The sequence below is a fragment of the Hyperoodon ampullatus genome (assembly GCF_949752795.1).
Source record: "Hyperoodon ampullatus genome assembly, chromosome: 14".
Classification (NCBI taxonomy): Eukaryota; Metazoa; Chordata; class Mammalia; order Artiodactyla; family Ziphiidae; genus Hyperoodon; species Hyperoodon ampullatus.
This window is the reverse complement of record NC_136927.1, coordinates 21,825,732-21,953,693: the sequence shown is the minus strand read 5'-3', so window position 1 is coordinate 21,953,693 and position 127,962 is coordinate 21,825,732. Positions and strand designations below refer to the sequence as shown.

General features: G+C 55.3%; 7 protein-coding genes and 1 pseudogene across 10 annotated transcripts; 4 read left to right on the top strand and 4 right to left on the bottom strand.

Annotated features, from left to right (window-relative positions):
• Positions 1–12,301: 12,301 nt before the first annotated feature.
• PGAP6 (post-GPI attachment to proteins 6) lies at positions 12,302–21,454 on the top strand (the record flags this gene model as incomplete). Its single annotated transcript, XM_079720229.1, has 13 exons — positions 12,302–12,437; positions 15,981–16,158; positions 16,241–16,433; positions 16,706–16,833; positions 17,036–17,304; positions 17,388–17,707; positions 18,106–18,193; positions 18,269–18,392; positions 18,810–18,946; positions 19,355–19,533; positions 19,602–19,748; positions 20,576–20,692; positions 21,041–21,454. The coding sequence occupies 13 exons, from the start codon at positions 12,302–12,304 to the stop codon at positions 21,335–21,337; spliced, it is 2,313 nt and encodes a 770-aa protein (XP_079576355.1). The 3' UTR covers positions 21,338–21,454.
• A 1,452-nt stretch (positions 21,455–22,906) lies between these two features.
• Positions 22,907–25,929, top strand: MRPL28 (mitochondrial ribosomal protein L28). 2 transcript variants are annotated; one of them, XM_079720231.1, is made up of 6 exons: positions 22,907–22,912; positions 23,170–23,467; positions 24,139–24,291; positions 24,612–24,746; positions 24,842–24,928; positions 25,539–25,929. In XM_079720231.1, the coding sequence occupies exons 2-6, from the start codon at positions 23,180–23,182 to the stop codon at positions 25,644–25,646; spliced, it is 771 nt and encodes a 256-aa protein (XP_079576357.1). In that variant the 5' UTR covers positions 22,907–22,912; positions 23,170–23,179; the 3' UTR covers positions 25,647–25,929. The 2 variants fall into 2 exon arrangements, with proteins under 2 accessions (XP_079576357.1, XP_079576356.1); XM_079720230.1 differs by lacking the exon at positions 22,907–22,912 and adding an exon at positions 22,917–23,070.
• A 15,364-nt stretch (positions 25,930–41,293) lies between these two features.
• AXIN1 (axin 1) lies at positions 41,294–96,572 on the top strand (the record flags this gene model as incomplete). 2 transcript variants are annotated; one of them, XM_079718438.1, is made up of 10 exons in its annotated part: positions 41,294–42,186; positions 75,372–75,512; positions 78,803–78,899; positions 83,560–83,697; positions 88,048–88,574; positions 89,088–89,258; positions 91,282–91,527; positions 93,240–93,347; positions 94,991–95,158; positions 95,787–96,572. In XM_079718438.1, 10 exons carry the CDS (start codon positions 41,309–41,311, stop codon positions 95,911–95,913), a joined length of 2,601 nt encoding a protein of 866 aa, XP_079574564.1. In that variant the 3' UTR covers positions 95,914–96,572. The 2 variants fall into 2 exon arrangements, with proteins under 2 accessions (XP_079574564.1, XP_079574563.1); XM_079718437.1 differs by lacking the exon at positions 93,240–93,347 and having other exon boundaries at positions 41,309–42,186.
• On the bottom strand, positions 62,254–62,478 carry LOC307062669 (small integral membrane protein 15-like; annotated as a pseudogene). Its single transcript has one exon. The product of its transcript is annotated as a small integral membrane protein 15-like (transcript).
• Positions 96,573–97,045: 473 nt separating the features above from the next.
• PDIA2 (protein disulfide isomerase family A member 2) lies at positions 97,046–100,031 on the bottom strand (the record flags this gene model as incomplete). Its single annotated transcript, XM_079718969.1, has 10 exons — positions 99,806–100,031; positions 98,978–99,184; positions 98,775–98,908; positions 98,559–98,696; positions 98,360–98,476; positions 98,145–98,270; positions 97,870–98,067; positions 97,657–97,777; positions 97,403–97,584; positions 97,046–97,267 (listed from the first exon to the last, which is right to left on the bottom strand). The coding sequence occupies exons 1-10, from the start codon at positions 100,014–100,016 to the stop codon at positions 97,046–97,048; spliced, it is 1,656 nt and encodes a 551-aa protein (XP_079575095.1). The 5' UTR covers positions 100,017–100,031.
• Positions 100,032–100,370: 339 nt separating this feature from the next.
• ARHGDIG (Rho GDP dissociation inhibitor gamma) lies at positions 100,371–102,616 on the bottom strand (the record flags this gene model as incomplete). The annotated part of the gene is made up of 6 exons (XM_079719259.1): positions 100,371–100,570; positions 100,666–100,729; positions 100,810–100,886; positions 101,138–101,221; positions 101,299–101,478; positions 102,544–102,616. The coding sequence occupies 6 exons, from the start codon at positions 102,614–102,616 to the stop codon at positions 100,371–100,373; spliced, it is 678 nt and encodes a 225-aa protein (XP_079575385.1).
• A 2,456-nt stretch (positions 102,617–105,072) lies between these two features.
• Positions 105,073–113,557, top strand: RGS11 (regulator of G protein signaling 11; the record flags this gene model as incomplete). Its single annotated transcript, XM_079719144.1, is given in 16 exon segments — positions 105,073–105,135; positions 105,493–105,589; positions 105,666–105,716; positions 105,862–105,968; positions 106,608–106,659; positions 106,781–106,839; positions 107,052–107,128; positions 107,293–107,374; positions 108,511–108,579; positions 109,502–109,531; positions 109,614–109,675; positions 109,779–109,892; positions 109,971–110,127; positions 110,129–110,268; positions 110,354–110,492; positions 113,288–113,557. Coding segments are annotated over 16 exon segments (1,569 nt in total).
• Positions 113,558–115,221: 1,664 nt separating this feature from the next.
• On the bottom strand, positions 115,222–126,500 carry FAM234A (family with sequence similarity 234 member A; the record flags this gene model as incomplete). Its single annotated transcript, XM_079718837.1, has 11 exons — positions 115,222–116,235; positions 116,323–116,425; positions 116,720–116,875; positions 117,013–117,088; positions 117,337–117,477; positions 117,826–117,955; positions 118,110–118,242; positions 118,471–118,601; positions 119,375–119,566; positions 119,805–119,924; positions 126,236–126,500. 11 exons carry the CDS (start codon positions 126,498–126,500, stop codon positions 116,024–116,026), a joined length of 1,659 nt encoding a protein of 552 aa, XP_079574963.1. The 3' UTR covers positions 115,222–116,023.
• Between the last annotated feature and the right edge of the window lie 1,462 nt (positions 126,501–127,962).

Here is a 127,962-nt window from a genome sequence, read left to right as displayed (position 1 = left end):
AACTAGATCCCGCATGCCACAACTAAGACCAGGTGCAGCCAAATAAATAATTTTTCTTTTAAAAAAGACATGCACCACAATGTTCATTGCAGCACTATTTACAATAGCCAGGACATGAAACCAACCTAAATGTCCATCGACAGATGAATGGATAAAGAAGATGTGGCACATATATACAATGGAATATTACTCAGCCATAAAAAAGAATGAAACTGAGTTATTTGTAGTGAGGTGGATGGACCTAGAGCCTGTCATAGAGTAAAGTAAATCAGAAAGAGAAAAACAAATACCGTATGCTAATGCATATATATGGAATCTAAAAAAAAAAAAAAAAGGTACTGATGAACCTAGTTGCAGGGCCTGAATAAAGAGGTAGACATAGAGAATGGACTTGATGACATGAGGTGGGAGGGTGAAGCTGGGGTGAAGTGAGAGTAGCATCGGCGTATACACACTACCAAATGTAAAACAGTTGGCTGGTGGGAAGCAGCAGCATAACACAGGGAGACTGGCTTGGTGCTTTGCGATGACCTAGAGGGGTGGGATAGGGAGAATGGGAGGGAGGCTCAAGAGGGAGGGGATGTGGGCACATGTGTATGCATATGGCTGATTTGCTTTGTTGTGCAACAGAAACTAACACGGTATTGTGAAGCAATTATACTCCAATAAAAATGTATTAAAAAAAGTATCATTTAAAAAAAATTAACTTATCTACGAAACAGAAGCAGACTCACCGAACAGACTTGTGGTTGCCAAGGGGGAGGAGGGTGGGGGAGGGATGGATTGGGAGTTTGGGATTAGCACATGCAAACTATTATGTATGCAATGCATAAACAACAAGATCTTATTGCATAGCACAGGAAGCTATATTCAATATCCTGTGATAAACCATAATGGAAAAGAATATGAGAAAGAATATATATATATATATATGTATATATATATATATATATAACTGAATCACTTTGATTCAGCACCTGCAAAGATGCTCAACATCATTAGTCATCAGGAAAATGCAAATCAAAACCCCGAGAGACAACTTTATACCCACTAGCATGGCTAGAACCAAAAGGTCAGATAATAACGTGTGTTGGTGAGGATGTGGAAAAATTGGAACCCTCCTGCATTACTGATGGAAATGTAAAATAATGCAGCCACTTTGGGAAATAGTCTGGCAATTTCTCAAATGATTAAAAATCGAATCATATGACTCAGAAATTCTACTTCTAGGTATATACCCAAAAGAAAGTACATGTCCACAAAAATTTGTACACAAAATTTCACAGCAGCATTATTTATAGTAGCCAAAGGGTGGAAATAACCCAAGTGTCCATCAGTTGATGAATAGATAAACAAAATGTGGTCAGTCCATGCAGTGGAATAGTATTTGGCCATAAAAGGAAGGAAATACTGACACATGCTGTAACCTGAATGAACTTTTTTTTCCCCCTAACCACTGGACCGCAAGGGAATTCCCTTGAAGGAACCTTGGAAACATTATGCTGAGTGAAAGAATTCAGTCACAAAAGGCCACATATTGTATGATTCCATTCATGTGAAAGTACAGAATAGGGAAGTATACAGAGACAGAAAGTAGTATTAGTGGTTGCTTAGGGCTGGGGGTGGGGAGTGGTGGGGGAATGGGAGGGTGATAGCTAAAGGGTATGGAGCTTCTTTTTTCTTAATATTTATTTTATTTTATTTTGGGCTGCTTCAGGTCTTAGTTGCGGCACACAGGATCTTCATTGCGGCTTGCAGGCCCTCTAGTTGAGGCGTACGGGCTTAGTTGCCCTGCAGCATGTGGGATCTTAGTTCCTCCACCAGGGATTGAACCCACATCCCCTGCATTAGAAGGTGGATTCTTAACCACTGGACCACCAGGGAAGTCCCTGGAGCTTCTTTTTAGGAGACGAAAATGTTCTAAAATTGACTGTGGTGATGGTTACACATATGTGTGAGTACACCAAAAATCACTGAATTGTCAATTTTAAATGGGTGAATGGTTTAGTATGGAATTATTTCTCAACAAAGCTGTTTTTTCAAAGATGAAAAAGCAGAAAATAAGAAAAAACAAAACAAAAAAGACCAAAAAAATGAAAAAGCATTTATTATTATGTCACATATTTTAAATGTCTTGAGACATCTTGGCTGTTTCATTAAACCACTTCCAACCCTGCACAGGTCAGGTCCTACACTGTTCTGGGACTCTGAGGCTGCTGTAGCCCAGCCCCAGACTGATTCCTGTTCCCAGAGACAGTGCAGCACATGGCTCACACCACTGCTCCGTGCAAGGTGGCCACTTCCTGTTGTGAGGTGAGCCTGCTTCCCCACCCCCTTTGCATCTGGGCTGGCCCTGTGGCTGGTTGTGTCTGCACAAACGCTGGGTAACATCCTCATCTGGGCCTTAGAGATCTGCACGTCTGCCTTTGCCATTTGGGATGCATGGGCTTGGACTTTCCTTTTCATGTAAAGAAGCCTAAGGCAGCCACAGAGAAAGAGAAAGAAAGAGCCACCAGCCCCCAGCCATCCCTACCAAAGCACCAGAAGTATGGGTAGTCATCTTGAGAGTTCCAGCCCCAGCTTATGCCTCAGGGAGCAGAAGAGCCACCAGCTGAACCCTGCCCAGCTCCCTGACTCAGCAAAGAATCAGCAGAAAATATCCTGGCTGTTGTGTGAAGCCGTTGAGTTTTGGGGTAGTTTGTTGAGATGCCTCCCACTCAACCCAGCTTGGCTCAACTGAGCTCATCTGAGATATGGAATCCCTTGGCTTCTCTGTGGCCAAGCCAGGGCTCAAGTAGAAGAGTGGCCCTAGGTCCACTGCTCCTCCGACCACAGTTCCCTGCGTCCTCTTCTGGCCAGGATCTGTGCAGCTTCTGTGTGAAGACTTCAGGCTCACTGGTGGCTGGCTGAGTGAATTAGGAGACCTGAGTTTCGACCCTGGTCCTTCTCCTAAGGCTACACCTTTACCCGCTCTGAGCCCCGTCCCCTCCTCTGTAAGGTGCTGCTGACGGTGCCTCAGGGAATAGGGTCTGGCACATGGGCTGCTTCTTGCTCTGTCCTGTCTCGTCCTGTCCCTGTTCCTGTCCCTCTCCTGCACCCTGACACCCTCCTCAAGCTTCCAGACCCACTGCCACTGTGTCAGATGGGATTGCTGGGGGATTTACCTTCCCCAGAGGCAGAGATGTGCACCCTGCATCTCCCTGGCCCCCATATCGCAACAGTTCTGGGGTGCCTTCAGGGGTTCCCCAGAGATCAGGCCAGAGTTCCATGACCTGGGCCTCCTTCTCTTCCCTTTCCAGACCCACTTCCTACTCCCCCTGAGTGTTCTCTGGGACCACATCCTAAAACATTGTTCTCACATTTTCACACAGGTCCACATCAGGGTCCACCTCCAGGAAACCCAGCCTCAGAAAGGAAGATACCAGAAGGAAGTACTTTATGACCACATATGATACAGCAGAGCACAAACACGAGGCTGTTCATTTCTCTTCTAATGCTGACTCTCCTCCCGCGTCTGGCACTAAAACCTGGAAGCACTTTATCAATACATTTGCTCGGTATTTATTTCTCCGTGACCGCATTCCTCCCTTCTAGACTCTCCTCTCCCATCTCTTGAGGAGTAGATCTCATAGCCCTCAGATCATTTTCAGTTGTTACAGGTCCAGTTTCACGTGGGTTAAAACCCCCGCCATGTATCCACCTGAAGAGTCCTTTCTCTCCTTCCCCCAAGCCAGCCGGGTTTGGTCCAGGTGAGGCTGGTTTGCAACAACGTCCTTTCTCTCAATCTCTGTCCTCATTGGGTGCATGACTTTCTTGTCTCCAAGTTGTTGACATTCAGCTTCCTCTTGGCAAGGCAGCCCTAGTTCCTTCTGAGACTTAGGACGGCAGACATCCTGTCTCGGACCCTGCACCCCTGAGCCCTTCAGGTAGAGCCAGGGCCCAGGGCCAGTGGTCAGCTGTCCTCACCTTGACCCACAGACCCCAATCAATGTTCCAACAGGATTGTTTTGTGGTCTCGAATTACAATATGGAAATGCAAGGGGCCTGACTACCCAGATTCTCTGAAGAAGATGAGGGTGAGAGGGCTTGTTCTGCAAACTATCAGTCCTTGTTACATAGCTGTAATAATTCCGACCGTGTGTTGGCCCAGGTATTAACAAGTAGACCAAGGGAACAGGATAGAGAACCCAGAAACAGACTCATACATGTACAAGCACCGAATATATGACTGAGGAGCCACTGCAGATCAGTGGGAAATGCAGACTTTTCAATAAACATTGCTGGATCAATCAGGTATCCATATAGAAAAAGAGAGAGAGAGACCTAATCCTACATACACAGAAATAAATTTCAGGGAGGTTAAAGGCCTAAATATGAAAGGCAGATCTATAAAGCTTTCAGAAGGTAAGAAGCTATAAGCAGGACCTTCTAAGGGGAAGAATTTCTTTAGGCACAAAAGGCACTAATCATAAAGAAAATGATTGACAAATTCAACTACCTTAAAATGAAGAACTTCATAAAAAACACCATGAAGACATTAAAATGGCCCAAATCTAAAACACTGACAATACAGAATGCTGGCAAGAATGTAAAGCAACAGGAACACTGGTTCATCACTGGTGGAAATGCAAAATGGAACACTTACTTTGGAATATATTTTGGTGGTTTCTTACAGAACTAAACATACTCTAACCATGTGCTGTAGCAATCATTATACTTGGTATTTACTGAAATGAGTTGAAAATGTATGTCCCCAAAAAGTGCACATAGATGTTTATAGCAGCTTTATTCATAATTGCTTTATTCATAAATTGCCAAAACCTGGAAACAACCAAGACGTCCTTCAGTAGGTGAATGGATAAATAAACTGTGGTGCATCCAGACAGTGGAATATAGTTCAGCAATAAAAAGAAATACGGGGGGGGGGGGCTTCCCTGGTGGCGCAGTGGTTGAGAGTCTGCCTGCTAATGCAGGGGATACGGGTTCGAGCCCTGGTCTGGGAGGATCCCACATGCCGCGGAGCGGCTGGGCCCGTGAGCCACAACTACTGAGCCTGTGCGTCTGGAGCCTGTGCTCCACAATAGGTGAGGCCCGCGCACCGCGATGAGGAGTGGCCGCCGCTTGCCACAGCTAGAGAAAACCCTCGCACAGAAACAGCAAAAATAAATGGATGAATTAATAAACTCCTACCCCCAACATCTTCTTAAAAAAAAAAAAAAAGAAATACGGGGGACTTCCCTGGTGGCCCAGTGGTTAAGAATCCGCCTGCCAACGTAGGGGACACGGGTTCGAGCCCTGATCCGGGAGGATCCCACATGCCGTGGAGCAACTAAGCCCATGCGCCACAACTACTGAACCTGCACTCTAGAACCCACGAGCCACAACTACTGAGCCCGCGTGCCACAACTACTGAAGCCCGTGCGCCTAGAGCCCGTGCTCCGCAACAAGAGAAGCTATCGCATTGAGAAGCCTGCGCACCACAATGAAGAGTAGCCCCCGCTCGACGCAACTAGAGAAAGTCTGTGCGCAGCAACGAAGACCCAACACAGCCAAAAATAAATAAATTTTAAAAAATAAAAATATTAGAAGAAAAAGAAGAAAGGGTGGGGAGTAGATGAAACAAAGCTATCAAAATGTTGATGATTGTTGAACTGGGGTGATAGGTATGTGAGGGCTTGAGGGTATGAATTTTTTTTTTTTTTTTTGCGGTATGCGGGCCTCTCACTGTTGCGGCCTCTCCCGTTGCGGAGCACAGGCTCCGGACGCGTAGGTTCAGTGGCCATGGCTCACGGGCCCAGCCGCTCCACGGCATGTGGGACCCTCCCGGACCGGGGCACGAACCCTTGTCCCCTGCATCGGCAGGCAGACTCCCAACCACTGCGCCACCAGGGAAGTCCTGAGTTTATGATTTGATTTCAGTGTATGTTTGAAAATTCCTATAATAAAAGGTAAAAAACAAAACAGGTCTTTAAAAAAAGAAAAGAAAAAAAGAAATGTGCCATCAAGCCCTAAAAGGATATGAAGTAAACTTAAATGCATATTACTTAGTGAGAGAAGCCAGTTCGGAAAGGCTATATACTGTATGATTCTGACTTCGACTATATAACATGCTGGAAAAGGCAAAACTCTGGAGACAGTAAAAAGATCAGTGATTGCCAGGGGTTGGGTGCTGGAAAGGATGACCAGGCAGAGCACAGAGGGTTTTTAGGGCAGTGAAACTACCCTGTATGGTACTATAATGATAGGTACATGTCTTTATATATGTGTCCAAACCCATAGAATGTACAATACCAAGAGTGAACCTTAATGTAAGCTATGGACTGTGAGTGATTAGGATGTAGTTTCATCAGCTGTAACAAATGACCACCCTGGTGGGGGATGGTGATAGTGGGGAAGGCTGTGCGTGTTTGGGGGCAGAGGGTATATGGGAACTCTCTGCACTTTCTGCTTAATTTTGCTATGAATCTAAAACTCTTAAAAATAAAATATATTAAATACACACACACAGACCATGAAGAAAGAAAAAGACAAGTCACAGAACAGGAAAGAATATTTCCACCACTTACAACCTATGCACGTCTAGGGCTCTATGACCAGAAATCAGTGAGTAAAAGACCAATGGCCCAACAGCACAGCAAATACTTGAAGATTCATTTCTCCAAAGAGGAAATTTTAACAGCCAGTAAATAACGCAAAGGTGCTCAGCCTCAGGACTAATCAGAGAAACGCAAATAAAGTCATGGTACAAATCTCCAAGTCTGAAAATTCCAGATATTAGCGAGGATGTGGACCACTGGAACCCCTCACTGCTAGTGAGAATCTCAGCCGACCAAACCCGTTTAGGTGAACAGCGTGGAGTTATCAAGAAAGGGAAAAGACAAGCTACAGAGCCAGAGAAAATATTTGCAACTCATAAATCTGATCAGGGTCTAGTATGAAGAATTTATAAAGAACTCTTACAAATTAATAACAGAAAACCACTCCGCCCACAGCCTCCCGTAACCCTCTCCCCTTGAGTGTGGGCTGCATCCAGTGACAAGGAGAAAACAGCAGGAGATGGGAGGTTGCCTTCAGGATTGGTGACCAGACCCGCTGATCTGCTTCTTCCTTTCTCCTCCCCCCCATCCTGCGCGGAGTTCCAGCTGCCCTACAGGCAGGTCCACGTGACAAGGAACCCAGGTCTCTGGCCAACAGCCAGTGTGGACCTGGCACAGCCACGGATGTGAGTTTAGAAGCAGATCCTACCCCAGTCCAGCCTTGAGGTGACTGAAGACCCGGTTGACACTTTTGCAGCCTGACTAAGGATGAGGTGGGTGGGGAATGAGGGGCGACAGCCTTGAATTTCTGGGACATTCCTGCTTGGAGAGACCCTGCCCTGCAGGGTGGGAGGAGGGGGCAACCCAGAAGAACCAGACTCCGTACCAGCCCTGCTGCTGCTGTCTCCTTGCCCTACACCGGCTCTCTGGCTGTTTCTAATCTTGTGCCTCTTTGGATAAACGTGGAAGTTTCCAGGTTGCCCCTTCCCCATCACCTGCGAACCAGCAGCCTCTCAGGAGACCCTGAGTCTGATTTTCACTGATTTCTAGATACCTAATTATGTTATAGATTTCTAATTTAATTCCATTGTGGTCAGAGAACATATTCTGTATCACCCAAATTCTTTGAAGTTTATGGAGAACTGTTTTTTTTTTTTAATTATGTAATTATTTATTTATTTATTTAGCTGCACTGGGTCTTAGTTGCGGCATGCGGGCTCCCAGCTGTGTTATGCAGGATCTAGTTCCCCAATCAGGAATCAAACCCAGGCCCCCTGCATTGGGAGCACAGAGTCTCAACCACTGGACCACCAGGGAAGTCCCTTGATGCTCTTTTAATAGGTGCATACATATTTATTTCTTCCTTATGAACTGACCCTTTTATGGTTATGAAAAAAAATTTTTTTTGGTGATACCTTTTGTCTTGAAGTCCACCTTATCTAATAGAAATATAGGCACTCCAGTTTCTCATGTTTATTATTGCATGCTGGGTCTTTGTCCATCCGCTTACTTTCAACCCATCTATGTCTTTATGGATGTAGATAGCTGGGTCTTGCTTTTTAAAAAATCCAGTCTGATAATCTCTGTCTTTTAATTGGAGTGTGTAGTCCATGAATAATTAGTGTAATTATTGATATGGTTGGAGTTAGGTCTCCTATTTTATTACTTGTTTTGTGTTTGCCCCCTCTGATTTATACTCTTTTCCTCCTTTCCTGACCTCTTTCGGATTAAATGAATATTTTAAAATACCGTTTAATTTATTTATTGGATTTTTAGGTATACCTTAGCATTATTTTTATACTGGTTGCTCTAGGGATTGTAATTACATCCCTAACATTTCACAGACTGTTTAGAATTTATACTGTGCCACTTCATGTAAGATGCAGGAATCTTGCAACCATGTAGGTCTGTTTTCTCCTTCCCCCTGTCCTGTCTGCTCCATTGTTTCTGCAGAGAAGTTATACGTTGTTTGAATTGTTATTCCCTTGAATGTCATTTTTCTCTGGATGCTTTCAATATTTCCTCTTTTTGTTTGGTTTTCAGTAGTTGACTATTATGTGCCTGGGTATGATTTTCTTTGTACAATTTCTTCTTAGGATTCACTGAGCTTCTTGAATCTGTACATTAATGTCTTTCACCAAATTTCACAGTTTTTTCTGCCTCATTCTCTCCTATCCTTTTGGGACTGCAACTTTAAACATGTTAGACCTCTTTTCACCCCTGCTCGGGTCACTTCAGGGGGAGCCAGTGTGTGTGGCTTCTTCTCGGAGCTGGGGTCCCAGGTAGCCTGGCCGCCATCTGCCAGCCCAGGGAAGCTGCTGAGGGCTGCCAAGGGGGAGCACTCAAACCAGAGCATCACTCTCGGGGCATCCTGCCCTGGCAACATCTTCTGCCCCTGTGACCCACTGCCACCAGGGGACCACTTTCATCTTTCTCATCTTCTCCTGTAAATTGCTGGGGTATGGGATATTTCCAGTGTCTTCTTTTGGACTGTCTTTTTTTCAGTGTGTGAATTTCCTTTCTATCTTAGGTATATTCACCTTTTATCACACATAGCACGTGTTTTCTCCCATTTGTCTTTTGACTTAATTGATGACGTCTATCCTTTCACACTTCTTATAATTACATAGCATTTTAAAAAATGTAGTCAAATAAGTAACTTTTTCTTCATGTTCCCCGGTTCCCTGTCTTGCTCAAGAAATTCTTTCCCATGACTGTATTCTAAGGGACGTGTTCTAGTTTCCTTTGAATATTTTTATCATTTTATTTTTTTAAGAATTTTATTGGATTATAGCTGATTTACAATGTTGTGTTAGTTTCAGGTGTACAGTAAAGTGAATCAGTTATACATATCCATATACATATATCCACTTTTTTAGATTCTTTTCCCATATAGGTCATTACAGAGTATTGAGTAGAGTTCCCTGTGCTATACAGTAGGTCCTTATTAGTTATCCATTTTATATATAGTCGTGTGTACATGTCACTCCCAATCTCCCAATTTATCCCTCCCCCCACTTTCCCACCTAAAAATATGGAACGCTTCATGAACTTGCGTGTCATCATTGTGCAGGGGCCATGCTAATCTTCTCTGTATCGTTCCAATTTTAGTATATGTACTGCTGAGGTGAGCACTATCATTTTATTCTTGACAGATGACAACCTGATCCAGTTGGAATTCATTTTTCTGTGTAGTGTGAGGTAGGATACAGAACCGTGTATTCGCAAGACCTCCAGAAAGGGCCTCCTGCCACTGGGCCTGTTTCCATCTTCAGATGAGGCCTCCCAGGTGGGTCCTTTCCATTTTTTAAAAAATATTTATTTATTTATTTATTATTTAGGCTGTGCTGGGCCTTAGTTGTGGCATGCGGGACCTTTTTGCGGCATGCCTGTGGGATCTAGTTCCCTGACCAGGGATTGAACTCCGGCCCGCTGCATTGGGAGCATGGAGTCTTACCCACTGGACCACCGGGGAAGTTCCTCCTTTCCATTGTTAATACTGTGTTACTTAGCAGAGTTCTCCTGCGCCCCCTAGATGGAGCACCGATGCCTCCTCTCCTGTCTGCTTGGGGAGCTTGGCCTGGGAGCCTCACACTGAGGTGACCCTCAGAGTGGGTAGGGCTGGTGGGGGACCGCTGAGCCCAGCCTGGGGCAGGGATGGATCTCGGCTGGAATAGTCTGCAGGGCTCAGTGCTGACCACAGCTGCTGTCCCCAGCATGATCTGGGTCAGTACAGTGCACTAAAATCGAAGCTCAGCAAAATCCAGAATTGGTCTCTGTCCCTTTAAACTGAGAACCTGGGAGCCCCCTGCGGCCAGGGGTGAGTGGGGTCCAGCCTAGATTCCAGAGGAATAAAAGGTCTCTTTTAAGGGTTCACACCTGGGGCTTCCTTCCCCCACCCTCCCGCCATGCCTCACCCCCCCCCCGCCCCGCCATGCCTCACGCCCCCTTACCCCCACGCATTCAGTGGCCTTGGGCTCCCTGGGTCAGCTTCTCCTCCCTCCCAACCGGTAAACTCTCACGCACGCGCGAACACACCCACACGAACAAAGTTTGAAAGGTGCAAACAGGTATAGCCCCTCTTCCCAATCCTCAGCCACAGGGTTCCCTTCCCTCCCCGGCTGCTGGATGCTTCCAGGCATTCTATGTCTTTAAGACATGCAAATTAAAAAAAAAATTTTTCTACAAAAATGGTAGCTTTCTGAACACATTATTCTGCCCTTCCCTTTTTTCAGCTAATGGTCCCCCTGGTAGACCATTCCCAATTAGTACACAGAGCTTCCTGGTTTTCCTTTTACAGCCCACTGGATCAGTGTTTATAATATCAGTGTTTGAATTTTGATCTGGGTACCCATGACTCTAATGCCCATACCCTCATGACCAATATCTGGGTGCATGCTGCACTCGAATGTAGCCTCAGGCTTCTGTGACCATATCTGCAGGGAAAATGCACAGCGGTGGCAGGACTGAGGCTCCCGGGAGGCTCAGCAAACCTAAGAAAGTCTGTGGGCAATGCCACCCTTTCGGTAGGATCAAATTTTTTGATCTCTGCAGGTTTGTTAGGTGAAAGAAGGCCTCTGGGTGCTTTTCAGTTTGCATTTCTCTAAGGAGGGAAACATTCATCTGCATATCCTTTCCAGTAATCTTCTCTGGTGGTTTGCTGTGGGAGAGTTGATATTTCTTATTTACTTGTAGGAACTCTTTATTATTAGTAATCTCATTAAGATCGGCCCTTTGTGATGTGAGTTGCAAGCGTCCTCCCATTTGAGGCTTGTTTTTTGAGTTTGGTTACGCAGTTTTGCTCGTAGCTGAATTTCTATCTTGCCTCTAGCCTACTGGGTCACATGTAGAAAAGCCTTCGCTTCCCCTAAACTGTGAAAAAGTTTCCCCATGTTCTCTTCCAGTCCCTCCATCGTTTCCTTTTCACGCTGAAATCCTTAATCTGTTGGAATTTACCCGGATGTCAAGGGTGAGTGAGTCCCACCCACTGACGTGAATCGCCACCTTCACAGTGTACGAAATATGTACAAGGAGCCTTTTCATTTTTCCATGAAAGTGTTTTTCACACATACTCGTAGCGCCTTTGTGGTGTGACGCGCCGGGAGGCCGGCCGGCCGGACCTCGCGCGGCGCCCGGCCCACGAGCAGGGACCGAAAGACACTCGCGTCCCAGGGTCCCCCCAGCGCATCCAGAAAGCATGTGGGGACACTCCGCGGACGCTTCGAATCTCCTGCGCGTTCCAAGTCACGCCCCACCATTTCTCCCTCTGAACCAAGACCCCCGCGGCCCCCGGGGTCCCGCGCCACCCTTCGCCCCCATTCCTCCCTCCGTCCCACGTGTCCCGAGACCCTCCACTTCATCCCGCCCCGCCTCCCCAACCTGCGCACTGTCGCGGGCCCGAGTTCCCCACCAGTCCGGACCTCCCTCCGACCCATTTTCCCTGCGCGCCCTCTTGGTCCCCGCATCGGCCCCCGCCCCACGTCGCCCCCCGCCCCGCGTCCTCCTTCAGATCGCCTTCCCCGCGCGCCCCACGAGCCCAGCTCAGCGCCGTGCGCCCGTCGCCCCTCTCCGGCCCAGCTCCCGGCGGGGCGGGGCCTCTCAGGCGGAAGTGCCCGGGGCGCCGGCGGCTGGGACCGGCCCGGACGATGGGAGCCCAGGGCAGAGGCGGCGGCTGGGGCCGCAGTGGCGGCCGTGGCTGCCCGAGCGGCGGCGGGGGTGGGCGGCCGGGTACGCGGGTCGGGTAGCGCCGGGACGAGCGCGGAGCCATGCGCCGGGCTGGGACCGGGACCGGGGGCGCGGCGGTGGCGGTGGCGGTGGCGGTGCCGGTGGCTGTGCCGCTGCTGCTGCTGCTGCTGCTCGCTCGGTCCCCGCCTGCCGCCGCCGGCGACGGCAAAAAGAGCGGTGAGAGAGCGCGGACCCGCGGGCGCCATCCCGGGGGCTCGGGCTGGGGGGCGGAGGGAGCATCGGGGGGAGCGGCCGGGATTGTGAGTCACCTGGGGGCACCTGTGCGCTCACCTGGCGCGGACGTAGGGCCCAGGTCCCCTCCCTGTGTTGGGGGCGCAGGGCGGCCCCTTGCGGGGCACCGAGTGTGACAGCGGGCGATAGAAGGGACACCCGCTCCCCCTCCTCTGTCCCCGGGGCCGGGTTCGGCCAGACGGTCCCCTTGGAGCGAGTCCTCCCTTCCTTCCTGCTCCTCCTCCTCCCAACGGGTTCTGGTCGGGCACGAGCCTCGCACACCAGGACGTGGGGGTGAAGTGGCCCAGGGGGACTCTTCTGGGACTCCAAGAGCTGTGGGGGGGAGCTGCGAGCCCCTGGGAAGAAACGTTGGGCCGTGGGATTCCCGGGTCCCCATCTGGTCTGGGAGAGGGTCAGAGTTGGGAAAAAGTTGCTTAGATCCTAAAGTAGCAGCCTGGGTGGGTGTAATGCCTCCACCCCTCCCAAGGTGACCACCACCCTACTGCGGTCACTTTCAACAGCTGGCCTTGCTTGTTGGAGGCTAGACTTCCAGTCGTCCTCAGGACCCTAGCAGGCCAGAGTGGTTCTGAGAAATGGGCACCTCTGTGTTGTCTGGGAACTTCCACTCCCTCTGACGAAGGCCTAAGGAGGTGGCTAGACCAGAAGGCGCTGTCCTTGGGGTTCTGCAGGATACCTGAGGATGCTGAGTAAATTGCCTGATTTCTGAGGCCTTGGGCTCTCTGGTGGCCAGCCTGGTGGGGCTGGGAGGGCCCAGATGCCCCACCGGGCAGTAGGCAGCTTACCAAGCACAGCCTGGGGCTGGCTCCCAGCCCATCCCCCCTTCTCTGAAATCTTGCTTCTCCAAGCTCCTGTTTCTTTGAGGGTTGTGCCTCTGGTTTCTGAGCTTGGCACAGCTTGAAATGAAAGGCAGTTTCCCCGAGATGGGCCCCTGATTAAATTGCTCTATCGGGTACCGATGAGAAAGTCATCCTTACTTTCTCCTTTACTCCTTTTCCGGGATCAGGGATCAGGGCTAGGTGAGGGGTCACTGGTGAAGAGTTTATGGAGATGGAAAACCTGGGGCAGCTGCTCACCTCCCAGGCCTGCTGAAGTGATCCTGGTTTCTGTGTGATCCTGGCTTCTGGGGTCTCTGGGTGGGCAGGGTCTCCGCATTGTGTGCCTGTCCTGGTTTGGAGGATGTGGGACAGGGTGCCCTTTCTAGGGTTCCCAGGACAGGCTCAGGGACTTACTTTCTCCTACCCCCAGCCCTGTGTCCTTGGAGGGGGTTGTGGGCAGAGCAGGTGCGCATGTGACTGGTGCTCCCTGATATCAGAAATGTGTCTTTCACATCTGGCTCAGATGGAGAGCTGCAGAGCTGGGGGTGGGGTGCTGGAGGGGCTGTGTGGCCTGGGAGTGGGGACCACTGGGTCTTAGGGTGACCTCTTTTATCTCTCATGCACCTGCTGAAACTTCACAGCCACCAGCTGGGTTGCAGGTGTCCAGGGCTGGCAGGGGACAGAGGACCTGGCCACTCTCTGGTCAGGGGGCTGCACACTGCAGCAGGACCTCCCCTACCCGACCCCATCTAGAAGCTGGGTGACTGGTGGGCTGGCTGACTGTTTCTCTAAGGCCCTGTGGTCCTGGGGTGGGGTGGGGGGAGGGCTGCAGCAGCCTCAGGAGAAAGTTTGTATTTGCTCAGTGACTGCTAGTCTCCTGGCACTCAGGCCACAGTTGGCAGTTGGGACTTGGTGGCCACTAGACACCTGGAAAGCCTGGAGTGTGTCCTATGTGATGCCTACCCCTGCCCAGCCCCCCATACCGGGCTTCTCCGAGCAGAGCTCAGACTGGCTTTGCAAGTGGGCTGCTATCTTTTCTCAGGGTGTTTCCATGGCAGGGTCAGGAGGCTGGCAGGAAAGCCAGCTGCTCACCTGGTTCCCTTACCTGCTCACGTGGCCCACCTGGAAGGGCCCGGGCTTGCTGCTGGGGTGGTGTGAGTTGCCAGTTTCCCAGTGGGACAGGGGGAGGTACCCAGCTCAGAGGAGAGGGAGACCACACCCTGCTGTGTCCACAATGCATTTCTTCTTAAAGCACTTTAACATCCATTAACCATGGAGGGAGGGGCAGCCAAAGGGAGGTGCTGTCCGCCTCAGCCAACTCAGAGGAAGCTAGGACCCAGAGAGGGGAAGGGATGGTCAAGGTCACACCGAGAACAAGGCCTGAGCTGGCGCTGGGGCCAAGCTTCCTACCATGCAGCACAGGTGCCTTGTCAGCCACCCCTGGAACACAGAGAGCACCAGAGCATGCCTGTTCTGTGGGAGGCCCTAGAGGGAGGGTCTGAGTGGGCACCCTCACCCACTCATGGGGCAGGTGGTTACACCATGAGCCCCAGACACATGCTCCAGCGGAGGTTGTGCCAGTTAATGGACACTCCCAGGAGGGCCCTAATCCAGGGTGGGGCCACAGGCCTCTGTGCCCAGTCCCAGCAGCCCTTCAGAGCTGGTCTGGGAAAGTCTGGCATGACAAAAGGGGGCTGCAAGTGCAAACTTTTGGAGTGTGTGGGGGAGGGCAGCTGGGGAGTCACGGAGGTGGGGGCCTGGGAGCCACTGCCAGTACTGGGGCGCAGGGGAGCCCCGGGATGGGGCCACTCTGCAGGGGCTTGTGCCCACTGGAGCTGGGGGGTAGCCATTCCAGCCTAGGTCCCCTCCCCACAGGGTCTCTGCCTGCCTCCTGTCTGGGTGAGGAGGGATGACGGCTCTGGGGCAACTGTATCCCAAATCATGGCCTGAGCAGGCAGCCAGCCTCCAGACCTGGACTCCCTGGCCTGTCCAGTGGAACCAGGATCAAGGATGCTGGAGCTGGGGAAGCTCAGAGGAGGTGGGGGAGAGTGTCCTGGCGTCCAGTGCCCAGGGCAGTTGGGGGGGCTCCCGCCCTGACCACTTCCTGTGCCCTTCAGACTCCATCCCTCAGCCCTGAATGTGCCAGGGCTGCAGTGGAGGGAGGGGAGGGGCGGCTGTGACCAGTGTGGAGAGGAGCTGCCCTTTGAGTGGGGCTCTTCCTGCTTCTAAGGTCTGAGACCGTTGGGGTGATCGGTGTTGGGTGGCTGTGGGACTCATTGATAAGGGGTGGCTGGTGGCTGGTGGATGGGATGTGGAGAACTGGGGAAATTTGGCAGAGGAATGGCTGTGGGGGACTGAGCCTGTGAGCTAGAGATCGTTGGCAGGGCTGGAGGGGTTTAGAAAGATGGATGTGTGGACGTGAGTGGGAATGTGATGCCTGAGTGAAAACTTCTGAGCCCTGGGCCCTTGCCAAAGGCTGGGGGGGAGCAGTGACCTTTCCGAGGTCAGAGTGGGCATGCCAGGCATCCCAGGGGCTCCTTGGCTTCCCTCGCCCCTTCTCTCCAGCCCAGGCCAGGCATGAGGGCCTCCATCTTCTCCCCAGGGAAGGGGGATCCTGGGCACCCTGGCCCGGCTGACAGCGCCTTCTCTGCAGATGCCAGGCTGGTGTCGGAGCAGTTTTCGCAGGCCCCGCAGAAGCTGGCTTTCTACAGCTGGTATGGCAGCGCCAGGCTCTTCCACTTCCGGGTACCCCCAGACACGGTACTGCTGCGCTGGCTGCTGCAGGTGTCCAGGGGCAGTGGCCCCACTTGCACCAACATGGAGATCACCGTGTAGGTGCCTGCCCGCTGCCCCCGCCCCCGCCTGAGCCGCCTGGGCCGACACCTGAGCCTGCCCTGCTCTCCCTGCCTCCAGGTACTTCCGCTATGGCGCCCCTCCCGTCATCAACCCACTGGGCACCAGCTTCCCTGACAACACCTCCGTTCAGCCCTCCTTCCTCCTCAAGATGCTGCACAGCAACGCCTCCATCAACATCTCCCACCCAGCACCTGGGGACTGGTTTGTGGCCGCCCACCTGCCTCCCTCATCCCATAAGATTGAGGTGAAGGTAAGGGGGCTCCCTCCAGGGACAGGGTGTGGGCAGGATCCCACAGTGCATGAATGGCCAGTCCCTATCTTTCATCTCCCCAGGGCAGACTTTGCTCAGGGCTCTGCTGCCCAGCCCTGCCCCTCCACCCTAGGGCTCTATGGTCCAGCCCTGACACCCTCCCCCGCAGGCTCTCTGGTGCAGCCCCGCCTCCCCCAACCCTAGGGCTCTCTGGTCCAGCCCTGCTGCCCCCTCCTGCTTCCCCTTCTCCCCTGTGCCTGCTCTCTCCTTAGGGCTTTGTTCCCACCTGTGCCTACATCTTCCAGCCTGACATGGTGGTCGTGCGAGTGGTCGAGGTCTCCATTCTGGAGCCTGACGTGCCCCTTCCACAGACCCTCCTCTCCTACCCCAGCTACCTCAAGTGAGTGGAGGTTTGGTGGAGTGGGTGGTACTGCTGTCCTCACTGCGGGTGAAAGAGCGGTGGGTCTGCGTCTCTGGGTCGTGCTAAGAAGTGGGGGCCAGGTGTCTCGCCCCCTTTGGCTACCACTCTGAGGGTGAAGTATACGGGGAGGTTGGTTGAAGCTGCAGAGAGCCCAAGTGAGGCCTTATCCCCTTGGCTGCAGAGTCTTCGTCCCCGAGTACACCCAGGAGCTGCGGCTGGAGCTGCAGGGCTGTGTGTCCAACGGGAGCCTGGGCTGCCCTGTGCGCCTCACCGTGGGCTCGGCCACCCTGCCTGGAAACTTCCAGAAGGTGCTCACTTGCAGCGGCCCCACCCAGGCCTGCCGCCTGCTGCTGCCCTCACCACCCTGGGACCGGTGGCTGCAAGTGACGGCCAAGAGCCTTGCTGGGCCCCGTGTGTCCGTGGCTTTCAGTGCTGTGGCTGCCCTCACAGGTGGGCTGAGCGGGGAGATGGCTCTGTCCCCTGCCTTCCGCCCTCAGGCCTTCCTCCAGCTGAGTCCCCTGTGGTCCTGACAGCATGCAGGCCGTGGAGTGTGAACTTCCAGCACCTTCTGCAGAGCAGCCCAAACCAGAGTAGCAATGCCTCCACCGGTCTGCTGCCCCCGACCCCCAGCTACCAGGACCTGGACCGGAGGGGCAGGGTGGGCGGTGGCCCCTTCTGCCTCAGGAGCTTCCCCGTCCTGCGGGAAGACGTGGACGTGGTATCTGTGCGCTTCCAGCCCCTGGACAGGGTCTCGGTGCTCGTGCAGTCGGACATGCCCTCGGTGATGCGGCTGAACCTCAACACGGGCATGGACAGCGGGGGCTCCCTCACCATCTCCATGCGGGTCAACAAGGTACCTTGGTCCAAGAGCCCCTAGAGGCCTGGCTCGGATCAGGGCTCAGGGCCCAGGACTCAGACCTGCCTGGGCGGAGTGATGCTGCTCAGGCCTCCCTGTGCTGACTTTGGCACGGAGACGGGATTGGGGTGGCCTTTCGGGCAACAAAGTGAGCTCGGCACGCATTGGGCCAGAACAGGCACCATCTGAGAAACAGAAGGCCTGTTCTGCGGGGCAGCAGGTCCCCGTCGGCAGGCCCAGGGCTGCAGGTAGGGTCAGAAGCTGGGTGCCCCAGGCCTGGAGGGGAAGGGTCCTGGTAAGCCCTGAGCCAGCGGGGCCACAGAGAATAGCACCCAGCACCAGGGGTGAACTTGAGGTGGAGGCCAGGGACTGACCCTGAATGGCCTCCTTTCCAGACCGCGATTGCCAACACCTCAGTGGTAGCCTGTGTGACTGCTGCCTCACCCTTGCTCAGCTTCAACGCTTCGCTCAGCTGCACCACAGGTATAGGTGGCATCTGGCCCAGGGACCGGCAGGCCTTCTGGCTCCCTATGACTGGGCCTTCTTCCTCCCCTGCAGCCTTCTTCGAGGGCCACCCCCTGTCTCTGAGTGCCTCTTCTCCCACGGCCAACCTCATCATCCCCTACCCAGAGACAGACAACTGGTACCTCTCCCTGCAGCTCATGTGCCCTGGGAGACCTGAGTAAGTAAACTTGAGGGCAGCCGGCCACATGGTTGCGCTCGGGACCATGGACAGGGCTGCCCGCATCCCAGTTTGGGGCTGACCCAACTTCCTGCAAGCCGTGCAGGGTCAGTTGCCTTCTGGGAGTTCTAAAGGGTTCCCCACCTCCACCTGGCCACTCCTCCCGTGGCAGCTCTGAGAGTCCAGACACAAGCAGAGGGACTGGTCCAGGACACAGCCCCAGACAGGCTGGTACTCGGGCAGCAGGAGGAAGAGGGGCATCTTGGCCTCGCAGAGCTTGTGGCTGCTGTCCTCCAGGGCTCGGAGCTCGGGGGCCTCAACTCTGGGCTCATGTGTCCAAGACCCTGCTGGGAGCACTGGTGGGGGACTGACCGGCAGACCTCAGCAGCCAGCCTTCCTATGGCCCCTTCCTTGCAGGGAGTGTGAGCAGGCCTCGGTCCTCGTGGAGACCACCTTGTACTTGGTGCCCTGCTTGAACGACTGTGGACCCTATGGCCAGTGCCTCCTGCTGCGCAGACATGGCTACCTGTATGCGGGCTGCAGCTGCAAGGCAGGTGAGGGATGGTCCTGATGTCTCCCCCGACTCGTGCCCTTGGCCTCCCAGCCCTGTGCCTTCCTCTGGGAGCCCATCCCAGCTCTGCCCCCAAAGAGCAATGACAGATGCCGCCTTCCCACCCCTACCGTGCCCCCGTGCGGGCACAGAGAGGCACCCCCAGAGATGGTACTGCCTTCTGATCTTGGCCTCCCCTGCCCACACCTGCCCCCACCTACCCACACTGGCATCCACCTACCCACATGTGCCCCACACCTACCCACACCCGTCCCGGCCTGCTCAGGGGTGAGGAAGGGGCTTCTCTGCAGGGCCCTGGGTGAGGGGCGGGCCCTGAGGTTCCAAAGCGCCCCCTGCCCAGTCTGCCCCACTTGCCCGGCTTCAGCCCCCTCTGCGTTGCCTTGGCCCACAGGCTGGCGTGGATGGAGCTGCACAGACAACAGCACAGCCCAGACGGCGGCCCAGCAGAAGGCGGCTGCCCTCTTGCTTACCCTGAGCAACCTCGTGTTCCTGGCCCCCATCGCCATCTCCGTGCACCGCTCCCTCCTGGTGGAGGCCTCTGTCTACGCCTACACCATGTTCTTCTCCACGGTAGGCCTGCTTGCTCCCCTGGGGGTGGTAGGGGGACCTGGGCTGCCGCTCACTGCCCGGCCCCACAGTTCTACCACGCCTGCGACCAGCCGGGTGAAGCGGTGCTGTGCATCCTCAACTATGACACACTGCAGTACTGTGACTTCCTGGGCTCCGGAGTGTCCATCTGGGTCACCGTCCTCTGCATGGCCCGGCTGAAGGCCGCCCTGAAATACGTGAGTGATCTCCTGATACCCGGGGTCTGGGCTCTGGGGGCGCGGAGGCCCCTGTGCACAGTGTGTCGAGGGAGACACCAGAAAGGGGGTTTGGCCTCTGCCGTTCGAAACCTCTTGTACTGACCAGTCGCCTGCTGGTAGAGGCTGCCTCCAGTTGTGAAGGGACGGTGTCAGCTGCTCGGAGGATGCCAGGAAAGGAAGGTGGTGGGCAGGGTTGGGCGAGGCCCGTCTGTCTCCCAGGGCCCCATTCAGAGAGGAGGCCTGGAGCCCCAACCCTGGACCAGACCTCCCTGAGAAGCGCCCAGCTGTGCTCCTGGAGTCCCTGGTGCTGAGGACGCTTCGGGGACTTTTCTGCTGCAGCCGGGCTTGCCTGATGGAGATGCGTGCCCTGGTGCCCTGCCTGCCCAAGTTTGTGCCCCAGAAATTCACCTGTGGGGAATTCCCTCTCAGTCCAGTGGTTAAGACTCTGTGCTTTCACTGCTGAGGGCAGCGTGGGTTCAATCCCTGGTCAGGGAACTAAGATCCTGCAAGCTGTGCAGCGCGGCCAAAACAAAACACATTAGAAATCTACCTGTGGATGGACCCTTGGGACTGATGGATCCCAGCAATGCAGGAGCTGGAGGAGGGGCATCTCTCTCCCAGCCAGCAGAGCAGGGCAGGGTGTGCCAGTTGCTCCAAGGGGACTGGCAGAGGTGCTGGGGGGGCAGTAGGGATAGTGGGATGACCAGCAGGCCCAAACCACCGGCTCCTGCTGGACCTTGTGCCATCAAAGACAAACCAGGCCTAGGGCTCCTGTGACCCTGCCATCATCCCTGTGTTTTGCCCAGGTTCTGTTTCTCCTGGGCGCTCTGGTGTTCGCCATGTCCTTGCAGCTGGACCGCAGGGCCGCCTGGAACACAATGGGGCCTTGCCTCTTTGCCATTGTGGTCATGGTCACCATGTGGGTAAGGAACTAGAGCAGGCCTGGGGTCCTGCCCAGGCTCCCTCTCCTGGTAATTGGGGTAAAAGAGCATGGGTTCTCCATACACGCTCACTCTGGGAGGAGAGAGCATGGCCCTTCATTTTGGCCATGTTCTCAGTCCTGGGTCTGAGTCCTCCAGATCTGCTGAGGGCTGCCAGGGGCACCCACAGGGGCTCAGTGTGGCTTCATGCCCAGGGCCTGGGCCTGAGGAACCCATAGATCTTTGTGCCCTTGAACCCCTCCAAGCAGCCCACACTCCCAGACCTGGGCAGGCCCCTGGGAGCTGTGGCTGCAGCCCCTGTGCCAACACTCGTGTGGTGGTTTTCTCCAGGTGTACCGCTGCGGGCGCCGGCGCCACTGCTACCCCCCCTCCTGGCAGCGCTGGGTCTTCTACCTCCTGCCCGGCATCTCCATGGCCGCTGTGGCCATCACCATCTACACTTCCCTGATGACCAGCGACAACTATTACTATACCCACAGCATCTGGCACATGCTGCTGGCAGGGAGCGCAGCCTTCTTGCTGCCACCACGTGAACAGCACACCAAGCCCTGGGCCTGCTCCCAGAAGCTCACCTGCCACTATGAGATCTGCAAGAACCACCGGGACGAGCTGTACACAGTGACATGACACATCCAGCTTGGGGACACCTGCAGCTTTGATGATCTCTCCAGCCAGGGGCAGGACCAAGGGAGAGGGACCCTGTCCAGATCCATTTCCAACTGAATAAAATTGCCCTGAGCACTCTTTTGCTTTCTCCTCCTGAGGAGAGGACCACACCCCCAACTCCCTTGTGCCCACTGGCTGCCAGCTGACTTGGTCACTCTGCAGGTCCCAGCGGGTATCTGCAGTGGCCCCTGGGGCCTGGGCCTGGCTGCCTGGAGACCACAGGTACCATGTGGGGTCAGGATCTGAGTTCTTCTGGCCTGGGGATGGTTGGAGGGAGATGTGGTGTAAGAGTCCTCCATTGCCCTATTCCTCTGTGAGACTGTGTTATGAGAGACCCAGGTGGGCTGAGGAGGCCTGAGCCCACCTCCCACGGGCCCCTGCCCCGTAGGCTGGGAACTATGCCATCTCTGGCTCATTGACACCTTGTGCCTCTGAATGCCAGCCTGCCGTGGGCATGGGGATGCCCCCTGCTAATACCTTTGCCATGGGAAGGAGTGACCACATTTACCAGGGAGCTGATGGCACTGGGGTGTCCGTAAGGGCCAGCTGCCATGGGTAGCATGGGGGAGGCTGACTTCTGGCTGTCCAGCCCTCCCCCTTCACTCCCTTTGGCTCTCAGTTTTGGAGCTGCAGGCCCCTGAGATGAGCTTCCTGGGGAGGGGGCTGCCAAGCTGCTCTGGGAGTGCTGGGCCTGCAGGGCACACCTGGTCCCATCTTTGTGTCCCACTGACCCCTGGGTTCCTGGGCCCTGTCTAGGGAGCATCTCCTTGAGTTACTCCCAGGAGAGAAGGTGATGGCTGCCGCCCCGCACTGACCCAACCACATGTTTGGGGAGGGGCTCCTGGAGACCTGGCCCTGCCTTTCTCCTTCCTCTGTGGTGGAAGCACGGTAAGGGCTGCTGACTGCCCCAGGAGCAGTGCCCTGCCCCTCCCTAAGGGGCTGCTGTCTGCGCGTGAGGGTGCTGGACAGGGCTGCTGAGCCCAGGATGGGGGGCACGCACTCTCATCTTTTGGCCCTGGCGTCTTCCCTTCTGAGTCCTGTGCAGGCTGTGGCCTCCCTGGAGGCTTCCCGCACCCCCAGTCACCCAGCACTTGGCCACTGGAGCATTCTCTAGGCTTGTAAAGCGGAAACATTTATATACAGGATTTTGGGGAGGAATTTTTTCAAGACATTTAAGACGTATGTAAGACGTATTTTTCTGTAGCTCTGATTGCACTGTGATTGGTGAATTTAATATTCTACATGATGTTTCAAGGCAAAAGAGTTTTTACATTGTTTTCTGCGCTCCTTCCGGGAGGAGGGGAGGTGGGACCGAGAATGACAAGTCCCTGCTCCCGGGAAATGGGCCCTCACTTGCAGACGGTGCCTGCAGCTGCCGCCGTTTCCGCAGCGAGTTTTCCACGGTCCCTAAAGACGGGAAAGGGGGCGGGACGAGGTGGGTGTAGACCAACCGGCTTTGCAGCCAGTCAGGGGCGGATGGAGGGCAAGGTGGCCCGGCACAACTTCCGGTTCCGCCGGGGAGCGGGACTCGGTTAGGTAGGTGCTGGGCCGGCTCTGGAGTCGGGGTATTGCGGTGGTTGCGCCGCCCGGGGTCACGCGGCTGGGGTCGGGGCCACGCGGCTGGGGTCGGGGCCGCGCGGCTGGGGTCGGGGCCGCGCGGGGCCATAGGGCAGGGGTCGAGGCGGCACGTGAGGGTAGGAATGGGGCGGGGCGCCGGGGGCTGGAGTCGGGGGTGGGTGTCGGGGCCCGCGTCCTGCCGGGCGCGCGTGACGGTGGCCCTTTCCTCCTGCCAGGCTCGCCGCGATGCCCCTGCACAAGGTCCCGGTCGGCCTGTGGAAGCAGCTCCGGCTGCGGGAGGGCATATACTCCCGCCTGCCCCAGCACTACCTGCGTTCCCTGAAGGAGGCGCGGACGCCCACTCCCGTGCACTACAGGCCACACGGGGTCAAAATCAAGATCAACCCCAAGAACGGGCAGCGGGAGCGCGTGGAGGACGTGCCCATTCCCATTTACTATCCCCCGGAGTCCCAGCTGGGGCTCTGGGGCGGCGAGGGCTGGGTGCAGGGTCACAGATACGTCAACAACGACAAGGTGGGTGAGCAGGACGGGCTTGAGCGGTACTTCTTGGGCCTCGCTGCCTTGCTCCGGGCTCTGGAGGTACCTGGACAGTGAAAGGGACCCCCACCCCTCGGGGAGAGGGAGCTTATAGTCTGGTGGAGACACAGCTCCATCTGAAGAGTGTCCTCAGGAGTAAAAAGTCACGGTTCTGGCAGCCAGATGAAGTGTATAGATGAGGAGCCCTGTGTGGGGAGAAGAGATGGAGAATGAGGTTTAAGGTCCCCTGTCAGCTTGACCGCCATACTTTCCCTACTTCTCGTGACACCTACAGGGCTGGCATTTGGGAAGGCTGAGAGGCTCACCTGAGTCTGCCCCCTGAGCTGTGTTGCCTCTGGTGGGGAGCCTGGGGGGAGGAGGGGGCTTATGTCTTTGAGGCCTCCTAGGCTAGCGTCTCCCTTTGCCTTTGGCCCCTTCGTCCCTGGTTTGGGATGTGATGACCTGTGAACCGTGGAGTTATGGTTGTGTGTGCGGTGTGTCTGGAATAAACACCAGCAACTTGGGCAAAGTCTGGGGAGAAGCTGACCTCTGGGTGGGCAGCTGGGTCCCCAGGTGGGGACTGGTTCATGCAGCTCCACATGCCCAGTCTCCCCACTCCAGTGTGAGGGGAGAAGCAGCAGCGCTCACCAAGTTTCTTGCCCCCTCAGCTCTCCAAGAGGGTGAAGAAGGTGTGGAAGCCACAGCTGTTCCAGCGTGAGCTTTACAGTGAGATCCTGGATACCAGGTTCACCGTGACCGTGACCATGCGCACCCTGGACCTCATCGACGAGGCCTACGGGTTTGACTTCTACATTCTCAAGGCAAGCAGACCTGCACCACACTGGGGTTCCTTGTGAGATATAAACGGGACCATGTCCCTTTCTGGGCAGCCCCAGTGGGAGTCCATCACTGTGGACGGCCATCTTGCCCATGTGGCCCAGGGAGCACAGCTGCCTCCTTCTCTGCTCTTAGACCTTCCTCGCTTCTGGTCTGGGTGCTGGGGCTGCCCACCTGGCCTCAAGTGCTCCACCAGGCTGTCCTGGGGGCTGCCAGCTGCTGGGGAGGAAGCTGGAAGGGCCGGCTGGTGGGGTGGGCAGGACCCTGCCCGCAGCACCTGGCCCTATGCAGAGCCTTCTGCCAGACCCCGAAGGAGGACCTGTGCTCCAAGTTTGGGATGGACCTGAAGCGAGGGATGCTGCTGCGGCTCGCCCGACAGGACCCCCAGCTGCACCCAGATGACCCCGACAGGAGGGCGGCCATCTACGACAAGTACAAGGTCAGGGCTCCAGCCTTTACTTACTGCTCCTCGTGGGCCCCCTGGCCGGCTGCCCGACCCTGACCTCACCCGCGAGCCCGTCTCTGTCTGCCCAGGCGTTTGTCATCCCAGAGGCAGAAGCCGAGTGGGTTGGCCTGACACTGGACGAGGCCGTGGAGAAGCAGAGGCTCCTGGAAGAGAAGGTGAGCGTGTGTGAGCACCAGCTGCCCTGCCCTCTCAGGAGTGGGCACAGCTGCCAAGCAGCAGCCCCTGGGGTGCATTGACAGGGGCACTGGGTGGGCTTGGGGAGGCACTGCTGCCCAGCGGGAGCCGTGGGCTGTGGTCTCCGCGTGGCCCACTCCCTCCCCTCCAGGTCCTGACCCTCTCCTGCCCCCCGCCTGGCTGGTTTCGTGGATGGGAAGATGGATAAGAGCTGGATGCTTGGCACCATCGATTTCTGTGGCCACCTAGCATTCCCCAGGGTCTGCCCAGTACTGCACCGAGGCCTTTTGTGTCTGTCCTCTAGAGGACTCTGGAGCGTGTGATAGCTGCCAGGACAGGGGGCCCGTCACAGCTGCTGCCCCTTCTCTCTGCCCAGAGTCTCTGCAGCCAAGACCCCTGTGGCTCCTCTCCCACGAACAGAGCACTGTCCTCTGGGCTGGGGGCTAGCGGATGGCAAGTAGCCTTGCTTGACCCGGTGACCAAGCCGGAGGGGCCTGGTCCTCTCATGCTCGATTCCTCTCGGTGTTTGGTCAGGAGCTGGATCCCCACCCTCCCCAGAGCGCCTCACTGTGACCTGCCTTGTCTCTCTAGGACCCCGTTCCTCTGTTCAAGGTCTACGTGGAGGAGCTGATCGAGCAGCTTCAGCAGCAAGCGCTGTCTGAGCCGGCAGTGGTGCAGAAGAGAGCCAGCAGGACGTAGCCGCACTGGGACCTGGGCCTGACAGCCAGGCTCAGCACCCCGCCCCCTTTGGCACCATGGACAGAGCCTGGGGTGGTGGTGAGGGCCCCCGTGGTTGTGTGTGCTGGCCGTGCAGCTCCTGGGTGGGGTGGGCTTTGTGGAGGCCCCAGGAGGTCTCTTGTCCCAGGATCCCCAGGGGCCTGGGGCCCTCTCGCTGCCTCTGTCCCCCGCTCCCCACAGTGGAGGCCCTGCCAAGGCATGTCACCACCCTCGGGGGACAGTGTGAGTAAAGTCTGAGCCGGGCTGTGTGTGTGCTGCTTTGCTTAGAGGATCAGTCTCACCCCGTGCCTCAGAGACCCGGGATGCAGCTGAGGTGGGTGGTGGTCCCTAGGTGTGCAAGGTTTTGGTGCTTTTCTCTTCTGTGGGAGAACCCAGCATTGTGGGAGGCATCCTAGGATAGAGTAGGACTGTGCTCGCTCCTGCTCATTGCACACTGCCTGGAATGTTCTCCAGAGCAGAGGCCTGGTGCTATGCTCTGGCTCTGAGAGTGGCTGTATGGTGTCCGCACCAGCACTGCCTTTGGGGTGGCGAGCACGCCCCCAGCTCTGGGAGGTGCAGGGGCCCCAGAGGGTGCTGCTGGTGCCAGTGTCTCACAGGGAAAGCCTTGAGTCTGGAGCTTCTGTTAGCACCTCCCTGTCACGGTCCAAAAGGAGGCAGAAGCCACATGGCCTGCGGGGCCTGTGACACAGATGTTCCTCTTCAGCTGACCCAGACCTGAACTTGGGTGGGGATGTGGCCCCCAGTGGGAGACTGGACCAGGCACCTGAGGCCTTTCCTGCTCTGAGATTTGGGGGTGGCATGACCCTCTTCCCTGACCCTACCTGGAAGTCCTGAGCACTGAGACCCATTTAGGTCTCTCTGGGAGGACACAGTTGGGTTCCCCTGACCTGGTCCTGGCAACTGACTGAGGGGCACGAGGCTCCCCTGAGGGAGCCATGGAAGTGATGCCACCTGGGCTGTGTTTATGGGGTGGGAGGCCATAGGGAGCATGCAGCTGGCCAGTGGGCACGGCTGCAAGAGGTCCCTGGAGGCTCCATGGCTTGCAAGGAGGTCATCCAGGATTGGGGGCTGCCTTGGGGAGGTCACCAGTCCCAGTCTCCTCCGGGGACACCTTGAGACCCCACGTGTCCTCATCCCTATTCTGTGACCGTTTTAATTTTTTAAGAATTTTACCAAAAGCTGATGATGCCCAGCTCATGCCTGGCCCGGCTCTGTGGGCTGGCAACGCCCAGCCCAGTTGTCTGAACCACACAGACTGCTGGTGCTCTGGGTGGGCCAGTCTCCCCAGCTTCCACCTCCTGGTTCCCTCCCACGTTCAGGATCCCCTTTCTGTGCCCCACCACCCCTTCCTCCCGCCACCCCCCCCACTCTGTTGCCTGGGTACCCCTGCGATGGGCACCCAGAACAGCCCCAGTTCACTGATATTGACTCAGGTACCCCTCCCTTGCCTGCTCCTTCCCGTCCCAACTAAGACCACAGGCCGAGGGGGTGCCTGTGGCATTCCTGGAGCCTCAAGGGACTTGAGGGACCTGGCGCTGGCATAGGGCTTGTGGCCTGAGCAGGGTGGGGGCTGGGCCAGGTGTGAGCAGTCCAGGGGAGGGGAGAGGTGGATGGAGGGTGGAATTGGCCTCCCTGTCAGCACTGGTGGGCCCAGGCTGGCTTCTGCTGGCTCCTGGGAGGAGCTTGGCATGCCCTTAGCAGGTCACTTGCCCCTCGCATAGCCTGAGGCTGGACTGAGGTGGGGGTCTGAGTGTGGTCCTGGCCCCAGAACTAAAACATGAGCATTTTTCTGGTGGTGCAGCATCAGTTCCATCAAATTCTCACAGAAATCCTTGACTCAGGAAAGGTTCAGAAGCCCTCACTGAGTGACAGACTCACTCCCCAGCCCCAAGAAAACAATAACCCAGACCTTCCGGTTTCCTCTGGGAGGTGGGAGTGGGGAGAGGACACAAGGGCTGCACTCACCCACAGGCACGGAGCCAGGAGCTGAGCTGCCCATCAGCCACGCGTCCCTGCCCTCCACGTGTCCCACCCTCCCGGCCCTGGTCAGGCGGAGGCCCCTGAGCTGCCTTCATTTCCGTCAGCCACACCTCTGCACAGTCTCAACCACAGTCTCTTTGTTGCTCTGTCAGAGCTCCGGTTCTGCCCTGGCTGAGGCCCTGCAGCGCATCAGGACCCTGGGTTGGTGCAGGGCAGGGGGTTGTGCTGATCAAGGTCGAACCTGTGGAAGCATGAGCTGCCCTGCACTGACCCGTGGCTGCAAACAGGCCATGCCCCTGTCTCTGCACCAGCTGGGTCGACCCTCCTATGTGTTTCTATGACCACAGCTCAACCAGTCAGTTTCCATGCTGGGCTGTGGACAGGAGGGTGAAGCATCACTATGGCTATGGACTGGGGAGAGGCCCTCGGGACCAGCACTGGAGGCCCTGACAGTAGCATGGCCATCAACACCATGATGTCTCAAGGCCCTGTTGTGTCCACTGCCTGATTCCACTGTCCCTGTGTCCCAGGGCAGGCAAAAGGACCAACCCTACCTAGAGAGGGGACAACCTAGGCTGAGAGGGGCAGGGCTCAATCCAGGGCTCTGTGCTTGACCCCTCACTATCAGGGTCTGCAGGGTGGCAGGTGTGCAGAGGGCAACTGGGGCCCTGTCAGGGTGCTGGAAGCACAAGGGAGCTGCTGTGGGGCCCATCCACACGCACTGGGACCCACCTCAACCTTCATCCATTGCTGCCCCCTTGAGCCCCTCTCCTCCCACCGCCACTGGCTGCCCCCTAGCTGGAGCCGTGGGTCAGGAGAACTTGCCCAGCAGCACCAGCCCTGTGCAGATTGGCACCCTGTGCCGTAGCACACCAGAGTCGTCCCCTGCTCACCCTGAGCCCCAGAGTGAGGCTCCAGGCCATGGACCCTTTACCACCCACAGGTGACCCAGCCCACTTTGCCCTTGGACAAGGTCTGTCTGCGCATGGCATCCAGCACAGCAGGGGATGCCCCAAGGCTGGGGGTGGAAGCCCCATGACTGGGCAGCTTGGGGTGTGGCCAGGCCAGTGTGAAGAGTTCAGAATAAGTCCAGGGTGCTGGCCGAGCAGCTTCTGTGCCCTGTGAGTCTGGGCCCAGCCCAGCCTGCCCTGTGCCTGTTCCCTCAGATGTGTGACTACTCTGGACTCCTGTTCCATGCTCCCCCTTACTCCTGGGTCCCTCTGGCTTTGGCAGTGGCCTCGGCAGGGGCCTGCCTCAGCCTTGGCTTCTTCCTGGGGGCTTGAGGCCCACACCTGCTTTTCCAAGCCCTGCTGTTCCTCCATCTTCTGCTCAGCAGGTGGGGCTGGGCCTCCTAGGGCTCTCAGGTGCCCTAGGGGGCCTTGACCAGGAGGTGCTGACCCCGGGGGCTTTTTGAAAGGCCAGGGGTTGTCATGGAGATGGGGTGGGGGTGGCTCTGGGCTGCTCTCTGTCCTGCAACACCCAGGATGGCCAGTTCTTGGAGTGATGCTGCATTGTGCCCTTGCTGAATAGCTGTGGCCTTGAGACATCAGGGAAGGCCTCACTGAGGCCAGCAGACCTTGGGGCAGGCCACAGGAAGAGCAGGTGCAAAGACACAGGGTTGGAAAGTGTCCCAGGGTCCTACTGGGTGGAGACACAAGGTCTGTGGGGCAGCAGGGCCATGCTGGGGCTGTGTGTGTCTCTGTGTCCAAAGGACTAAGGAGAGGGCTGCAGAGGGGTTGGCAGGCAGAGGTGAGGCCCGGAGGCCCTTTGGGGTCTGAGGTGAAGGAGAGCTTGGATCTGCCTCCTGGGGGTGGGGAGTTCCTCCTGCTCCTCTTCCTCCTCCTCCTGCCCTCACGCATTATTTTCTCACCAGACTGGGCCTGGCCTTCAGCTCCTGGGACAAGCCTGACCTGAAGTCTTCCTCTCAGTAGGGGCTGCAAGGACACTGTTCCTGCCACTGCCAGGGCATCAGGAAGGGCATGGAGTGGCCTAGCACATGTCCCAAGAGAGGGACAGGGACCCCTAACACTGGACATGCGTGAAACACACACACAAAAAAACACCCAACAGCTGGTGCAGGAGCAGCAACCATCCAGCCACGTCTGACCCGACCCTCCAAGGGGACCCTGGCGTGGGCCCACCAGCGGTGCCGCCTGCTCCCTCCGCAGTCAGGAGTGGCTCGGGGGTGGCGGTGTCTAAAGGGGCTGGTTGCCATGGCTACCATAGGGTTCCGAGGCCGTCATCTGGTCCCTGCCTCAGCCAATCGGCGGTGGGAGCCCGAGCTGCAGCCTAGAGTCACGCTTCTTCCTTGCAGCCACACAGTGGCCAAGAGCAGGGACCCGCTTCCTGGAGTGGCTCAGAGTGCTCGGACGGACAGCCAGGCCCAGCATGGCGGAGCGCGGGCCGGTGGGGCGGGAGCAGGCACACGGAGCCAGGCAGGTGAGGTAAGCTGGGTGGGTGCACGGATAGACAGACGGGCAGACAGGCAGACAGGTGGACGCGCTCCCTGCTGCCCATTGTTCTTGTGGCTGAGCCCACAGCCCTCAGCCCACCCCACTCTCTGCACCTTCACCCCGGGACCCTCTCCCCAAATACCCCAAGGAAGGGTCATGGGAAGAGAGACAAAGGAAACGGCACAAGGCAGGATGAATCCCAGTGCACCGAGGTCCGAAAATCGCTCTCGTGGGTCTTTCTCGTCAGATTTCACGTAGAGGCGGCATCAAAGACCCCCAACTGGCCGAGGCCCTGGGCGTAACAGCTGCCCGGCCACTGCTCCCAGGGCTAGGCAACAGGCATGTCAAGGCAGTGCGGTTTCAGAAGCATTTTTTCGAGAAGAAAAAAAAAGGCGGAAAAAAAGGAAAAAACGTCCACCTATAACGGGGAGTGGTCAGCCCAAGATGGATCAGAAGCGCCAAATCCCATTACTCGGGACTTCAGAGGACAGGCCCCGAAAAGGCAGCTGCGATTAAGAGCTTGTAAATGGAGTGTCCTTTGGAGATCAAAGAGGGACGCGCTCGTGTGTGTGTGTGCGTGTGTGCGCGTGTGCACGCGTGTGTGCAGGAACGCGCATTGAGGGGCGCTGGCCGTGGGGCTTTGCGCCATGGCATGGTGGAGCCCGGAGTGTCACCTGCCGGCCATGGCCGCACTCCATGTTGCAGTGTCCTTGCTGCTGTGTGTGACGTGTGGATGCCCCTGGGGGGGTGGGCCCGTGCAGGCGAGGGCTGGTGCCCACCACCCACACCTGGTGTTGGGCAGCGGGCCCTCTGGAAGGAGGTCCTGCCTGGGCCTTGGCCCCCAACCTGGGCCTCCATCTTCTTCTCCTGGAGTCTGGTCTCGTCCCCACGTTGGGCCAGACGGGCCTGGCAGGAGCCGAGCGCTCAGGCCCGCCACGGCCGAGCCGGGTGTGAAGACGGGCGGAGGCTGCCTGTAATCACCCCAACCGTCCTGCTGCCCGCAGAGGCTCAGGGCTCCCAGATGGCCTGGCGAGTGTGTCTCAGAGGTTCAAAGCCTCCGTCAGTGCGATTGTTAGGTTATTAGGTAAACTCTGAGAAGCAAATCTTTTAATCCACTGTGGCTAATCCAGTGCACTTTTGTTTGCCACGACAGATTCTGCAGCAACAAAGGGGCCAGAGGGACCCGGCATACATAATCACATACTTACAACTGGTCCGCGGCAGCCGCAGGGCTCCTAGGCAGCCGAGAGAGACATCGAGGGATGGCAACGTGGAGGGTGGGTGGCGGAGGCAGACCTGGAGGGGTGGGCTGGGGATGGGGGCAGCTGGCCCACCTGGGGCAGCACTTCCCTGCCTCCCGCCACCAAGGCCCCTAGCTATCAGCTCGAGGGGTGGCCCTGGTCCCCAGGACTATGGGGACTTGGCCGGGGCGGAGGCTGGGGGTGGAATGAGGTGTGTCAGGTGGAAGGAGAAACAATAACCCTTAGATGGGTGTGAGCGCTCACGGCACTGGGAGAGGCCTTCGGGGATGGGGCAGCCAGGACAGGGACAGAGAGGACAGAGGGGGAGTCTGCCGGGCATGAGGGTCAGTGCAGCAGGCGGGCAGGCGGGGGCAGGCCCCAAGACCAGAGGGGGAGTAGCCTGAGGCTGACTGGGAAGGTGGGACTTTACCTGCTGCTTCCAGAAGTTGGGCCGAGGTCCCCAGGAACCTGGCCCTTCCATGTGGACACCAGTGCTCCTGGGGAAATAGCACTGGGGGTGGGCGAGGCCAGGAGGCCCAGTCCTCTGTTTGAGACGTGTCTGAGACCACAGCCAGCGTGGGCTCCATCTCGTGGCCTGGGCCCATTCATGGAGGGTCACACACAGACCTCTGAGGCCAGCAGGATCATGTTGGGACTCTCACTTTGCTAAGGAGGATACTCTGGCTCGAGGAGGTGCCCAGAGTCTCTGGCTGGCCCAACACACAGGCAGATGCTTAAGTGTCCAGGGAGGCAGGAGCTGAGCAGGTGACACTGAGGCCCCCAAGTTGGGGAGGTGATGGGTTGGGGGTGGGTGGGTTGCTCACCCCTCCTCTTTCCCAAGCCCCTGTGGCTGGTGGGAGCCATCTTGGCCTTCGAGCCCTCAGTGCCCATCCTCTATCCCTGAGCCCACTAGACACACCCTTGCAGTCAGAATCCTCCAGAGAGGCAGTGCAGAAAGGTGTCCCTGCTGTGCCCCTCAGCCTGGACTGACAGGACCCCCTCAGGACACAGGGTGAGACCTGAGTTGGGGGTGTGTGGAGCGCACCCTGGCATGGAGTGTGCTGGCTTTGGGGCTTCGCCCTTGACTCCTGGGGGCCGGCAGGGATGAGGGGAGCTGTGTCAGGTCTGCTGGGTGAGTGGTCTGTGCAGGGACCCTGAGACGAGCATGCCACCGGCTTGCGGGGCCTGGGACTCCAGGCTCTGAGCGAGCGGGAGCAAGCAGGTGACCACCGCGCCTGTTTGTGAGCGCACTGCCCGCGCCGGCAATGGCGGAGTGCTCAGCTCTCCATCTCCGTGGGTGGGACCTCCTGGCCTGTAAGAGGCCAGGGCAGGATGAGGTGCCTCCTAGGAGCAGGGGCCACCAGGACTGGATGACAGAGAGCAGCAGGGTCAGAAAGTGTCTTGCACCACTGAGGTGACCTTGGAGCCAGTTTGTCTGAAGCAAAGCCCTGCTCCTGTCCCCCTACCTCCCTAGCTTGGCACTGGGACTGGGGTTGCTCCTGGGCGTCTGTCTGCGGCAGCTTCGGTTGCAGGCTGGCAAGAGGACTCCAGGCAACAAGAGGGATGCAAAATGGCAGCCTGGAGGACACACCTGCCCCCAGGTGGGAAGGGTGAGAGGAGCCAGACACAGGTGGAAAGAGGTGGGGGACCTGCCTGAGGCAGAGTCGGGGCCCAGGGAGGCCCCAGCCCAGGGTGGCCATGGAGGTGGCCGGCCCAGGAAGCTCAAGGTGGCACCTTCTTGCTGGTCCCAAGGCTGACTCGGGGCGACCACAGCAGTCATACCCCGCCTGACACTGCCCCATGGGTCAGCGCTGTCCCATACCCCAGGATCCTCACCTGAGGCTGGCCTCACTCTGATGGATTAATTTAGCGTTGTTGTAGCGTTGTTGTAGACCTTCTTCCTGATGTGTGAAGAGACTGGAGCCCGCCTTAATTGCCCTCCAGCAACGACCGGTATTAATGCTCTGGGGTAGTTCCTGCCTTTATAGGCACATTCTCTGCATCCACCCAAGTGGGTACCGTGTGTGTGGGCTCCAAGCCTTTCTACTTGGTGGTGTCTCTCACACCCTTGGTGTGATGTCTCCACATCCTTTGTTGAACTTGTGATGGGGGAACACCTGGCCCTCCTCGCTGAGCTCAGAACTGATGCAAAAAGGACACTCAGGACAATACATGGAGCCCAGGGGTCTAGGTTCATGGCCAGGAAGGTGGCTGGCCTCTGTGGCTGGGGCCGCCTCTCAGAAGGGAAGTCCACTTGCACTCGTCAGAACTGATAAGCCAAGGCCTCCTTCCTCTCCAGGTCCTCACCTGCCTGCCCATTGCGCACTCCCACTGTGCACACCTGGAGCCAGGCAGAAGAGCTGAAAATGCAGAGCCCAGAAGGGGCTCAGCCTGAAGCTTGCAACTCCCTCCAGAAGCCTGACTCAGAACAGCCCCTCCTTGCCCTCCCCTCCTGGGAGTCAGGAGTGGTGCATATCTGACGTGCAGTAGCCTGTCTGCGGGGCTCATCCCCCACACATGGCGCCATGCTGGACGCCCCTCAACATACCACCTTGGTGCATCGTGGATGATTCCCAAGGATTAATTCTTGCAAGTGGTCTCCTCCAGCCAAGTGGACAAACATCTGTAAGGCTTCAGAGCTCACTCAATTTCAAATATTCCTTTTATGTCTCAGTTGAAGAAAATGATTTATTTTCTGCTCTTAAGTTTTTTATTTCATTCCTGGAAAGCCTGAACAAATGTCATCTACAGTTTATCACATCAAAGCCTCCTGTGGCAGACTCCTGCCCCCAGGGAGGGGTGCATTTTAAAGGACTTCTGTAGGAAAAGAGGGCTCCATCATGGACTTCCCTTTTCCCAAGTGAGGCTCCCATGGCTCTGTGTCTGCTCTCAGCTCTGGGTGGCTGACGCAGTCCCCCTGCCAGGTCACCCTTGCTCCAGTGCAGGCCCCCAGGGCTGCCCTCCCAGCCTCCCTCTCTTCAGAGCCTCCCCAAGTTCCCTCCTCTGGGCTCCTCCCACCGCCACCCTGCTCCAGCCTCCCGAGTGCCCATAGCCACAACCCTGAAGCAGGGCTACAGCATTTCCTCCAGGCTTTCTGATTCCTTTCCTGTTCCCACAGGGCGAGGGCCCCGAGGAGCCAGAGGCGCGAGGGCCCTGTTCTGGTCCCAGGGCCTGGGGACATCTGCCACCATGGGCCAGGAGGAGGATGGATGTGGACACGACCCTGGGAGCCTGGCCTGGCCACAGCAGCAGCTCTGCAGAACCAAGGCAAGCATTGGGGGCCTGTGTCTGGGGGTGGAAAGACAGCCTGAGGACCAGTGTCCTGGAGGCCCTGATGGCTGTTTGGCCCACCGAGGACTCCTGCACCCCACAGAGACACTGTTGTGCCATGATGGCCACCTACTCTGTCTCTAAGGCTCTGTGGCTGAACAGGGTCGGGGGTAGGCTGCAAAGTCATCTCCTTTACCCAGCACTGGGAGGCCTGGGGTCATCCCAGCTGGATGTGGGTGACAGTGACACCTGCCACCAGGACTCTAGTGAGTTCAGCAGTGCAGTTCCTCTGATGTGCTGTCCCTACCCATAGCCCCTGCTCCTGCCCAGCCTGCCCTGGGTGGTGGCCTGGGCCATTGGCAGGCTGGGGATTCTTCCCTGGTGGCCTTCGTCCCTCATTGCTCCCCTTTCCTATGAAACCCTGGGCGTCAGAGGCTGTGCTGAGTCCTGGGAAGCTGGATGCTGGGGGTTGGGATGCCTCTGTGCCGCTCACCCCAGGCAGGGGCCAGTAGTGGGCAGCTGGGTAGGAGGTTGGCTGGTGGGTAGAGTGCCCCAAGCCTGGACTTCTCCCCTTGCCTGGGAGCTATGAGGGATGAGGATGGGCAGCAAGGGTGAATCAGGAGAAGATGTGGTGGCATTAGAGGTGACCTGGGGAGTTGGGGGGCAGCATAATTGAAGCATGAAGATGGGCAAATGACCAAATGCACCCAGGGAAGAGCCCTGAAGGCTGCGAGAGCTCCAGAGAGCAGGCCAGGTGAGGGCCGCTGAGGATAGTGTGGGATGGATGAGGGGCTGGGGAGCCCTGGGCTGGGAGGAGGTGAGCAGGTCCCTGTGTGGCCTGAGCTTCAACTTCCTTGTGTTATAATGGGGGTACAGCCATGCCCTGGAGCTTGTCGGGAACATTTTTCAAGGTGCCAGGTCTGATATGGCACTGCTGGAGGATGAGGTCCTGAGTGATCATGGGAGTGGCAGAAGCAATTCCTCAGGGGCAGTAATCAATTCCTGGTGCCCACATCCTTTTCCTCTGGGAAGGGCTGGTGGTGGGTGGGCAACATGGGAGCTAGCCAGCTGGGCTTGCAAGGCAAGGGCTGCCATGGAAACAGCGAGGGGGAGAAGGGTAGTGGGTGCAGGGATCAGGACACCCAGAAGCCCTTGCTCTCAGGCTGGCCTGGGCCAGTGGGACCCACGGGGCAGTGATGGGAAGTGGAGCCCTTGCCGGGACGCTGGATGGTGCCTGGGAGAAATTGAGGCAGGCTGGACCAGTTGGGGTGGGGCCTCAGCCAGTCCCGCCCACAGCTCTTTGGAGGTTGGGGCCCCTGCCCAAGTGACTTCCAACATTTATTGGATGCCTACGGTGTGCCCTGGTCTTGGCTGGGTCCTGATGGGCTGGGGACTCAGGGAGGGCAGAGCCCAAGCCCACCTTCTCAGGGTCCTGGCTGCCTGGGGGGCAGCAGGCACGGAGCAGGGGGACAAAGAGGGTGGATGTCACCAGGGGCTTAGTTCCTAGTCAGCCTGGCTGTGCTCTCCAACCGCCCAACTCCTGGACACCTGCTTTCTTCTGTGCCGTGGGCAGTTGGTGGCCGTCCTCCTGAGAGGGTCTTCCCGTTCAGGGAGCTCCGAGGCCGCGGCAGGCCGGCTGGGCGCGGGCCGGGCCTGTGGGTGCCGATCTGGGGAGCCCTGGGCCGGTGGACACCGTGTGGGCAGCAGAAAAGGGCTGCAACCTGGCGTGCGCCCGCGGTGCGCCTGGGGGCCGTCCGTTTGCTCGGTGCTTGGGCCACCCTCCCGGACCACAAAGCCCCAGGGGCCCAGCGCAGTTTCCGGCGCCCCCTCCCGGGTCACCCTTGACAGCGTCCTGGCACCGTCCACACCAAGTCCTCTCCCCAACCGACACATTTGATCACGCCCATTCGCTCAGGCTCTGCGTCACGCCTCGAGTCCGCCTCGGGTCCGCCTAGACGCTTTTGGCCCCGCCTCCACGCTCAGGGTTCTCGCCTACATCAGGCCTCGCCCCCACGCTCGAGGCCTCGCCCCCACGCTCGAGGCCTCGCCCCCACGCTCGAGGCCTCGCCCCCACGCTCGAGGCCTCGCCCCCACGCTCGAGGCCTCACCCGCTACGCTCTTCGCCCTTCCCTGCGCTCCAGTTCCGTCTAGCGCTCTCGGCCGGGCTGCCACTCTCTTGGCCCCGCCTCCACGCTCCGGCCCCGCCTCCACCCTAGAGGCTCCGCCCACCACAGTTCTTCGCCCTGTCACCGCTCTCGGGGTTCATCTGGTGTTCCCGGCCCCGCCCCACCCATGGCCCCGCCCCACGCTCCTGGCCCCGCCCCACGCTCTTGGCACGCCCCCGCGCTCCAAGCCCCGCCTCACGCTCCGGGCCCCGCCCCCGCACTTCCGGACGGCGCCGGCGGGGGCGCTCCGGCCTGGGCTTCGGCGCTGTGAGCTTCGGCTCCCGGCTCGGGGAAGCGATCGCGGCCGCTGCCGCCGCCGCCGCCGCCGCCGCCGCCGCCGCCGGACCGGCCGGAGTCGGGCCGGAGCCGCGTCCCCGCGGAGCAGGCCGGTGGGAGTGGGCGGCCGGCCTTGGCGGCGCCCCCGCGGCCTGCCCCGCGCCCGCCTCCGGGCCGCCGCGCCGCCGCTGCGATGGGGGCCGCCCGGGGCCGCGCCCCCGCCCGGTCCCGCCCGCCGCGTCGCCGCTGAGCGCATGGGCCGCGCCGCGCCGCGCCGCTCTGGGAGCCGGTCCCGGGGCCCCGCCGCCGCCGCCGCTCGGGTGAGTAGTGCGGCCGGGCGCGCATTCCTGAGGGGCGCGGGCCTGTGCGGCGCCCATTGTAGGCCGCGTAGGCCGGGCCAGGCGCGGGACCCGGAAGAGGGGCTTGGAGGGTGTGCGGGCTCCGAGGCTGTGCGGGCTTGGAGCGTGTGAGGAAGGTGTGTGGGTCCACTCTTGGGAGGTCGGGTGTGTCTAGGAAGGGATGCTAGCAGGTGATGCAGAAGGCAAGGTCTGTTGATTCTGGAGCCTGTGGATGGGGAAGAGTGGGATTTGGTTCAGAAGGGGCAGCCACTTGCAGTAGGTGAGCTGAAGGGGGTGAGGAATACTCAGGATTCTGAGAAGGTTAATGGGGGGTCCTCCTGAAAGAGACCGGGGTCTGCAGCTGATGTGTTTGATTGGATGGTGCCGAGTGCAGTGCTGTGGTCTGTGGGCCTGGGGCATGTTCGGCCAGAGTGGGTGGGGTGCAGAGGGATCCTGGAGATAAGCAGGACAGTGGAGTGTCCCTTCCCCTCCCCCAGCAAAAAGTAGAAATGAGTGAGTTTGAAACCCAAGGAGGGCACTCCCTCTGAGGCAGAGGCGCCTGAGTCTGGGTCTCTGCTGTGGTTTGGCTTGCTTGAGGGGCTTTACTCTTTCAGGTTGATGCCTCACCCCCAAAACTCTCTCTTGGGTGTGTATCTTAGAATCTACCTCTGCCCTACATTTTGGAATTCAGTCGCTCATGAAACCAGAGCTGTATAGTCAGGACAGTGAAACTTATAGCTCAGCCTCCAGGACAGAAGAGAAAAATACATTAGTCCTTTGGGGATTTTTCTCAGCCCATCTCTAAGATAATTAATAAAGAGTTATTGTGCATCTCAGCCCCTCCTTCTTGCTTGTACTTACGTTCTCTGCTACTTCAGGAAGAATCTCAGATGCACTTGGACCAGGCCCTGTTTTGGAGAACATACACAGTCTAAACCTGACCTCCCAAGATAGCAGTATCTGGGTTTCAGTTTTAGGAACTTCTATTCAGGGACAAGGATGGGAAAGCATGCAAAATACAATGTTTCTGTTTGATTTTTCAGCAGATATTTATGTTTCTTGGATTTCTAGTTTCAGAAAAGCTAAGTGGATTTTTTGGGTTACATTAGTCATTGAGGATTTAGGTGGTGGGGGAACAGATTACATGTAAAACAGTAGTCCCAACCCTTCAAGACTTTAGTTAATGGACAATTGGGAATATGTCAGAATCACGCTCTATTATTTCCACACTCCACATAAATCAAAAATTCAAAAGTTCTATTTGAGTAAAATAAATAAATAAATAAATATAGCATTGAGCTGGCTGCCATGGTACCCAGAGGGTGCGCCTAGGCAGTGACTGAAGGCGATTTTAAGTGAGGTATCAGAGTTGTGGATTCCTTTTATGGAATCCCTTTACTGATGGTGGTTACAGGCTGTTGGCCAGATTCCGTGTTTGTGGGCGTTTGACTCTAACCTGAATTAATATAACTGCTTTATCTGTGGTATGTATGTGTGTGCACGCTGAATGCTTGCTGTACTTCTCCGTGGGAACCCAGATATTTTGGTAATTGGAGCACGTTTCAATAACAGCAGTAATTTGGAGAGATGTTCATGTGCTTCCAGGGACACCAAAGGTCTTCTGTCATTTGACAGCCAAAAATAGATGTGAAGTTTAAGAAATGTTTCTTCTGGGCTATGAAAAAATAGTTTAAATGATTAGGGGGACGTGTTCACACAAATGAGAAGTTAGTCTACCAAGACAGCACATTTTTATAATAAAGGGCTAGATCTTGAATTTGCTGCTATTTCAGCACCTGTGAAGAGCTGACATTTGGCGTCTATGACAAGTGTTGTTTTCCTTAATGTTAATGAATTAGGTGTTTATTGGTGCCCATTAGTTGCAAGACGTGGTGTTAGATGCTGTGGGCCCTGCAGAAAATGTTTAAATCAGGCTGCTACAAATCATTTACCTGGAAAACATAAGCACTTTAAGAGATAAGTGACAGTGACTTGTCATTAGCCTCCTGTTAGAACGCAGTGACTTGGTTTTTTCTCAAAGCGAGTGAACTAGAGTATCTCCATCCGTAAGGCTCAGAGCACCAGGTGCGGGTCCTCTTTCCTGAGATGGTGTCCCTGAGAGGAGGACGCTAGACATCCATGAGCTGGTGTGGAGACATCAAAGGTGCTCATTCCGTGTTGATGGGACTCAAAAAAAGGGACTTTGCAGTTGAAGTGGTCCACGAGCAGCAGGGTGTCGCAGCCTGTGGGCCTTGACGAAGGAGCAGGCTGTTCCTGCTGAGGCTGAGATTGCAGCCTACCCCGTAGTTTTCATACAGAGTCATTAGCTTCAGAACAATAATTGTGACCCATCCTCCATCTCTAGATGCTTCTAGCTGTCGGCAGCTGCTGGCAGGTGAAGTGTGTGCAGTGTGAGAATGCAGGTACCAGGGCAGATTACATGCAGGCCAGGGCCCGGAGTGTGGAGAGGTGGCTGGGGAGATCCACGCCTTGTGTTTGTACCAGGTTTTACGATTTCACTCTGCTCCCTCTGGCTTGTTCAGTGCTTTAGGCATTTGGACCTGTCATGCTTCTCTCCCGTCTCCTTCTAGGCACACCACTTACATCCAACAGGCCAGGTGGGGAGGTGTAGCCTGAGCTCGTGGGCTCAGTGACAGGGAGGACCAAAGACCATGGCAGAGTCCCGGTCCAGGACAGTCCTCCCTCGTACAAGACAGGCATCTGGCAGCAGAAACAAAACCCATAGTCCCCTGACCTCTAAGAGGGTGGGTAATTTGGTTTTCATTTTATGGAGTTGACTCATGTGAGCTGTATGCTTCCTTAGCTAACTGTGTTTGGATTTCGTTTGTTCTATACCTTCTCTGCTCCTCAGAGTACTCAATTGTCATTTGCTATCAGAAGGACACTTTCTTTTTAAGCAAGGTTTTAAAGTTGAGAGCAGCTTTCTGATGAAGCGTTTTTAAGACTGTCCACGGGAATTCCCTGGCGGTCCAGTGGTTAGGACTCTGTGCTTTCACTGCTGAGGGCCCGGGTTCAATCCCTGGTCAGGAAACTAAAATCCCGCAAAAAAAAAAAAAAAGACTGTCCACATCATTGGCGGCGTGAGAAGGCCCCTGTGCCTGTGCATGTGAGTGATGTCCTTTGGTCACTCACTTGAAGATGCTGAAAACGACCCACAGTTAACTGCTCTTTTGGGCGTGTTGAGACTTAGAGGAACAAGTTGCTGTGTGTTCGCATATGTTGTGAGGCACAGTAAGTGTGAAGTAATGGGGCAGCAGGAAGCACAGTGGCTGTGGGCCTGGAGAGTGTGGAGTGGAGAGCAGACCGCCTGCCTTCTGGTGAGTGATGTGCCATATCTGAGTATCACAGCGACCCTGTTCTACTCAGATACACATCCTCGTCTTTCATGTGAGGTTTATACAGCTGGGAGGACCAGAAGCACCTCTCTTTCCTCCAGTCCTTCTGCCTTCCTGGAGCCTGAGGAGAGGGACTGGCCATGCAGCTCTGTAGCTGGGATGGGCTACTAGTCTCTCTTTGTTCTCACAGAATGACACTTGAGGGTAGCGGCGCTCTCTGTGTTCTGGACATTCATTTCTTAGTGCCAGAGGCATTCCTGTAGTTGGAAAAGTTTCCAGAAATTGTTCTAACATAGTACAAACCTTTTTTTGTGACAAAAGGTTGAAAATTTAAACTGAATTTCTGGCTTTGAGTTCGAGCGGGAGGGCATCATTGCGAGTCTTGTCTTGAGAAAACCTCTGTGGTCATGTTTCCATGGACCCACCTTTCCTAATCCTTGTCCTCTTAATGGTTTCAACAGGACAGATTGATTCACTTTGGAGCTGTAAGTACTGATGTATTAGGGTGCAGCGCTCATTGTTCATTGACGCACAGAGTCCCAAAATGAATATCCAAGAGCAGGGTTTCCCCTTGGACCTCGGAGCAAGTTTCACCGAAGATGCCCCCCGACCCCCAGTGCCTGGTGAGGAGGGTGAACTGGTGTCCACGGACCCCAGGCCCATCAGCCACAGCTTCTGCTCTGGGAAAGGTGCCGGGATTAAAGGTGAGACTTCAACAGCCACTCCGAGGCGCTCAGATCTGGACCTGGGGTACGAGCCTGAGGGCAGCGCTTCGCCCACCCCTCCGTACTTGAAGTGGGCCGAGTCGCTGCACTCCCTACTGGACGATCAAGACGGGATAAACCTGTTTAGGACTTTCCTGAAGCAGGAGGACTGTGCCGATCTCCTGGACTTCTGGTTTGCCTGCAGCGGCTTCAGGAAACTGGAGCCCTGTGACTCGAATGAGGAGAAGAGGCTGAAGCTGGCCAGAGCTATCTACCGCAAGTACATCCTCGATAACAATGGCATTGTGTCCAGGCAGACCAAGCCAGCCACCAAGAGCTTCATAAAGGACTGCATCATGAAGCAGCAGATCGATCCCGCCATGTTTGACCAGGCCCAGACGGAAATCCAGTCTACCATGGAGGAGAACACCTACCCCTCGTTCCTCAAGTCCGATATTTATTTGGAGTACACGAGGACAGGCTCGGAGAGCCCAAAGCTCTGCAGTGACCAGAGCTCCGGGTCGGGGACAGGGAAGGGAGTACCTGGATACCTACCCACTTTGAACGAAGATGAGGAATGGAAATGTGACCAAGATGTAGACGAAGACGATGGCAGAGACCCTGCTCCCCCCGGCAGGCTCACGCAGAAGCTGCTCCTGGAAACCGCCGCCCCGAGGGCCTCCTCAAGTAGACGGTACAGCGAAGGCAGAGAGTTCAGGTGAGTCCGACCCGAGGCCTCCGTTTCTGTGCTCACCTCCAAGACCTGGAGAACTAGCAGGGAAAGGTCTTGTCCTTCAGCCCCAAAGTGGGTGGACTCCTGGAGCTGGGGCAAATTGCAGTTTTAGTCTTTCCTCATGATGCCTTCACATTTGTCATTAGATGTTTTTAATGTTTGTATTTTGAGGGCACTTATATCAAGAACAGCCTAAAATATATGGCTTTGTAAGTCATTAGGAACATTGGAATTCTTAGAAGTGATATGACATTTAAACCTTACCCTTTATTTTTATTTTTTTATTTTTTAATAAATTTACTTACTTGTTTATTTATTTTTGGCTGCATTGGGTCTTCGTTGCTGTGCGCGGGCTTTCTCTAGTTGCGGCGAGCGGGGGGCTACTCTTTGTTGCGGTGCACTGGCTTCTCATTGCGGTGGGTTCTCTTGTTTCAGAGTACGGGCTCTAGGTGCATGGGCTTCAGTAGTTGTGGCTCGCGGGCTCAGTAGTTGTGGCGCACGGGCTTAGTTGCTCTGCAGCATGTGGGATCTTCCCGGACCAGGGATCGAACCCTTGTCCCCTCCGTTGGCAGGCAGATGCTCAACCACTGTGCCACCAGGGAAGTCCCTAAACCTTACCCTTTAGCAGTAAAATTTGTGCCCTCTTGCACAGAAGGTGATTTACCTGGCAGACATCTTTTGGCTTAATAAAGAGAAGAGTGGACATTTCAGTGCATCAGTACATAGAGAATTCTGGATCATTGCTTTTTGTAACTGTCTTATAAGGTTCTTCCTAGAGGTCGGGGGGTGGTGGTGAGGAGGCTGATGTGCTTCAAGTTGTCCGAGCACTTTGGGAACTTCCAAAGTGGTTGTGGCTCCAGGATTGGACCTTTCTCCCGCCAAGAAAATGAGTTGTGCTGTTGTGTATTCAGTTCCCAGCATTCTGAAGCCGTGATCACAGTCTTTGCACGTGGGCACATATGTGGCTTTGGAGGCGTGGAGTGGTGCTATCTGGAAGTTGTTACCACTTTGGAAACCTGTTTCTTCGTTCTCTTTTCTGTGGTTGCTGGAAGTTTATTTGTTCTCGAGTTGGAGCCTGTTGCCGATTTTAGTGGGCACTTCGGGTCTCACTCATTTCCCTGTAGCTGGTTCTGGATACTCCTGCCTGTGAAACTTTGAAAGCCTGGAATTCCTGTGACCCTGCTGATTTAATCAAGAGTCTGCAAGCACATCCCCAGGTGCTGGGCCTCTCCCGTGGAGTTAGAAAAAGCGCAGATCCCTTCTTCAGGCTTACTGTGGCAGAGAAATTGGTCACTTGCTGATAAAACACAGGATTAAACATTTTTAAGGTTTAAATGTCCTTTAAGTGATGTGATTGAAGATACACTGTTTAGGTAATTTTTGTGGGCCTTTTGCTCACTGTCTTTAAACCTTATTGATTTAGCAATCTTTTTAGGGCAGAATATACTATAAAATTATCCTGATAGGTAAGGCTAGTAACTGACACAGCTTTTCAGACCTAACCTGAAAGTTGTCATATTTGATTAGAACAGTTTAAAAATGGGATTAAATTTGAGGCCTGGGCTGCAGGGAAAAACAAATTGAGTTCAATTCTGATTTCTAATTTTAGAAATTCCTGCGTGCCACCCCTCCCCCAACCAGCCAGTCTGCACACTTTTCAGTTTTCAGTCCGGGGTCGGTCATAGCAGCAACTTTGCTTTTTCTCTCTTTGGTTTGCTCTATATGTAATAAATAACCTTTACTATCAAATTAATAGAATATGTTGCTGTAAGGACTCTGGCACACGTTCGTTTTTAACTTGCCTCTTGTGGAGCTGCTGGTGGCCGTGGGAGTCTGGCGCTCACGAGTCCTGCCTGTGCTCGGACCCCGTCCTTCTGGGGGCTGCCTTTGCGGTTGTGCGGGTGGACAGTCCCCCGTGTCAGGGTCATTGTTCATCAGCACTAGCAGGATATGGAGTCCAGCACATTCTACCTGCTCTGCAAGGGTGTGCAGTTAGGATGCATTAGTGTGAAAGTCACAGAAAAGCCAGCCCACCCCAGCTTAAACACTAAAGGGGATTGGTTGGCTCAGGTAAATGAAAAGTCCAGAGGCAGGCCCAGCTTCAGATGTGGTTTGATTCGGACTCCAGCCATTTTTCTTTCAAAGACTTATTTCTTTTTTTCGGAGAAGTTTTAGGTTACCAGCAAAATTAAGAGGAAGGTACAGAGGTTTCCCATATACCCCTCCCCCCCGCACACGCACAGCCTCCCCCACTATCACCATCCCCCACCAGGGTGGTCATTTGTTACAGCTGATGAGCCTACACTAATCACCCACAGTCCATAGCTTACATTAGGGTTCCCTCTCGGTGACTTGTATCTATCACTCTAGTACCATGCAGGGTAGTTTCCTCTGTGCTCGGCCTGTTTAACCTCTCCAGCCCCCAACACCTGGCAACCACCGATCTTTTTACTGTCTTCACAGTTTTGCCTTTTCCAGAATGCCATGTAGCTGGAAGTATACAGTATGTAGCCTACTCATATTGGCTTCTTTCACTTAGTAATATGCTTTTAATGTTTTTCAGTGTCTTTTCGTGGCTTGATAGCTCATTTCTTTTTAACACTGAATACTATTGCGTTGTCTGGATAGACCACAGTTTACTTATCCATTCACCTGCTGAAGGACATCCTGATGGTTCCAGTTTTTGGCAGTTATGACTAAAGCTGCGGTAAACACCTGTATGCAGGTTTTTGTGTGGACGTGAGTTTTCATTTCCTTTGGGTAAAATATCAAGGAGCACAATTGCTGGATTGTATGCTGAGATCACGTTCGTTTTTGTAAGAAACTGTCCCTTGTCTGAATGCTTCTTTGCCTCTGCCTTCCTGCGGCCAGCTTCGCTCTCAGGTTGGCTCCCTTGTTTTGTAAACAGATGCTTCCCACTGAAGGAACGTCCTGCAGTTTGCCCTGAGTGGCTGGGGGTGCTGTGTGCCAGTGTGTCCTGCCCACTCCAGCATAATCACTGTGCAAGGGCTGAGGCTCTGCTCTTGGGCTTACACCAAATAGGGCCACCCCAGAAGAAAAGTGGGGTGCCCCATTCAGACAGCATCACCACTCTCCAGCAGAGGGAGTGGTCCTTCAGGGGAAGATTGGGGTTAACGGGGAAGGGAGGAGGAGAGTGGGTAGTGAATAGGCAGCTAGTGAATGCCCACTGCCAGGAAGAGGAGCCGGGTGGGAACCTCAGCTCAGGGGATGTGTTTCCTGCAACAGCAGGTGCTTCTCTCAGCACTGATTCTGCGTGGAGGAGTGTGTCAGCCGGGAGGCTGCTCCCACTGTGCTCACTGGTGTCGCTGAGGCTCCCTGTTCCCTGGCGGGAGGCCTGAGCAGCAGTCCTCATTTGCTTCACATGTGTGCACACGGCTGTTTTTCAGATCGCTGACTTGAGAGATGGTAAATGAGCCTTTTACGTGGGTCTTTGTCAAAACTGAGAAAACAGGGATGCCCCTGGCTTTTTTCTGCATTTATCCTAGTCACCTGGGATGACTAGGATAAAGAGCCCAGGGCTGAGGGGTCACAAAATTCCTTGCTGCTCTTCTGTTCTCTGTGTGGAAGACTTTCCCAGTCTTTATTGCCCTTTGTCAGTGGAACTTTGAACATAACTTTGGTTGGTTCATACGCACCATTTAAATTTGGTGTGAATTGGCAGAGGGTCCTCTGATGATGTAGGTGTTTTGGCTGTTTATTTACTTAATGCTTTGGCCTGAGGGGCCAGGATCTGTAAGACATTAGCAGGCTCAGAAGCTTGGCCTGGCCTGGCCTCCAGGGGCTGTGCTGGGCCTGGTTGGTCAGGCCTGAGTCAAGCCATCTTCAGCCCTTCAACCACCTGCGCTTAGCAATCGCCGCTGGTTTTCTTTTGTCTCTCTCTCTCTTTAAAAAAAAAAAAAATTGATTTATTTCTTTTTGGCTGCATCAGATCTTAGTTGCAGCACGTGGGAGTTTCGTTGCGGCTCACGGGCTCTTTGTTGCGGCGCACGGGCTTCTCTCTAGTTGTGGCATGCAGGCTTAGTTGCCCTGCGTGGCATGCAGGATCTTAGTTCCCCAACCAGGAATGGAACCCACGTCCCCTGCATTGGAAGGCGGATTCTTAACCACTGGACCACCAGGGAAGCCCCTCTCTCTCTTTTTTTAATTGAAGTGTAGTTGGCTTACAGTGTTGTCTTAATTTCTGCTGTACAGCAAAGTGACTCCGTTATACATATATATGCATTCTTTTTTTAAATAAATAAATAAGTATATTTATTTATTTATTTATGGCTGCGTTGGGTCTTCGTTGCTGCGCACAGGCTTTCTCTAGTTGAGGCAAGCGAGGGCTACTCTTTGTTGCAGTGCGTGGGCTTCTCATTGCAGTGGCTTGTCTTTGTTGTGGAGCACGGGCTCTAGGTGCGTGGGTTCAGTAGTTGTGGCTCGTGAGCTCTACAGCACAGGCTCACTAGTTGTGGCACACAGGCTTAGTTGCTCCATGGCATGTGGGATCTTCCCAGACCAGGGCTCGAACCTGTGTCCCCTGCCTTGGCAGGCGGATTCTTAACTACTGTGCCACCAGGGAAGTCCCAAAATATGCCTTCTTTTTTATATTCTTTTCCATTATGTTTTTTTTAAAGACAACCCAATTTTTATTTTTATTTTTTAAAAATTTATTTATTTATTTATTTTTGGCTGCATTGGGTCTTCTTCGCTGAGCACAGGCTTTCTCTAGTTGCGATGAGTGGGGGCTACTCTTTGTTGTGGTATGTGGGCTTCTCCTTGCGGTGGCTTCTCTTGTTGCGAACACAGGCTCTAGGCGCACGGGCTTCAGTAGTTGTGGCTTGCAGGCTCCAGAGTGCAGGCTCAGTAGTTGTGGCTCACGGACTTAGTTGCTCTGCGGCATGTGGGCTCTTCCCAGACTTGAACCCGTGTCCCCTGCGTTGGCAGGTGGATTCTTAACCACTGTGCCACCAGGGGAGTCCTATTTTTTTTCATTTTAAATATTTATTTGTTTATTTATTTGGCTGCACTGGGTCTTAGTTGCAGCATGTGGGCTCTTGGTTGCGGCATGTTTAGTTGGAGCCTGCGGGCTCTTAGTTGTGGCATGCATGTGGGATCTAGTTCCCTACCAGGGATCGAACCTCGGCCCCCTGTATTGGGCGCGTGGCATCTTAACCACTGGACCACCAGGGAAGTCCCTCCATTATGGTTTATCTCAGGATGTTGAATACAATTCCCTGTGCTCTTCAGTAGGACCTTGTTTATATCACTGCTGGTTTTTTGGGGTTTTTTTTAGTATTTATTTATTTAATTTATTTTTGGCTGCGTCGGGTCTTAGTTGAGGCATGCAGGATCTTTGTGGTGTGTGGGCTATCATTGTGGGTCGTGGGCTTCTCTCTAGTTGTGGCGTGTGGATTTTCTCTTCTCTAGCTGTGGCGCGCAGACTCCAGGGCGCATGAGCTCTGTAGTTTGTGGCATGCGGGCTCTCTCATAGAGGAGCATGAGCTCAGTAGTTGTAGCGCGTGGGCTTAGTTGCCCCGTGGTGTGTGGGATCTTAGTTCCCTGACCAGGGATCAAACCCGCGTCCCCTGCATTAGAAGGCAATTCTTTTTTTTTTTTTAAGATTTATTTATTCATTTTATATATTTTTGCTGTGTTGGGTCTTTGTTGCTGCACAAGGGCTTTCTCTAGTTGCGGCGAGCGGGGGCTACTCTTCGTTGCAGTGTGTGGGCTTCACATCGTGGTAGCTTCTCTTGTTGCAGAGCACGGGCTCTAGGTGCGCGGGCTTCAGTAGTTGTGGCACGCAGGCTTCAGTAGTTGTGGCTCGCGGGCTCTAGAGCGCAGGCTCAGTAGTTGTGGTGCACGGGCTTAGTTGCTCTGCGACATGTGGGATCTTTCCGGAGCAGGTCTCGAACCCGTGTCCCTTGCATTGGCAGGTGGATTCTTAACCACTGCACCACCAGGGAAGTCCTGGAAGGCAATTCTTTACCACTGGACCACCAGGGAAGTCCCTCACTGCTGGTTTTAATGTCTGACAGCAGCAAATGCTTTCCATTTCTCTTCACTACCTTCCTCGCTGAGAAGTTCCCCGAGGACAGGGTCCAGCTGATATTTCCTTATGTCTTCCTGGTGGGCCAGCCAGTGAGGCGCTCTTGGTCAGGGCTGGTCATCGTGGCCGTGGCCGGAGAGTGGAGCACAGATGGTGTTTGTAGCAGGAATAACTCAGCGACTTGTGGGTCCTTTGAAGGGTGGGTGACTAACCCTTCCTCTCCAGACTGAGGAACTGCCTGACTTGTTTGTTGCCTTATCGACTGTATTTCTGGTAAATGGCTTAAAAGAAATGTAAAAAGAGGAAGCACCCAAATGTGTATAGTTTCGTGTGGAAGGTGGAAAAGTGAGATTGATCTGGGGTTTCTGGTTGGCGTTCCAGTGCAGCGGGTGGGGTTGGGGCGGTGACTCTGGCACCTGGCTGCCGAGGAGCTCCAGTCCAAAGGGTGGCGGTGGCCCAGGCCGTGGGGGTCTCAGGACACTGGTCCCATTAATAGTGAGCCTGTTTGATTTGACCTTCAGCAAATACTCTTCACTGTTGAATTTTTAGGTCATTTGTGATGGAAGGTGACTCATTTGTAAAGTGTGACTCTCCCTGTGGCCTTCCCCCTCTTTCTTCCTACTGCTGTGCTTTTAGTCACTCTTAAATGTGGGGTACGAAGCTAGGGAAGAGAGCATAGCCCTGCTGCCAGTCCCTTGTCACCTTCCAGGTGTATAACTTGTCCAACTGGATGAATTCCTTTAACTGAACAGATGATCCCAAGGTTGGTCACTGGAGATGTTTTCAGACAGGCCCTAGTGTGCAGCTGTGGGGCTCTCAAGACAGTTGACAGGGAATTCCCTGGTGGTCCAATGGTTAGGACTCGACGCTCTCACTTCCTAGGGCCTGAATTCAATCCCTGGTCAGGTAACTAAGATCCCACAAGCCACGTGGCGCAACTGAAAAAACAAAAAGACAGGAGTTTACAAATCTTTCCATTCCCCTTGCTGGCTGAATGGGAGAACATTAATCTCAGTTGTTTAACTTAAGGACCCCTCACTTGGTGACTTTTCCACAGGCTGTGTCTTCTGGGGCAGCCTTCTCCTGGTTGTGTGATGGTGGGGAAGTTGCTTCACCTCTCTGAGCTTTTCTGTAAAAATGGGGACGATGAAGTAAGGGCCTGCCCAATGAGGTTGTCAGGGAGGTTCCGTGAGCTGACCCCTGGGCATGCCCGCACACAGCAGCACAGCAGGCTCAGTGCACACAGCAGGTGCTCAGGGAGTTTCACATCCTTCTGTGGTTCTTCATCATCATCTGAACTTAGTGGTCTGCTAGATGTTGGTGAAATTTGTATCTGGGTTACAAATGATTTCAAAGTAGCGAATGACACATTCCAATTTTAATAATCATGTCTCCTGAGAGTGAGGCATGTTAATTCCCATCCCAAACCTGCTCCTCTCGTGGCCATCCTTACCTCCAGAAGTGGCACCACCATCTATCAGGTCACCGTGGCCCACCTGATTCCCCATCCGAATGTATGCTGAACCCTCTGCCTCTCGCTGTCTGCACTCTGGCCCCACACCCTCCTCCTGGACCCGCAGAGCCTTCTGGGTGAGCCTCTGCCTCAGTCTTTTCTCTCCACAGTGCCCAAAGGGACCTTTCTAGATGCAGGTCTGACTACGCTCTTCCTTCTTCCATGATGCGGGGACTTCCCACTGCCCCTGGACTGCACCCCAGGCTCCTGTGACACAGCGTGTCCACGGGACACCCTGTCGTGGTACCAGCACACTGTGAGCATTTTACATGCCTATCAGTGGGGGGAGGCTGGCTAATAAAAGTTTTTAAACTAGTTACAGGAGAGTCAAAAAATATTTTTTCTCTGTTTTAGTCATATAAAACTCTGTAGTCTTTTTCTTTTAATATTTATTTGTTTTTTTATTGATTGATTGATTGATTGATTTTTGGGTGCGTCAGGTCTTAGTTGCGGCACGTGGGATCTTTCGTTGCAGTGTGGGGGGGTGGCGCGCGGGCTTCTCTCTAGTTGTGGCGCATGGGCTCATTAGTTGCAGCGCGTGGGCTTAGTTGCCCCACGGCATGTGGGATCTTAGTTCCCCAACCAGGGATTGAACCCACGTCCCCTGTACTGGAAGGCGGATTCTTAACCACTGGACAACCGGGGAAGCCCCAAAACTCTGTAGTCTTTGATGACAGGTTTCAACAAAGTCCGGGAAAGTGCAGTTAGCTGTCAGACTGAAGAATTTTGGAATAGAGAGGCCCCTTTGTCTGGGGCTTCACGTTGGTGGATTTATGAAAGGGAAGTGCCTACAGAGACTGCGGTCTGCGAGGCCCACGCCGCCTGTGGTTCTGCCGCCTGGCCGCTGGGTTGGGGAGGCTGGGCTGGCGACTGGCCGCGTGTGTCTTCTGTGCTCAGCTGCCGGGGGATCAGCCCGTTCGCAGGTTTGTGCACCAGTTAGCGTCACAGAGACTGGAATTTGATTCATACTCACTGGCTCTGTTAATCTCTTCTAGAATCCTGACTTCATTTACACCAGTTTACCCAGCAATCGTTAGAAATAATGGAATTTGGCCAAGTAGTGGTTGTTCAGTTAGGAAAGGAAGGCAGTCTAATAATTCTTTCTTCAATCCAGCTTGAGGCCGAGTACGTGTGTGTGTAAGAAAATTGTTGCTTTATTTTTCCCCCATGTCACATCAGTACAAATGCACATTTTTGTGAGCCACTCAGTGTCCTCTCAGAGCTCATTAATTCCAAAAAGTGTTTGCTCTGAGGAAACAACTCAGTAAATCTCTTCAGTCCCTTCCTGGAACTCAGGCTGGCTATCTGATTTTGTGAAAATAAACGCAGTCTTCAAAGATGCCGTGCACAGGGCCTTGTGCGTGCATGTGAAGGGCTTCAGGCTCACTCTTCCTCACCCCTCCCCTGGGTGGATTACAGCCTCGGCCCACAAGCCTTCTTGGAACTGGTGAAATTCTTTGTAGCAACTGGACTCAGCTCTTTTGTTTGGACCAAACTCCTCCAGTTTTGATGGATAGAGGTGAGCCCTGCCTTGTGTGGCTGGGTGGGTACCCTTCTCAGCCCCCCAGCAGCAGGAGGCTCCCATTCTCTGGCCCTCTGCTCATCCAGCCTTGCGCCCTTCAGATCTTTAACGTGCTTTTATCTGGTATTGACCCTCTCTGGATCACTGGCTCATTTTTAGTCTGTAGGGCCAGTGTCTTCTCTTGAACAAATATTTAAAAATAATCATAGGGCTTCCCTGGTGGCGCAGTGGTTGAGAGTCCGCCTGCCGATGCAGGGGACACGGGTTCGTGCCCTGCTCCGGGAAGATCCCACGTGCCGTGGAGCGGCTAGGCCCGTGAGCCATGGCCGCTGAGCCTGTGCATCTGGAGCCTGTGCTCCGCAACGGGAGAGGCCACAACAGTGAGAGGCCCGCGTACCGCAAAAAAAAAAAAAATCGTAAAGAATGTTGCTTGTAATAGCCAGCAGCTAGAATAACTTGAATGTCTAATAGCAGGATTGATTGCATAGGGATTTTTCTTCTGCATAGTTGGAGAACATAGACTTTCTATTTTCTTCTTTTTGTTTTTCTACATTTTCCAAATTCCTATAAAACATAAACCTTTGTAATTCGAAAGTATGTTATTAAAATATATACAAAGATATATCACAAGAGGGTGTGAATTATGTGCAGTTTTTCAACAGCATGTTTTTTCTTTTAAAAGGATGCATATAAATGTTTCCTTTTAGTATGATCTTAGGTCTTCTTAATGTTTGCACTGCTATACCAGTTTTGTTTTGTTTTGTGTTTTTTTGGCCGCATTGAGTGTGGTATGCTGGATCTTAGTTCCCTGACCAGGGATCAAATCCGTGCCCCCTGCATTGGAAGCACAGAGTCTTAACCACTGGACCACCAGGGAAGTCCCTATACCAGTATTTTAATTAATTTTAGTTTTTATTAAAAAAATGGAGAGAAGGAAAAATTCAAATAACGCTAAAAGGCTGATAACTAAATTTAGCAGTCTTATGACCCCCTGGCCTTTCCAGGATGGCCGCTTCCAACTGTGTCTTGCCCTAGTGTATTAGCTCAGGCTGCCAGGACAAAATATCATAGACTTGGGGGTTAAACAACAGACATTTATTTCTCACGGTTCTGGAGGCTGGAGGTCCCAGACCAAAGCGCTGGCAAGGTAGGTTTCATTCCATTCTTCTCTTGGTTTGCTCACATGGCCTTTTCTCAGTGTGTCTGTGTGGAGAGAGAGACAGCTTCCCAGCATCTCTTCTGGTAAGGGTAATGATCCTGTCAGATCAGGGCCCCACTTTCATGACTTCATTTAACCATGTGACTTCCTTAGAAGCCCCGTCTCCAAATACAGCCACATGGCGGGGGAGTAAGGGCCTCCATTTGAGAATCTGGGGGATGTAGACTCTCAGTCCATCACACCCGCCTTTGTGAGTGATGTACTCATACTGCTGTCCTTGGGGCATCTGCCCTCAGCCAGTCTCTGTGGATGCTCTCCTTTCCCCACCACCTGGCCTGATTATTAACACATTCTGGGTTTGGTTTACATCCATATTTGGTGTTTTCATTGCTGAGCCAAGTTGGGCCAAGCGTTTTCTTTCTTGTGCCATTTTTGTGTGTGTGTGTTTTAAAGTTATGGTTGTTGCATTTTTTCATTTGATTAGATATTTGATTTTCTGACATAAATCTTCCCTTATGCTGCATTGGCTTAAAAAGTGCCTGTCAAAATACTTCTCATTACTTTTCTCATTTTGGAGCCTGTATTATTTAGATGTTGGACCATTTGGAATGATCCTTTAAATTTTGTTTCTTTTCCTCTATTTTCTGTTTCTTTTCTTTTTGTTGTGTTTTCAGCTCTTTCTACTAAATTTCTCCTGCTCTTGTTTTCTGAATATATACTCTAAAAAGACAAAATCATCCTTTTTTTGTTTTTAATTGTTCATGGATCAGCATTTAAAAATCTTTCTGGTGTTGACCTAAAACAATATAACAGCCAGTTATTTTACCAGAAAATGGGTTTATTGCAAAGAATTGCAATTTGGGACATGCAGTCTATAGCAAGCCACAGGCAAGTCCAGAGAACAAAGGAGAGGAACTTCTTTTATAGAGGAGAAGGAGGAGTTGGGAGGTGCTGTTATAAACAAAGAACCCATTGGAGGAAACTGGGAGTTCAGAGTACAGTGGCTTTTCATTGGCTGAGCTGTTGCCAGGCAAAGAGAAATTCTCTCTCGGTCCTGCTGGGTGTTCCTTCTTCATGTTGGAGATGCAAAGGTATGTCTCTTCCTGTTGGGTCTGCAATTATGATGGTAGGGTGTGAGGGCTCCCTTTCCTGGCCTCCCAACTCCATTTTATTTTATTTATTTTTATTTTTATTTTTATTTATTTTTTGGCCACGCTGCCCAGCCTGTGGGATCTTAGTTCCCCAACCAGGGATTGCATCCGGGCACTTGGCAGTGAGAGCACGGAGTCCTAACCACTGGACTGCCAGGGAATTCCCCCATCTCCATTTTAAGTGAGGGTTCTGTGTATTAACTTTCACATTAGCATCATGCCCCTACCCACCCCTCATTAGGGAGACATGGTGGGTTGTGTCAAGAAGTCCTGCATATGTGGGAGAAAGACTGCTCCTTTTTCCTATGGTTATAGAGCTGGGCCTAGTTTGCAAAACTTATTTTAAATACAAATGAGAATTCTTTGGGAAGAAGTCAGTGAAAGAAAAGGAGATGTGGAGCACTGCTGTTTAGGGAAGATCTAATGTGATGACCGTAAAATATGTAATTTGTAGGTGGTAACATTGTGGAAGGAGTCTTTTTTTTTTTTTTAAACTCATGTCAGTTTGGGAAGAGTTTATTTATTTATTTTTAATTTATTTATATTTTATTTGTTTATTTTTGGCTGAGTTGGGTCTTTGTTGCTGCATGTGGGCTTTCTCTAGTTCCTGCGAGCGGGGGCTACTCTTTGTTGCACTGTGTGGGCTTCTCATTGCGGTGGCTTCTCTTGTTGCGGAGCACGGGCTCTAGGCACACGGGCTTCAGTAGTTGTGGCTTGTGGGCTCTAGAGTGCAGGCTCAGTAGTTGTGGCCCACAGGCTTAGTTGCCCCACGGCAGGTGGGATCTTCCTGGACCAGGGCTCGAACTCGTGTCCCCTGCATTGGCAGCAGGATTCTTAACCACTGTGCCACCAGGGAAGTCCGAGTCTTTCTTTTTTTTTTTTTTTTTTTTTTTCCCAGTACGTGGGCCTCTCACTGTTGTGGCCTCTCCCATTGCAGAACACAGGCTCCGGACGCACAGGCTCAGCGGCCATGGCTCACGGGCCCAGCCGCTCCGCGGCATGTGGGATCCTCCCGGACCGGGGCACAAACCTGCGTCCCCTGCATCGGCAGGCGGACTCTCAACCACTGCGCCACCAGGGAAGCCCGAGTCTTTCTTTTTTAATGAGAATTCTCTTTGGGATGCCTTTAGTACCCTTCAGATTATTCAGTGGATAAAAATTATATGCATACATATAACTTGTCAGGAGCACATTTGTTCTGTGTGTTAAGCTTGCCTGAATTAGGCATGGCTGAAGGGTTTGTGTCTTGGGGAAGATGTGGATGCTGTATCTCATTCTTGTGTAATTCTTGGATTTCTTACTGAATCTTCTTGAGGACTGTTCGTTCATCTGAGGACAGTTGATCCCTGTGCTGGCAATGGACTTGTGAAACTGAATAAAGGAAACCTCATTTAAAGTCTGGAGTCCAGAAGGGGAGCTCTGATGCCCTACACTCCACCTCAGTTAGAGACCGCGCAGGAAGAGAGGTACCTTGCATTCCCAGCAGGGAGGTATCTACTTTACTGCCCCTGCAGGAGGAAGGAAGAGTTCTTGCCCAGTGCCAAGCCCAGCCTGTTGGAACCCTTGCAGCTCAGCCAATAGGAATCCATCACCACCCTGAACTCTTGCTTTCCTCCAAGGGGCTTTGGTTCAAAGCACCCCTCTCAGCTTCCTCCTTTTCTCTATAAAGTAACACTCCTCTCCTTTGTTTGCTGGACTTGCCTGTAGTTTTTGCTATAGCATGGTCGTCCTGATTTGCAATTCTCTGCTATTCCTGAATAAACCCGTTTTGCTGGTAAAATAACTGTTCTCAGCAGACTATTATGATCGGTGTTTTGGAGAACAAAAGGGGGGCTCAAGGACAGTGGTCCACATATGACCAAGAAAAGCGGTGTCTGAGCAGACAGGAAAAGATGACTCTGTGTGGCCCCAATACAGCTGCCCCTTTAAAAGGAGAATTGACAGAAATACAGCTTTATTTGTTCATTGAGTGTCCTCCATGTGCCACATACTTTTCTAGAAGCTGGAGATTCACTAGTGAACAAAGCAGACAAAAATCCCTCCACTTGTGGAGCTTACACTTTTAACAGGGAGAGATACAAGATGAGAACCCAAGTAAAATACTGAGCATTTCAGATGGTGCAGTTTAAGTTGGGGCAGAGGGAGGGTTGCCATTTTCACAAGAGTGGCCAGAGAGGGTCTCATTCTGGAGGGTGACTTTTGAGCAAAGCCTGAAGAAGGTGAGAGCACAGACCGTGTACCTGGAGGAGCACGAGGGAAGAGCAAGTAGGAAGGGCAGCCTAGCTGGGGCAGAGTGGCCGAGGGGCGAGGGCTGGGAGAAGAGCGCAGAGAGGTGACTTGGCATTTCTGAGACTGTGGCTTCTGCTTTGGTCTCTCTCAAATTGCCAGTGTATTGATGGTGTTTGGAGCCGTGAGCCTTGTTGTGACATCCCAGTGAGCGAACGTAGATAGAGACAAGAAGGCCTCTGGCGGCTTTCCACTGCCGAGGGTTGTGGAGACCTGGCAGTGAGGTTGGAGGAAACCAGCGGAGTATGGGGTCTTGGAGACCAAATGAAGAAAGTGCACCAAGAAAGATGGGTTGAGTAACCGTTGGTGCTGCTGGTAGGTGATGTGAGATGGGGGCTGGCGTCCTTACGTCTAGCAACCTGGAGATTGTTGGGGACCCTGAGTTGTGCTGGGGGGAGATGGTAAAAGCACATTGAAATGGCTTTCATATTGAGCTTTAAACAGCTCAGAGCCCTTTGAGAAGGACCGTGTCTTAGTCTTATTTGTCCTTGGCTTAAGATACTGTCTTGCAGGTCTGATAAATATGTACTGAAAGAAATGACTCGAGCTCTTAGAAAACACCTGCAAGGTGTGCGGAATCCACCCGCCCGCGTGTGCCCTTGAGTACAGCATTCACATCCCCGTCCTGAGACCCCTGACTTTTATCAAGGAAGTGGCTGCTTCCCTTGTGGTTCATGTCACAGCCAGGAGCTACCTCTGCATTGGTTTTACCCTTTTTGGCCTCGCACCTTTGATAAAGAAATCTAGCTTTAAAAAAAATCAGATCAAGTGAGAAATTCTATCTGATTCCTTTTATTAAGGATTCAGAAACAAGCTATGGCTTATGTGTTTCAATATGCCACTAGTGTTGAATGTCGAGGCTGAATTTATTGGTTGAAGTCTCCCACTATGAACATGGGTTTGTCTGTTGTTGTTTTTTCTGTCAAGTTTTGCTCTATGTGTTTTGAGTCCATAGTTTACATGCATACACATTGAGTTCTTACTTGTTTCTGTGGATTGACCATTTTATTATTATAACATGTCTTTATATCTAATATTGCTTTTTGCTTAAAAATCTACTTTGTCTGATATTGGTATAGCTACCCCAACTTTCTTTTAAGAGTATTTGCATGATTTATGTGTTTTCCAATCTTTTATTTATTTATTTATTTATTTATTTATTTATTTATTTATTTATTTATTTATTTGTCGTATGCAGGCCTCTCACTGCTGTGGCCTCTCCCGTTGTGGAGCACAGGCTCCGGACGCACAGGCCCAGCGGCCATGGCTCACGGGCCCAGCCGCTCCACGGCACGTGGAATCCCCCCAGACCGGGGCACGAACCCGCGTCCCCCGCATCGGCAGGCAGACTCCCAACCACTGCGCCACCAGGGAAGCCCTATTTATTTATTGAGATATGATTGACATACATTCTGTTAGTTTCAGGGGTACACCATAACCATTCGATATTTGTATATAGTGTGAAATGGTCACCACAGTAAGTCTAGTTAACATCTGTCGCCGTATGTAGTTACAAAAAATTTTTTTTTCTTGTGAAGAGACTTCAGTCTTTTATTTTCAAATGTTCTATATTCTTTTTTTTGGCCGCAGTGTGCGACTTGTGGGATTTTAGTTCCCCGACTAGGGATTGAACTCACGCCCTCGGCAGTGAGAGTGCAGGGCCCTAACCACTGGACTGCCACGGAATTCTGAAATTTTCTATATTCTTTTTTTTTTTTATTTTTTTTTATGTGGACCATTTTTAAAGTCTCTATTGAATTTGTTACAATATTGCTTCTGTTTTATGTTTTTTGGTTTTTTGGCCGTGAAGCATGTGGGATTCCAGCCCCCCGACCAGGGATTGAACCCGCACCCCCTGCATTGGAAGGTGAAGCCCCAACCACTGGACCGCCAGGGAAGTCCCAATTTTCTATATTCTTATATTTAAGTTATTTCTCTTATAAGGTGGATATGGATAGTTTTTAAAAAATCCAGATGATCTATTTTTTTAAAATTTTTATTTATTGATTTTTGGCTGCGTTGGGTCTCAGTTGCTGTGCGCGGGCTTCCTCTAGTTATGGCGAGTGGGGGCTACATTTCATTGCGGTCCGTGGGCTTCTTATTGCTGTGGCTTCTCTTGTTGCGGAACATGAGCTCTAGGCACGCGGGCTTCAGTAGTTGCAGCATGTGAGCTCAGTAGTTGTGGCTCCTGGGCTCTAGAGTGCAGGCTCAGTGTTTGTGGCACACGGGCTTAGTTGTTCCGCGGCATGTGGGATCTTCCTGGACCAGGGATTGAACCCGTGTCCCCCGCGTTGGCAGGCGGATTCTTAACCACTGTGCCATCAGGGAAGTCCCCAGATGATCTATTCTTAATTGGCATATTTAGTTGATTTATATTTAATATATAATAATTACCAATATATTTGGACTTAAAGCTATCTTTTAGTATTTATGTTTTATTTGTTCCTCCTCATTCTCCTTTCTCGTTTCTTTTGGATTAATTAAATTTTTTTGTTATTCAAATGCCCCCCTCTGTTAGCTTGTTCTACATTTATGTACTACTATTTTTTTTTAATTTTTAATTTATTTTTATTTTTGGATGCGTTGGGTCTTCCTTGCTGTGCGTGGGCTTTCTCTAGTTGTGGCGAGCAGAGGCTACTCTTCATTGCGGTGCGCGGGCTTCTCATTGCGGTGCCTTCTCTTGTTGCGGGGCACAGGCTCTAGGTGCGCAGGCTTCAGTAGTTGTGGCTCGCGGGCTCAGTAGTTGTGGCTTGCGGGCTCTAGAGCGCAGGCTCAGTAGTTGTGGTGCACGGGCTTAGTTGCTCTGCGGCATGTGGGATCTTTCCAGACCAGGGCTCCAACCTGTGTCCCCTGCATTGGCAGGCGGATTCTTAACTACAGTGCCACCAGGGAAGCCCTGTACTACTACTTTTTAAGTGGTCCCTCTAGAGATTACAGCATGCATCCCTGACCTATTTGAGTGTAAGTTGGTTCTTTTGTCACTTACCGGAAAATGTAAAGACTAAAGGTTAAACTAACACAAGTTATGTACTCCCCCATTGCTTTTTATGCAGTTGTTGTTTATTTTTTTTGTATGTGTATGTATGTATGTATTTATTTATCTGTTAATTTGGCTGCATCGGATCTTGGTTGCAGCACGCAGGATCTTTGTTGAGGCGTGCAGGATCTTTCATTGCGGCGTGTGGGCTCAGTATTGTGGTGTGGGCTTAGTTGCCCGCGGCATGTGGGTTCTTAGTCCTACAGCTGCACCATCCAAGGTAATTTGTCATTTTTTGGTGCCACCATTAAGATTTTCTTCTGTGTCTTTGGTAAAACTACTGAAGTTTTACTATCATGTCTGTTTATCTGGCTTGGGGTTTGAAGTACTTTTTGAATCTCTGGCTTGATGATTTTCATGAATTTTGGGAAGTTCTGTTATTAGCTCTTCAAATATTGCTTCTGCTGTATTCTCTCTTTCTCCTCTCCTTCTGGGATTCCAGTTACTCATGTGTCAGACCTTTCTTCTTTTTAAGTCTTCTCAGTAGTTTCTGTCCTTACCATGCTTCAGTATGTATATTTTCCAGACCTATGTACCATTCACTAATTTCTCTTCAGTTGTGTGTAGTCTACTGTTACGTCTGTCTGTGGAGTTCTTAACTTCATTTGTTATATTTTTCAGTTTTAGTGTTCATTTGGTTTTTTTTTTTAATATTCAGTCCCCAGCTCAAACTCTCCAGCTTGTCTTTTAACTTACTGAACACATTAATCACATATATTTTAATGTCCTATAATTTTAAAATTGGGGTGTTTTGTGGTTCTGTTTCTGTTGTCTTGTTTTTCTCTTGTTCTTGAGTCAGTTGGTCCCGTCTCCTAGTATGCTGGGCAGTTTTTATTGAACACCAGACATTGTATATGAAAAATTCAGGGATCGTTTCAAGTTCCTGATCGTAATTTTCTCCAATGAGGTCTTACTTTTGCTTCTGACTGGCCTTTAGTGTGGGGACCTGTCACTTTACTCCAGCCAGGAACCAATCTGATTTGAACACAAGACTTCAGTCTTTGGGCAGGCTGGTCTATTTCAGGTTCATCCCTTCTTCTAGGATATAGCCCATTGGGGTCCCGACTGAAGGCCTGGGGTCTTCGCCAGGGCCCACATCTTTGGTGCACTTGGAATACCCACTTAAGAATTCTGGAAGTTTTCACATTCTCAGCTTGGAAGTCATTGCTTGAGAACCTCAAGGAGAAAAGTGGGACCGTATGTTTGACTTGCCTGTCTGTTTTCCTTTTTTCTCTCATGCTTCGGCCCCTTAAGAGATCTAATTTCCTTGGTAGCTATCTTGTGCCTTAAAACAGATGAAAACATTTTTTTATATAAAAAAGTATCAAATTTATTTCAATATCTAGTTTCATTTTTTGTTGTTGTTGTTGTTTTTTGTTTGTTTTTTTTTGTGGTACGTGGGCCTCTCACTGTTGTGGCCTCTCCCATTGCGGAGCACAGGCTCCGGACGCGCAGGCTCAGCGGCCATGGCTCACGGGCCCAGCCGCTCCGCAGCATGTGGGATCTTCCCGGACCGGGGCACGAACCCGTGTCCCCTGCATCGGCAGGCAGACTCTCAACCACTGCGCCACCAGGGAAGCCCTCTAGTTTCATTTTAAGTTAAAGCTTTTAGACAATTTTTTTTGTCATTTAAGATTCATTATCGGGCTTCCCTGGTGGCGCAGTGGTTGAGAGTCTGCCTGCCGATGCAGGGGACGCGCGTTCGTGCCCCGGTCCGGGAAGATCCCACATGCCGCAAAGCTGCTGGGCCCGTGAGCCATGGCCGCTGAGCCTGCACGTCCGGAGCCTGTGCTCCGCAATGGGAGAGGCCACAGCAGTGAGAGGCCCGCGTACGGCAAAAAAAAAAAAAAAAAAAAAAGATTCATTATCGGAGGTGAGGAAAATGTTAATAAGCTATTAATTACTGACAACAAATAAAATGATTAACCATGCGTTTATAAAAGACATGTTAAAGAGTAAAAAGTTCCAGTTACACTACTTAACTGAGGGAGATATCTTTCAGCCCTTTATTTCTAATTATAACACGTTCTCATTTTGACATAATTTACACCTTTTTCACCCAATTAATACTATGATAAACAAAAATTTTCCAACTGTTAAGCCTTTCTTTACCATTTATGAAATATGACTTAACTGTTACTCTTTAAAAGTTCCTTAAAAGAAATTTGGAATTTTAATTTTCACCATGAACCTGTTTGATCAAAAAAGTAAAGGACAGGGCTTCCCTGGTGGCGCAGTGGTTGAGAGTCCACCTGCTGATGCAGGGGACATGGGTTTGTGCCCCGGTCCAGGAAGATCCTACATGCCACGGAGCGGCTGGGCCCGTGAGCCATGGCTGCTGAGCCTGCGCGTCCGGAGCCTGTGCTCCGCAACGGGAGAGGCCGCAACAGTGAGAGGCCCGCGTACCGCAAAAAAAAAAAAAGAAAAAAAAGTAAAGGACATCACTACCACATGAATTAAAAGAATGGAATAGAAAACAAAAGTGGTATTATATAATCAGCAAATTATTTGATAAGACATTTTAAGTACTTCACATTTCTACTTAGCACAAGTGAGAATTAACTGGTTCCACGGTACTACAAGGCTTGGCAGTTTTACTCCAAGCTTTAAATCATAGTGTTATTCAAGTCATCGCTAAGAAAATGGCAGTGTTCATATGTACAAAAATTGTTATATCTAGTAAGTGGTATTCTACATAGTCAAGATAATAAGAGAATTCTTTATAAAATTAGATTTTAAAAGATGCAGAATGTCTGGTAATTACCAGTATCTCAAAAGCTAAAATGAGAAAAATACAGAAAATAGAAGTAGTCGTTGAATAACATTATTTTGCTTTGAGGAAGCCAGAAATGATTCTATTCCAAGAAATAAGTAATAATGAGAAAAGATGTGATTAATACACTGTATCTCTTTTAAGCCAAAGCACACTTTTCACCTCCGGACAATTCTGATTTTTATATTCTTAATCTCCTTTGTCCAGAACAAGACCCCATTTTAAGCCATTATTTGAATAGAGTCCATAATCTAAAGCCATTTTTCTCCACAGGATGTTTTCATTTTAGTACATATGCTGCAAAAAGGCAAATGACTAAGTCAGTTATAAAGAATTTGTAGCATAATAAATGCCAATTTACAGTAACTGTCAACAGACTTCTACACCGAAGCCTGAAAGTTGCTACAGTACAGGTGAGAACTAACATGATTCTTCCATATGCTCAGACTTAGTTTACTAAGTAATACTATCATAAGATCTGAAAAGCAACGTTAATGGGTCCTTGCAAAGCTGCATAATTTTCCAGACAATTTTCCTCTGGTTGCAGAGCCTGTTCATTCTTTCAATCGTGTTTTAGTCCTTTAGCTTTTGCAGTATCTTCTTGACGTTTTTGTTTCTTCTTTTGCTCCTTTTCCCTGGCCTCAATCATCTTGGCCAATTTCTAAGACAGTACAGCACTTGCTAGAAACAATGGAGTTAGGGCCAAAATAACTGTTGTAAGGAAGCCATATGGGTCCTTTGCAGCCCATTCCACGACATACTCAGCCCAAGCCTTTATATCAAACATCTTTGTAGAGGCCTTATGCTTGAGTAGTGATCTCTAATTTTGTCCTGGGATTATTAGCCAATCACAATTTCAGATGACCCTTGGCTGGTTGTCTTCTTTAGCTCTACCATACACTTCTGAGAGAATGCTTAAATTCTATATACTTGGGCGGTTGGCGCGGTGGCTGCCTCCACTGGGCACGGGGGCAAAACCGTGGCAGTGGCTGCCACCAGCCTCCCCTACATCGCGCCTGGGACGGTGGGCTCAGACCCCCACTCCCAACTCTCTTGCAGGTGTCCTTGCAGGTGGTGAAGGTGTGCAGCAAGCAAGTCCACCTTGCACACCAAAATCCAAGGCTCACTTTATTTTATACATCAGCTGTTTACTTAGAGCTTGATTTAGATGAACGCTTATATTAGGTAGTTCTCTTGTGTGGCTTTAAAAGTCAGAGAAATCTGTGAAGAGACGAGTCCTGATAGGCATCCCTGTTTCTCTGGACCTACCTTAAGCTGCCTCTGGCAGAGAGGCTATCCTGCCTTGCGGAAATCAGTGGAAATCAGAGTAAATGCTCCATGGGTTATACAACTCAAACATTCTTCAAGGTCCAGACACCCACCCCGTTCACCCTCTCAATACTGTCTAAAGGTAAATAATCTGAATAATTGTGTGTCCTTCCAAAGCATCTTTATAAACATATAGAAATTAATATGAACATATTCTTATATTTTTAATGCTTAATACATTTTAAAGTAGGAATTGTCTTTTGAGAAATGGACGTGACCTAAAAAATTAGGTCCATCACACAGAATGTGGTATACATTGAGTATAAACTCTAGACCTATTGCATATGTATTCGTTTTTCAGGTGTAAAATGAATTTACTAATCACTGTAAACAAATTTAGAGTTTTCTTTTGTTTGGATTTGTATTGCTTTTATCCATCTGAGTGTTGTTGCCCTGTTCCCCATGTGACAAAGGTGGCTGGGTGGATTAGTGGCCAGGTTCACTGTTGGGGAAGAGTGTGAACGTAACGAACTGGCCTGAGTGAGAAACAAACTCAGGGCCCTGGTGGATAGAGCGTTACCCAGCACAAACGCCAGACGGGTTCAGCCCCGCATACCGTGTGTGCACAGGACACGTGCACCTGCCATAGCATGAGGTGCTGTGCTCAGCATTCGCTCTGCAGCAGGCCCACGTTTGAGCCCACGTCTCCAGCACTGTTGCTGGGGGTGGAAAACAGGCTCGCAGGTGTACCTGTGCTGGAGCCCTCCCGCCCCCACTGGGGGTTCCCGTCCTCTGCTGGTCTTGGGTTCCCAGCCATGTGGCTGTGCTCCACCCTCAAGGCAGCCTCCGAGGGCCACAGGCATGGAAACTGCAGTGTTGAAGGGGCCTGATGAGGCCTGGCACTGTGCCCTGAGGTGGCAGCCTGAGCCCGGGTTAGGCCAGTGACAGAGAATGCTTTTGCACATCCTAGCATTGAAGGAATGTCAGACTTGCCCCTTGGTTCTTTGAAATTCGGTTCGCTTTGGAATGTAAAGTTTTGTGGTGCCACCTGCAGTTGTGCTGGAGATAATATAAAGATAAACATTCCATGGTGAACAAAGACTGGCAAATAAGAGCAGCCCAGGCCTTTTGTTTTCACAGGGTCCACTCTATATACATACGGAAACAGTGGATGTATCTTACCTAGTTGGGCTTTCTCATAAGGTGGTCAGGGTAAGTTCATTTGGGTACAGTGAACATCCTTTAAAAAGAAAATCCTTTTGAAACATTGTGAAAGAAAGCTTCATAAGCAGAAAAATCAAATAACTCTTATAAAAGCAAAGTACCCGAAGAATCTGTGTTTCTCCCTCAGGTTTTCACTTTCTGGACAGACTTCTGTGTGCTGCGTCAAGGAAGGCAGACACGGGTGTCCTGTTAGCTTAGAGAAGGATTGAGGATTATGTGGTGATGTTACAAGGTGAAAAGGGTGACCCGAGGCTTGGAGTTTCTGATTTCTGAATTACTTCAAGGGAACAAATCATACTGTTATATGAACAGAGTTTTGACTTTGACTACTAGATTCATAAGTGGATGTTTTTAAATTTTTTGTTAAATTTTTAATAAGCCACGTTTTGAAAGTCACCGATTTGGTCTTGTAGCTTCAGCCCCAAGAACTTGTCTCCTTAGCAGAGTTCTGTGGGATCTCGGGTTTGCAGCCCTCAGCCTCCCGCCTCGCTTCAGGTTATTGACTGACGACTGATTCAGACCTGTGTTAAAGAGGTGATGGGTCTGCCATGGGATCTGCTGCTTTGAAATCAGCAAGGACCCATGTCTAGAGTCTCTGGCTCAGTTTGAAAGACCTCAGGGGGCAGGCATAGATAGCATCTCTGTAAATTACTCTGAATTGCCTTCAGTTTGTTGGGAGTTGCCACTTCTGAATGTTTATTGTGACTGTGAGTGTGTGAAGCGTGATTGGCACTTCTTTGGACCTGGTAAGTTCCTTGGAGCTTGTTTTTGAGTGGTCAAAGCTGGAGGGAGGGGCTGAAGTCTCCAGGTGAGGGTAGTGCTGGATGCAGGCTGACCCCCATCATTGAAACGAGAATGATTTATTAAAAATCATGGTGGCAGATTCTGTGAAACTTTTTTTTTTTTTTTTTTTTTTTTTTTGCGGTACGCGGGCCTCTTGCTGTTGTGGCCTCTCCCGTTGTGGAGCACAGGCTCCGGACGCGCAGGCTCAGCGGCCATGGCTCACGGGCCTAGCCGCTCCGCGGCATGTGGGATCTTCCCAGACCGGGACACGAACCCGTGTCCCCTGCATCGGCAGGCGGACTCTCAACCACTGTGCCACCAGGGAAGCCCCTGTGAAACATTTTTTGTTCCACTTTTTAAACACTACCACATAAACTTCCTCTTCATCAAATCCACGTAACTTAAAAATCTGATGTGAAACATTTGTGTAAGTCCAGGTCCTGAAGAGATTTCTGCTGACATTTGAGAAACTGGTTGTGAGCAGAGAAAAGCTGATTTAAGTTCGCAGTGTTTACACTAAGCAGAGAGGAACAGGGTTTCTGGTTTGGTTGTCACCATGTTTGAGCTCTCGTTGGCAAGTTCCAGATGTGACTTCTGTATAGCGCTTTATAATTTTCAAAGTGGTCTTCATATATCTTGTTCCATAGATACCAACAACTGCTCTGCAGCAATAAACTTCCAGGGACATGTTATTATCAAAGTTATATAAGAAATATATTTGGTGCAGTAAAATTGAAAAATACAGATAAATGAAAAACGATCTGATACCCCACTGCTCACAGGTAGCACTGTTCTATGTGGATCCCTCCGGAGTCTTCTCGACACATGTGTAATCTTCCCTGGGAAGATGGGCTCCATAATCCACCTCACCCACAATGTGAATTTTCAACAGTTATTATAAAGAGTTACTGGTTTGCGTAGCATAGCTACATAAAAGATTTGTGGCAAAGAGGAAATTATAACAGGTGGACCCCCCCACCCCAGCTTTCTTCTCTGTGAATCTTTCAAGTCAGGAGTGCTTGGCCTCCCTTGAGTATGATGTTCTTCTGACTTCAGAGCCTTGAATATGCTTTGTTAAGCATTGTACAGGAAGTTAGGTGGAATTGTGGGATTTGACTGTGACCTGCAGCCTTTACCACACAGCCTTGTCCCGTTCCTTGTGTGGGGCACCGTGCAGGACAGCGTGGGGACCCGTCTGAGTTGAGGGCCTTCTGCATAGCCTGGCCCTCGGCATCGCCTTGTTTGTACTGTTCTGTAGGATGCTTGGACTCCTTTCAAAGAGGCGACCCTTGTCGGTCCACTTTGCAGGGGAGGAACCTGCGCAAGGTTAGTAGCTGGTAAGTGGTGGTGAGGGCAGATTGGGCCCTGGCGCTCCAGTGGTTAAGACATTGGCTGTCACTGCCAAAGGCCCGGGTTCAATCCCTGGTCCGGGAACTAAGATCCCGTGAGCCACGTGGCGTGGGAAAAAAAAGTTGGACTTACAAGTGAAATGAGGAAGTGTCCTTGCCATCTGTGCCTTTGTCTTAGTCGTTTTTCTGTGGTTTCGAGGGCGCTGTAATATGAGGAGATGAGCTTTGGGGTCAAGTGGCCTTGTTCGGGAGCCGCCCTGTCTGCCTTCCTTCTGACGGGTGGGGTCGGACGCCGGGCGAGCCCTGCATGTCTATTGGGGTCTGGGTGGGAGCTCCTCCCTCAGTGCTGGGCTCCCTGAGGGTGGAGGGGAGAGAGCTCTGGTCTGGGTGCCCTCCCCCCACGTGATTCTATAGACTGCACTCCCTGCACTCCCTGGAGCTGGTGCAGTGAAGGGTGGGCGCTGGCCTTGGCCCGCTGTGGAGCCGTGCAGCCCCAGAGGAGAGCGGTTGCCAGGCGGTGGAGGGCGCACTGCAGCACCCCAATCCTCAGGCAGCACTCCGGCATGAGAGGGCCGACGTGGGTGGACTGCAGGATCCATGTGCCAGCCGGAGCAAACGAGAGGGGGCGTGTGCTCCTGTGTGAGATTCTAGAGAACACAGTGATGGGTGGGGGTGGGGCTGGACAGGGGATCGGAAGGGGCACAAGGAAACTGGGGGGGTGGACGCACTCATCCTCTCGGTCACGGTGGCGGCCGCACAGGGTGGACGCGTGTCGGAAGCCCTCACACCGCGCTCTGTAATTGTGTGCAAGACATCATGTGCCTTCTTTCAGGGACCCAGGGTTTTAGGAGCACAGGGGACGCAGCGTCCGTGTTCCTGCAGGCCGGCCGAGCAGACCAGATGGCAGCTCCCCTCATCCTCTGAAATGGGGATGATAAACCCCCCTGCTCACAGGGGTGTACCTTTAACCTTTCTTATGTTTGAATATACAAATGAATTACGTATTCTGAAAGTTAAATCCTTGCGTTTGCTTAGAGAGAGAAAAGCCCTCTGTCAGAAGCAGTGTGGGGAAGGTCAGCCGTGTTCTCTTACACTCATTCAGCATCGTTGTGGTTCCTGCCCATGAATTCCGTAACTATACTATTTTCTGTGGGTTTAAAAACAGAGAACAGGAACCAGAGCCCACCTCTCCTGATGCTTTTCCAGGGCAGCAGGACTCTGCCCTCCTGCTCATAGGACGAGGCCGCCCGCTCCCGCTTAGCAATGTGCGTGGGCCTGTGGGGCTCATTCTGGGTCTGCTCTCCTCGGTTTACAGGTGTGGAAGCCAGGTGTGGTCACAGAGCCAGCCAAAGGCGGAGTGGGGCCGGTTCCTGCTGACGACGGGCAGGTGGGTCCGGCAGGCGGGGCGAGCTCACCAGGGCCTAGCCCGAGCCGCAGCTCTCCTCACGCCATGTCTGTGAGTGAGGGGGTGAGCGTGGGCCAGACCTTGAGACAAGGTTTCTGGATTTTCTTGCACCTTGAAGAGTTGATGGAGACCCCAGAGAAGGAAGCAGCACTGCTCCCTCTGCTCCCCTAAACAGAGGAAGGCGGGATTCCTATTTCCAGAGTCAGGGTCTTCTGACCAGCCCTTCAGTTGGAAACAACTGCGGAGTCTGGATGAATTACGTAGCACTATTGGAGGCACTGCAGTGTAGGAATTAAGATACGTGGCAGCTGTGGCCTTTGGGCTGGGGAGAGGCAGGTGGAGGGCCTAGACCTGCCCGGGAGGAAGGGCCAAGGTACGAGTGGGCTTCGGTCTCTGCTCACTGAGGACCTGTGCTGCGGTTCCCATGGTAACCGATGCGTGTACGGTGGATGGTCTCTTCAGGGAAGAGAGTGGCATGTGCAGGGCGGGGACCCTGGGCAGCGCGGCAGTCCCCTCCCTCCATCACACGTCTGCCCTTCTAGGCCTCCTGGCCTCAGACCCTGAAGTGGCCAGGCCCGGAGGGTTTCCATGGCCCGGAGGGTTTTGAGCTCCCAGGTGCTGCGGGGCTGCACGTGCAGAGATGGAGCGGGGTGAGCATGGCGAGGGGTGCAGGGCCGAGGAAGCAGTGCACGTTTGCCTTAAAGACCAGGTGGCCGCGCCACCAACTGCCTCCCCGTGGGCAGGAGCAAAGCGCGTTTTCCTTAATGCCGAGGACCACGAGTGTGTGCACGGATATAGATATGCTGTTTCAGCAGGTGGTATGCTGGTCACATTTGGGATGGTTTGTTTCGTCCAGAAGGTGTGACCTTTAATCAGTTAAAGGTCTTGATGGAGGAAGTGCTCTCAGGAGTGGACTTGCTGTCCCTTTGGGGTAGTGATTCTGGCCACGTGGCAAACCTCCCACCCAACAGCTCCCACTGCAGGCCTCTGTGAACAGTGTGCAGTGGTGCGTCCCCAACACCTCCGTGTGAGCAGAGACCCCCCCACAGTGCACAGGCCAGCCCCCGCCGCATGCGGGCCTGGGACATGGTGAGGCTTGAGCTCAGTGAGGAGTAGGTGTTGGGTGAAGATGGGTGTGACTTCTGGGGGTTGGGCCCTGCCAGTTCCAGCACGTGTGGCACTGAGCAGAAGGATTGTGGGTTGAGACACGAGGCTGCCACAGTCGGAAACGACTCCAGCATCCAGAGTCAGGAAGTGGGTGGCAGGGTGCCGGGTACGGGGGCCAGCAGGGCTTCCAGGGCTGTGCTGAGGCCCACTATTGAGTGGGCCTCATGTCTGACCAGTCGGGGAAGCCACGTAGGCTCTGTCTTTCCTCTGGTCTCTGTTTATTTTCTTTGTCTGAAATGACCTTAATCATTGTTCACATCCCTGCCCTGTGCCACACTGTTTCGTTGGCTGTGTTCCCAGTGGCACCTGGCACGGAGACAAGTGCCTTTCCTGCTTAACCTCAGGTTGTAGCTGAGCCATGTCCCCACGTCGGCAAGTGAATGCATCGCGTGCCAGGCGCCATTCCTAAGCTGCCACCTGCTGGAGGAGAGATGGGCATCGCACACCACAGTTAGCAACTCCGTGTGGGCCAAGGCCCAGTGACTAGCAAGGACCAGTGTCCCACAGGCAGATTTGGGATTTTAGGGGCCAGTAGAATCACAAGTAAAATTCTAGGAGGTACTTGAGGCGACTGCACTTGTATGTGGCCAAATTACAACATTAAAAAAAGCAAACTGCACCTTATTGGCCCCTCAGAGACCTCCCACCTTGCTTAGGAGAGAGTTAGGGAGTGGAGTATCTGGTCTCCGGCGTTTCCTCCAGCCAGACGTGAAGGCGAGTGGCACAGGGACTGTCTCGCCGTGGCAACCAGAAGCGTTGCTTCTCAAATTGAGTGTGTGAAGCTGCTGCAGGACAGGAACCTGAGTGTGTTTCTGGAATGCTCAGCGGACTTGGTAAGCCACTTAAGGCATTACTTTTATGCCAGAACAAGCAGGAGCATAACGTGAAGCATAATGCAGTATGTGCCTGAATTTCTGAGTAAAAAATCACAAGACTTCTGCTGACCAAGGTGACGAAGTGATTCCATGAGGCCTCACCCGCTGGGCTCTGCGGGGCTGTGTGGGGTGAGCGCTCAGGCCGGGCTGCAGGTGGTGGGGCCAGCAGAGAGGTCTGATCGACATTCCTCCTGGGAGTGGTGCAAGTTAGGAATCCTCTTTCATCCAGAGGATTTCCAGGGGGTAGGAGGTCTCCCATAAATGGAGGAATCACACTTCTAGTATTGGGCAACCACACAGTTCAGGGCAAACTGCTGAGAATAGCTAGAAACGCTGGGAACTGGTTTTCTTTTTAATCAGATTGACGCCTTTGGAGAGCTAACCAAGCAGGAAGGAATGGCAGCCCCATCAGAGAAGGGAGCCCAGGGAGACAGTCTGGAAAGTGTGGCTGGTCCTTGGGCTCCAGGGGGCTGGGGCCTGCCTGGGAGGAAGGTGCCCTACGCGTGGGTCGGGATTCCGCCCCCACCCTCTGAGAGCCTGCAGCCCAGCCCGGACTCTCTCAGTTCCAGGTGGCTGGATTCCTAGTGCCCCAGCCACAGGCTAGGGTAAAATGCATACGCTCTGGGGAAGAAAGCATCATCCCAGGCGGCCAGTTTAGAAAGATTTTCACACAGTGTCTGGCTTTCCATCCAGAATAACCAGGTACTGAATGAAAAATAATCAGGCACTCAAGAATACAAGACAATGTGATAAAAAATGCAGAGGAGGAAGCCTTGGGGATCCAGGTAAGGAGGTTTACGGATACCTCCTTGGTGGAAATCTGTCAGGGCTGGGGCTGGGAGTGGGGGAGTGTTCTCAGACTCTGGGCTCTGGGAAGAGCAGAGCTGGAAGGAATGGATTATAATCCACTGGATAAAATAAAAATCCCCTCGGGTACATAGGACGCCAACTGATAAATACAGATCAAGTGATGGGTGTGAACAGGATTTGTATATAATCTCAAAGTATCTCTGCCACAAATTACCTCTTAATTACAAAGGAAAAGTAATAAATTTAGAGTGGAAACACTTGGCAGGCACTGGGTTTGCCACCAATATTGGGACCAACCAGCATGGTGTTTCTCTTTTTTTCTTTTCTTATAAATTTATTTTATTTTATTTATTTTTATTTTTGGCTGCGTTGGGTCTTCATTGCTGTGTACGGGCGTTCTCTAGTTGCAGCGAGTGGGGGCTACTCTTTGTTGCAGTGCGCAGGCTTCTCATTGTGGTGGCTTCTCGTTGTGGAGCACGAGCTCTAGGCACACAGGCTTCAGTAGTTGCGGCGCAAGGGCTTAGTTGCTCCTCGGCATGTGGGATCTTCCTGGACCAGGGATCGAACCCGTGTCCCCTGCATTGGCAGGCAGATTCTTAACCACTGCACCACCAGGGAAGTCCCATGGTTTTCCTTGAGGTGATACAGCATTGCTTCTGTGACGTTCTGCCAGAAATGTTAGACGCAGATCTCACGTGAGACATTCTGTGGAACGCCTGGCCCAGGCTCTTGAGAATGTCACTTTGGGAAGGAGGTGGACTAGGAGCCAGGTTGAAGGTGGCTGAAGACACAACAGTCAGTGTGTGGCTGTGGCCTGCATCTTGGAACATAGGAATAGCTCTAGAGGCCACTCCTGGGACAGTGGACGGGGTCCGAGCTCAACCTCCATATCAGGGTTGCGCTGCCTGCTGTTTTTGGTCTGTGGTGTGTCTGTTCGCTGTGCATCCCAGGTGTGGGTTGATGTGGCACTCTGGCCTCAGGCGCTGGGCCTGGAGGAGAGCCTGCCTGGGGTGGGTGTGGCAGGGGGGCAGCAACAGGGTGGGTGGGTGGGGCCAGCACCACCTCACCTTCCCAGGAGCTGCGGGAGGTGGAGAGGTCGATGATGATGAGTGACATTTCAAAGTGCCTGGGTGTACAGACGTCTCTTAAGACCCTGCTTTCAGTTCCTTTGGCTATATGCAAAGAAGGGAAATTGCTGAATCATATGGTGACTCTTTTAATTTTTAGGAACTGCCACACTGTGTTCCACAGAGACTGTACCATTTTACATTCCCACCAAAAGCTTACAAAGTTCCCTAGAAACAGAAAATGATTACCAACCAGAATTCCAACCCAGTAAAAATACCCTTTAGGAATAAAGGGGGAATTAAGACAGTTTCAGACCAACAAACACCAAGTTGTCAGCCGCAGCCCCTTTACTAAAGGACAGACATACTTAAGGGTGTTCTTCAGGCAGAAAGAAAATGCTCTCAGGTGGAAACACCCAATACAGGAGGGAAAGGGCAAGTATGTGGGTGACTCTGGGTGACTGCTGGCGGGATAAAGTAATACTGATGATGTCTTGTGGGATTTAAGACATTACACTGAACTAAAATCCAGGATAACAACAGCACATGAGTGTGTGTGGGAGGTGAGTGGAGTTAATTATTTTGGGGGGGCATGCGGGATCTTAGTCCCCTGGCCAGGGATCAAACCCGTTCTCCCTGCAGTGGAAGCTCGGAGTCTTAGCCACTGGACTGTCCCTAGTGGAGTTAATTCTGACCATGTGTTGCCTGGGAACAGGTAAAATGCAATTAATTGGACCTTGATGCATCAAGGGTACCTATTATAATCTCTAAAGGAACCACTGAAAGAATAGTAAAAGGCTTACTTTTTTAGAGGGAGGAGATGGAAAATAAAAAATATTCCAAAAGAAGGCAAGAAAGAACAAAAGAAGATAGAACAGCTGTGACAAACAGAAAGCAAACAATGAGATGGTGGATCCACTCTCTGTAACCACACTGAATGCAACAGGACCAAAGGAAGCAATTAAAAGGAAAAATGGTCAAACTGGAACTTGAAAAGGCTAGCTGCTTACAAAGGACACACAAAAGTAAAAGGATCTAGGAGGGTTGGGTGTGAAAGAATGGAAAGCAAAATCCTGCCAGCAGCAACCCCAGAGAGCAGGTGACGGGGAGGCCGGATGGTCCCCGGCGGGCTTTTATTCTGAGGACTGGAAACTACAGAGAGCTTGGAGGTTTCCCTGGATGCCGCATCTGGGTTCTGGTTCCTGGCCGTCTTGTGGGGAGCAGCCCAGCATCCCCCAAGTGACATTTACCAGAACATCCTCTGTCGCGCGGCAGCCTGCAGCGCCTCTGTCCTGAGAGCCAGCCTTCCTGTCCACGGTCAGCACCTCGCTGGTCTCCCTCCTTTCTGTTCTCTCTCAACAGCCCTTTGCTTCCCTTTGTTCTGCACTGGGAGCTGTGTACATAGTGGGGTTTGCTCTGTACTGGAGGCTGTGGAAAGGATCCATGTTTTTCCTGCTTATCGCCTCAAAGCTGGTTTTTCTATACGCGTGAAAGACGTGCCTGGGACCTGTCAGAGGAGGGAGCAGACGGCCCTGGTGTGTTGGCGTCGCAGGCTTGGTCCTGCCCTCATGGGTGTGCGGGGTGCTGGCCACGACGTGACGGGGACACTGAAGAGCAGCTTAGCGCTCCCTGTGATCTGAGTTCCAGTACAGTGGCTGTTAATGGTGACAGTATTGGCGGTTTTGTTTTTAAAGAACCAGAGGAATAGCAGTGTCCCTGAGAAAGAGCATGACGTTGCAGACGTCTGCTCCGTGTCAGCGTAAACGTAGGACCAGGTGCGGGTCCCCGTCTGTGAACGTGTCCCCATCCCTTCCCATAAGCCTCTATGGTGCTGCCGCTGCCCTCATTTGGCCAGAACATGTTAGTGGGCTCCAGGGATGCCCTCAGGCTGCCTTGGGTGGGTCAGAAGGACCCTGGTGCGTGGTGACTGACCCTCTGCAGTGTCCCCCTGTGGTGTGGGGATGATGAGCACCTGATCCTGAGCTGGCGGGCGAGTTGTGTGCCACATCACCATCCACTGCTGTGGCCTCAGTGGCAGAACAGGTGGGGTGCCGTGGCTGCACTGTTTGTGCTTGTGGCCCCTGGGGAGGTGGGCCGCTCCTCTCCAGCTGCGCTGCCCGGCCTGGCCCACGTGTGCTGCATGACAGGTGTCCAGGATGGAAAGGTGCCTGGTCCTGCCGTCTCGTTAAAGTGCCTTTTCCTGAGTGTGGGCACAGCACAAACCAGGGCTTCCAGAGGTTCTGTTCTTCCGGTGGTGGGCGTCCACACGAGGCTCCGTCAACTTAGAAGCGTTGTGGTCCCTTCTCCTCCCGCATCGAGGACACAAGTCCAGGGGACGAGGTGACTCCTACCATGTCCCTGGAGTCAGCGCAGCTGCCGTTCACGAGCGCCCTGACCAGAGCGAGGCTGGAGCCAGGGGCGTTTGCACGGGCTCGATGGGCCCCCAGCACGTCGTAGCCCTCGCAACCCGCGGGGACTGACCAGCGTTGCTTCCAGGGAGGCTCTGGGAAGAGGAGGCAGTGTGGAGAGCGGCAGCGAAGGGCCGGTGGGGCCATCGTGGGTTGAGCAGAGCAGGATAGACTCCAGAAATCGATGCATGTGTTTGGGGAGTTAGGTGTGAAAGTATTCAGAACAAGGTGGATTGTGCAGTACTTAATGCTAACGGCTCGCTCTCCATTTTGATGCAAGGGAGTAGGTAGATTTTACACACACATATTTCAGGTAGAGATCTAAATTTAAAAAAAACAACTATTGAAACATTTGAGGAAAAACAGAAGAATATATTTGTAATCTTTGAATGAGGAAAGCTGGCCTATGTAAGATACAGAAAAGTCTATAAAGGGAAAGATTGGTAAATCTGATTTCACAGAAATAAAAAACTTTTGTAATATCAAGATCAACATAAACAATGTTAAAAAGTGACATTTAGGGAGAAAATATTTTTCCCGTATATAACCAGAGGTTAATAGTAAGAATATTTAAAGGCATCTGTAAATCACTAAGAAACTCACAAACAGTCTAATAGAAAATGGACAGAGCTATGAACAGGTAATTTAAAGAGGAGGGAATTTAAGTGACACCCAAACCTCCAGCCTGACCACCAACCAGGGAAATGCAGACTAAACCCAGGTGTCAGTTTCTGGCTATTCACGTGACAAGTGGTGTTGGGTCCCACCCAGGGAGTGCTGGACTGCTCCTGGGAGGAAGTGGCCCGGGGTAGGGAGGCAGCGAGACAGCCACTGTTAAACCCACAGGTCCCTTCACCCGCCATCCCCCTCATCCGTCCTGTGGCAGTTCTCAGTGCACGGGAGTCCTGGCCCACTCCGTGACCCTCTTGAGGGGGCCGTGGCACTGGTGCTGCGGCTGTGCCCACAGGGTCGGGTGGCTTTGCGGCTGATTAGCGAGTCTGCGGGCAGCGCTCTGTAGGAGCAGGGAGAGCAGAGCGGCCGTGCCCCGTTTCCAGTTATGTGCATAGAAATGCCAACCCAGATAACGCTGCGTGTGCTCACTTACACGTCTGCCTCATGTGGAGGGGAGATGGGGGAGATGCCCATCTCCCTGAGAAGGGCAGCGGGGTGGGAGGCAGGGTGGAGACGCCAGCCCTTTCTGCTCCGTCTTCTGAATTGTTTGCATCTGTAGTTGACATATTGGGATATCAGATGATTCTGAAAATGTGGATTAATGCACGAGGACATTGTCCGGCAGCTGCTAACGTGCCTCTTTGTTGGCAGGTATGGATCCTGGCGGGAGCCCGTCAACCCCTACTACGTCAACTCCGGCTATGCCCTCGCCCCAGCCACCAGCGCCAACGACAGTGAGCAGCAGAGCCTGTCCAGCGATGCTGACAGCCTGTCCCTCACCGACAGCAGCGTGTAAGTGCCCCTGCCTGGGAGAGCAGCCCCTAAGGGGCAGCCAGGCCCATCTCCCCAGAAGCTGTTTTGGGGCCCTCACCAGTGGGGTGTCAGTGCATCTGCATTGCAGGGAGTGTCGCTAGAAATCCTCAAACAAACTGGAGCCAAGGTTTGTTGTAGTTGCTTCCCTGCAGGCCGAGGCTGCTGGAACCTTTGGAAGAGGGAAAGCCTCAGAGCTGCCTGGGCTGGCGCCCCAGGTTCTGGGTCTCTCTGGTATTCATGTCGGAGGCGCGGCCAAGGCGGGCCGTCCCCAAGGGCGTCTCCAGTCCATCCTGCTCTGCGCTCACGCTCCTTTAATCTGGAAGCCGTCTCACCTGCTCAGCAGTGCTTGTCGTCCCCTCAGCGTGGTTCTGTACTGGCCCCCTGTGCCCGACAGCTCAGGGATGGCCACCAGGGGCCACAGGAGCCACATTGAGCCTCTGTGTCACTTGATGGTGACAGCTTCCTTCATCGTCCTCTCCAGGGAAAACCCTCCCTTGGGGGAAAGTGCTTGTTTCTGATACCTTTCTCTTTGGTTCAGCAGGTGGCTTTGGGGACCCAGGCGTGCGTCAGAAGTCTGATTGTGTCAGACATGCCCATGTCACATCAGGGTGTTGCTTGTCTGCCTGCTTGGGTCACGTGGGGCCCTGACTTCACCACGCATGAGTGTCAGGCTCGCCCAGCTTTCAGTCATATGCCGTTTACCATCTGACCGCCACCGAGGGGAAGGTTCTGGCCAGGCCCAGGCCCAGGGCGGGAGGCAGCCTTTGGCTGTGAAGCCAGCAGGTGTGGGCCCGTGGCCGCATCCGCAGGTGTCCTGTTCCCACGAGAGCACGTGGGGTTGTGGCCCTGGCTGCTCTCAGCGGGTCATGGGGACTCTGCCCCCGCCCTAGCTAGGGTCTAGAGGTCAGATAGGTTTAAATAAAGAGGAAAAGGCTGCCGAGCTCGTCTTTGTACGTGAGCAGGCCTTTCCACTTTGAGGTCTTGCTCTGTGGGCTGTTTTCTCGGTATGTGCTTTGTGCTGCTTTCCACGCTGCATCCCGCTGGACGGGATGGGGGGTCAGGCCGCTGACGGGTCGGGTCTCTGAGCAGGTTCCTGCAGCCCCGTGCTGTGTGCGTCTGGCACCCTTTCTTTTCCCCTTTGGTGACCACACGGTGGAGGCGTCATCCCGTCAGGTTGAGCCTCTGTGGGGCACTTCTCATTCATCATTACCTTCTCCTTTGTCTTGAATCTTTAATATAAAATGCTGACATGTTTTTAACAACTTATTTGAAATTACTGGGGTTTCAAACACTACCTTCCATGAATATAAAGTATCACATAAAAGGGTTCCAACGAACTGCAGCCCTTCAGACCCCCGGGAGCAGCTGACAGCACGAGATCTGTTTTCCTCTTCCCCAGAACTCAGTTACTGCAATGACAATTAGTCTCTTAATTCTCTCCAAGAAAAGGACACGTGTTTGCTAAAGGGAAGATCTAAAAATTTTTAAATATGTTTTTCCCTGATGTTCTCTTCATCTTGGTTTACACTGAGACTCAGAAATGTAGGCATAGTTGAGAATTAGGAATGTAAAATTGTGGCAGATATTTGAATGTATATGGGGCAAAAAATAGGATCGTGTGTTTCATCTAAATTATTTCTGATGGCAACTCAGGGTCGCCTCCACCTGGTGAAGTGCTTCCTAGTCCATTGACTTCGGGCATAGATTCTGAGGATGGTGCCTGATCTTCAGAAGCATATGGATTTTAGGTGCCCTGTCAGAGTACATGAGAGACAGACAAGTTGGTGGCTTGGGACACCTGAACAAGCCCTGGGACATGTGAGGGCGTTCAGATGTACTTGACGCTCTTCTTCACTGATGCCTGTCCCCTGGAGCAGCCTGGCCCCGCTGGACTGCTGAGCCATCTGCACTGTGGCACCGCCTGGGACCCTGACAGCCAGGGACACCCGGGCACACCACAGCCTCTCTCTGCCCTGCTCTGAACCTAAGTGTACCCTTTCCACCCAGCCTGGGGTGCAGCCCTGCCTGCCCGCAAAGCCACAGAGCTGTGGTTGTGTGTCTGCCCGGGATGGGGCCAGGACACACCGAGTGCTGTGTGCTTGGCGCCTTCGCTAGGCGCTCCAGCAGTCGATGCAGTGAGATCAGAATTGTCATGGCTGCGTGTTCACATCCTGGTGTCCAGTGAAAACAGCACTGCTCTGGCAGTACTTACCCTGTGGGCAGTGCTTGAGCAGGATGCAGGGGGTTAGGATCGCTGGCACAGACGTTCACTGCACCTGCCGGACAACTGGGAGGCTAGAGTCTTTCAGTAGCAGACGATTGGGAGGGCCATCTCTTCGAGCTGTTGGAGGTGGCAGCACGCCACAGAGTCCTTCAGAGACAGAAGCGGGGACCAGAGAAGGCTCCTGTTGGCCACTGTGCTCCCCGGAGTAGCTTTCAAATGGCAGGAGAGAGCTGCCGAGTTCTTAAGGGACAGCATGTGTGCAGTGAGCCATGTGTTGGATCTGCTACTTCTCTTGAATAAGTGCTTCGTTATTTTAAAGACAGTATGTAATTTTTAAAAAATTTATGTATTTGGTTGCTCCAGGTGTTAGTTGCAGCAGGTGGGCTCCTTAATTGCAGCTCCAGGACTCCTTAGTTGCGGCACATGGTCTCCTTAGTTGTGGCATGTGAACTGTTAGTTGCGGCATGCATGTGCGAACTAGTTCCCTGACCAGGGATCAAACCCAGACCCCCTGCATTGGGAGTGTGGAGTCTTATCCACTGCACCACCAGGGAAGTCCCAACAGTATGTAATTTAATTTTTATTTTTATCTTAATCTTCAAAAGGGTTTATAACTAAAATTTACATCAAGGAAACTAATTTGAGCATTTGACAGAGAGATTACACTGCATTACCAATTTACCTTGGAAGAAAGCAGAATATAGGAACCTTGGAAATCTCTTTCAACGGTATCTAGATTGTCTTGGCCACCCATTTTGCAGCGCTCCAATGTTTCCAGTTCATTTAGAGCACCCCTTCCAGGTAGGCACACCATATCCTGCCTGGGCAGTAAAGCAGGGGTCAGCACACATTCTCCATAAAGGATCACGAATAGTCTCTGTCCCATGTTCCTCCTCTGCTTTAAAAATGTAAAAGTCATTCTTAGCCCATCACACCTCAGAAAAATAGGCTGTGTTGGCCCTGCTCTAGATAAAGCCAGCTCAGCTGAATTTGGTTGAGCCATTCTATTTGTGCTCATGCTGGACTGTCTCTCTCTCCTGGACAGGGATGGAGTCCCACCTTACAGGATCCGCAAGCAGCACCGCCGGGAGATGCAGGAGAGCGTCCAGGTCAACGGGCGCGTGCCTCTACCTCACATTCCTGTAAGTTCGTCTGCACAGCCCTCGCCCTCCCCGTCTCCGAGTTTGGGGCTCACCTGCCCTCCTGGACCCGTGTCCACCCGTTCTCTCCACTCTGACCAGGCTGCTGTGGCACTGGCCTGGCTTCCTAGGAGCTCAGCTCAGGTCCAGGCACGGCACACGGTCACACGCATTCTCGCCCTGTGGCTGGAGGGGGCAGTGCCCGCACAGTCGGTACAGATGAGCAGGGACTGCCCTCCTCACAGCCTTTCCCATCGTGTTAAGTGAGGTGCTTCTCCTGGAGGTGGGAGAACCGCTCGGAGCCTGTCACTGGCTCGATGCCCAGGCCTGGCCAGACTGGCGGCCGGCAGCTCTGTGGGACAGCGTGGCAGTGCCCCCGTCCTGAGCACCCATGAGCACTGCTTTGTTCGGGATGAAACAAGGCATCAGCCGCCTGTGGCTGAACTGTGGGGCATCCTGACTTCAAAGCTGCCTCAACTTCACCTCTTGGATAAAAATAACAAGGTGATAGTGGTTCTCCTGATCGTGGGCACTGGGGACCCTCAGAGAGCCCAGTGCAGGGTGGGGCTGGGCAGAGAGTTCCTTTGCTGATGATGGGAGGGATTAGCTGTCCTCGTTTGGACGCGTTGACTTGGAGCGGGAAAGACCTTGCAGGGAAGATGTGGTCTCATCGCGTTGGTGCACCCACAGTGACTCGTGTCTTCCTGGCGGTTTCTGTGCAGGGAAAGCAGATGCGTCTCAGGATTGTTGCACACATCTGCCCTCCATCAGGATTCCTTGGTTAGAGTCTTTTCACTTTTCTATAGATGCTTTAATGTCCAAATAAGAAAAGTGATATGGTTGAGAAGAGGGCATTTTGTCACCTCCCAGCTACCCCTTGGCACAGATGCGCCTGAACCAGGCACCGATGGTGTCTGCTTAGGGACAAGTGGAAGACGCTCTGAGGGCTGTGTGTGCACGTGTATGTGTACATGTATGGGTGTGCGCATGCGTGTGCCTGCCTGTGGGCAGCCTCCTGGGGAGCGCTGAGCTGGCTCGTGTCTGGAGCAGCCTGGGCCTGAGCCGAGGCCGTGGCCACACGTGTCCTCTCTGCTCTTTGGACCAGGCTGGGCAGGGGCACAGAGGAGGTGCCCAGCATCTTGTGTCCCAGAAAATAGGGGTGCGAGGGGACATGGAAGGGGTCACAGTCAGTGCCGTGGAGTGGGGTCTGTGCGTGGATGCTGACGTGACGGGGCGGTCGAGCCCGTTGAGGAGCAGGGTGTCAGCATCGTCCCCAGTGTGCCCTCACAGACCACATACTCCCGGGGGAGAAAGCTGCTTTGCGAAAGGACCTGCCTGGGCTCCTGCATCCGCGACAGGACGTCAGAGCTACCCCTGCGAGGACATAGCCTGAGCCGAGGGCCGTCCTGCACAAGAACTGCTCTTTAACTCTCATAGGTCACGGGGTCATGAAAATCCCATGTGGACCCAGCTGAGGCCACCGCACCCTCCAGGGTGAGCCCAGGGAGGCGGGTTGGGACTGGAGGTGCTCGTGTGGGAGAGTCCCTGCGTGTAGGAAGCACGCCGTCTGCTGTCAGATCCAGAAAAAACGTTCTTTGTGTTGTTCTTGCAACTTGTCTGCAAGTTTAAGATTTTTTCCAAAATAAAAATTTTTTAATTTGAAAAATTAAGCAAAGTGTTAGACAAAACCTACAGAAAGAGCCGGAGTAGCACGGGGGCGGGTTGTCTGCGTGCAGCACTGAGAGGGGCGGAGAGGACAGGGTGGCCCAGAGCCCATGTGCCGCCCGAGCAGCTTCCAGAATCAGAACAGCGGTGCCCTTGGGTCCCAGAAGGCCCTTGGCAGGCAATCCTGCATCCTGAGGGTCTGTGTTTCCTGGCCCTGCACCTTGAGCCCAGATTCAAGAGAACGGCCGTGCCGGGTAATTGGGGGTGAGAGGAGAAACACCATGAGTGGCCTGCAGTCGGGGGAGTCCTCCCTGGGGTGTGGCTGTCTGCACGCGGGGAGCGGAGTCCCTGCCAGGGCAAGGGCTAGTCGGGGGCTGGTTGGCAGCTGTGCTCAGCCAGGCCATGTGCTCGGGGCAGAAGGTGCAGCCGAGTTTTGTTCAGTGATGTGGTTTGAGGTTCAAGGTGAAGAGACTTCAGCCTCATCTACCACGACTCACGTGGACACCTTCGCCGCCAACGGGAAGAGAACGCTGCTTCGCGCCTCTGTTCGCCAGCGACGTGTCTTCTGTGGCTGGTGCCCCGGGAGCCCGTGCACATTTGTTTGATTGTCGGACCGGACGCTGGGTGGTGGGCGGAGGTGGGTCCAGGGAGCTAGGGCTCTTGTTGCCGTTGCACGTCTTTTTTGGGAGTTGCCATTTTTCGGGGGGTCTACTGCGTTCAGTGCTCCTCGCTGCGAGACGCACGGGGGTTTGGGGAGGCCAGTGGAGGGGACGCATGTGGGTGACTGTGTCGTGGGAGAGAGGTGCCAGCGTGTGGGGGAGCCTGTGGCCCTCCACATGTGAAGTGTCTGGTCCTGAGATCCTTAAGGCTGAGGGAGGAACCTCTTCTTTCTTTGTTGGCCTTTTAAATTCCTCAGAAGTTTCACATTTTTATTTACTTGAAATATTTTCCTTTGTGGGTTTTTTTTTATTTCTTCAAAGCTGGAGAGGTTACCGTTCTTCCATGAATCTGATAATCATTGTAACTTCTGACAGCTTTCCTATTTTCGGAGTCACAGCTGCACAGCTTGGAGGCTGTTTTCCAGAATGGACTCGCTGGATCTCGTCAAGAGCTTTTTCCTTCTGCTCTTGTGCGGTCAGAACCGTGCACTCTCACCATCTGGATGTCGTGCTGGTGTCACAGCACTCTTGGCTCAGCGCTCCCTGCCCCGGCTCTCCTGCCTCTGGCCTCTGACCAGCCGGCTTGGTGGGGCCAGGCTGCCCTCAGGTCCCTATGGTCTGTCCCAACGCCCGCTCTTGAGGACTCCTTCCAGGGCCCGACCTCTTGGCCATCCCACCGCCCAGTCGTCTGGGGCTCATCATCCACGCCCACTTTCTCTCAGGACCTTCTAGAAGTGCTGGGCACCCTGACTGCCCTTCTTGGGCATGGCCTCCTTGGCTCCAGGACAGACCTCTGCCTGGTGTTGGGCACTGCCTGGCCCTTGGCACCAACTTCTCCGCCTCTGAAGCATTGGCCTGTGTCCAGGCCTCTTCGAGCCTGTCGTGGTCAGCGTCAGCCTCAGTGGCTTGTTTCTGAGCCCTTCATGTGACATTCTTCCCTAGTTTTACATGTTTCTGAGGAACCAGGAACTGTTCTCACTCCTGTCTTGTAGATGAGGAATGGGTGTGCAGATCCAGACCATGTCCAGAGCCCCCTGGTGGGAGGGCTGTGTGGGCACCAGCTCCACCCAGGCTCCCACCCCTATCCCACGGCTTCCCGCCTCGCCTGCTTCTGTCTGGACGCCAGGGTTCTACATAGCCACTGTCGACCCAGAGGTCAGAGAGGGCCCCTGTGCGCCACCCTGTCGCCAGGCCCTTCCAGGCCCTCCCTCCCTTGGGTCTCCCCTCCCCCTCACCAGCCTCCTCATGCAGCACTCCTGCCGCTCCCATCCCTCCCTCACTTAGACCTCAGTGGCTTAGATTTTTAAAACATGTTTTGCTATAGAGGACGTTTATTGGGACAGCTGGTGAAATTGGAATAAGATCTGTGATTAGATAAGAATATTGTATCAGGATTTTTTTTTTCATAATTGGTCTGTAGCTAGGTACAAGATTGTCCTTGGTTTTTGTTAAATACATTCTAAAGTGTATGGGAGTTAGCAGGCGTCACCCGTGCAGAGTGTTCTCTGCTGGCTCAGGAAAGTGTGTGCGTGTCTGTGTCTAGGGGAGAAAGTGACAGCAAGTGTGGCAGGTGGCAGTGGGCTGGGGTCCAGGTGAGGGTGCACAGGAGTTCTTCGTACTCTTCTTGCAATTGTTTTGGATTTGAAATTATTTCACATTAAAGCTAGCTACTCCCCACCCCCGCAAAAGAAAAAGCTATCCAGTGTATTGTTGTAAACTGCATCGCGGAATTATGTTCTCTGAAAGGAAGAGCCGTCTGTCATCCCACCTCTCCCTTGACTCTTCCCTGTACCCAAAGTTTTGTGTCCCTCATCCCAACATCAGAGCCCAGAGCCTGGTCCACGCACACCTGAGTGCCGGGCACTGCTGCCCCCTTGTGTGCAGGGCGGGCGCTGCAGGGAGCGGCCAGCCCTTCTGGCGGCCCGTGGGCTCATCCTGTCCTCACTGGTCTTCGCAGCTGTAGCTCTCCTGCCACGCCTCTGCCACGGCCCCAGCTGCCCTGGGTCCCAGCCTGGGCAGTCACGAGAAGCGCTTCTCTGGGACGGGCCAGAAGCTCTCGGGGTAGGCGCCCCTGGGCTGAGGGCGCTGGGGTGGCCTTTGTCCCGGGGACGCAGCTCCCGGCCTGCTCAGTGTCTCCATCCAGGGTCATGCGAGGCGGGAAGCGGTGGTGTCTGCTCGTTCTCACTGCTGGGTCAGCTCTGGGTGGGGGAGAAATGGTCTCTGCATTTGGATAAAATGCAGGCCCCATGTTCTCTCCTCACCTGCGGCGTGGCAGGGCCACCCGGGCGCGGAGCAGCTCCACACTGCACACACGGCTCACCAGCGGCGTCTCCTTGCAGCGCACGTACCGAATGCCAAAGGAAGTCCGTGTGGAGCCCCAGAAGTTTGCCGCAGAGCTCATCCACCGCCTGGAGGCTGTGCAGCGGACGCGGGAGGCTGAGGAGAAGCTGGAGGAGCGGCTGAAGCGCGTCCGGATGGTGAGTGGGTCCCATGGCGGGGTGCCACGCCGGGTCTCCGAGGTGTGTGACCACACTCAGTAGAGTTTAGGGGGCCTTCAGGCCCTGAGCTGCTCCCACCAGGGCCCCCCAGCACCTCCCCGCCCCGCTGGATCATGCTCCGCCCCGACTTGGGGGCTTATGGGCAGCTCTCCCATGACACCTGCTCCCGGACCCAGGCCTGGCCTGCATCCTGCTCAGTGCCCTCCCTGCCACGCGGAGCTGAGATGCCCTCACATGGGCAGGAGGGGCAGGAGGCTCCCACTTGTCACTTCCGAGTGTAGAGTGGCTTTTAGGTCTGGACACAGGCTCTGTTTTGTCTTGTTTTCTGACCTGCAGCCTTGTTTGATGGAACTTCGGAGGCTAAGAAGTTTCATAATATTTGTAATTTATTTGCTTTAATACTTTTCTGCCCATAACTGCCAGAGATACCTTGCTTTTGTTGCCCTGGGCATGTCATTCTACTAGACTCGTTTCCACACATTCAGGGCCTCCGTGCAGAGGTGCTGGTGACAGGCGTGCCCCTCACACGCCCTCTCTGTGCCCAGTCCCCCTGGACTTCATGGGCCTCAGTGCTGTGTCCCACAGGCCTTTGCTTTTTCTCTTAGAGCAGAAATCTATTCTCTTCTCGATATTTTGCCCAATACCTGAAACTCAAAAATGTGACATTTCGGGCTTCCCTGGTGGCGCAGTGGTTGGGGGTCCGCCTGCCGATGCAGGGGACACGGGTTCGTGCCCCAGTCTGGGAGGGTCCCGCATGCCGCGGGGCGGCTGGGCCCGTGGGCCATGGCCGCTGAGCCTGCGCGTCCGGAGCCTGCGCGTCCGGAGCCTGTGCTCCGCAACGGGAGAGGCCACAGCAGTGAGAGGCCCGCGTACCACAAAAAAAAAAAAAAAAAAAAAAAAAGTGACATTTCCTGAAGGAGTTGTTTCTCCACCCGATCTTCCTATTTAATATACAGGACCTGAGCCCTCGCTGGACCCCATCAGAACCCTTGGGAGGGCCCTGCTGTTTCAGTTCCATGTTCCCCGGGTGGGCCATGTGTACAACAGTCTGGAGGCACTGCCATCAGGGTGGACATGGGGCCTGGCACGTGGTCACACCTGGCGGTCCCCTCTCCTCCGCCTGCACCCAGCTCCAGAGCTCCCAGTGATGCCCAGCCCTGAAACAGGGGGCCTGGCTCCCCCATCTTCCCCCGTGGGGAGACAGCAGGCAGGTTTCCCATAGCGTGTCAGAACCTGGGACCCCTCACAGCACCAGAAGGCAGCCCTGAGAGTGAGACGCTGGCGGGCGGGGCTGTGCTGCGAGGAGCCTCAGGGAGCCTGCTCAGCCCTCGCTCTCCTCTTCCGCCCGCATGGCAACCGCACGGCCCTCACAGCAGAGAAGGTGTGGCCTGAGGGCTTCCCCTGAGCTGACCAGCTATCCTTGCGTGGCCCCCGAGGTCACCCGACAGGCACCCACCCTGCCGGCTCCCGTGACTTGGTCTCACTGCTTGGGAGGGAGTGGCCAGCAGGGCTGGGGTCAGGGCTTGAGTTGGCTGAGCTGCTCTCGTTAAGGCCATGAGGCCTGTGGAGGAGCTGAAGGGACAGTTAGGGGCATGGTTTCCGCCTCCTGCGACCCCACTCTGAAAAAACAAACACGAGGGAAGGGGAAGGGTAAGCTGTGACAAAGTGAGAGAATGGCATGGACATATATACACTACCAAACGTAAGGTATATAGCTTGTGGGAAGTAGCCGCATAGCACAGGGAGATCAGCTCGGTGCTTTGTGACCACCTAGACGGGTGGCATAGGGAGGGTGGGAGGGAGGGAGATGCAAGAGGGAAGAGATACGGGAACATATGTATATGTATAACTGATTCACTTTGTTATAAAGCAGAAACTAACACACCATTGTAAAGCAATTATACTCCAATAAAGATGTTAAAAAATAACAACAACAAAAACAAACACAGATCAGAGTTCCCGTGGAGTGCAGGTGCTTCGGCAGGAGCTTGGCCCCGGGTCACGCGTGTGACGAGGCCGCATCTTCCTCGGCCAGCAGCATTTCCACGGCACTACCTCTCTGTGAGGCAGCCCCGAGCACGTCGCTGTTAACAGCTCTTAAAACCAACGTGCTTAGGACATAACGTGTGTAACGTTCCGTGAAAGAAGTTTAAGAAAGTGAGAATTCACCACCTTTTCATTGCGGACTTGAGCTTTCGTAATCGTTCTGTTAAGTTTTCAGTCTTGGCTCAGGGGCTGCGTGTGCTTGTGGTCCTGGCAGGTCAGCATTCTGGGCGAGACATCCTACAGGCAGCTGCAGCTCTAGGTACTGAGTGTGCTTTTCTGACGTCTGAGTCTGAGACTCTTTCTCTTTGTGGCCTCCCTGGCAGGCACTTGGTGGCTGTGCCTGGAGCCCATGAGCTCTCACGGGAGGGGCTGGACCGAACGGTGTTCTCTGATTTAACAGAAAGTGTCCAAACGAATGTCTAGTGTCAGTTCAGGAACTGGTCGGCGGGCACAGGGCCTCAAGCTCAGGCAGGCTGCCACTTGCAGTGGCCGTTGGCCATTGGTGCCCAGCCTCAGGATCACGTTCTTAGGCACACGGCTGCTCCGATTGGTCTGCTCCCACAGGCATCCCTCTGTCCCCAGGGGTGTGGCACCCTGCCCAGCAGCTGGCAGTGTGGTCTTGAGTCTCTTACTCCGTGTGACTTTGTAAGCTATATGAATCATGCTATAAGTGAGAGAGTCCTTATTTAAGAGGAATAACTACAGTATTTTTATTTTTGGCTGTGCTGCGCAGCTTGTGGGATCTTAGTTCCCCAACCAGGGATCGAACCCAGGATCCCGCAGTGAAAGCGCCAAGTCCTAACCACTGGACCTCCAGGGAGGTCCCACTACAGATTTTTTAATAACTTATTTTCATTGTAAAACTTGGAAAATAAAAACAAAATAAAACGGGCTTCCCTGGTGGCGCAGTGGTTAGGATTCCACCTGCCGATGCAGGGGACATGGGTTCGTGCCCCGGTCCGGGGGATTCCCACGTGCCGCAGAGCAGCTGGGCCCGTGAGCCATGGCCGCTGAGCCTGCGCGTCCGGAGCCTGTGCTCCGCAACGGGAGAGGCCACAGCAGTGAGAGGCTTGCGTACCGCAAAAAAAAAAAAAAAAGAAAACGAATACTAGCAGCTGAATGGTTACGTAAATCTATAATATCAATATTATAGAACTCTAAAATTGAATTTCTGCACATGCAGAGCTATTAAGAAAAACTAGATGTCAGATCCGTAGGAATTTGGAGGTTCCCTCTTGCTCTCTGCTGCCCTAGGTGAATAGTGTCAACACTGCAGTGCCCTGGGGAAGACTTGGCGAGGAGTCTCCCAGCCCTTCATCCCTGCAAAGCACAGGGGTCGGGATGGGGACACAGGATGGGGCTCAGGAGCCCAGGGGTCTGAGGCTCTGCCAGGGCAGCTCCCATCTGTGCCCACAGGGTGTGTGCTCCCCCTCCATCCATCCCTCTCTCCCTGTCTGTCCTCTTCAGTACCATTTTCCATCCTGAGTTGCAGTGCCCACAGCTGACGGCATGTCCGAATGACATTTAGGTACTTTTGCAGTGGTGAGTTTTGTGAACTCCCGGAGGTTTTTTGTGTTAAAGTGCAGGGTGGCTTAGTCGCCCATTTTCTCAGTTATGACCAGACATACTCAGCATTCTGGTTTGGACAAATCAATAAGACGAGAAAATAAATGTGACTAGTATCTTCTGGAATTAAAGTGATTGAATATTTATGTTTATAGATGTGGTTATGGTAATTCTCAGAGAGTCAAAGGAAGTTCTATTAGTTTAATGTCAGAATTTATTAAGACACCAATAACAAGATAAGCAAAAACCAAGAGCTCTTCTGTACAAGGGCAACATTCCCTTTGAAAATATGATGGAAAATATGACAGTAAGATTGAAGAATAGGAAAACTCAACTGAAAAAAAAAAGAAAATTTTTATTGATAAGCATAAAAGAAAGTAGAACCAGTGCCAGGATTCCCGGTGGTCTCCGCGGCACTGGCATTGTGCCCCTCCTCACCACGTACCCACCACACTCGGGTGGTGAGCCCAGCCTCCATCCGTCTGCAACCTCTTGCCGCGCAGACTGCCCAAAGCCCAGCCACGCTTGCTTGGGACTCAGCAGGGACAGGAGGGGCTCTGGGGGCCGCTCTGGGTCGGGCGGCCCCTCCAGCACCTCACCTGCTCATCCCGGGCTTGGGGCTCCTGGCCTTTGCTTGCTTGTGATTTGTCTCCCCAAGCGTGAGGTTTCCGCAGTGCGGCCAGTGCCAAGAGGTAACGTATGGCCTTGTCCTCACAGGAGGAAGAAGGTGAGGATGGTGATGTGTCCTCTGGCCCCCCAGGGGCCAGTCATAAGCTGCCTTCAGCCCCGGCCTGGCACCACTTCCCACCCCGCTACGCGGATGTGAGCTGTGTGGGGCTGCGGGACGCACACGAGGAGAACCCCGAGAGCATCCTGGACGAGCATGTGCAGCGAGTCATGAGGACACCGGGCTGCCAGTCACCGGGGCCTGGCCACCGCTCCCCGGACAGTGCGCACATGCCCAAGATGGGGGCGCTAGGGGGCACAGTGCCCGGGCATGGAAAGCACATGCCCAAGTCGGGGGCAAAGCTGGACACAGCTGGCCTGCACCTCCACAGACACGGCCACCACCACGGCCACCATAGCTCAGCTAGGCCCAAGGAGCCTGCCGAGGCCGAGGCCTCCCGCCGGGTCCAGAGCAGCTTCGCGTGGGGCCCAGAGCTGCATGGCCACGCGGCCAAGCCCCGAAGCCACGTGGAGAGCATGGGCGCCGCCCCCACCACCAGTGACAGCCTGGCCTACAGGTGAGTGTTTGCAGCGGTTCCCTCTTTCTGCATCTGTGTCAGTGAGGCTGTGTGTGTCTCCAGGAAAAAGGGGTCAAGGCGAGAGGCCGTATCTCCTGTGGCCTCTGTTCAGCCTTCAATCCAGGATTCCCCTTTAAAAGTCATTAAATCAGGGTCAGAGACAGCAGGCACCTGGGTGCACTGGCCGCTGGAGCTCCAGCCTTGAAGCATGGTCAGGTCAGATGCACCCGTTTCGGAGAGTAGTGTCTGGGTGAGGAAGGGTGGCCGGGCCCTGGATGCCGCCACCTTGGCTCCAACCCTCCCGGCCCATGCTGCCCGGACGCCTTCCTTCCTTTCCTTCCCACCATAGAGTCCACCAAAACAACCCCACTCATGCCCGCAGAGCCAGGGCAGAGGCCCCACGTTCAGGGAGGGGCCCTTCCAGGCCACCCTCCCATAGCCATGAGGGTCTGGGCCAGCTGTCCAGCATCAGGCCAGCTGAAGTAGCAGGTGACCTGGGTCTTGCTCTTGCAGTGGGAAGGCAAGCATGACCTCCAAAAGAAACTCCAAGAAGGCCGAGTTGGGGAAGAGCGCCAGCGTGGAGGCGCCAGGCCCCTCTGAGGACACAGAGAAGAACCAGAAAATCATGCAGTGGATCATCGAGGGCGAGAAGGAGATCAGCAGGCACCGGAAGGCTGGCCACGGGTGAGAAGCCGTGTGTGGGCGTGGGCCCTGTGCAGTTGTGGGCACAGGCGTCCAGAGCCACCCCGCCAGCCTTTAGCGCCCCTCTGCCAGCATCCCGAGCAGCTGGTCTTAGTGCAAGCCACATGCCACGGAAGCAGGAATTCCTTGGAATTAGGTCCAGAGGTCCACACCTTCCTGTGTGGACCCTGTGATGGGGTGGGGGTCGCCAATGAGCTTCATTGTCCTGGGCAGGAGTGCCCACTGGTGGGGTCAGTCTGAAGTTGCTGCAGCCCCCCCCCGCCCCACCGGGGAGGGGCCTCCTGCCACGTGGCTGCCCTCCTGTGAGAAGGAGCTAAGACAGGGCCTGCACGAGGAACCGTATGGGCCTAACCTGCTTGTCCTCCAGCTGCCGGGGGCAGTTCTCATCTGGTCTATGTCCCTCTGAGCTCTGTGTCGGTCTCAGTGTCACCCCTGTCCCCTTTGTGGTGGGGACAGGGCTGGGCGGGGGTCCTGGGGCTGGTGGGGTCGGCCCATGGGTGGACTTCCCGGGCCCTCGCCGTTCCTGGGCATTCCTGGGAAGGGCCGAGTGGTGTGTGTGAGGCAGTGAGGCAGGTCATTGGCGACACGGGGTCCCTGTGTCTTGTGTCCGCGTAACCTTGGAACAAGCCCCCTGCCAGTGTGCAGACCCTTTGCAGTCACAGAGCCTGACCTGGTGGGGGGGCCTCTCTGGGAGGCCCTCTCTTGCTCTGGTGGGGGCGGATTTTTGGCTTCTCTGGATTTCTCTCTTTTGCGACTTTCACAAGGACTGGCTCTGTCCTTGGCCACTCCCCCAACCCCAAATGGAGGGTTGGAGGGCTTCTGTGGGTAAAGAGTAAGAGTCTAGAAACAGCCTCCTGGGTTTGGAAGGCTCCTGCCCTCTGGCTGGGCTGCAGGTTCTATCAAATGCTGATGCTGCAGCATCTCCACCAGCACTTCTTGGGATCTGTGGGGCCAGGGGAGGTGATACCTGTAGAGGGGAGAATGGGGGGAAGGTGGGGCCAGGGAGTGAGGGGTAGGGGGACGGGGTGAGGTCTCCCTGTGGCCGGCCTTGTGGGACTTTTTAGGAGGAGTCCACCTCCCCCTGGGGTACATTCCCTGGGCAGTTCTGGCATCACAAGGGCACTGGGTCAACCCACTCCCCCCAGGGCCCCCTTCTTGGGATTCCCTCCTTTTTGCTCCTGAGGCTAAGCCCCCCTTTCTGAGGCCTCCAGCCTAGCTGAGAGAGGCAGATGTTTTCACTCGAATTCCATTCGGTGATTGAGTGACGGCAGGTCACACAGATGTAAAGCACGTTCTCAGTGTCTGATGATGGGGAGCGTGATGTTACGTGGAGGGGGAACTCAGGAAAGATCACGTGTTCAGAATTATGCTAATTATGTCAAGTATTTTTGTTTTTCTTTTTAACTTATTTATATTGGGCTGCATTGGTTCTTCATTGCTGCGCAGAGGCTTTCTCTAGTTGCAGCGAGCAGGGGCTACTCTTTGTTGCAGTGCACGGGCTTCTTGTTGCCATAGGCTTCTCTTGTTGTGGAGCACGGGCTCTAGGACACGGGGGCTTCAGTAGTTGTGGCTCATGGGCTTAGTTGCTCCACGGCATGTGGGATCTTCCTGGACCAGGGCTCGAACCCATGTACCCTGCATTGGCAGGCGGATTCCTAACCACTGTGCCACCAGGGAAGTTCCTGTGTCAAGTGTTTTTAATGGAGAAGGAAATACACTGAATATACCGAGAGTGGCTGTTTCTGAATTACATTTATTTTTTCTTTGAATTTCCTGACTGTTTCAGGTTTTTCACAAAGAGCACTTATTTTAATATCAAAATACTTTTCAGTAACACTGAAAACTTCTTTAAAAGAAGTTTTCATGGGGAAGCAGAAAAGAAAAGTATTCACATAGGATGTGATTTATATTTCAATACACAAGTTTCCAGGAAGGACCATACGTTCGAGGTGCAGGGGGCCGTGGCGGGCGTGGGCACTGCTCACCTTGTTCTCTGGCCCCACAGGTCGTCCGGGGCAAAAAAGCAGCAGGCCCACGAGAGCTCCCGGCCCTTGTCCATCGAGCGCCCCGGGGCCGTGCACCCCTGGGTCAGCGCCCAGCTCCGGACCTCCGTGCAGCCCTCGCATCTCTTCATCCAGGACCCCACGATGCCACCCAACCCGGCCCCCAACCCTCTGACGCAGCTGGAGGAGGCCCGCCGACGCCTGGAGGAGGAGGAGAAGAGGGCCAGCAAGGCGCCCTCGAGGCAGAGGTACGGGACCTCGGGAGAGCAGGGCCTCCCGCTGTGTGGCCGAGGGCTGGGAGGGCAGGTGGTCATCACACTGTCCCTCTGGGGAGGGAGGGGGAGCCCTTCCTGTGTCGCAACTGCCCTGCGCATGCGCTCACTCGCCCTTACCTTGGGACTGCTGGAGGTCACAGTCAGATGACCATTGGCTGCTGTGCTGGCTGAGCCAGGAGGGGGCGGTCCTGGGGGCTCCCAGCTGCCTCCACGAAGGGGGCCCGGAACATGTGGTTCACAGCTACACGGAGGGGAGCCCCGATGTCACGTGCAGGCAGGACGTCGGTGCTGAGATGTGGGTGGGTGTAAACTCTTCTCCTGGAAAGGCCCCAGCCCCACAGCCCTCCTCACTGTGCCCTCCTTGGCCTTCAGGGCCAGGGTGGCCCCAGAGGGGCAGGAAGGCCTCCCCTTTATGGGGGACAGGTCGTCCCTCCAGGCTGGATCCTTGCAGCTGGGCCTTTGAGGTCACTTTCCCAGGCCTGCTGACCCATCAGGATTCCCAGGTGGATCAGGGTCTCTGAGGGGCCTGGAAATCTGGGGAGTGTGGTCATCAAACTGCAGCCACTGTTTTTCTTGGATGTTACTGGCTCCCATTGCCCTCGGTCAGCTGGGCATCTGGGGTCTGGCCTCACTGTGTTTGGGTCCGTGCTGCTCTGGGGAAGCTGGCGTCAGGGTGCAGACCCTGCCCAGCGTCCGTCTTGGGCATAGCTGGAAGCCCGCATGTGTCCCCTGGGTCACTGAAGGTGACCATGTTTACGCCTAGCTGTCTCACACCCCGTGATCTCGTTCGTCAGCATAGAGCCGGGGAACAGGCTGTGCAGGCGGCCTTGCCTGGTGCTAGCCTGTAAGCTGGAGGCCAGCGGGGCAGCAGTGGGGCCACCGTGGGGGCCGGGGCGTGTGGACACCCTCCCTGCCGTGAGGACCCCCTGCAGGGGCTTCCTGGCCCATCACCCTTGCTGCCCACTGTCTGTTCTTCCTGTGAGTACTCACAGGCCCTGCCCAGCGGCATGTCATGTCTGGCTGGTGACGCTGAGCTGAGCCACACAGGTGGCTCTGGCACCTCCACAGTGGTCAGTCTAGGGCACGTGGGCCTTTTGTAAATGGCTACAGACCAGAGAGTTGGGCCCTCCTCGTGGGGTGACCTCCACCCAGGCCGGTGAAAGTAGAAGTTGTGTCAGGGCCACAGAGCATTGCCCCCGGGGTGGAAGGCCACTGGGAGAGGAGTTGCCAGGCAGGGAGTCCCCTTCAGACGGAGCAGTGGCCGCGCTCCAGAGCCCAGGTCTGTGTTGAGTGCTGAGTAGGAAGAGCTGCACCCCAGGGAGGAGGCCAGGGCAGTTCCTCTCGGAAGGCGAAGGCTCCTCTGAGTGTGCATGAAGTGACAGGACCCAGCATGTTCCCGGTGCCTGAGGCTCTGCCCAGATGAGGGTCTGGGAACCCTGGATGGATGGAAGCAGCGTCGGCCTCTCGACTCATCCTGATGGAGTCCTGATCCTCCCACCCGGCTCCACAACCCAAGGAGGGCTTTGGTGTCCTGTCCGCTGCACACAGTGGGAGCCTCGTCTGTGGTGACAGAGCGTCTTGGGAGCCCCTGCTCCGTCTTCCCGCTGGTCTCCTGTGGTCACCGCCAACCGCTGCTGGAGGCCCTGCCCAGGCCCATGCGGCTCACTGACGCCGTTGTTCCCTAGGTATGTGCAGGAGGTCATCCAGCGGGGGCGCTCCTGTGTCAGGCCAGCGTGCACGCCCGTGCTGAGCGTGGTGCCAGCGGTGTCCGACCTGGAGCTCTCCGAGACAGAGTACGTGCGCTCCCCCCGGGTCTTCCCGGTACCGCCCAGCCATACCGCGCCTCCGGCCAGGTGCTGCAGTGGCGCAGCTGTGCCCGCGATGGGAGCTCGGGCACTGCACCTGAAGAGCTGGGTCTGCAAGTGTATCTCTGTCAAAGGAACCGTCTGACTGTCCACGTGGTGACAAGTGACCAACGGGCCAGAGAGGAGGTCCACTCGCCTCCCGCACTCTGGCCTCACGTCCCTACCAGGCCTTGGGACTCGCTGGTCAGCAACCTGCCCGGATCGATGGGTTCAGGGCTGCAGCCCTGACTCCCCTGGCACTGCTGACCGGAAGCGTCAGCCCCGGGCACTTGTGCACAGCAAGCGGGCTCTGTTCTCACGTGGACCACAGGCACCTGCGGGTCGGCTCCCTGGGCATGTGCAGGCCAGGCTGGGCGCTGGGGAGCCAAGGGCCGTATGTAGACAGTGCTGGCCACCCTGTCCCTGCACTTCTGCTCAAGACAGAGAAGAAGGAAGGGGCCCCCACCTCAGCCTTGCCGGGCTGACCCCAGACAGTACTTCATCACACCCGGCTGAGTGTGCTGAGGGGCTCACGGCCTCCCCATAGGTCACTCCTCCAGTGGCCCCTGGAGAAGCAGGGCCTCAGCGTCCCTTCTGTAGAGAATGGACCCCACAGGAACCCCAGCTGGGCTCCTAGGACAGCCTGGGCTTGAGGTCGCAGGACTGAGGGAAGGGAAGCGGGCTCTGGGAGCCTGGCTCAGGCAGTGGATGGCCACACAGCTGAGGTGACCGCCGGCTCTGTGCCCAGGAGCACCGGGGCGGGGGGGGTCCCCAGGGAGAGTAGAGCCTGCTGTGAGCTCAGGTGGCCTTCCTGACGTGACACTGACATGCCCAGCTGGCCAGGGCAAGGGCTGTGCCAGGCTCCACCTGCGCAGCTCTGGAGCGGTTACAGGACAGGACGCTGGAGGAGACGGGTGCTGCCTCAGCCTGGGCAGGAGGCGCTGCTTGCCTCAGCGCTCTCTGGAAGTGTGGCTGGCTGCTGCTTATGGTCTTGTGACAAGCTCTCTGCCATGAGGCAGATCCGTGTCAGGATCCGTCACAGTTCTATTCTATTCGTCCAGTCCCTGGCCTTAGGTGTTTCTGAAGTTTGGGGCTGTAGGCCTTATTAGGACACGAGCAGTTTAGCCCAGCCTCGAGGCGGTGGCTGTGGCGGGTTCCGTGGCCTGGCTGTCTCATGCAGCCCAGCAGAGGCATCCGCTGTGGGTTCCAGCTCTGAGAAGCCTGCTCGCCTAACTTCACGTGGTCTGGGTAGTGGGTGCTGCCCGCCAGGCAGTTCAAGCCACAGTGAGACCAGGGCCTCGCAGTGGGTGGTGGGCAGGCCGAGGCGCCGGTCAGACAATTGGTGGGCAGGCGACGAGCTGCTGTCCGCGTGGGTCAGGGCACGTGGCTGGCGCAGGACTGGAAACCTGGGCTGAGGCACCACGCGGGGTGAGCCCCCCGGGGCTGGATGTGGCTATGTGGGTGGGGCGGGCGTCAGGGCCTGTGGATGTGTGGCACTTCTGAGCATGGCACAGCCTACCCTGCAGGCCCTGCTCTGTCGTTTACTGGGGGGCCTGGGGCCCAGCAGTCACCGCTGCTTCTCCACCCCCCAGGACAAAATCGCAGAGGAAGGCAGGTGGTGGGAGTGCCCAGTCGTGCGACAGCATCGTTGTGGCCTACTATTTCTGTGGGGAGCCCATCCCCTACCGGACCCTGGTGAGGGGCCGTGCGGTCACCCTGGGCCAGTTCAAGGAGCTGCTGACCAAGAAAGGCAACTACAGGTGAGAGGCATTGGTGGGGTCAGCTCAGGAGACAGTGCTGTGTGCTCACGCCTCGTTGAATCCTTGCCTCCACCTGTCTGGCCACGGGCTGTCGGCGTGAGCCCCGCGACGGGTGGGGCATGGGTGGTCTCAGGTGGCTGAGGGCTCCAGGCCGAGCAAGGGGTCTGGAGGGTCTGTTGGTCCCCGTGCTGGTGTGACCTCAGTCGGCCTCGTCTCAGCCTCCTAACCATCCTCTGCAGGTCTGCCCTGGGCTGCCCAGCCCTGCCGGCCTGAGACCAGCTCCTGCACGCTCCTCGTTGGGCTCTGTAGGTTGGGTGGGGCCCATGGGGTCTCGGCTGGGGTCAGCCCACGGTGGGCCTGCCTGGGTGGGTTGCTGTGGCCACTGGAAGGGCCCTGGGCCGAGTGCAGGCGCTTTAGCACAGTGAAGAGGACAGAAACCCCACGCCCACCCACTCCTCCCCCACAGCACCTAGAGGCCGGGGCAGGGACCCTGCATGTGGTCACCGCACGTGTCCAGCACTGGCACTCAGGCACCGGGCAGAACCGCCTCGTGTGCCCTGCAGGAGGTGTCGGGGGCGGCTGCCAAACTGCCGGACGCTGCCGCCCTCACCGCCCCTCCCGCCCGCAGATACTACTTCAAGAAGGTGAGCGACGAGTTCGAATGCGGCGTGGTGTTCGAGGAGGTGCGTGAGGATGGGGCAGTGCTGCCCGTCTTCGAGGAGAAGGTCATCGGCAAGGTGGAGAAGGTGGACTGACGGGCGGGCCTGGCCTCCGCGCTGCGCACCACGAGGGCCTGTGCCGGGTCGCGAGAGCGTGGCAGACATGCGGCTGCTGGCGGAAGGCCGGGTGCTGCCCACCTCACAGTCGCCACCCCTTTGGTCCATCTGTGTCCAGGAGGGCAGGGGTCCCTCTGGGGTCCCACAGGCTTCCACCCACTCCTCTGCAGGACACTCAAGAGCCCACCCAGCAGGGAGCCCACCATGGGGCCGCCTTGAGACCCTCCCCCACAGCCCCCTGCTGCTAACCGCAGACGCCCCCGGCGCTCACCCCACAGGCTCTGCTTCTCCTTCCGGGACTCGCCCGCCATGGCCTGCCCTGGTCAGGCCTGTCCCAGAGCCGGGGTGCAGGGGGCCCCGTGGGGCCTCTGTCCATTGTACATGTCACCGAGTGCCTTCAACACAGCTTGTCTCTTGCCTCACTGTGTGGACCCGGTGACGTCAGCACCGAGGCCCAAGCATGGGCTCAGCGGGTCCCGGGCCCCTTCCTCCTAAGGGCCCATGTAAATATGTACATTTCTCAGGCCTGGGCCAGCGGGGAGGGGCTGCCCCAAGCCCGTTTTTCATGCGCTGACTTGTACAATTATCTTTTCAAAGGTACTTGGATAATAATGAAATAAAACCATTTTTGAATCTTGCCTGGCTGTGGACTGCACCTGTCCAACATGGCTGGTGGGAATGCCCCTCAGCTGGCTCCTGGGATGTGTGCCCTGTCTCCCAGCCACCAAAGGAAGTCAGGCCAGCCTCTGTGGTGGGGAGCGGGGGCCATGGAGCAACGCTAGCAGAGCTTGGGAGAGAGAGTGGGCCTGAAGCTGGCAGCAATGCCATGCTCCCCCTTCCTGCCCCAGTGGAGCCTCAGGCCTGAGCCAGGGACCCATCTTCCATCCAAGATGTGAAGGACCCAGGAGGCTGAGATTGGGCCCAAACCAAGGGCCAGGGGGCCTGCCTTGCTCAGGAACCACACACACAGTCCAGGACCAGAGCTCTTTATTCACAGCCCACAGCTTCCATGGGCACCAAGGGACACGGCTCCCCGGGTGGGCGCTGACAGCGGTGCAACTACAGCTCGTCCTTGGGCTCCGTGGTGTTTTCTAGCATCTCCTGGAAAGAGTCATAGAGACCCAGCTGGAAGCTGCACCCTCAGCCCAGCCCAGCCCATGTCACAGCCACGCGTCCAGAGGACTTGTCCAGAGACCTGGAGCCTTGGGACAGAGACACCCACCGGGAAGGGGGCTCCGGGCACCTCCGTGGGCTCCTCTGCAGGCAGCTCCCCCCCGCTGTCCAGAAACTTGGAGAAGGTCTCCAGGTCCCTGGTGCCTTTGTATTCAATCACCTGAGGAAAGACGGGCGGGTCTGGGGGACACACCGTCCAGGGTCTAAGGCCAGCCCTCCGAGGCCACGCCGCATCTCCAGCCGAGGTCTGAAGAGCCTAGACTGAGCCCAGACCAAGGATGGGGTCCTGCCTCACCTTCCGACCAGGCCCCGCCGGGAAGTACTTGAGGGTGGGGAAGCCGTGCACAGGGAGGGCCTCCAGCTCGTTGGCCGTGGCATCCAGCTCGGCGATGACGATGTCCTCGTGGTCCCTGTACTTCTCAGCCAGTGCCTCCCAGGCCGGGGCCATCTCTTTGCAGTGGGTGCTCCACGGGGCATCTAGGACAGGGGGACATCAGCACAGCCAGCAGGGTCCCTGCTGCCCACTAGCCCACTGCCCTCTGCACTCACAGAACTTGATAAACACGTTCTTGGTTTCATCAAAAGCCACCTGCTCGAAATTCTTGCCCACGAGGGTCTTGACTGGCCGCTGGTCCCAGTCGGGGGGGACCTCCTGGCTCAAGTGATAAGGCTGGGAGAACCGGCCAGGTGCTTTATTGGGGGTCTCTCCCAAGAGCCGCTGCTCCCACCCCCTCCCCCCAACTGGGCAGTCCAGCAGCGGACCTTGACCTCCCCACCCAGGACTGCGCGGCAGAAGTCTGCAACCGAGGTGGCGGTGACTGGCCCCCTGTCTGCAGGCATGTACTTCTTGGTGGTCTCAATGTTGATGAAGCGTAGGGTGGGGGCCTCCTCGGCCTTGAGGCCGAAGTACTGGAGCACGTGGTCGTTGCTGGCGCCCACGTCCACCACCACAAACAGCACCTGCCAGCAGGGAGTCCGCGTGGGCCCCCCACCTCCCCACTGCCACCTCACCCCCCACCCATGGGCCGAGCCAGTACCTGCCCCCGGAAGCCGGGAGCCGCCTCCCGGAAGCCCGCCAGCAGCTCCCGGTGGGGGGCCAGCGTCTGGTTGACGAACAGCAGCAAGTGGTTAAGGATCCTGGCTGCAAAGATCTTATGGGACGTCTGTGGGGGCAAGTGGCGCTCGTGGGCTGCTCCCGTGCTCGCCTTCCATCTGCCGCTCCCACCCGCACCTGCCCTCCGGCCCCACTCACCTGGCTGTTGAACTCCGTGACCAGGTGCATGCTGTGCGTGAGGAGGAAGCGTGACAGATCCTCTTGGTCCAGGCCCAGCTCCTCATCCACTGGGAAGTCTGCCCGCCCCTCGTCATACTGGACAACGCCGAGTGGGTCAGCAGGAGCCATCGCCCTGACTCTGACCCCCACTTCCGCCCTGACTCGGAGCGTGACCCACCTTTTTGAAGAGGACCACGGTGTCCTTGGTGAGGCCGAACTTCTGAAAGAGCTGAGGCTGGTTGGTGAGGCCAAAGCTCATGTCCAGGACATCCTGGGCCAGGGCCAGGAAGGTAGCCACATCCTTGTCCTGCAGGTCCTAAGGGGCCCGAGCCTATGAGGCCGACTGGCCTCACAGACCCTGCTCCCAGGCCCGGCCCCCGTGCTACCAGCTCACCTGGAAGAAGCCAATGACCACCACATCCCGGGCATCTATCAGCGCTTGGGCGCCCTCCTCATCCTCCAGCCTCGTGGCACTGGGCCCCACCCGCCGCCTCAGCCACTCAGCAATGCCCTCGGCCTCCCAGGGGCCTGCAGAGATTCCCCTCAGCCTGGGCCAGCCCTGCCACCCGCCCACCCGCCCATGCCCACTCCCCGCACCAGTGTACTCCTCCGGGTGCGTGTGGTTCCCATCACGGAAGAACTTGAGTGTGGGGTACTCTGTCACCGCAAACTCCTCGGCCAGCTCTGGCTCCGCGGGCCCGTCCACCTTAGCCAGCCTGACTTTGGCCGACTCTGCTGCCAGCAGGGCAGCCGCCTTGCTGTACTCAGGGGCCAGTGCTTTGCAGTGCCCACACCATGGGGCGTCTGGGGGACAGGGCCATGAGTGCCCCAGGCCTCCATGGCCCCAGCCGCAGCCCCTGCTCCCGCCCGGCCAGAGCTGGCCGACCTTGGGGCCAGTCAGGCCCAGCAGGGAGCAAGCATGTCCTGTCCACACTTTCCTCATCAGGGGCCCACCTGAGCCTTGGCCACATGGAGCCCAAGTACCGGAGACCAGCCTCCTCAAGGCTCCCAGCTTGGGGAGGCAGTGGTCAGTACTGTCCTGACAGGGAATTTAGGAGGAATTTTCCGTTGCCGCCCCCTGAGGCCAGCTCCCGGCCATCTGCCTGTTGAGGCCTGCCGGCTAAGAATGGCTCTCACGTGTGAAAAGCTTGTAAAAACCCAGAAGAATGTGCAAGCCTGAATGCTGGCTGGCCCTTTACGGAAGAGTTTGTAGAAGGACAATGACCGTGGGTCTCCCCTGCACCTGTGCCCTTCACCACTGTGAGGCTGGACCCCCAGGCCCAGCTCAGCCCCAAGGCTGTGCCTCAGGTATCTTCTGACAGAGCTCCAGGAGCACGGTGGGGGCGAGTGGCCCTGGCATGGGGGGGTAGAACCCCCCAGGTGGCCCCTGCGGATCTCCCAGCCCCACCGGCCCCAAGCACTCACAGAACTCCACCAGCAGGGCAGGGTGCTCCCGCAAGGCCAGGCCAAGGGTCTGCCGGCTCAGCACCAAGATCCCATCCTCCTCCGGGGGCTCCTTCTTGGGGGGCTCCTCCTCAGGGGGCTCCTCCAAGGGACCCTCGGGCCCTGGCCCCTGTCCCCACAGGCCTGAGGCCCCGAGCAGCAGCAGCAGCGCTGGCAGGAGCCGGCCGTCCATGGCGGTGCCGGGGCCCATGGGGCGGGGGCAGATAAGGGGGTGGGGGGCCAAGCAGCTGCTGCCACGTGGCACACAGGCCTGGTTGCAGGGAAGATAAGGCTGGGAGGCCCCCCCACCCCGGGGGTGGGGAGGCAGACAGGCGACACCGAGGGCACCGAGACAGAGCAACGTTTAATAGGACTGTTCAGGGCACAGTGCCAGGCCTGGGGAGGGGGCATCCCGGGACAGGACAGAGGGCAGGGGGGTCTGGCCACTGAGGGGGCCGGGGAACGGTCAGGGGTCCCTTGCAGCGACTGACAGAGGTGGGGGAGACCAGGATCGCAAGTGGGAACACAGCCCTGGGACAGGGGGCGCTCAGCTCTCCCAGTCCTGGCAGATGTGGAGGCCCCACTCCCAGGACAGGTGGGGGGTCCTGTCGTCATCGGTGAAGAAGGACGTGACCACGTAGGCACCCCGCACCAGCACTCCCCGGGGCGCCTCCTCCAACGGAGTCACAAACTCGTACTCCTGGGCGCTCGGGCCATAGCTGCCCACCATGTAGACGGCTTTGTCCACTGGGGGAGGGCGAGGGTGTCAGGGGCCGCCCTCTGTCCCACTGGCCCCCACCCCGAGCCTTCCCCCTGGGCTGCCCCCTCCACGCAGCCCTCACCTCGCAGGCCCTGGCGGTAGGTGTGATGCAGACACTTGAGGCCACTGACGATCTCCTTATTGACCTGAGGGACAGAGGGTGTTAGGGGGAACCTGGGGGGCTGGGCCTGTGGGTGGCTGGTGTCCCCCGTGACAGCTCCCTCACCTTGAAGGTAATCTTCACTTTGTAATCAACACCCTCCTTCAGGACAAACACCCGGTTTTTCAGCGCAGCCAACTCCCCTGTTAGGGAAAGTGCAGCTAAGTGTGAACTCCTGGGATGGCTGAGACCCTGCCCCAGGAGCCCCCATGGGGGGCCTGTACCTGTGAGGTCTAGGTCTGAGTACTTGGGATTGGGCATGGGGGGGTCCTAAGAGGTCCATGGCAACGAGCCCAGGTCTCTACCCCAAAGATCAGTTTGTATTTTGCGGAGAGGGTTACCTGTGAGGTCCCTGCCTGGGGCTCAGGGTCGCACCAGGCATCCTGGGAGTTACCTGTGAGGTCCATGGTGATGGGCCCTGGGGCCTGCTCAGACATCAGTGTCAGGCTGGTCACCTGCACGTTGGGCAGGCTTGGGTCTGAAGAGAAACCAGAAGTGTACAGGTGCCCTAACCCTAACCCACCCTCCCCACCCCAGCCCAGGGCGTGGGCATACCCACGGCAGGCGGCTCAGGCCCCAGCAGCGCCCGCTTGTAATTGACCAGGCTCTCGTCGTCCGGGTCCAGCTGCTGGATCTCCAGGAGGCTCTTCCTCCCTGGGGCCCGGTACTCCGGCACGGCCTCATCCAGCACCTCATCTGGAGGCAGCTGCCCCTTCTCCTTGTCGGTCAGGAGGACTGGGGGTCGGGGAGGGTGTGTGAGCAGCTGCTGCCAGCTGACCTGGTATTTGCTGGAGCCTGCCGTCTGGCCAGCTGGACCTCCCGCTGCCCAAACTTAACAGGAGTCCGGTGAGAGCTCTGGGATAGGGGTGGGCCGAGAAGATGCAGAGCAGTGCCCAAACCCAGCCTCTTACGGAAGGGCCTGGGGAGTGGAGAAGGCTCCCAAGAGATGGAGGCAGGTGATCCCTGGAGGCTCCAGCTGCATCCTTCTGCCCCACCCATTCATCCCAGGCCCCTCCCTGACTGTAGGGGGAAGGAAGACCCCAAATGGGGAACAGCCCCAAGGGATAGGGTCCACCACTACAGAGTGGTGACCACTGAGGTCTTCTCTAGAGCAGAGGCTCTGCCTTTTCGCTGCTCTCCAGGGTCCCCAGTGCCCTAGGCCTCTTCCCATATTCCCATAAGGCTCTCGGACACCTCTCAGCGTCCCCACCACCCTGCTCAGGGACTGCGTTCCCTGAATGCCTCCCCACAGTCTTGGGAGTTCCTCTCCATAATGCTCCTGAAGGGTAGGGGTGGTTCTCTCTAAACCCCTCAACTTACGCTCTGAGGCCACCTCCCCAGGTGCCTCCAGACCCAGTCAGCTAAGCCCCTTCCCCGGCGCCTTAACGCAGGGGTCTTTCTGAGCCCTTCCCACAGTCCTAGGGGAAGCTCCCATGGTGCCTTGGGGCAGGGTCTTTCCGAGTTCCTGCCCACTGCGCTCCAGTCTTTCCCGGGATCCACACCCTCCCTGAAGGAGCCCCAGCCCCACCCAAGGGAGATGGGACCTCAGGGGCAGGTTCCCACGGGGAGAGGGCCCCCCTGCCACCCTGGCTTCACAAACAGACCCGCCCACTCTTGACCCCTTGCCCCATGAGTGTCTGGCCCGGACGAAGCCCCCCACCCCTGTCAGAGCCCTGCCGGGGGACCCCGCCGCGAGGTCCCCACGAGCGCCCCCAAAGTTTCCGCGGGGGAGAAGCCGCCGCGCCCCGGGCTGAGCCCCCCGCCCACGTGGCCGCCCTGGCCCTAGCCAGGCCCGCTCACCTCGGGCGCACAGCGCCAGCCGGAGCAGCTCCAGCAGCTGCGCCCCCAGCTCACACGCGTCCAGGCCCAGCATGGTGGCCCGCGGCCCGGCCCCGCCGCCGAGCCGCCGAGGAGCCGCCGCCCGCCCCGCCGCCGCCCGGCTCGGCGCTCAGCCCCGGCGCGACTGCGGTGAGCTCATCCCGGCCGGGAGCGCCCCCCGCGCCCAGCGCCGCGCCCGCGCCGCGCGCCCCCAGCCGCTCCGCGGACCCCGCGCAGCCCCGCAGAGACGCGCGTGTCGCCCGCTTGGCGCCGGCACCCGGTCGTCCCCGCCGCGGGCGCACTCGGACCCCGCACAGCCGCCGCGGTCACGGTCCCAGCATCCAGCCCCGCCTGCACCCGGCTCTGGCCATCAGAGCTGCCCCACCCCACGGCGCCGCCCGGAGCCTGGGGAGTCTCCGGGGAAGCCCTCTGGGCGGGGCTGGTGGGACTTGGGGCGCGAGTGGAGCAGGTGCGTCCCCCCTCCACAAGTCCCCAGGCTCTCGTTACCTGCAGGCAGCGCAGGCCGCACCTGGGGCCCGACAGTCCCTCCCCTCCCCCTACTCCCACCCCCGCTGGAGCTTATTTATGTCTGGGCAGAGGGGACTCCTAGAGTCTGCCCAGCCTTGGGGGGTGGGGGATGCTGTGTGTGTCTGCACAGCCTCCTGGCCCCGCACCCCAGAGGTTCACAGGCATCAGCACGGAGGGGCCAGTGTCCACACACACAGTGAGGTGCAGTCTGGAGACACAGCCATTATTCCAGTGTTTATTGACTGGGCTGTGTGAGCGTGGCGGGGGGTGGAGGGGTCTTTGCATGCTCTATGCTCAGAGGCCCCCATCCTTGGGGAGAAAAGGACACTGATCTGAAACAGAACGGGGTGGTGGAGTGCTGAGAGGGGCGCACAGAAGGGGCCTCTGGTCTTGATGCCTAAACAGACCTTGTGACAGGTAGATGGGGGTCAGCGGGGCGGGGGTGAGCTCCTGAGGCTGGGGACAGCTGGGTCGAAGTGGAGGAGCAGGCAGAACACCAGCTAGAGCTCCCCTGCTTCCTTACACCCCTCCGCACCCCATTTCTGAGGACACCCAAGAATCGGATCTGCCCTGGCCCAAAGGAGCCCCCTATCTGAGAAGGAGGCCAGCAGGCCGTGGGTGGTGACGGCACGTGTGCTAGGGTGGGGACTGTCCCCCTTGGAGCCGCACCTGCCCACAGTCTTTCCAAGGCAGGGTCTCCCCAGCCGGAGCCCAGCCCTTCTAGGGTCACATCCTGCTGCCCCTTCCCTGGGGTGGTCAGGGAAGCCACTTGTCCCCAGGCTGGGGACAGCTCTGGCCTCTGGGGGCCTTCAGCCTCTCTGGAAGCCCATCCATGAAGAGAGGACAGCCAGGCCTGGGGCCAGCCTGACCCCACCTGTGTGGGTGGGGCTGGGTGAGAGAATTTCACTGGCATGTAAGGGAGAATGGCACCTGGGAAGGGTAGAACACCCCTCCAGTACCCCTGCCCCAGCTCAGCCTGGACATGGCTTTGCCTGCAGTGGAAATGGGTTCAGATGGCCATGTTGGAGGCTCTGGCCAAAGGCTAACCCCGACATCCTGCCCTGCCCCAAGCACCTAAAAATCAGAAATAGACATGTTTGCACCACTTTAAAATGTCCCCAACAAAAGGGGTGTGGGTGGCCAAGCTGTTGGAGGAGGGAGAGAAATGGCCAGGCTGGGCCCTGAGCCCAGAGGCTGCCCACGAATCTTGGGGGGCAGGTGTTGAGATCTTCTCTCCCAGTAAAGACCCCTCCCACAGTCTCCCACAGTTTCGGGGTAACCCGGGTGGGGTCTCTGTCTGTTCCCCAACTGGTGCCCCAGGCATCATCAGTGCAGCAGAGGGGAAGTGAGCTGCCTGCCATATTCTCCCAGGCCTCAAGGGCCCCCGCCCAGCACACCTACGCAGCCATGCAGTGTCATACCAGCCCGGTAGCATCTGCATGCGTCAGGGACAGTGTCACAGTTGCAGGGACACACTCCTAGGCCAGTTCGACCCCTCACCCAGACCTTACAGCCCCTGCACCGCTGGTCGCCCACATCCTGGGGCGCCACACAGGAGGTGGGTATGGGGGAGGGTTTACAGTGACCCTAAACGGTTGTAATCCACCCCAGCCCTCCTTCCCCACAAGTCCCCTCTCCCCTTTTCTGAGTCCCCATCCTTTCCCTGAGTTCCCACCCCACCTCTGAGCCTCCCCCACCGCCGTCCCAGCAGAGGCTGATTCCCCCCACGCTGTCCGGGTGGGTCCAAGCCCCTCTCGAAGCTCCAGGCAAGCTCCCGCGGGCACGGGCCTCGGTTTCTCGTGACGTGAGGGGAGCCTGCTCGAGGTGGATGATCGGACGCGCGTCCCCAGACCCCAGACCCCGCGGCTGCCGAGGGTTAACTCGCGGGCGGGGCGGCGGCCCGGGAGGGGAGGGGAGGGGAGGGGAGGGGAGGGGCGGGGCGGGGCGGCCGGACACCCTCGCCCCGCTGGGCCTGCCTCAGCCATGGCCGCCGGCCCCGCGTCCCACGGCGGGCACCCCCGCGCGCAGAGGCCGCATCTGAGCAAGGTGGGTGCCGGGATCCCGCCCGCCCCCCACCCCCGACACGCGAGGCCGGGAGGGGCAGGAGAGGAGTGAGTGCGGGTGCACGCGAGTGTGGACACTACGCGAGCGCGCGAGTGTGGACGCGGGTCTGGGGCGATGACACTGTGTGAACGGGGTGGGGCGGCGGAGACCCCGGGGTTGGGGTCGCCGCTCGCTCGCGCCCCCCCTCGCCTCCGCGGTCAGCCACGGCCTGAAATCCCACGTCAGTGAGCGTTAATCTCCTTCAAGCACACTGATCCGGCGCATCCCGGGCTGTTCCGGGGCATCTGGATCTGGGGTGGGGGAGGAGGCCACCGCAGGCCCTCAACCTCCTTTGCCCAGATGGAGCGGATGGTGGTGAGTATGCAGGACCCCGACCAGGGTGTGAAGATGCGGAGCCAGCGCCTGCTCGTCACCGTCATTCCTCACGCAGTGACTGGTGAGGTGCTGCAGGGGCGGGGAGGGGGGTGCCGGCCCTGCCTCGGCCTCCCCCTACCCCAGTCTCTGCTATGCAGGCAACGACATCATGGAGTGGTTGATCCAGAAGTACTGCATCACAGAGGAGGGTAAGGGGTCAGCCCGCTGCTCTTCCTGCGCCCATACCCAGCCCTGGGGTCGCTGTGCTGATGGCCTAGGGCTGGGGCCAAGCCCACTGTGCTGGGGGACCTGGCTCGGCTCCCCCCATTAAGAATTCACCACCTTGCTCCCCAGAGGCCCTGCACCTGGGCACCCTCCTAGTGCGGCATGGCTACCTATACCCACTGCGAGACCCCTGCCACCTCGAGCTCCGGCTGGATGAAACGCCCTATAGGTTCCAGGTCAGGCTCAACTGGGAGCAGGTAGGACCCGTCCCACCAGGCAGCGCCTTGGCGGGTACTCCTGGAAGGGGTGGGGCTGGGGCAGGAGCAGGACCTGTGATGTCACCGCAGATCTTGTGGTCCACTGCCCCCTCCCCAAAAGGCCTGGACTGGAAGCGTCCCTGTGACAGAAAGACCAAGTTAAGGGGAGGGAACTTTAACCTTTAGCAGGGCCCCATAAGGCATAGTACCTGCAGAGGACTCCACCAGCTTACCCGGGGTCCTTAGGCCCCAGCCCTGAAGAAGGGGCCTAAGGACAGGATCCCTGCACCTCAGTGTGCGTCCTCAGTCATGATGGAGCACCCCCTCCTGCCCTCCGTGGCCACACCAGGGACCCCGGCAGGTCCTGCCCTCAGTCCCCACCCCCCCAGCGCTACAACTACCTCCTGGGCCTGGGCAGGGAGCCCAGAGTCAGTGAACCAAGTGCAGCTCGGTCCAGGTGGAGGGAATGGTGGATGGTCAGCTGAGCCTTGGGGCAGTGGGAAGATACCCCCCCAGCCAGCCCAGTCTCTTCCCAAGGGAGCTGAGAGGGTGGGGATGACTCTTGGGGCGGGGAAGGCCCAGAAGGTCACAGATACCTTTGTCCTTGCTCCACACCAGACGCCCTATTTCTGGATGAGCACCCTGTGGCCAGCCGCTGAGCTGGACTATGGTGAGTGAGGAGGGGTGGACCAGCCGGGGACAAACTCCCAGGACTGGTGGCTGCAGGTGTGGTGCCACAGGGGAGGGGGAGCTGACATTGCTCCTCTGCAACCTGTGCCCTGTCCTTCCAGCCATCTACCTGGCCAAGAAGAACATCCGAAAGCGGGGGCGCCTGGTTGACCACGAAAAGGTGGGACACCCTCCCCACCCCTCCCAGGCTGAATCCAGCCAGAGGAGCCCAGTCCCCTACTTGTGGCCCTAGAGCACACAGCCCAGACCCCAGGGTGATGTGGATACACAAGCACAAACACCCTAGGTGGTCTCAGAGGGGAGGTGGGGGGTCCACACCCCAGAGCTGGGCACCAGAGGGAGTTTCCCACTGGAGACCTCACCACTCCGCAGGAGCACTACGACCAGCTGCACAGGAAGATTAGCCACACGTGGGACCTGGTAGTGATGCAGGCAAGAGAGCAGCTGTGGTGAGACCACGCCCTGCGTGCCCCGCACGCCCCCGGCCCGGGCACTGGCAGCCCTGGGACCAGAAACAGTGCGCCCAGGCTTGGCTGCCTGCCCAGGCCTCGGCCTGAAGTGGGGGGTGGGGTGGTGGGCACAGTGTCCCCCCAGCTCTGCCTACCCCCCCCAGGGCAGCTAAGCAGCGCAGGAAGGGGGACAGGCTGGTCATCGCATGCCAGGAGCAGACGTACTGGCTGGTGAACAGGCCCCCGGTGAGCCCCTTGTGGGGGGTGGTCCTTGGACAGCAGCGGAGTCCTGCTAGCGGTCAGTGTGCCTCCTCAGGTGCTCGCTGAGGAGGACCTGCTTTCTGACCCCTGGGAAGGACGTGCTTTTAGGGATCCTGTCAGGTGACAGGAAGTTCTGTTTCTGTGGTTCATGAGGACCCAAAGGTCACAAGGCCAGGCCTGAGTTGCCCCCACCCACAGACTAGGACACAGCAGCTTCTCTCTGGGTCTAAGGAAGCAGAATGTGGGCACCTGAAGGCCCTGGGTGGGGTGGGGGGGTGAGTGAGAGCACCTGAAGGCCCTTGGGGTGGGGGGAGGTGAGTGAGGGCAGGCTTAGCTGCAGCATGAGGGACTGAGGTCACAGGCCAAGAGCTTCTGGGGTCAGGCCTTACCCAGATCCGTGGGCCTGGCAGGTGGGTTGAGGTCCCCCTACTGTGTGGGGCAGTGGAGAGACCAGTAGACACAGATGTGTGCTGTGAGGGGCAATCGCAGCAGACCATGAATAGAAGCTCCGAGGGAAAAAACTCCATGAAAAAAAAAAGAGAGGCACCCAGGGGCCTGATTACCTCATCAGGTGTGGGTAGTGTCTCTGGGAAAATGACCCTTAATCTTCCACCTGAGGGTCACGGGGTCTCCGGCGTTGAGGGTGGAGTGGGCGTGGCCAAGGCTGAGCAGTGGGCTGAGGGCCGGCGGTGGTCCTGTGGAGAGACCAGTAATGGCGCCCGTGGCCTCCGGTGAGGCATGTGTGTCTGGGGACGGGATGGTCAGGACGAGGTGCGGCCAGAGGGGCTGTCAGGTAGGGCTGGGATTCTGGCCTGAGCAGCCAGGAGCTCGGAGGTGAGTTTGGCTGAGGCGAGGAAGAACGGGGGGCTTGAGGGCAGGTCACAGACTTTGCTTTAGGAGCCAGGAGCTGGGTGAGGGGCTGGAGAGGGGACCAGGGTGGGCTAGACAGGGAGGGTGCCCTGGGGTGGGGATGAGCAGAGAGCATACAGGTCCCGAGTTCCCCTGAGCGTGTTTCCACATTAGGGCCTGACATGGGTGCAGAGCTTCAGTGCATGGGGTTAGGAGGGTCTCAGCAGCCTGCCTGAGCTGTGCCCCCGCTTCATCTCATCCCCCCTCTGCAGCCTGGGGTCCCCAGCGTGCTGGAGCAAGGTCCAGAGCGGGATTCCTGCACTGCTGGGCGAGTGCAGATGGTGAGGACCCTGCGTGCACACACACCCAGCCACTCCCCACCCCTGCACAGTACCCTCCGCTCCATGTGCCCCCACCTCCCTTAACCCCTCCACCTCCCCCCCTGCCCCTTTACCCCCCCGCTCCACCACTAGGGGACTGCTTGGGGGCTGCCCACCCACCTGTCCACTTGTCCATCCAAATGTCCCATGATTCAGTCACTCCAAGTCTCCTGCTTTGCTCCCCGGCTCACTGCCCCGACTCCCAGCCCCCTGCTAACTCTTGCTCTCTCTCACCTCCCACCTGCTGCCCTCGGTGCAAGTAAGTACAGTAGACCCTATGGGGGGAGGGGGTTTCTTCCCCCAGGCCAGGGCAGCATCAGGGTCTGTGGGGACTTGGAGGGGTGGCGAGCAGGGCCACGGGCCCGAGCAACCAGGGCCGAATGAACCATGTGCCTCCAAAGCCTCCAAACTGGATGGAATTGACCAGGACACATGTCCGAACTTTGTAGCAGCAGAGTCCTCGGTCAGATCCCACGACACCCAAAACATAGAGCAGAGTCATCTAGTACTTTTCTGAGAAAACACCTTCCTGACTTCAAAATCATAGTTCACGGTCATAGGTTTGTGATTTCCATCAAAGTCACGCAAAGATAGCTGAGAGGAAAGGTTGGCATCACAGGCATCCTGAGGGTGCTGGCTGTCCTCCCCTCCTTTCAGTACATTTGAAAACATGAAATAGTGACAGTTGGGGAAACTCAAGGCAACTTTGAGCACCTGAAGGCTTGGTGAACACCCCAAAATGTCCAGACTTGAGGCCCCAGGAGGCGTCCTGGAAAGTCAGACCCCTGCATTAGAGGCCAGGGCTCCGGAGGGCAGGGCAGGGGTGGGATGTCAGTCCCTATAGGGACCTGCCTTCTAACTGCAGCCCACCGGCCCCTTCCAGACCAAGACCGTGGACTTCTACAGGCGGGAGGTAGGTCCTGGGGGCAGAAGGGAGGGTAAGGGTGGGCTGGTGGCTCCCAGCCCCGGCGCCCGTCACAGGTCTCCCATCCTAGGTCGAGTGCTTACGAAAGGCACTGGGCAGGGCCCGGGTGAAGTCCTCCGTCTGCCTTGAGGCGTGAGTGGGATGGGGGTGGTGGCTGGAGACCCCCAGCCCAGAGCCCAAACCCTTCCTCTAGCGCCCTCCCTGCACTGGCCCTGGCACCACCCTCCACCCCCAGGTACCTGAAATTTAGCAGCCAGCGTGGGCCGCACGACCCCATCATGTCGGGTTGCCTGCCCAGCAACCCCTGGGTCACAGACAACGATACCTACTGGGCCATGAATGCACCCAGGTGAGCCCGGAGTGGGCCAGGAGCTGCAGGTGTGCCCCTGCCTTCCTCGTGCTCCTGACCCACCCGCCCTTCCCCCAGCGCGGCCGTGCCCACAAGGCTCCGTGTGGAGCAGTGGGCCTTCAGCTTCCGGGAACTCTTGGAAGACCCTGTGGGACGGGCCCATTTCACGGACTTTCTCAGGAAAGAGTTCAGTGGTGAGAAGCCCCCTCCCCTGCTCCCTGCTCGAGCCCCCCCACCCCAGGTTTCCACCAGCCTGGGGTGGGCCTGACCCGGTGCCCGGACCCCCAGCCGAGAACCTCAGCTTCTGGGAGGCCTGTGAGGAGCTGCGCCACGGAGGGCAGGCCCAGGTCCCCGCCCTGGTGGACGCCGTGTACCAGTGAGTGCCGCAGGGTGGGGCGGGGGGCGGGCAGCGGGCAGCCCGAATGGCCCAGACCCACCGGGGCTCCCCTCTCCCATGCCAGGCAGTTCCTGGCCCCCGGTGCTGCCCGCTGGGTCAACATCGACAGCCGGACGATGGAGCGGACGCTGGTGGGCCTGGGCCGGCCGCACCGCCATGTGCTGGACGACGCCCAGCTGCACATCTACATGCTGATGAAGAAGGTGGGCGCCTCCTCCCTCGCCGCCCCCCCGCCAAGCCGGTGTCAGGTGGCTTCAGTGGCCACAGCTCAGAGGCTGGTCCGCACCCGCTCCCTGCGGCTCCTGCCAGCTTAGTCCCGCAGCTCACACCGCGCTTTACAGAGCAGCAAACCGAAGCTCAGGGCAGCTGCAGGGCTTGTCCAGCCGTGGTTGTAAAGTGTTCTAACGTGGAAAAGGTCAAATATGAACAAAAAGTAAATGACGAATCCCCACGTACCTACAGCCCACCTTCACAAACTGTCGGCTCGGGGCCTATCCGGACTCACAGTCCATCCTGTCCAGTGGCCTACCATACCCCACCCCACCCCGACTTTAAAGCCATTTCCAAACTTCCTGCCTGTAGGTATTGCAGGAAGTTCCCTTTAAGGACACAGCCACCGCTTCCCTTTCAACGTGGCTGCAGAGGCCAGCATCACACCCGAAACACCAACAGTATTTACTCAATGCCCTCGAGTGGCCAGTCGCGTCCCCTTCCCCACGTGACCTCAGGCTAGTTTCCCGCTGCTGCTTATTCTCTGTGCTGTGGAGGTAGAAGCCTGATGGGGTCTCGGGGCTGAGATCAGGGTGAGAGCAGGCTGGTTTCTTCTGGAGCCTCCAGGGGAGAATCCGTCCTCCTTTCTCCAGCTTCTGTGGACACTGTGTTCCTTGATCAGATTGTTTTCAGTTTTGTTGTTGGTGGTTCGGTTTGGTTGGGAATAGTTACTTCAGAGGTGGTGTCCGATGTGTTCTCCACTCAGGAGGGATGTCAGTCCAGCTCTCTCTCTCTTGTGGTGAAAGCAGCCTTGACAGTCTGGCCCAGTTCCATGATTTCATGAGGGTGTGGGATGTTCTAACCCATCACTGCCTCCCTGTTCTGATGCCTCCTCTCTCTGCTCGTTGCTGGCCCAGTGGTACCGATCATAGAGGAAAGGCAGGACCAAGGCTTGATTCCTCCTCTAAACTTATTTATTTATTTATTTATTTATTTATTTATGGCTGCATTGGGGTCTGTTGCTGCTGTGTACGGGCTTTCTCTAGTTGCGGTGGGCAGGGGCTACTCTTCGTTGCGGTGCACGGGCTTCTCATTGCTGTGGTTTATCTTGTTGCGGAGCATGGGCTCTAGGCGCGCGGACTTCAGTAGTTGTGGCACGTGGGCTTAGTTGCTCCGCGGCATGTGGGATTTTCCCAGACCAGCGGTTGAACCCGTGTCCCCTGCGTTGGCAGGTGAACTCTTAACCACTACCAGGGAAGTCCTAAACATAATTTTTAAAAAATATTTATTTTCTTAATTTTTTTGGCTGCATCGGGTCTTCGTTGTGGCACGCGGGCTTCTCTCTAGTTGTGGCGTGTGGGTTTTCTCTTCTCTAGTTGTGGCGTTCGGGTTCCAGAGCGCATGGGCTCTGGAGTTGTGGCACATGGGCTTAGATGCCCTGCTGCCTGTGGGATCCTAGTTTCTTGACCAGGGATCAAACTTGCGTCCCCTGCATTGGAAGGCAGATTCTTTACCACTGGACCACCAGGGAAGTCCCTTGATTCCTTCTTTAATTACCACTTTTCAAAATAAGCAGTTGGACCCCTGGTATCTGCCAAGGGTAGTCAGTGAGGTTGGGATGCTTTTAATACCATTGTAAATTCACGTTTTGACCATACTTGATGGGTTTCAATCCCTTTCAGTCCTTGTCTCATGGGACGTGCAGAGGTCCCCCTCTCCGGCTGATTGCTCGAGTCCTGTGACGTGTCCGAAATCTATGGTGCTTCCTAGCTTTCTAAGGGGCCGTCCTACTCCAGACCTAGAGCCAGTCATTCCTCGGGCCCTCAGCCCTCCCTCGGGGGTGGTGTTCAGAAACCATGACCTGCACATCAGACCCGTCATAGCGTCAGGGGTGGTCATGGTTCCCAGGACATTCAGTGGACAGAATCAGGAAATAGGTGTTTTAACTAAAACATACCAGGAGTTCATACTGATACTTCTAATTCGGAATCAGGATTACAGAGTTTCCTTAACCTCTTTGGCCTCTGTCTCTCGCTCCTCATTCCCCTACTGAAAACCTGGGTTTTCAGTGGTGCCAACATAATCACTCACTTGCTTTTTCTCGAGATTCACTCAGTAGCTCAACTGAGCAGCACGACACTACCATTCACAGTGACTGAGAGTCGTTTACTGTTTGTTTTTTCGGTCCTTTGTCCACAGCCCCTCAGACGCCCCTCAGACGCCCCTTGGACACTCGGTTACGTGTGGCTAGGGTGGTGTCGCCCGCTGGACGCCCAGCTTCACTGTCCCCCTTCAGTGTTTGGGGGTTGCTTATTTTATAATTACTTAAAATATCTACACAGTTTCAAAATCCAATCTACAAAGTACATTCAACTAAATCTCGTTTATACCCCTGCCCCTCCACCAAAAGCTAACAATTTAAAATGTGTATTTTTCTTTTAGAAATATAACACCCGGGTTTGTAGATTCCTGTCCCTCTTTATTGAATCCCGTGGTTTTTGTCGATCGTGACTTTGTCCCGCTCCACGTGCCCAGCCTCACTCTGTGGGTCTGCAAGAACCAGTGACACCGGTTCCCTGTCGCAGGAGGCGCCACGTTCACTCCCCATGTGGGCACCGGGCTCCTGCGTGGTTGGGGGCCAGTCTCCCTGAGTCCGACCCGGTCTGGGCTGGTCTGGGGAGGCTGCTCCAGCCCAGTCCACTGTGGGCCCCGCCCTTGGAGGAGCCTGGGCAGTGCTGGCTGAGACCAGGAGTGGGAAGGGGTCAGGTCTAGATGCTGTCTGTTGCAGGACTCCTACCCGAGGTTCCTGAAGTCGGATTTGTACAAAGACCTGCTGGCGGAGGCCGTGGTGCCCCCGGAGACCAAGCGACGGTCAGCCAGGTGGTGCCCAGGGAGGCAGGTGGGATGCCGGGGGTGGCGCCCTGCGCTCAGGCCCCTTCTTCTCCACAGGGTGTTCCCGTTCATGCGGAAGCCGCGCCATTCCAGCCCCAGCCCTGCTCTCCTTCCTGCCTCTGCCTCCGCCTCCAGGGAGCCCTCGGGTGGTGACGGGGAGGCCTAGGTGGGCCTGGGCAGGGGCAGAATGGGGCCATCTTGCCCTCATCAACTCCTCTTGCCCAGGGTCCTTGCAGCCACTGAGACTCCCCGGCACGGGAGTCTCCTCGGGCCCCAAGCGCCCGGCCTTACGGGGGCACCGACCTCTCTGGCTTCCACCTTTTCCCTTGTCACACCCTCCCCCAGAAGGGACTGTTCGGGTGCTGATTCCCAGGGCAAGGGTGCCCTGGACTGAGACAAGATGGCAGCACACCTGGCATTCTACGCCGGTTCCCACCCGGCTGGTGACTCCCAGGGCAAGATTCATAGTCAGGTGGCCGCCAGCAGGGGGCGTGGGCGTGCAGGGGGAGGTGCTGCTCCCCCTGGGCCGTGGCCTCTCCGCCTCCGTGGCCACCCGAGGCCCGTGGCTTCTCCCCGGTGTTGTACAGAGATGGCTCCAGCATCGTTGCTCCTCCAACAGCCAGCCCTGGTTCACAGCCAGGGCGGCAGAGCCTCTAGGGAAAGACACCAGGGAGCCCCCACTCCGAGGGCCCCCTGAGACTCAGCTGCTCCTCTGGGAGTGCAGCCAGACTGGCTCAGCTGGGCAGCGCCACCCCTCCCTCAGGGCTGCCCACACCCTCCCACTCCCAGCCCAGAAATAAAAGACCTTTGGGTCCTCACTCTGAGCCTGTCCTGCTGTGGTCCAAATCGTGGTGGGTGCACACGTGGTGGGTGTGCTTGTGGTGGGTGTGCATGCACGTGTGGCGTGTGGGTGAGGCATGCACTGGTGAGGGAGGTGGTGAAGGACAATGGGAAGTTCAGGTGTCAGAGGCAGTGGGTGGAGGATCCCTTGTGTGGGGTCTGTAGGCCTGGGGCTGGGCTCAGGCTGCAGACTTGGGGAGACAGTGGGGAGCTTGTGCTCTGGCGGCACATGGATGCCCGAGTCCTCCAGGGGAGAGTGAGCACAGAGTCCAGGGGGCTGTCTGGTGTTGAACCCAGCCTCTCCAGGGTCAGCTGTGCCCTAAGACATCACAGTGACACGGAGCACAGTGTGGGCTTTATTTACAAGTCCAGGGTGCACTGGTGAGGGTGTCTCCGGGGCGGCCCAGACCCCGAACTCCTGCACATCGTCCTGGAACCTGAAGGCTGGTCCCTGCCTAGAGCCAGCTCCTCCCTCCTCTGCTGTGGACCCAGACCTGGGCCCTTGGGCCCAGGTGGCTTCTCACAGGGACAGGGAATCCAACCCCTCAACCTCAGCCTTGTCGTTGCCTCCCAGGCCTGCACAAGAAGAAACAGACCTGGTTCTGGAAGCAGGCTTGTCACACGTAAGCGCCTTCAGGAAATTCCTGCAGGATTCTCCACAACAGCCCCCATCACTTTGGTAACCCAAACCTTCGTCTCACTGAAGCCCCCTGCCTGGGCTCCTCCTGCCTGGGCGGCTACCAGAGCTCAGCCCTAGAGGACACAGGTGCTGGGGGACCCCCTGCCTGTCCCGGGTGGGAGAATGCCCACAGGCTGGGTTCCTAGCCTGCTGTGGGTGAGCAGGGCGGGAACCACAGACCTGAGATGCACTTGGAGGCCGTGCTGGACGCTCCCAGTCTCTGATTGGGTGGTGTGGGTGCTGGCCTCACCTCCCCAGCAGCCTTTCCCACTGATCCAGCAGACAAACACAGGCACACACAGGGCTTTCCAGACAGTGCAAAACCAGTGTTTATTCTGATTTCTTCCCGAGGTACCCAGGGTCATCAGGCTGCTTGCTTTTGTCCGGGCACGGCTGAGTCCCACAGCACCAGGCGGGTCTGGGGTGACCAAGGCACAGAGGTGAGTCTTGCATCAGGTGACACCAGCTATGGGGGGGTGTCCAAGCACCAGGAAGGAGGGGCCGCTGGCCACACCCAGGGGTGCAGGGATCCCTGAGGGACAAGGAGCTCCAGTGTGTACCCAGGGGTGCACGCTGACCCCAGGGCGCATCCTGGGGCCAGGTCCTAGGGACACTCACAACTCCAGGCAGCCCATCCGTCACATCCTCCCAGGACCCATTCCTCATGGGCCCTGTCATGGGCTCTCCAGGGCGAGTTACCACCAACCACACTGGGGTGTGGGCCTGCCTCAAGCCACCCCAGGGCCCACCACCCTCTGAGCTCCACGACCCCAGGGAGACAATACAGAGAAGGCAAGGCTCAGACGGAAAGAGGGAGGGGATTCTGCAGCCGAGGCTCTGGCCAGGCATGGAGTGAGGGTGAGCTGCTGCCAGCACGGGCTCTGCCCAGGGAGACCCGGGGGGGGCTCGGAGTGGGGACCTGAGTGAGGACCTGGCATGCTGGCGGGAGAGGGGAGAGGCCCCGGCACGTCCCTGGGGTAACGGGCCCAGTGGAGAGCGTTGCCAGGTCACCAGGTCAGGAGTCGGCGTGCAGACCGAGCCAGTGAAGGGCTGATTTCCCAGGATGTGAAACTATAGCAGCCGCCTCTGCTTCGGGCTCTGGCCAAACCACGTCTAGGCCTCGTTCCGGTACCGTAGGCGAAAGAACCGGTCCCTGACGGCCTGGTCACTGTCGGGGCCACCCTCAGCCAGACGGACTACCTTGCTGCTCGGGATGAGGTCCCGCACCTTGTGTTTGGCCACGGAGACCAGGCCGGGTGGATCCGGGCTGGCCGGGCCCGTCAGGAGAATGTAGGCAGCGTGGCGGCTCGGCTCAAGCAGAACCGCTGTGGGGACATGGCCATCAGGTCCCGGGACCGGCCAGCACAGGCCTCCCATGGCTGGCGGCCCGGGCCCATGCGGGGCGCACTCACCCTGGAAGGTGACAATGGGGGTGGAGATGTTGGCCAGTTCCAGCAGGACTCTGGGCTGCGTGGGGTGGAACATGTACAGGCGGTGCCCGGCAGCTCCGGGCTCCTGCAGGGAGCGCGGCGGGGGCATGAGGCTGACCCTCCCGGACGCTCCTGACTGGGACCACACCCAGAGCTGTGGCCACCGGCGTCCCACAGAACACCCACCTCCCGCCCCCCTTCCCCACCTGACCCTGACCCTTCTCGGTTGTCTTCCAGCTGCCGCCCCTTGCACCCACTTCCTCCCAGAAAGCCCGGACCTCCTTGCCCTGCCCACCCTCCCCTCCGTGGCTTCTATCTATCTGCACTCACCCAGCCACCGGCTCCACCCCATGCCACAAACCAGGACCCAAGACTGTACCGTCTGGTTGGCACCAGCCAGCTCGTGGAGGCCCCAGAAGAAGAAGGCGGAGCGGTGGTCTGCGGTGGGAAGGCTGGCGGACTGCGGGTCCCTGGGGAGGCCTGGGAGAGCCTGGCTCCACAGGACAGCCCCGGAGCTGAGGTCCAGGAGCAGGATCTGCAGAGGGAGGGGCAGCACAGGGTTGTGTCCCAGAGGGCGGCTCACCGAAGCCTCTGGTCCCCGCTCAGCCTACGGCTCAGACCAGCTTCCCTCAGCTACGGGCAAAGGTGGGACCCAGGAGCAAGTGCCGCAACCTGTCTCTCGGAGCCGGTCCCGTTCTCAATGACCATGGCCGGGATGTCGGGTTTGTAGTAGCCGAGGATGGGTTTTCTGGAAGGAGAGGGAAGGAGGGCTCACACGGGCCTCTGAAGGAGATACCTGGGATAGGCTGCGGCTGCACCTGCACCGGCCGGAGCTTTGACGCCAGGGGTCTCACTGCCCTCCCCCAGGGCAGGGTGGCACCAGGTGACAGGCAGTGGCCTCTGGCAGAAGCATACAGGCCTTGTCCCCAGGGCCGCCAGGGGTGGGGGTGGGGGGACACGCTGGGGTACCCAGCTCCCTGGAGAAGGACCCCATACCTCAGGACCTGGGCTGCACCGAGGGTCCACCTGGGCACCAGCTCCTGCCCGTCCAGCAGCACGCAGGCCTCGGAACTCACGAGAAGCAGGTCCTCACCCACCTTCCCCGGAACGTTCATCAGGTAGCGGACAGCTCCTGAGCTACACGGGCAGGAGGGACGGGATAGGGCCCCGGGTAGGGTTGGGGACGGGACCCTCCCCAGCGCTGCCTGCCGGGTTGTTTCCCTCAGGCTCCCAGGGCTCAGCCTCATCTTTCTTACTTCTCCAGTTTCAAACTAAAAGGAAGGCCCTCACTGGATGCAGGGACCAGTGAGCCCGGGGCAGGGGAGGGCATCTTCTCCCCCGTTTTTATTCGTCTTCTGTTTGCCGGTTTACTGAGTCTGAGCCCAGGACGACCTCAGACACCTGACACAAAGTAAGGGCCCTGTGCCTGCCCTACGGCTCCTCCTTGTGCCCAGGGCCCCGTGCACAGGCCCCCACACCCCCGACCTGTGCTCCTGCAGCCTGTGGGAGGTGGCGTTGAGCCTGCCCTCCCAGAGGGGGTCGCTCTTGAGCGAGCTGTCCCTCCCGGTGGCCTTCTCATACAGGCCCTTCACTGAGTGGCTGCAGAGGGAGGTGCCTGTGAACAAAGAAGAGCCTTGCGTCACCTGTCAGCGGGCGATGACTTCGAGTCCCTGGAACAAGAGCGGGAGCCACTAGCCCCACACCTGCTTCCTCCCAGGTGCCAGCAGGCCCACGAGGGAGGCTGCCCTGGGGCAGCGGATGCCACGTACCGCAGGGGATGAGGACGTAGTGGGCACCTGCACTGGTGACATAGAGGATGGAGCCGCTGGTCCCATCCACACCCAGGCTGCCCGGGGGGCCGACTTGCTGCCCGGTGCCGCCTGAATAGACGTAGCCGTTGACCTGCAGCACACGGAGAAGGGGAGCAGGCCCACCCGCTGGGTCGAACCTACAGTGTCTGATGCCGGGAGACGTGGGGCCGCCCGCACCATCCTCAGAGCTGCGCCCACGGCACCGGTGGGAAAGCGCACTCTCTGCCACTCTTGGGGGGCCCAGAAGTGCCCGCTGGGTCTGCAGGCACCCGAGCTCGGGGCAGCGGGGGAGGCCACGTGGCTGGAACGAGGGCTGTACCTGGTTCTCCTCCTGGGTGAGGACCAGCAGGTCTGGGACCCCGTCAGCATCGACGTCGGGCACCCGGAGCAGAGGGCTCAGGACGGACACGTTCCCCCCGAAGCTGCTGGGACGGCTCCACAGGGTCTCCCCTAAAACCAAGCACAGGGCCCTTGTGCCGCCATGGAAACAGACGTGCGTGTGGAGCCGCCTGGCGCCCATAGGCACGTGTCAGCAGCATCACTTTGGGGCAGCACGGCCCCCTCCTTTCTTCTCATCCTGTTTCCAGTGTTTGGCTGACGCAGATCCTCCCCCTCAGATGGGCAGGGCCTGGCCTCCCTGCCGCCCACTGGGGTCACACATGCAGCCTCTGCCCCGTGCACAGGACGAGAATGAAAGTGCAGCCTTGTGGATGGACCCGGGGACTGAAGGTCCTGACCTGACAGCATCTGACCCAAGTACAATCTGCCCACACCCGATTTTAGTCGGATTCTTCTCTTCTTAAAATATTTCCAGCTTGCTCTTTATTTTCCTCCCTACTCTTAAAACCACAACTTACAAAGGAAGTGCTGCTAGCCCCAAACCTAGCATCAAGGCACAGAATTCCTTAGGGCTTTGGAAAAGGACCAGGGCCTGTTGCCTTAAGGCAGGTCTCAGGGCTCGAGCTAGCCAGGCCCACACACCCCATCCCCAGGGCCTGGTCAGCAATGCCCCCACCCCCTCCAGGTGCCGTGCCGCAGGCACAGGCGGGACTTAGGTGGGGACAACAGTGAAGTGTGACTCCTCATGGGGCGTCCCCCTCCCACCCGTGCCTTCCTTCCTATCCAGCTACACTGCCCATAAGAGCCCGGGCTGACCCTTCTCAGAGCATCCTGGCATCGGACCCGTGTGCGGAGGCCTGGGGGACCCACGGGAAGCAGCCTACCTGTGACCGAGTCTACCGCAATGAAAGGGCCAGGTATGCCGAGGATGATACAGGCAGAAGACGCCCCACTGCCCCTCGGCTGGGGGACACCGCACTCCACGAGGGCCCTGTTCTGGGCCACGGGCCTCTCCCAGAGGACGGTGCCGTTGGCCCCCGACACAGCGGCCACAAAGGTGCAGGGGGAGGAAAAGCCTGGAGGGAGAGACCCAGGTCTGCAGGGCTGAGCATGCCGGCCTCGTGCTGTGGCCCTGCCCTGGGCTCTGTCCCTGGATCCCTGGCGTTGACCCCATGGCGTCAGCAGCCCAGCGGGAAAGGAGAGTGACATGAAAGTTCCCAGAAATTCCACCAACTGCTTCCCCCAAAACCGAGAGGGTGAGGGCTTCCTCCTCCTGCAGGGAGCTCCTCAGTTTTTGGGTAAAAACAAAATTACCTTCATCAGCACAGGAGAGGCTGAAATTGCTTCTGCTGCTGTTGGTGTTTTTATAAAGAAAGAGAACATCCTGGATCCTGTCCTTGTTCACGTCTTCTGTGGCCAGAAAGTCATAGGCGACTGAAAAGGAAACCACCGGCTACTTTCCCAGGCCAGGCCTGACGCGCCCCACTCTGGGCGCCGTGGGGCTGAGTGCCAGGTGCAGCTGCCCGCGGAGCTACCACAGGGAAGCGCTGCTTCCTCGTGGGCTGGCAGCCCCACACCCCTTCAGAGAAGCAGCAATTCTTCATCACTCGGGTGTCAGTTGTTAAGGACACCTGGGCATCACAAATGGACGTTCTGCACCTTCTGCTCAGGGCCGAGTCCCTCCCTAATCAGACTGGGGTCTGGAGTCCACATGTCCACACTCACAGGGGCTACCCCCTCCTTCATTCAAGGACTCAAATGATAAACTACATGCTTTAAAATCAAACACCAAAGGAACAAAATGAGGCCCTTACCTCACTCCATATACAAAAATGAATTCAAAATGGATCAAAGACCTAAACTTAACAGCTGACAGTAAAACTCTTAGAAGAAAACACAGAGGCTAAATCTTCATGACATTGGTTTTGGCAATGATTTCTTGGATACGACACCAAAAGCACAGGCAGGAAAAGAAAAAAATAAGTAAATTGTACTTCATCAAAGGACACCATCGAGGGAGTGAAAAGACAGACCACAGAAGGGGAGAAAATATTTGCAAACCATACCTCTGATAAGGGATTAATATCCAGAATATACAAAGAACTCCTACAACCCAACAACAAAAACAAACAACCCAATTCAAAAATGAGCAAAAGACTTGAATAGATGTTTCTCTTAAGAAGATATACAAATAGTCCATAAACACATGAAAAGATGCTTAACATCACTAGTAATAAGGGAAATGCAGATCAAAACCACGAGGGGACCTCCCTGGTGGCGCAGTGGTTAAGAATCCGCATGCCAATGCAGGGGACACGAGTTCGATCCCTGGTCCGGGAAGATCCCACATGCCTCGGAGCAACTAAGCCTGTGTGCCACAACTACTGAGCCCGTGCACCTAGAGCCTGCGAGCCACCACTACTGAGCCCGTGTGCCCTACAGCCTGTGCGCCACACGTACTAAGCCCACGTGATGCAACTACCGAAGCCCAAATGCTCTGGGGCCTGCGTGCCGCAACTACTGAGCCCATGTGCTGCAACTACTGAAGCCCGTGCCCCTAGAACTGGTGCTCCACAACAAGAGAAGCCACCGCAATGAGAAGCCCACGCACCGCAACGAAAAGCAGCCACCACTCACAGCAACTAGAGAAAGCCACTGCACAGCAACGAAGACCCAACATAGCCAAAAATAAAAATAAAATTATGAAAGCAGGGACTCAGACAGTTACTTGTACATGAATGTTCAAAGCAGCATTATTTACAACAGCCAAAAGGTGAAAATAACCCAAGTGTCCATGGATAGAAGAATGGATAAACAAAATGTGATCCATCCATACAATGGGGTATTATTCACCCATAAAAAGAAATGAAGTTCTGCAACATGCTACAACATGGATGAACCTCGAGGACATTACGCTCAGTGAAATTAGCCAGTCACAAAAAGACAAACAGACAATTCCAGTTATATGAGGTACTTAGAACAGGCATATTCTAGAGACTAAAGTGGAACAGAGGTTACCAGAGGGTGGACAGGAGGGCAGGATGGAAGTTGCTGTGTGTTGGGCACAGAATATCTGTTTGAGATGATAAAGGTTTTGAAAATAGTGATGATGGTCAATGCAGCATTGTGAATGTTTGAATGCCACTTATTCACTTTAAAATGGCGATTTTTGGGTGATGTGTATTTTACCATAATTAAAAATAAAACTGAATACCAGACACAAGACTTCCAGAATCATGGAGTGAAGGCAAATAAATCCTCTCCTCCAAAAATAACAGTAAAATGAGGCCAAGTTGTCAAAAGCACCCATTTCAGGACGCTGGAACCAGACTGAAGGCACACCTTGAATCGAGAGGCACAGATTTAAGAAACACTATTGAGCCGTGGGTTGGAACAGAGGACGTCTGGGGCCTTTCACCTTGGGCTGCTCCCATGCTCACCCTCCATCAGCCAGGTACCACACTGGGTGAGATTAGAAAGCAGCAGCTTCCTGCCAGGGGGGCTGAAAACAGGAGTGATCTCCGGGGCAGACCAAGGGGAGGCCAACTTTGGAGCCAGCTCCAGGGTGAGATACACATAGGGAGATGGTCCAGAAAGTGAGACACCCTAATTGGTTCTGATAAGACCCCACATATTCCGGGCAGTCTGAAGGCTTCACCCACCATCAGGGGAGACGAGAGAGGGCCCTTGCTCTCTCCCCATCTATGAGGACAAAGTCATCACCAGAAAAGAAAGCTGTGTTTGGGAATTCACTGAAGGCCCAGAGGTTAGAACCCCATGCTTCCACTGCAGGGGGCATGGGTTCGATCCCTGGTCAGGGAACTAAGATCCCGCAAGCCGTGTGGCATGGCCAAAAAAATAAAATAAAATGGGGCTAATAATCTGAAAAAAGAAAGAAGGAAAGAAGGAAAGAAAGAAAGGGAAGAAAGGGAGGGAGGGAAAGCTATGTTCAATACCCCTCACTAATACAGACACAAACCAGCAAACTGGACCCAGCAACCTGAAGAAGTGATTGTACAACATGATCTAGTGGGTTCTACCTCAGGAATGCAAGGTTGATTTAACATCTGAAAATCAAGGTGATATGCCAGGTTCACAGAATAAAGAACAAAAACCACACAGTTGTCTCACAGACAGAGAAAAAATATTTGACAAAACCTAACACCTTTTCATGATAAAAACCCAAACAGATAAAGGGCATCTACAAAAAGCCTACAGCTATTAGCACACCTACTGCTGAAACATGTAATGTTTTATTCCCAAGATTGGGAGGAAGATACCTGCTCTCACCTCATCTGTTTGACATTGTACTGGAGATTCGAGCAATGAAATCAGGCAAGAAAAAGAAATAAAAGGGAAGGAAGAAGTAAAACCGTCTCTCTTTTTTTTTTTTTTTTTTTTTTGCATATTGCATGACTCTGTAGGTAGGAAATTCTAAATACACACATACACCCCTACTAGTCTAGTTAATGAGTTCAAGGCCACAATTTAAAAGGTCCATATAATAACCAGCAGTGTTTCTATAAACTACCAAAGGGAACTTGAAAATTAAATTCACACAATTCCTATCACAAGAGCATCAAAGAGAACATTCAGTGGTTGGGGAGGGGTGGTTTGGGAGTTTGGGGTTAGCAGACACAAACTATTATGTATAGGATGGATAAACAACAAGGTCCTACTGCATAGCACAGGGAACTGTATTCAATATCCTGGGATAAACCATAATGGAAAGAATATGAAAAAGAATGTATATATGTACAACTGACTCATTTTGCTGTAAAGCAGAGATTAACACAACATTGTAAATCAACTATACTTCAATAAAATTAAAAAATATGCTTAGATAAAAGTACTCATAAAAAAAGAACATTTTGGAATAAATTTAACAAAAGAAGTGCAGGACTTGCCCACTGAACACTGTAAAACATTGTTCAGAGAAATTAAAGATCTAAACAAATGGAGACCTACCTCCTATACGGGGACTGCAAGGTTGGATACTGTTACGATGCAACTCTACCCAAACTATAATTTATAGATTCTACACAATTTCTGTTAAAACCCAAGAAGGCTTTTTTACAGAAATTGACAAGCTGCTCCTAAAATTTTATAAAAATGCCAAGGACCCAAAGAGCCAAAACAATGTTGAGGAGAAATAAAGGAATAGAGTTGGAAGACTTCCGTCTGTGGAGCTATGGAAATCAAGTCGATGCGGCAGTGGTGTAAGGACGCAGAAAGACAGAACACAACTGATGGTTGAATGCGTTTCAGCAAAGGCGCCAGGCCACTCAGTGAGGAAAGGATCACGTTCCCGACACTGTCGACATGCATGCCTCCCACCCCCAGACTCACGGGAGCTCTGCAGCATCAGTGCCCCTGTGCCTCTGAGACGGTCCTGCTGGAAGGGAGGCATGTGTGACCGTTTCTAGAAATCCTGCCACTTGCTTCCACCAAACACTCTACACAAAAACAACCTCAAAATGGATCACAGACCTAAACGGCAGAGTGAGAACTCTCAACCTTCTCGAAGAAAAAACAGGAGAAAATCTTCATGACCTTATATTAGGCAAAGAGTTCTTAGACACCAAAAACACAACCCATGCTAAAAAAATGATACGTTTGACTTCATCAAAATTTGAAACTTTTGTGCTTCAGCAGACAGACACACTACAGAAAATAAAAAGACAAGCCCCAGATGGGTCACAAATATTCACAAATCACATACGTGATGAAAGGCTTGCACCTGGAACATATAAAGAACTTAAAATTTTTTTATTGACACACAGCTGATTTACAATGTTGTGTTAAAAGAACTTTTATAACTCAATAATAAAACAATCATATTTTTAAGTGAGCGGAAGATTTGAATAGACATTCACCAAAGATGATGTAAGAATGGCTAATAACCCACGTGAACATCATTAGTCACCAGGGAAACGCAAACTATAAACACAATTAGGTACCACTTCACACCCACTAGGAAGGCTACACTAAAAAAGACAAGAGATTTCCCTGGTGGTGCAGTGGTTAAGAATCCACCTGCCAATGCAGGGGACATGGGTTCAAGCCCTGGTCCGGGAGGGTCCCACATGCTGCGGAGCAACTGGGCCCGTGCACCACAACTACTGAAACCTGCATGCCTGGAGCCCATGCTCTACAACAAGAGAAGCCACCGCAGTGAGAAGCTGCACGCCGCAGCGAGGAGTGGCCCTCACTCACTGCAACTAGAGAAAGCCCTTGTGCAGCAACAAAGACCCAATGCAGCCAAAAACAAACAAACAAATTAATTAATTAAAAAAAAAAGATAATGACAAGTGTTGGCTAGGATGTGGAGGAGCCAGAATCCTCTCCCACACAGCCAGTGGGGACATGGAACGGTGCAGCTGCTGGGGAAGGCCTGGCAGTGACAGGAGTCAAACACAAACTTACCACGAGGTTCAAGAGTTCTGCTCCTGGCAACCTACCCAAGAGAAATAAGACATATGTCCACACAGAGATTTGTACACAAATATTCACAGCAGTGTTACTCATAACAGTCAAAAACTGAAAACGATGCAAATGTTCACCAACTGGTCAATGGATCTGGTCTGTCCACACAAAGGAACACGCTACCACACGGATGAGCTCATGTAAGTGAGAGAGGCCAAAGATGCATCTTACATGATTTCATTTACATGAAACGTCCAGGAACAGCAAGTGTATAGAGATGGGAAGCCCACTGGCAGCTCCGGGGCTGGAGTCGGGGCTGGGGCCTGCGGGCAAAGAATCGTGTAGAGATGATGGATGTGCTAAACACTGGATTGTGGCGACAGCTGCACAGGTGCTCAAGTGTTTTTTTTTTTTAAAACAAGTTTATTATTATTTTTAATAATAGTTCTTTAATTAATTAATTTATTTATTTTTGGCTGTGTCGGGTCTTAGTTGCAGCACGTGGGCTCTCTAGTTGAGGTGCGCAAGCTCAGTAGCTGTGGCTCGTGGGCTTAGTTGTCCCGCGGCATGTGGGATCTTAGTTCCCTGACCAGGGATTGAACCCGCGTCCCCTGCATTGTAGGGCAGATTCTTTACCACTGGACCACCAGGGAAGTCCCAGTGCCCAAGTCTTAAACTGACTAAGAATCATCGAATCGTATACTCAAAGCAAGTGAATATTATAATAAATTATACCTCAATTAAGCTGCCAAAAATAAACACAAACATGTATTACTTCACCCTCTGAAAATTAGGCACCAAATTCTGAACAAAATTGACCGTCAGTGGGGCTTAAACAAGAAATTCCCCTTATTCCACCAGAGAGGGCTTCAAGTCTGTGCAAAGAAACATTGCGAGGCTGTCAGCACCCACGCCCGCTGATACGGGGACAACTCCCAACAGGCAGGGAAGTGCCCAGAGGAAAGCTGACTCAGCAGCTCCCATAAAGGCCAAGATTTTACGAGAGAGAAATCAAGTGTGCTCGACTGCGGTGGGGCGGACTGGAAACTCGGCTGGAGCACGTCAGGGAGACCCAGCCACAAATCTGCTGCCTGGTTTTCACATTTTGAATGGCCTTCGCTACATCTATTCTGCCAGTTGCTCTGTTTTACTAATGTTTTTTTAATTCAGAAAAGTAACCAAATGGGCCACTTTCCTTTCCTGACCCCCCTCCCGTCCTTCCTGAGGACGCTCCTGTTTCCCTGAGAGGCGGCCCCCAGCACCCAGACTCCAGGGGACCCGGGGACACTCGGCACCCCTGCCCCACAAGCCGCCCGCACCTGCTGCCTTGTAATCGATCCTCCACACCCCCTGTGACGCCGGCCGGTCTGGACATGGGATGATGAAGGAAACCACGAACACCACGAAAAGGCAGACGAACAGCGAAAGAAAAAAGGCCACCGTCCGGCACCGGGAGAGGCGGGACTGCGGGGGCGGCTTCACGCTGGTTTCCTTTCCTGCTGGGTTTCCCAGATGTTCCTGCACCTTCCTGTTCTCGTTCTTCAGGGGGTGGATCTCAGCTTCTAAGTCCTTGCTGTCCGTCATCGTGTGCACACCCCCAAGCTCACCTCTTGGCCACTGTGGTGGCGACACAGGAGAGGTGGTCAGGAGCCCCAGGGGCGGCTGTGACCGCGGCCCATCAGCCCAAGAAAGGGTGTCACAGACTCCACTGGAGAAGGCCTCTAACTCAGAAGGGCAGTGGGCGCACAGAGGCAGCACACAGGACGGGTTTCCCTCTACGCTCTGCAGCTCCTGCCTGCTGACCCGGGCAGGCCGGCCGGGCTAGACTACGGCAGAGCACGCATTAAACATTAACTATTAACTGAGGCACCTCTGACCGGCCTCCCGCCCCAAGTCGGGGTCAGCCCCCCAGGGAGGGGGCTGCACTTACTCACCGGGTGACCCAAGCGAGCTTCGAGGTCTGACCGCACCTGTGTCCTTCCCTGTGAAAGGAAAACAACAGCGTTTACAAGACTCTGAGGGTTAAAGCAGTAAATGCACAGAAGCACTTATAACAGTATCTGACAGTGAGCACTCAAGCTAATTATTATTGGTAACAAGATAAAGTCACGCGGGGGGTCGGGGGGATGGGGGACGACCTCCCTCCTTCCTGCCCCTCCTGCTGGGGGCACCGGGCGTGTTGGGGAGGAAACCTGGGGCGGCCACCTCGGAAAATAAGACGGAAAACACTTCTGAAGTTGAACCACAGACAGAGTGGGCCTGACAGCTGGAAACCTCCATCACCAAGCTTTGTGCTCTTCATCGTGCGAGAAAGAAACAAACTTCTGCCTGGCATAAGGCAAGATATTTGTTATTTTGGTCCTTTTTAAACAGCCAAACCAGTGTCCTAACTAACACAAATTATATTGAGAGGCTGCAAGGGATCAAAGCGTCTGAGTGGGTTATAAGCCTCATCTACACGAGAGGGAGGCTGTGCCAGTGGTTAAAACCAGGACAGCGGGAAGGGCTCCCTCTGGGAAGGGGTGGGTTAGGGAGGCGGGAAGAGACAACAGAATGCTGGTTTTCTCTGTAAACGTTTTACCTTCTGACTTTAACTGTTTTTCTCTATTATTTAATAAAAATAATTCATTTAAAAGCCTGTGTACACAGCCACTAGAGCAGCTTTGGTAATAAAATGTAAAATGGCAGGGGTGGGTGAGGAGGTAGAGACCCTGGGAAACACAATCGTGCACAGCGGCGAGAAGGAAACACGGCAGCCGCTGTGGAAACGGCCTGGCGGTTCCTCAGACGATCAAACACGGAGCAACTGTCCGACCCAGCAGCTCCACTCCTAGGTGTCTTTCCAGGAGACCTGAGAACAGGGACTTACACAAACGCGTCATTGTTCCAAATAACCCCACTGTCCATCAACAGGTGATGGATAAACAGAATGGGGTCTGCCCACACTGTGGACTATTACACAGCCATGAAAAGGAGTGAAGCTCTGACACAGGTGATAGCATTGACAAATCTCAAAAACATGATGTTTGGTGAGATTATACAGACA

Bases quoted from the DNA above. Each gene is read 5' to 3' on its own strand.
- MRPL28 (XM_079720231.1), top strand. From the start codon at position 23,180: ATGCCCCTGCACAAGGTCCCGGTCGGCCTGTGGAAGCAGCTCCGGCTG. The intron at 24,292-24,611 runs GCAAGCAGACCT...GCCTTCTGCCAG, and splicing joins TTGACTTCTACATTCTCAAG to ACCCCGAAGGAGGACCTGTG. The intron at 24,747-24,841 runs GTCAGGGCTCCA...CTGTCTGCCCAG, and splicing joins CCATCTACGACAAGTACAAG to GCGTTTGTCATCCCAGAGGC.